Source organism: Coregonus lavaretus (assembly GCF_964263955.1).
Source record: "Coregonus lavaretus genome assembly, chromosome: 14".
Classification (NCBI taxonomy): domain Eukaryota; kingdom Metazoa; phylum Chordata; class Actinopteri; order Salmoniformes; family Salmonidae; genus Coregonus; species Coregonus lavaretus.
In genome coordinates, this window is record NC_140001.1 from 35777288 (window position 1) to 35921466 (window position 144179).

At 44.3% G+C, this 144179-nt stretch overlaps 3 protein-coding genes across 4 annotated transcripts; 2 read left to right on the plus strand and 1 right to left on the minus strand.

Annotated features, from left to right (window-relative positions):
• The first annotated feature begins 8779 nt into the window (after positions 1 to 8779).
• Positions 8780 to 74662, plus strand: LOC311141731 (serine/threonine-protein phosphatase 2B catalytic subunit gamma isoform-like). Of its 2 annotated transcripts, none has more exons than XM_084177162.1 (13): positions 8780 to 9404; positions 19489 to 19686; positions 25118 to 25242; positions 50813 to 50924; positions 59171 to 59316; positions 59455 to 59594; positions 62182 to 62259; positions 63821 to 63915; positions 66176 to 66301; positions 66508 to 66585; positions 67118 to 67208; positions 68113 to 68210; positions 74243 to 74662. In XM_084177162.1, exons 1-13 carry the CDS (start codon positions 9335 to 9337, stop codon positions 74383 to 74385), a joined length of 1500 nt encoding a protein of 499 aa, XP_084033288.1. In that variant the 5' UTR covers positions 8780 to 9334; the 3' UTR covers positions 74386 to 74662. The 2 variants fall into 2 exon arrangements, with proteins under 2 accessions (XP_084033288.1, XP_084033289.1); XM_084177163.1 differs by having other exon boundaries at positions 9248 to 9404; positions 67121 to 67208; positions 74243 to 74486.
• Positions 74663 to 79335: 4673 nt separating this feature from the next.
• LOC311141895 (zinc metalloproteinase-disintegrin-like berythractivase) lies at positions 79336 to 101521 on the minus strand. The gene is made up of 22 exons (XM_084177393.1): positions 101369 to 101521; positions 98134 to 98219; positions 97862 to 97938; positions 97494 to 97572; positions 97326 to 97402; positions 97048 to 97231; positions 96717 to 96779; positions 94886 to 94957; positions 94347 to 94516; positions 93571 to 93652; positions 92225 to 92358; positions 91780 to 91957; positions 90811 to 90900; positions 90137 to 90332; positions 83843 to 83948; positions 83564 to 83720; positions 83350 to 83436; positions 82470 to 82563; positions 82159 to 82267; positions 81897 to 81987; positions 81702 to 81791; positions 79336 to 80000 (listed from the first exon to the last, which is right to left on the minus strand). The coding sequence occupies exons 1-22, from the start codon at positions 101424 to 101426 to the stop codon at positions 79971 to 79973; spliced, it is 2310 nt and encodes a 769-aa protein (XP_084033519.1). The 5' UTR covers positions 101427 to 101521; the 3' UTR covers positions 79336 to 79970.
• A 26253-nt stretch (positions 101522 to 127774) lies between these two features.
• LOC311141026 (transcriptional and immune response regulator-like) lies at positions 127775 to 128821 on the plus strand. The gene has a single exon (XM_084176307.1). It carries the CDS (start codon positions 127912 to 127914, stop codon positions 128215 to 128217), a length of 306 nt encoding a protein of 101 aa, XP_084032433.1. The 5' UTR covers positions 127775 to 127911; the 3' UTR covers positions 128218 to 128821.
• Positions 128822 to 144179: the final 15358 nt, after the last annotated feature.

Sequence of the window (144179 nt, forward strand, 5' to 3'; positions counted from 1 at the left end):
GTTACCTGTATAAAAGACACCTGTCCACAGAAGCAATCAATGAATCAGATTCCAAACTCTCCACCATGGCCAAGACCAAAGAGCTCTCCAAGGATGTCAGGGACAAGATTGTAGACCTACACAAGGCTGGAATGGGCTACAAGACCATCGCCAAGCAGCTTGGTGAGAAGGTGACAACAGTTGGTGCGATTATTTGCAAATGGAAGAAACACAAAATAACTGTCAATCTCCCTCGGCCTGGGGCTCCATGCAAGATCTCACCTCGTGGAGTTGCAATGATCAGCCCAGAACTACACGGGAGGATCTTGTTAATTATCTCAAGGCAGCTGGGACCATAGTCACCAAGAAAACAATTGGTAACACACTACACCGTGAAGGACTGAAATCCTGCAGCGCCCGCAAGGTCCCCCTGCTCAAGAAAGCACATATACAGGGCCGTCTGAAGTTTGCCAATGAACACCTGAATGATTCAGAGGAGAACTGGGTGAAAGTGTTGTGGTCAGATGAGACCAAAACGGAGCTCTTTGGCATCAACTCAACTCGCTGTGTTTGGAGGTGGAGGAATACTGCCTATGACCCCAAGAACACCATCCCCACCGTCAAACATGGAGGTGGAAACATTATGCTTTGGGGGTGTTTTTCTGCTAAGGGGACAGGACAACTTCACCGCATCAAAGGGACGAGGCCTTGTACCGTCAAATCTTGGGTGAGTACCTCCTTCCCTCAGCCAGGGCATTGAAAATGGATCGTGGATGGGTATTCCAGCATGACAATGACCCAAAACACACGGCCAAGGCAACAAAGGAGTGGCTCAAGAAGAAGCACCTTAAGGTCCTGGAGTGGCCTAGCCAGTCTCCAGACCTTAATCCCATAGAAAATCTGTGGAGGGAGCTGAAGGTTCGAGTTGCCAAACGTCAGCCTCGAAACCTTAATGACTTAGAGAAGATCGACAAAGAGGAGTGGGACAAAATCCCTCCTGAGATGTGTGCAAACCTGGTGGCCAACTACAAGAAACGTCTGACCTTTGTGATTGACAACAAGGGTTTTGCCACCAAGTACTAAGTCATGTTTTGCAGAGGGGTCAAATACTTATTTCCCTCATTAAAATGCAAATCAATTTATAACATTTTTGACATGCGTTTTTCTGGATTTTGTTGTTGTTATTCTGTCTCTCACTGTTCAAATAAACCTACCATTAAAATGATAGACTGATCATGTCTTTGTCAGTGGGCAAACGTACAAAATCAGCAGGGGATCAAATACATTTTTCCCTCACTGTATATTCCTAAATATATTGTACAAATTGGCATCTAAGCTTAGAATTTACTTTCAATTGAGTTTCTCCCTCTACGGTCTAGTCCTACTCTATTTATAGGACTAGAGAATAGGATGCCATTAGGCACACAGCCACACCCAGAGATGGGCAAAGATACTATCTTGTTACAATTTCTAAATACTCTAAAGACCAATGTATCAAAATAAAATGCCAAACACTTTAGCAAAGTATTGTATTTAATCAAAATAGTTATTTTAGGTATTTTGTATTTTTAAAAATATATATAATATACACTTGGAAGTACACGCCTTCACTACAACATTCTCTGTAACTGTAAAAAAATACATAAAATAGAAATAAAAACATTTGACTTGCTATGACTGATATGTGGTTGTTCATCTACTTTCGTTGAATGCACTGACTAAGTCGCTCTGGATGAGTGTCTGCTAAATGTGCTAAATGTTAATGTAATAATAAAAAATTGCAAAGCACACTGGGTATTATTATTGGCCTTGTTTCGGGGACGGAGCTCATTAGAACAATGCCCTGCATGCTTTGCAAGTGTTCATTTTCACATTTACATTTAGGTAATTTACCAGACACACTTATCACACCATAGTTCCATCAGACTTCTGATACCAATGAAAGGGGGTGTAGAAAAGTATTTTATTTTTTATAATACAAATTACAGGTCTCAAAACTATCTTATTACAAAATACATTAGATTGTAGTTCAGGACAGTAAATTGCAAAATACTAAAGTAATTTAATGGTAATGCAATATTAGGATGGTGTTCCTAATGTTTGGTATACTCAGTGTATGTTACAATTTTCAAAACTAGTTTTAATTGGGAAAGCAGTTAGTGTTTTTTATCAAAAGCAATCACTTTGCATGTGAAAACACAGAATCCTTCTTATTACTCCACGTGCTTAACCTATGTCACTTTTGTTTTGAGACAACTTTGCTGTCAGACAGAACGCGGCGCCGAGTGGCAGCCTGCTTCCAAAACGAATGCAATCACTTTTCACACGGTACAAACTACGCCCACCTGGGCACCTGGGCCAGTTTAATCGAATCCCCTCATTGAATGAAACTTAACAACAAAATACATTAACTGTCACGTTTATCTTGATTATGTTAAATGTTATTGTAATGAACATTGGAGTTCACTGAGGAAGTTTTTTTTCAATTAATCCAAATTACAATACAAGTGCCAACCTTGATGGTAAGAACAGGCTCTGCAGGGTAAATTGAAACAAGACCGCCATCTAGTGTTAATTTACTGACATTGCCTCAAAAGTAGAATAACTAGCAAAGGCTTGAGGTTCATATGATCAGTGGTGGAAAGTACTTAAGTAAAAATACTACTTAAGTAGTTTTTTTGGGTGTCTGTACTTTACTATTTATATTTTTACTCAAGTAGTATTTTACTGGGTGACTTTTACTTGAGTCATTTTCTATTAAGGAATCTTTACTTTTACTAAAGTATGACAATTTGGTACTTTTTCCACCACTGTGTATGATGTCCCTTGGTATGATTGATGTCCCTCCCTGGGAGAATATTTAGGTGTATATTTTTATGTTCCTGAATGAGGTCCCAAAATGAAAATATTCTGACCCTCCCCAAAATGAAATTGATAAGGACAGTGATAGGACAGGTGAGCTGCCTGGGAGATGTGTCCAATATGTGTGCATTCAAAAGGTTCTACAGCTGTACCATCGAGAGCATCCTGACTGGTTGTATCACTGCCTGGTATGGCAACTGCTCGGCCTCCGACTGCAAGGCGCTACAGAGGTTAGTGCGTACGGCCCAGTACATCACTGGGGCCAAGCTTCCTGCCATCCAGGACCTCTATACCAGGTGGTTTCAGAGGAAGGCCCTAGTCATAGACTGTTCTCTCTGCTACCGCACGGCAAGTGGTACCGGAGCGCCAAGTCTAGGTCCAAAAGGCTTCTTAACAGCTTCTACCCCCAAGCCATAAGACTGCTGAACAGCTAATGAAATGGCTACCCGGACTATTTGCATTTGACCAAGAGTGTGAATGCCAAGAGTGTGCAAAGCTGTCATCAAGGCAAAGGGTGGCTATTTGAAGAATCTCAAATATAAAATATATTTTGATTTGTTTAACACTTTTTTGGTTACTACACTGCTCCAAGATGGCGTAGCAGTGCGGTCGTTTACTCTGTTGTGTGTCCGTGTAAATAGCCAGTTTTTTAAATTTTTTGTCTTTCCCCTATCACACTTTTCATCCTTCTACTAAATATACTTTCCTGCAACCCGCCTCACTCAATGTGGAAAGGATTCTATTATTTACTTACCTTTTATCTAGAATCTCCAGTTGAAACAAGCTAGCCAGCTAACTAGCTACTTGCTATTAGCCACCGTTAGCGGTTTTCACCCAGAACATCGGATTTTCTGCCGGAATAACTGAATCACTGGACCTTAACATCGGATCGCAACCAGCTAGCCGCAACCAAATGGATGTTGCTGTTGGCTAATCACCACTGCCCCGAAGCAAGCACCAGTTAGCCTTGAGCTAGCCTCGAGCCAGGCCCATATCCCGGCTATCTACCTCTCTGTCAACCGGACGGGAATAGCCAGCTAACTAGCTACTTGCTATTAGCCACCGTTAGTGGGTTTTTTCACCATTGTCCGTGTCCTGCACTGCCAGCCAGCTCTAGCCTGGACTATTATCGGCCAGTCTGCACAGCGCGTTATCGACCCAGAACATATCAGATTTTCTGCCAGAATCACTGAATCACTGGACCTTTAACACCGGATCATCGCAACTAGCTAGCTGCAACCGAATGGATGTTGTGGTTGGCTAATCAGCCTTGAGCTAGCCTCGAGTCAGGCCCATCTCCCGGCTATCTACCTCTCTGTCAACCGGACGGGACCTCCTAGTGTTGACACGGAGCCCCGCTGATCCATCACGACTGGTCTGCCGACGTAATCGTCTGTGGTTTCAACAGGCTTCCCGTTGCGACAACCACGAAGATCCATCTGCTAGCCCCTGCCCGCTAGGACACGCAATTCAACAGCCGTGCTTCCTGATCGCCTGTGCTGTAGCACCAATTCGAACTGCTCTCGGACTCACCTTATGATCACTCAGCTGCACAGCTGATGCCTGCTGGACTGTTCCTTTACACGGTACCCTGTCCTGTTTTATCTGTTTAGCCTCAGCCCAAACTTTCATCGCCATTACCAGTTGTTGTCTTAGCTCTCTCGAATAACACCTGTGATTGCTTTATGCCTCTCTCCCATGTCAATATGCCTTGCCTATTGCTGTTCCAGTTAGTTCTTATTATACAATTTCACTGTAGAGCCCCAAGTCCCTCTCAAACTGCCTCAAATAGCTCCTTTGTTCCACCCCCCATACACGCGGCGACCGGCTCAATCAGTGCCTCCAGTGATGCTATCTCTTTCATTGTTACCCAATGCTTAGGTTTACCTCCACTGTACTCATATCCTTCCATATCCTTGTCTGTACATAATGCCCTGAATCTATTCTACAACGCCCGGAAATCTGCACCTTTTATTATCTGTACCCAACGCACTAGAAGACCAGTTCTTAAAGCCTTTAGCCGTAACCTTATTCTAGTCCTCCTCTGTTCCTTTGGTGATGAAGAGGTTAACCCAGGCCCTGCAGCCCCCAGTATCACTCCTACTCCCCAGGCGCTATCATTTGTTGACTTCTGTAACCGTAAAAGCCTTGGCTTTTTGCATGTTAACATCAGAAGCCTCCTTCCTAAGTTTGAGTTATTCACTGCGTTAGCACACTCCACCAACCCTAATGTTCTAGCAGTGTCTGAATCCTGGCTTAGGAAGGCCACCAAAAATTCAGAAATGTCCATCCCCAACTACAACATTTTCCATCTTGATAGAACTGCCAAAGGGGGTGGAGTTGCAATCTACTGTAGAGAGAGCCTGCAGAGCTCTATCATACTATCCAGGTCTGTGCCCAAACAGTTTGAGCTCCTACTTCTAAAAATGCACCTTTCCAGAAATAAGTCTCTCACTGTTGCCGCTTGCTACAGACCCCCCTCAGCCCCCAGCTGTGCCCTGGACACCATATGTGATTTGATTGCCCCCCATCTATCCTCAGAGTTCATACTGCTTGGCGACCTAAACTGGGATATGCTTAACACCCCGAACATCCTACAATCCAAACTAGATGCCCTCAATCTCACACAAATTATCAAGGAACCTACCAGGTACAACCCTAAATCCGTAAACATGGGCACCCTCATAGATATTATCCTGACTAACTTACCCTCTAAATACACCTCCGCTGTCTTCAACCAGGATCTCAGCTATCACTGCCTTATTGCCTGCGTCCGTAATGGGTCCGCGGTCAAACGACCACCCCTCATCACTGTCAAATGCTTCCTAAAACACTTTAGCGAGCAGGCCTTCCTAATTGACCTGGCCCAGGTATACTGGATGGATATCAATCTCATTCCGTCAGTAGAGGATGCCTGGTTGTTCTTTAAAAGTGCTTTCCTCTCAATCTTAAATAAGCATGCCCCATTCAAAAAATTCAGAACTAAGAACAGATATAGCCCCTGGTTCTCCTCAGACTTGACTGCCCTTTACCAGCACAAAAACATCCTGTGGCGTACTGCATTAGCATCGAATAGCCCCTGTGATATGCAACTTTTCAGGGAAGTTAGGAACCAATATACACAAGCAGTTAGGAAAGCAAAGGCTAGCTTTTTCAAACAGAAATGTGCATCCTGTAGCACTAACTCCAAATAGTTTTGGGACACTCTAAAGTCCATGGAGAATAAGAGCACCTCCTCCGAGCTGTCCACTGCACTGAGGCTAGGAAATACTATCACCACCGATAAATCTACAATAATCGAGAATTTCAACAAGCATTTTGCTACGGCTGGCCATGCTTTCCACCAGGCTACCACTACCCCGGCCACCAGCTCTGCACCCTCCGCTGCAACTTACCAATGCCCCCCCCCGCTTCTCCTTCACCCAAATTCAGACAGCTGATGTTCTGAAAGAGCTGCAAAATCTGGACCCCTACAAATAATCTGGGCTAGACAATCTGGACCCTTTCTTTCTAAAATTAGCAGCCAAAATTGTCTCAACCCCTATTACTAGCCTGTTTAACCTCTCTTTCGTAATGTCTGAGATCCCCAGAGATCCCCCCTCTTCAAAGGGGGTGACACTCTAGATCCAAACTGTTACAGACCTATATCCATCCTGCCCTGCCTTTCGAAAGTTTTTGAAAGCCAAGTTAACAAACAGATCACCGACCATTTCGAATCCCACCGTACCTTCTCCGCTATGCAATCCGGTTTCCGAGCTGGTCATGGGTGCACCTCAGCCATGCTCAAGGTCCTAAACGATATTATAACCGCAATCGATAATAGACAGTACTGTGCAGCCGTCTTCATCGACCTGGCCAAGGCTTTCGACTCTGTCAACCACTGCATTCTTATTGGCAGACTAAATAGCCTTGGTTTCTCAAATGACTGCCTCGCCTGGTTCACCAACTACTTCTCAGATAGAGTTCAATGTGTCAAATCGGAAGGCCTGTTGTCTGGACCTATGTCAGTCTCTATGGGGGTGCCACAGGGTTCAATTCTCGGGCTGACTCTTTTCTCTGTGTATATCAATGATGTCGCTCTTGCTGCTGGTGACTCTCAGATCCACCTCTACGCAGACGACACCATTTTGTATACATCTGGCCCTTCATTGGACACTGTGTTAACAAACCTCCAAACGAGCTTCAATGCCATACAATACTCCTTCCGTAGCCTCCAACTGCTCTTAAACACTAATAAAACTAAATGCATGCTCTTCAATCGAATGCTGCTGACACCCGCCCACCCGACTAGAATCACTACTCTCAGCAGGTCTGACCTAGAGTATGTGGACAACTACAAATACCTAGGTGTCTGGTTAGACTGTAAACTATCCTTCCAGACTCACATTAAGCATCTCCAATCCAAAGTTAAATCTAGAATCGGCTTCCTATTTCGCAACAAAGCCTCCTTCTCTCATGCTGCCAAACATGCCCTGGTTAAACTGACTATCTTACCAATCCTTGACTTTGGCGATGTCATTTACAAAATAGCCTCCAACACTCTACTCAGCAAATTGGATGTAGTCTATCACAGTGCCATCCGTTTTGTCACCAAAGCCCCATATACTACCCACCACTGTGACCTGTACGCTCTCGTTGGCTGGTCCTCACTACATATTCGTCGCCAAAACCAATGGCTCCAGGTCATCTATAAATCACTGCTAGGCAAATCCCTGCCTTATCTTAGCTCATTGGTGACCATAGCAACACCCACCCGTAGTATGTGCTCCAGCAGGTATATCTCACTGGTCATCCCCAAAGCCAACACCTCCTTTGGCCGCCATTCCTTCCAGTTCTCTGCTGCCAATGACTGGAACAAACTGCAAAAATCTCTGAAGCTGGAGACTCATCTCCCTCACTAACTTTAAGGATCAGTTGTCAGAGCACCTTACCGATCACTGCACCTGTACACAGCCCATCTGAAATTAGCCCACCCAACTACCTCATCCCCATATTGTTATTTATTTTGCTCATTTGCACCCCAGTATCTCTATTTGCACATCATCTCTTGCACATCTATCATTTCAGTGTTAATACTAAATTGTAATTATTTTGCACTATGGCCTATTTATTGCCTTACCTCCATAACTTGCTACATTTGCATACACTGTATATATATTTTCTGTTGTATTTTTGAGTTTATGTTTTGTATGTAACTCTGTGTTGTTGTTTTTTATCGCACTGCTTTGCTTTATCTTGGCCAGGTCGCAGTTGTAAATGAGAACTTGTTCTCAACTGGTTTACCTGGTTAAATAAAGGTGAAAAATCCATATGTGTTATGTCATAGTTTTGATGTCTTCACTATTATTCTACAATGTAGAAAATAGTTAAAATAAAGAAAAATCCTTGAATGAGTAGTTGTGTCCAAACTTTTGACTGGTACAGTACCTATGACCTCTATTACCTCAACTAAGCTGTACCCCAGCACATTGACTCGGGACAGGTACACCCTGTCTATAGCCTCATTATTGTTATTTTATTGTTGCTCTTTTTATTTAGTTAATATTTTCTTAACTCTTATTTTTATTAAACCTGCGTTGTTGGTTAAGGGCTTGTAAGTAAGCATTCGGCGCATGTGACAAATAAAATTTGATTTGATTTGTCGTGTACGCATTACGTTACTATAGCTACGTCATTTCGTTAGGGATTCAGTTCCGCCTCCGCCATATTGTAGGAAATCCTTGTCTGGGTTGTCACTAGTTACCACAGCCACAAAGTCGAAATTGCCTATAATCGTAAACATGTATTATTATTATTTTGTTGCTTTTTGGTCTTCATTTAAGGTTAAACATAAGGTTAGCAGTATGGTTAGGGTTAAGGTTAGGTTTAAAATCAGATTTTAAGAATATACATTGCAGAAATAGGCGGGGTTTATGACTTTGTGGCTGTAGTGACTAGTGATGACTGTCTGTGTGCGCTGTCAGATTAGAGTTTAATCCGTGGGGTTACGGTCAGAACGGGAACAATCGCTAGTTACACCTGGAACTGGGCTCGATAACCGCGAGGAAACGTTGGTTTGAAAGCGATGGGTTTTATGGATGAATAATCCAAGCAATTTGATAATGAGATTACTGACTAACGTTTACGTTAGCATTCAAATGGATTGCAAGTGATTTGTCAATCTGATATACCCAGCTAGTTTGCGAGCTAACTGTAACTCTTAAAAAGTCGAAAATCGCATTAACTTTATCCACTAACTAAATATTCAAGACTTTTACTACACGGGACAATCACCACTTTTTCTCCGTTTTTTATGGTCCATATCAATTAGTGACATTTGACACGGATTTACGCTGTTAGCAATCGAACCTAATCAAATCAATCTTCTCGGAAAGAAAACAAATCTCTATTAACTCTCATAACTTCAAGACAGAGTAACCAGCTAGCGCTACAAACTAGCTAGTAAAGCTAGCTCATCAAACTTGGTCCTGAGTGGAGGCCAGACGGAACTAACATGTCTGGAAAAGACAAAGACAAGGAGAACGCCGGAGAAAAACAATCTACAACTGAGCGGCTAGTAAAAGGTGAGTCGACTTTGCAAACGTAGCTAACTACTGTACCGTTAGCTAGCTATGTAAATTACTGAACGTTCTGTTTTAACATTCCAAATATTAGCTAATTAACTAGGTAACAAGCTAGGTACTGTAGTTACACCACACGAAGCTGCAAGAACAGCATACTACATGAACTAACTAGTTATATTGAACGAACCAGAACTGTATCTACTTGGCTGCAGTAACTAGCCTACTAGTTCTGTCATAATGTTCCATTTTAGCTAGAAGGACACATAATTTGTTAATATATTTAGTATAACTCACTCACCACATGTAGCTGTCAACATGCACGACGAAATACACAGAAAGGATTGATAGTGGGCAGTATATTTTCAGGACAGCGTTTATAGCAGGCCTGCCATGAAGCTTTACTATGACCAGAGGTGAATCAGGAGGCACCTGTGACCCCTGGCTCTAAATCACCAGGGCATAGCTTTGTGGTTGCTGACTGGCACCTTCTTACAGGAGTTCTACCGACTCAGTCTATGGTCATGGAAAGTGATGTAGGGTACTTGGTATCATCATTAGGCAGGTTCTGTAGGGCGGTCTAGATAAGCCTATGATATCTCATAATGAAAAATGTATTGACTGTGTGCAGTGTGCAACACAAGGGCCACTGAGGGAGAGCGGGCCGTGAGAGGTTTGCTATTGCTGTGATTAAGCTGGCAAGGTGGATTTCTTAACCCAGCTGTTGTGGCTCCCTGGGCAGGCAGGACCTCGTTAGCACTGCCTGGCCTGAACGGTCTCTTCAGCCGAGCACGAGCCAGCTCTCCCCCTCTGCCAGCCCAGCGCTACCCACCCATTCAGGGTGAGAGGGCCAGGAGCAAGAGAATGCCCTGGCAGGGGATCAAACTTCGTATGTATGCCAGTAGGGAGAGAGTGAGTTAATTGCGGAAATAATCTCCCCAGTAATGTGCCCAACATGGTCTAGCCACAGGGTGTGGGATTGTGGGAGAAAGCGTGAAGGAGGGACGAAGAGTGGGAGAAAGAGATTTGTTCGTACATCCAGCCAGGACCATTGGGGGTCCCAACATGGCAGTTTTAACTGTACCAAGGCTCAGGAGAGGCTTGAGTGAGTAGGATGATGCTGCTACTCCTCCAATAGTGGTACTATCCACTTTATTTTTTCTCACACTGACACTTTCTGTTTTATAAATGAAATCCTCTCCTTTGTGGATAGTCTACATTATTAAAGAGATGGGATCTGTTGTACAATTTCTCTAGTTGTACCACAGCTGTAGTCCAGATGGAAAATGCCAGATTAATAATTTTGTCTTTATTGGTGAGTTGATATTTTGCGCTTCACTTCATTTATGTGGTTTAGGGGTAGCCTCAAATATCAGTCATTTGGTCATTGGTATGGGTAATTGAACCAGAGTGTATGCTGGGTCCTGTGCAGTGCACCGAGCATGTGATGTCACTGACTCAGTGGCAGAGATGACCACCACTCTGTGTTAGAGCTGGGACGATAAACCAAAAATGATCGACACCGATCACTTATCGCAGGCATTTTGCTGATATAATTTATTACGATACGTAGCCTATACTAGAGAAATGTGAGGTTTGAAATGAAATAAGTATGCTAATATGGGTTATTGTTAATGGGACAATCAATGTCTACAACATCAAACTACTAGTAGTCATTTAAAGGATAATGTAGGGCCCTATAAAATCCGTTATCGCATCAATTCAGGCTATTTATCGTAATATGGATTTTTGTCCATATCACCCAGCTCTACTCTGTGTAATTATCTAATTTGGCTGAGTAATGTGTTCAGTGATTAGGGCAATTTGGATGGGAGGGACAACACACTGTCCAACTCCCCCCACAGCTACCTGAGCCATATTGTCCTGATTCTGTAGCCTAATCATTCAGTGTGCCATTGTCCCCCTTTGTGAGTGTTTGATGATACAATAATAGATTGACTATTTCTATACCAGCAGGATCCAAATCTGAAACAAAGATTGAATAACTATTGTCCCTTTGTCCTGTTTGTTGTCATGCCAATGTGGGTGAAATGTAGGTCTTGTTTGTCATTAAGTCGTTTGTCTCATTTGTCATGAAGAGGCCATTGAACATCCATGCTAATTAGTAAACTAATCTGAAAGACATACACTATATAGACAAAAGTATGTGAACACCCCTTCAAATGAGTAGAATCGGCTATTTCAGCCACACCTGTTGCTGACAGGTGCATTAAATCGAGCACACATTCATGCAATCTCCATAGACAAACACCGGCAGTAGAATGGCCTTACTGAAGAGCTCAGTGTCTTTCAATGTGGTACTGTCATAGGCCACACAGCGCGTCCTCGGTTGCAACACTCACTACCGAGTTCCAAACTGACTCTGGAAGCAATGTCAGCACAATAACTGTTCGTCGGGAGCTTCATGAAATGGGTTTCCATGGCCGAGCAGCCACACACAAGCCTAAGATCACCATGCGCAATGCCAAGCGTCGGCTGGAGTGGTGTAAAGCTCATCGCAATTGGACTCTGCAGTGGAAACACGTTCTCTGGAGTGATGAAGCACGCTTCACCATCTGGCAATCCAAAGGATGAATCTGGGTTTGGTGGAGGAGGGATAGTGGTCTGGGGCTGTTTTTCATGTTTCGGGCTAGGCCCTTAGTTCCAGTAACGCTACAGCATACAATAACATTGTAGACAATTCAGTGCTTCCAACTTTGTGACAACAGATTGGGGAAAGCCCTTTCCTGTTTCAGAATGACAATGCCCCCATGCACAAAGCGAGGTCCATACAGAAATGGTTTGTTGAGATCGGTGTGGAAGAACTTGACTAGCCTGCACAGAGCCCTGACCTCAACCCCATCGAACACCTTTGGGATGAATTGGAACGCTGATTGCGAGCCAGGCCTAATCGCCCAACATCATTGCCCGACCTCACTCATGCTCTTGTGGCTGAATGGAAGCAGGTCCCCGCAGCAATGTTCCAACATCTAGTGGAAAGCCTTCCCTGAAGAGTGGAGGCTGTTATAGCAGCGAAGGGTAGACCAACTCCATATTAATGCCCATGATTTTGGAATGAGATGTTCGACAAGCAGGTGTCCACATACTTTTGGTCATGTAGTGTATATAAAGTCAGTGTAGGCCTATCCTAACCTATCATTTTGTTTCCAAACTCTTGGTTCACCTGACCAATAGCAGTATGAATCTTGTCTCCAACACTACTAATGCATTGGATTTGAGTCACCACCACGGCAGACTGGGATCATGTGCAGGTGACCCTAGAATACTATGACTGATCTGTGCGACGTGTGATCCAGCCCTCTTGCTCCAGTCAGTTTCACTGAGATGGTGTTGTTGATCCCAATAACTGGCCAATAGGCCTAGCCCTTGACACATGCGAGCTACTGCCTGCCTTGCCTTGCCCCTCACTGAGTCACTATCCATCCATCCATGTTTTCTTGGATTCTTGGGGCCAGGATCTTGCCTCCAGTGGGGCTAGCTAGCTAGGCTCCTAAATAAACAGGTTCTGAACTTGGAATCCCCGGCTAATAGAGGCTTTGCCTAATCTCTTAACGCTCGTAGCCAGCTTACAGTTCCTTTCGTTGCCTGCCTTGTAGGTCCAGGAACGCTTACTGTTTATTTATACAACACTTGTCAGAGCATGACAGCTTGTCTTGATCATAGGGTGACCAAGTTGGAGCTCACTGTGTGTGCTGCTGGAGAAATCCCACTGCAGGCCGGCCGGGTCCGTGCCAGTAACCCACACATCCCCCCTCCCATTCTCCAAGCCAGCTCATCAGACAGCCAGCCTGCACCCTACCTGTCCTGTGCTGCACACCAAAACAAGGCTGCTGGACTCATAGTAGGCTATCCATAAGGCTCTGGTCAAAAGTAGTGCACTATGTAGGGAATAGGATGGACTTGCATTTGACTGATTTGTTGCTCCAAAACCTGTCAAAGATGCTAGTAAAGTAAAGAGGCGTGGCTATTTGTTTCAGCATGACAAACGGTGTGTCAGACTGTGTTTCTCCGACAGATAATATTATCAATTGATTCTGCTGCTGACACATTGCACAAGTCAACCTCCTCCCTCATCTCTCCAGACCAGCCTCATCCTCCTGGAAACCTGTGATGGATGGTAGTAGTAGGTAAGGTCAGGCTATAGCCTAATGCATCAGGCTGCCTCTGGTCCTCTGGGTAGTCAGGTGCCACCACACTGATTTAACACACCCACACAAAAGCTCATTAGAGTTCACTCATATTCCAGCCATTGGTTTATGTGGCTTTCATGAGCGGCCTGTGGCCTCGAATCTCCATTGATGTTCTGTACGGTGCTACAACCTGAGCCATGTGGAGACTTTAACCGCAGGCTGTGCCCTCTTCTCATGCACCTAAGGTAACAATCCGGACCGTGGTATTGATCTAATGGCAACAGATTATCAGGGGTGTAGTTTAGCAGGCAGTTGTTCATGAACCATGATGATCATGATCCCACTCAACTAGGGATGTTAACAGTTAAACGCTTTGACGCTGACAATACATTTGACCGGTCATGCTTAAATTAGTGCGTGTATTTTTGTTAGTTGTTATATATCTTGTTTATCACACGCGCACAGGAGTGAAATGTGCTTTTATACTCCGTCATTGCGCAAACAAATAAGAATTCTAAATGCAATCGCTGGTAAACTGTTTTGATGGCCACGATTAAAAAGAGCTACTGTTCTTATTAATTAAAGCTTGCCTCCCATTTGCCATTAGAGTGCATAGGCTATAGTCAATGGTAGGCAGGCTATCAGCACGTCACCCACCACTTTGCAATGTGAGCTTGATGTAGTATAATTGTTTGAAACCTGAACGTTTTACTTTACTTCAAATAATGAGGAAATGTCTTGCCTTGCTTCAAAGTAGCCAAAATCCAACCATAGAAATGTGGAGGCAGTCTGCAGCAAAACTGACAAAAATTTGCATCCCTACACCCCACACATGGCCGCACTGGGAATGATTTTACTTATGTGATCCTAACACCTTGACCAAACCGGCTCCGTGCGTGTTGATTTTGTCTATCCCCTCCAGACGCGTTCATGGCACGCAGGTTAAAATACCAAAACCAACTGTGAACCAACTATATTAATTTGGGGACAGGTCGAAACACACAAACATTCATGGACATTTAGCTAGCTTGCTGTTGCTAGCTAATTTTCCTGGGAGATAACCATTGGGTTGTTATTTTACCTGAAAAGGATAAGGTCCTATTTTTTACTTGATCTTTGTAGAATTTTGACCCATTTTGAGTCATACAAAATCATGTGTTCTCTATTCTCTCGTTCATCTTTCATCACCCACATGGGTTAGTATTCTCTTGAAAACCAATGAGTAGATGGGAGAGGCGGGACTTGCAGGGCATCAAGCGTCTAAAATATAACCAATTTCTATTTTAGCGCCTGACAGAAACCATTGATTTCAAAGTTTAACTATGCACAAGGACTACTTTTTAACAATTTCCACATACATTATTTCTAAAACGTATTTAGTGGAAGAACTGTCCAGATACCAACTTTGGTAACGGAATTACGGTAAATAATAATAAAAAAGGTTTTAATGCAACCACGTTTTCAAAATAAACTCTGAATTAAGATTCAAAGATGTGTGCAGAAAGAATGTGGTGTCAACAATGACATGGCACCTTGAGTTTGAAAAAATATATTTTGTTTATTGAACTACAGTAAGGGAAGTGGATTTACACCCGGAAATGGAATTACGGTAAAGGAATTACATTATGGGTCCCTGATCTGTACTACACAGAAATGCATAATTATGGATATGAATGTCATTCTCATGTTTCACAAGTTTGGACAGCACAGCAGAGCACAGTTCAGTACAATACAGCACACCAGAGCAGAGTATGGTAGAGTTCAGTGTAGTTGAGTACAATACAATATACTGTACAGTACAATTTACTGTACTGTATTGTACTGTATTATTGTATTGGACTGTATTCTACTATTCTCTACTCACTGTAGAGTACTGTATTATGGAAACATACGACTATGATATGTTCAGATTTGGTCCGGTCCATCTGTGGACCTTAAAATCAATGCCAGGGTGGACTGACCAGATTTCAACTACTTTTCAATGTCCATGGACATCCGGTGTCGGTCGGTGCTCAGTGGGTGAGGATACTGGTTACAGTAAATGGAAAGAGCGGGGACTCATGGGTAGGTGTCAGAAAGAGCTGGGAGAGGTGGCATTAACTGGAGAGAGAGAGGGGGTTGTCCGGACTCAAGACTGTTTTAACACTCTTGGTTTGACCACCAGACAACAGAAAGACAAAGAAAACCGTTATGAGCTGAACATGCAGTGCATTCGGAAGTATTCAGACCCCTTTACTTTTTCTACATTTTGTTATGTTACAGCCTTATTCTAAAATTGATTAAATAAAAAATTTCCTCATCAATCTACACACAATACCCCATAATGCCAAAGCGAAAACAGTTTTACATAAGTATTCAGACCCGTTGCTATGAGACTTGAAATTGAGCTCAGGTGCATCCTGTTTCCATTGATCATCCTTGGTGTTTCTACAACTTGATTGGAGTCCACCTGTGGTAAATGCAATTGATTGGACATGATTTGGAAAGGCACACACCTGTCTATATAAGGTTCCACAGTTGACTGTGTGGCTCTATGAAAGGTTTGAGGTCAATTGACCTGCTACTAATGTAACAACCAGGATGGAGGGAATGTTGGGCCCTATCTACCTGCCAAACTGAAAATAGCCTGGGCACAAATATGTGGTAAATGCCTCATCACTACCTTGTCTGTCTGGGTGGCTGGCTGTTGAGAATTCTAAAATGAAAAGGGCTGTTATCTTTTGGTCACATCTTTGTGGATTTGCAGTGGAACACATTGCTTTTTTGTTTAAGGAATGGAGATGGTTGCTTCCTGTTTTCCAACTGCCGACCCACCTTTAAGTTCCATACCTAGGCTTTATAGTCTACACCTAAAAACAGCATCATTGTCGTAATCTTTTCTAATTGCTTGCCAGCGTTGCTACGCAATTTAGTAGGGCTGGGAATTGCCAGGGACCTCACGATACGATATTATCACGATACTTAGGTGGCGATACAATATGTATTGTGATTCTCACGATTCTATATGTATTGCGATTGTTCCAAACATATTGCTAAATTTAGTATACCAAACATTAGGAACACCTTCCTAATACTGAGTTGCACCCCCACTTTGCCCTCAGAATAGCCTCAATTCATCGGGGCATGGACTCTACAAGGTGTCAAAAGCGTTCCACAGGGATGCTGGCACATGTTGACGCCAATGCTTCCCACAGTTGTCAAGTTGGCTGGATGTCCTTTGGGTGGTGGACCATTCTTGATACACATGGAAAACTGTTGACCGTGAAAAACCCAGCAGTGTTGCAGTTCTTGACACAAACCGGTGCGCCTGGTACCTACTACCATACCCTGTTCAAAGGCACTTCAATCTTTTGTCTTGCCCATTCACCCTCTGAATGGCACACATACACAATCCATGTTCCAAATGTCTCGAAGCTTAAAAGTAATTATTGAACCTGTCTCCTCCCCTTTATCAACATTGATTTTATGTGGATTTAACAAGTGACATCAATAAGAGATCATAGCTTTGACCTGGATTCACCTGGTCAGTCTGTCATGGAACTAACAGGTGTTCTTAATATTCTGTATACTCTGTGTATATCAGCTGACAAGAGAGCCATAATTAAAACGAGTTTTGATCAGTCATGGAAATAAGTGCTGAAAACATGTTGGCTCACTATTTAAAGAGAACAAGTTATAGGATGAAAAATACCGGCGTTTTGGCGCAGGTACAGTCGACTAGCGCTAGCTAACGCTACCTTTTTACAAATCGATAGTCAAAGTATCGATATAATATCGTCCAAAATAATGTTGCGATATGTAACTGTATAGTGTTTTCCTCATCACTGCAATTTACCCTAGTTTTTAAACAAAATATGGACATTTATCTCTTTACTTATGATTGTTTTGACAGCTGAGAGTCTAGTATCTAAAATAATATCAAGGGTTTTACGCTATAGCAACCTTTTGCACTCTGCAAAGGATTGTGGGACTGTAGAACAGATTACCGCCCGGCCAGGTGTGCAATTTGACACTGACTGACTAGCCTACCACGGGATGCGGCTGCCTGCTGCCCTAGAATCTATTAATGGCTGGGCAGACACTGGATGCAGATGGGAAATATTTTCCATCAGTCTGTCTTAAATTACTACTGTATGGCTTGTTATTGTTGTGTTTTATTGCCTAAGATGTGGGCTCTCTAGGCTAATTTGTGTTAACGTATGTAGATAGTATGCGGTTTGCCAGCATAAATGAGCAATCTGTAATACACTGTCAGACATAATGTATTGTAGATTGCAGAACTTTGACTGACTCCATGGCAGTATTAAAGTTAAATGCAAGAACAGTCTCTGTGGGTGGGACACAATGGACCTAGGTTGCACCCTATTCCCTATACAGTGACGGAAATAAGTATTTGACCCCTCTGCAAAACATGACTTAGTACTTGGTGGCAAAACCCTTGTTGGCAATCACAGAAGTCAGCCGTTTCTTGTAGTTGGCCACCAGGTTTGCACACATCTCAGGAGGGATTTTGTCCCATCTTCTCCAAGTCATTAAGGTTTCGAGCCTGATGTTTGGCAACTCAAACCTTCAGCTCCCTCCACAGATTTTCTATGGGATTAAGATCTGGAGACTGGCTAGGTCACTCCAGGACCTTAATGTGCTTCTTCTTGAGCCACTCCTTTGTTGCCTTGGCCATGTGTTTTGGGTCATTGTCATGCTGGAATACCCATCCACGACCCATTTTCAATGCCCTGGCTGAGGGAAGGAGGTTCTCACCCAAGATTTGACGGTACATGGCCCTGTCCATCGTCCCTTTGATGCGGTGAAGTTGTCCTGTCCCCTTAGCAGAAAAACACCCCCAAAGCATAATGTTTCCACCTCCATGTTTGACGGTGGGGATGGTGTTCTTGGGGTCATAGGCAGCATTTCTCCTCCTCCAAACACGGCGAGTTGAGTTGATGCCAAAGAGCTCGATTTTGTTCTCATCTGACCACAACACTTTCACCCAGTTCTCCTCTGAATCATTCAGATGTTCATTGGCAAACTTCACACAGCCCTGTATATGTGCTTTCTTGAGCAGGGGGCCCTTGCGGGTGCTGCAGGATTTCAGTCCTTCACGGCGTAGTGTGTTACCAATTGTTTTCTTGGTGACTATGGTCCCAGCTGCCTTGAGATCATTGACAAGATCCTCCCGTGTAGGTCTGGGCTGATTCCTCACCGTTCTCATGATCATTGCAACTCCACGAGGTGAGATCTTGCATGGAGCCCCAGGCCGAGGGAGATTGACAGTTATTTTGTGTTTCTTCAACCAACTGTTGTCACCTTCTCACCAAGCTGCTTGGCGATGGTCTTGTAGCCCATTCCAGCCTTGTGTAGGTCTACAATCTTGTCCCTGACATCCTTGGGGAGCTCTTTGGTCTTGGCCATGGTGGAGAGTTTGGAATCTGATTGATTGATTGCTTCTGTGGACAGGTGTCTTTTATACAGGTAACAAACTGAGATTAGGAGCACTCTCTTTAAGAGTGTGCTCCTAATCTCAGCTCGTTACCTGTATAAAAGACACCTGGGAGCCAGAAATCTTTCTGATTGAGAGGGGGTCAAATACTTATTTCCCTCATAAAAATGCAAATCAATTTATAACATTTTTGACATGTGTTTTTCTGGATTTTTTTGTTGTTATTCTGTCTCTCACTGTTCAAATAAACCTACCATTAAAATTATAGACTGATCATTTATTTGTCAGTGGGCAAACGTACAAAATCAGCAGGGGATCAAATACTTTTTTCCCTCACTGTATCAAATAGGCTCCGTCCCAAATGCATTCCCTAGCCTATGTACAGTAGTACACTACTTTTGACCAAAGCCCTGGTCAAAAGTAGTGCACTAAATAGGGAAACGGATGCCTTTTTGGGACATATCCTTAATATCTGTTTCCCCTCTGTTCCCCTGTCCAGCCGTGCCGTACCCTCCCCAGCAGCATCTGTCTATGAAGGAGCTGTTTGAGGATGGCAAGCCCAACGCAGAGACGCTCCGCACGCACCTAGTGAAGGAGGGCCGGCTGGAGGAAGAGGTGGCCCTCCGGATCATCAACGACGGAGCCAACATACTGAGACAGGAGAAGTGTATGCTGGAGGTAGAGGCACCCATCACAGGTAAGAGAAGAATAGTACTTTATTAATCCATTTGAGATGGAAATGTGCCTTCTGCTATACCCAACCCCTCCGATATACACATAGCCTATACACAAACACACATTAGGTTGGAAAGAAGGAACTTGGTCCCCTTTTTTGTTGTTACTGTATGTGATCAGCTGGTGACTTGAAACCCTTTCTTTCACTGATTTACACAAGAGGATAGCGTTGAGTACACATCACAGCATACCACAACACAGTTGTGTACACGCCCTCCCTTTACCTGAGGAGAAGGAACTTACCTGCTGCTCCTAAGGCTGTCAGTCAGTCACCTGGCCTCCAGTAACTACTTCAAAGAGATCAAATGCAAATGGGCACGTTTAGCCCGTCATTAGTTGTGTTTAGCTTGTGAAGCCTGACCTTTGCAGTTTGCCTAAAGCAACATCCGCCTTTAGGAAGTTAGTTTTAACACTGAGGTCTTATGGATTTAGGCCACATATACATCATGCCATTTGGGGAGGCAGGTAGCCTAGCAGTTAAGAGCGTTTGGCCAGTAACTGAAAGGTCACTGGTTCGAATCCCCGAGCCGACTAGGTGAGAAATCTGTCAGTGCCGTTAAGCAAGGCACTTAACCTTAATTGTTCCTGTAAGTTGCTCTGGATAAGAGTTTTTGAATAACAAAAATGTAAATGTCATCTAGGTCATATGGATTTGAATATAGTTATTTTGCTGACGACACCACGGTTGTAGGCCTGATAACCAACAATGACGAGTTGGCTTATAGGGAGGAGGTAAGTGAACTGGCATTGTGGTGCCAGGACAACAACCTCTCCCTCAATGTCGGCAAAACAAAGGAGTTGATTGTTGACTTCAGGAAGCAGAGGAGGGAACATGCCCCGATCCACATCAACGGGATTGCAGTAGAGAGAGTCAGCAGTTTTAAGTTCCTCGGCGTCCACATCACCCGAGCACTTGTCATGGACCAACAACAACACCACTCTTGTCAAGAGGGCGCAACAGCGTCTCTACTTCCTAAGGCGGCTGAAGAAATTAGGCATGCCACCCCGGGTCCTCTCCAAATACTACCGCTGCACCATTGAGAGCATCCTGACTGGTTGCATCACGGCCTGGTACGGGAATTGCTCCATCCACGACCGCAAGGCCCCCCAGCAGGTGGTGAAGACAGCCCAGTACATCACTGGGACCGTGCTCCCACCCATCCAGGACATCTACTCGAAGCAATGCCTGAGGAAGGCCTGCAGCATCAAGGACCCCACACACAAGCTGTTCACTCCCTTAGTCGGGCAGACGGTATTGGAGCATGAGGTCTGATACCAACATGCTCAGAGACAGTTTCGATCTACAAGCCATCAGACTGCTGAACACTTGAACTGGACTGACCACCTGCTCTGATTCTCCGCACCTTAGCGCGCACACACACACACACTTATTCATTCATGCTACCAGACAAATACTGCAAAATGTAAATACTTGCCCCCAATTCCCCCTTTCCCAAAAGACATGTAAATATTGGACTATACATTTTGCCTTCCTGTATTATACTTACGCTAAAATGTTTATTCTATTCTACTGAGCCATTTACCAGGGATGAAAACTAGTCACCTTTCAGCAAAATTCGCCATTTTCAATCCAAAATAGGTGACCTAAGTGATTTGTGTAGATCCAATTAGAAAAGTTTGGGCGGGGGGGGCTTTGGATCACTCCTGGCTGTAAGCGAACGAGTGATGTGCGTTTGGAGCAATACTGGCTGCATCCAAGGCTCAGCCAATCGTTCACATAACAACAGAATGCAGCACGCGACTGAAGAGAGAAGAGACAACCAACTTGCTAGTTACAGCATCAGCGCGCGCTAGAAAGACAGCGGATAGTGGAAAGGCAGTTTGCCAGTTACAGCAGCGCGTCTCCTGAACGATAACGAAGAGGTAGGTGAGAAGCCTGACCACGGAGACTGGAGTGGGAAGGTGATGAAGCGTACTTCCTGAGCTGTAACCGAAAAACAACTGGCATTTGGAAAGTTTGAGTTGAAGGAGTTCAATGTGTCAAATCGGAGGGCCTGTTGTCTGGACCTATGGCAGTCTCTATGGGGGTGCCACAGGGTTCAATTATTGGGCCGACTCTTTTCTCCGTGTATATCAATGATGTCGCTCTTGCTGCTGGTGACTCTCAGATCCACCTCTACGCAGACGACACCATTTTGCATACATCTGGCCCTTCACTGGACACTGTGTTAACAAACCTCCAAACGAGCTTCAATGCCATACAATACTCCTTCCGTAGCCTCCAACTGCTCTTAAACACTAGTAAAACTAAATGCATGCTCTTCAATCGAACGCTGCTGGCACCCGCCCACCCCGACTAGAATCAATACTCTCGACGGGTCTGACCTAGAGTATGTGGACAACTACAAATACCTAGGTGTCTGGTTAGACTGTAAACTCTCCTTCCAGACTCAAATTAAGAATCTCCAATCCAAAGTTAAATCTAGAATTGGCTTCCTATTTCGCAACAAAGCCTCCTTCACTCATGCTGCCAAACATGCCCTCGTAAAACTGACTATCCTACCGATCCTTGACTTCGGCGATGTCATTTACAAAATAGCCTCCAACACTCTACTCAGCAAATTGGATGTAGTCTCAGTCACAGTGCCATCCGTTTTGTCTCCAAAGCCCCATACACTACACACCACTGTGACCTGTACGCTCTTGTTGGCTGGTCCTCACTACATATTCGTCGCCAAACCCACTGGCTCCAGGCCATCTATAAATCACTGCTAGGCAAATCCCTGCCTTATCTTAGCTCATTGGTCACCATAGCAACACCCACCCGTAGTATGCGCTCCAGCAGGTATATCTCACTGGTCATCCCCAAAGCCAACACCTCCTTTGTCCGCCATTCCTTCCAGTTCTCTGCTGCCAATGACTGGAACGAATTGCAAAAATCTCTGAAGCTGGAGACTCTTATCTCCCTCACTAACTTTAAGCATCAGTTGTCAGAGCACCTTACCGATCACTGCACCTGTACACAGCCCATCTGAAATTAGCCCACCCAACTACCTCATCCCTATATTGTTATTTATTTTGCTCATTTGCACCCCAGTATCTCTATTTGCACATCATCTCTTGCACATCTATCATTCCAATGTTAATACTAATTGTAATTATTTTGCACTATAGCCTATTTATTGCCTTACCTCCATAACTTGCTACATTTGCACACACTGGATATTTATTTTCTGTTGTATTTTTGACTTTATGTTTTGTTTTACCCCATATGTAACTTTGTGTTGTTGTTTTTATCGCACTGCTTTGCTTTATCTTGGCCAGGTCGCAGTTGTAAATGAGAACTTGTTCTCAACTGGGTTACCTGGTTAAATAAAGGTGAAATATATATATATATATATATTTTTTTTTTTTTTAAGGAGAAAGTGTGGTGGAACAAGTATTGTTAGCATTGTTAAGTATCTTGCTAGCTGGATCAAATTCTCCGTTAGCTAGCCAGAGAAATGTTGAGCAACATTAGCCAACTTAACTGATCAAATAAGTGAGTTTATGGTGTGAAAATTAGCTGGCTAATAGTCAGACAGCTAACGTTACAACATCAGATGAGCTAACGTTAGTAACCTAACCAATTCACTATAGTATTAACTGGTATACGACTCCTTACCGTTCCTCAAGTTATAACGCGTTAGTTGCTTACTGGACCCTGGCAATCTGTGTGAAATGTTAACTAGCTAACGAACTAACTACTATCTGTGAACTAATGTTTTCCCTCTACAGTATGTGGTTAAATTTTAGAATGAGTGAATCAGGTGAAAATGAGGCGTTGCTTGTTAAACAAGTGGTTTCAGGGATCAGGTGTAGCTGGAGCTGGCTTAAGCTGGATGCCAGAGGTGAAAGGAAGACCACACAATTTCTTTCTCACTTTTTCAATACGGTGGATAAAAAGTGTTATGCCAGGTGTACTCTCTGCCTGAAAGAGATCAGGTATGCCAACAAAGGGTATCATGCTCTGCTGGCACATTGGAGAACAGATGTCCACAGGCAGAAAGTGTACAATGTAGTGCAATGTAGCCCAAATATATTTATTTTGTTGTGTTGAATTTGACAGTAACACTTGTGTGTGAGTGAGGGGGGATTATTAAATGTTTTACTAAGTGAACGTTATTTTTGCACCCATGTAGTCTTGTGCACTTGATTAATGTCTACTATAGTGGCCGCTATAATAGAGCAACAATAGAATGCCTGTTTGTTTCATTGTATTTCTACTTGGAAGATGTTTTTTTCCCAAGTGCAATATTTAGATGTGTGTGTGGTCACAAGCGTTCTATTATAAAGGCTGTCGTGGCTAACTGCAATATTAATGTACTGGTTTTTCTCTGGACTTGAGTGTCATTTGCAGTAAAGTCTAGGCACCAAATAATAATGGATTGCTTTCTTTACATTTTTTTGCGGGGAGTTAGGTTCACATTAACCACTTTCTATTTTACACACAGAGACTGATCATGTAGATGATATTATTTGTTGTTAAATTAGTTAACCTGCATTTCCCCCAAGCAGGGATTTTTTTGCATGTTTCAATGCAAAAACAAGTGTCACCTTTTTGGGCCCTCACCAGTTTGCATCCCTGATTTTACTTTGTTTGTACAATCTTTTATTTATTTCTTATTGTTGTTTCATTGTTGAAGTAACCTGCAAGTAAGCAGTTCCTTGGACGGTGTATACCATTTGTATCCCGTTCATACCACTCATAAAACTTGAAACTCTCCTAGGCTGGTGGAACCAGCCTGATCGCTCCATTCACCATTGTTTTACTGCACGTATCAAGTGAAATTGAATGGTGAGAACACAGGGATCGGACTGGTTCCATCAAGCTGATCTGCTCCCTCTAGCCTACACACATGCTGAGTGAGTGAGGATAGTACATGCACCTCTCTCTTTCTCTGGCACCCAGCAAACAAACATTCATACAGTGCCATGGAATAGTGCCCAACCATGGCCAGAGAACACAGTACATGCCTGGGCACTATGCCATGGTACCACACCACTGTTCACTGCGTCTGTTGACAGAAGGTATATTGGTGTGGACCCATTTTACTGGCCTGAGTTATCGGTGTCATCAAATGCCTTTGAACTGAACTCCCAGTTTCACACAGCTGTCCTTACTGTCCTGGTCCAGCTTAGTCTATCTCTTCTGCACCCTGCTAGTGCTCACACACAGGCTTGTTATTCTGATTCACTTCCATCAGCCTCAATCACATGCGTATAGGCCTACATTTCTTCCCTGTACATTAATAGACAGAATTAGGTAACTCTCTGAAATTACTCTCACTCTTGTGCATATCAAAGTATTTTCATGTCAGACCATGTCTCTCGTATTAGATGATAATAACCTATTGTTTCCTTCCCTAACAGTGTTGTTTGTTTGTCCTCAGTGTGTGGAGATGTCCATGGCCAGTTCTTTGACCTAATGAAGCTGTTTGAAGTGGGAGGCTCGCCCAGCAACACACGTTATCTGTTCCTCGGAGACTATGTAGACCGAGGCTACTTCAGTATTGAGGTGAGTCTACCCTACTGACCCAATTCCCTCTCTCCTTGAGTCCGCCAATGAAGAAGGAGAATCTGAATTGGGGTGATGGGGGAGGAGTGAATACACATTTGGGAATCGTTGGAGGATCAGGGTTAACGACTGCTTGGTGAGTCTATTCCAGAGCACCCAAAATGAGAGGGTGAACGCGATTGGCCTTATTTAGATCCTGCTGCTGTAGGAAATTCCCTGTGTTGCGTTTGAAGGCGAGCAGAGCGGCAGAGGTAGCTATATAACATGGTAATGTGTGTCTGGCCTTGCTGGACTGGTGTGCCGTGTTTAGTTAAGACACCTCTCCCTCTCTGTCTCTGTCTCTCTCTGTCGTCTGTCTGTCTGTCTGTATTTACCTCAAGCCCAGTGAGGGACACCCGCTCTGCTGTGCTCTCACATGGAATGATGTAATGTCTGAAAGTGGCTTAGGGTCAAGTTTGCTAAGTCTATTCTTACATCACATAGTCAAAACCTTAATAATAGCTGCCATTTTGGTTTATGGTCATACGTTTGTGCCTCTTCCCGAGACGGAGCATGTGAATTGGGGTCAGTGTTCCCTACTTAGTTAGCTAGATTATTTGGGTAAACTGGGTGTGTAGACCACAGAAATGGCCTACAGTGCCTTAAGAAAGTATTCACATCCATTGACATTTTGCTGTTACAAAGTGGGATTAAAATGGATTTAATTGTCATTTTTTGTCAACGATTTACACAAAATACTCTAATTTGAAACTGGAAGAAAAAGTATTGATAAGTATTCAACCCACTGAATTAATCAATACATCTTATAATCACCTTTGGCAGCGATTACAGCTGTGAGTCTTTCTGGGTAAGTCTCTAAGAGCTTTGCACACCTGGATTGTACAATATTTGCATTTAGTTTGGATCCCCATTAGCTGCTGCCAAGGCAGCAGCTACTCTTCCTGGGGTCCAGCAAAATTAAGGCAGTTATATACAGTTAAAAAAACATTACATTTCACAACAGAGTTCACAACTCATTAAGTGTGTGCCCTCAGGCCACTACTCTACTACCACATATCTACAACACAAAATCCATGTGTACGTGTGTGTATAGTGCGTATGTTATTGTCTGTGTATGCGTGTGCCTGTGTGTGTGTTTCTTCACAGTCCCCACTGTTCCATAAGGTGTATTTGTATCTGTTTTTTTAAAAACAGATTTTACTGCTTGCATGAATTACTTGATGTGGAATAGAGTTCCATGTAGTCATGGCTCTATGTAGTACTGTGCGCCTCCCATAGTCTGTTCTGGTCTTCGGGACTGTGAAGAAACCTCTGGTGGTATGTCATGTGAGGTATGCATGGGTGTCTGAGCTGTGTGCTAGTAGTTTAAACAGACAGCTCGGTACATTCAACATGTCAATACTTCTCACAAATACCAGTAGTGATGAAGTCAATCTCTCCTCTACTTTGAGCCAGGAGTTATTGACATTAATAATATCAATATTAGCTCTCTGTGTACATTTTAAGTCCCTATTTGGGGTACCTGACCACACGACTGGACAGTAGTCCAGATGCGACAAAACTAGGGCCTGTAGGACCTGCCTTGTTGATAGCGTTGTTAAAAGGCAGAGGAGCGCTTTATTATGGACATACTTCTCCCCATCTTAGCTACTGTTGCATCAATATGTTTTGACCATGACTGTTTACAATCCAGGGTTACTCCAAGCAGTTTATTTTCCTCAATGTGCTACATTTCCACATTATTCATAAAAATATTTAGTTTAGGGTTTAGTGAATGATTTGTCCCAAATACAATACTTTTAGTTTGTGAAATTTTTAGGACAAAGTAAATTCTTGCCACCCATTCTGAAACTGACTGCAGCTCGTTCTTAAGTGTTGCAGTGATTTCACTTGCTGTGGCAGCTGACATGTATAGTGTGGAGTTATCAGCATACATGGGCTTTACTCCGAGCCAGTGGCAGGTCATTAGTAAAATTGAAAAAAGTAAGCAGCCTAGACAGCTGCCCTGGGGAATGCCTGACTCTACTTGGATTGTGTTGTAGAGGCTTCCATTAAAGAACACCTTCTGTGTTCTGTTTAGACAGGTAACTCTCAATCCACAATATAGGAGGGGATGTAAAGCCATAACAAGTTGTTCCAGCAGCAGATTATGATCGACAATGTCAAAAGCTGCACTGAAGTCTAATAAAACAACTCCCACAACCTTTTTATTATACATTTCTCTCAGCCAATCATCAGTCATTTCTCTAAGTGCCATACATGTTGAATGCCTTTCCCTATAAGCGTGCTAAAAATCTGTTGTTAATTTGTTTACTGTGAAATAGCATTGTATCTGGTCAAACACAATGTTTTCCAAAAGTTTACTAAGGGTTGGTAACAGGCTGATTGGTCGACTGTTTAAGCCAGTAAAGGGTGCTTTGCTATTCTTGGGTAGCGGAATGACTTTTGCTTCCCTCCAGGCCTGAGGGCACACACTTTCCTGTAGGCTTAGATTGAAGACTATCACCCTCTGTAATTTTCCATCCAAGTGGTCAGACCCAGGAGGCTTGTCATTGTTGATAGACAACAATCATTTTTTCACCTCTTCCACACTCACTCTACGGAATTCAAAATTACAATGCTTGTCTTTCATAATTTGGTCAGTTATGCATGGATGTGTAGGTTAAGAATTTGTCATGCGTAAATTTGCTAATCTTGCCAATGAAAAAAATAATTATGGCATTATCAGTGGGTTTTGTGATGAATGAGCCATCTGATTCAGTGAATGATGGAGCCTAGTTCACCTTTTTGCCCAAAATTTCATTTAAGGTGCTCCAAAGCTTTTTATTATTATTCTTATATCCTTTTTTTGTTCAGTTTAGTCACATGCTTTCTCAATTTACAGTACGTTTGCGAATCGCCTGTGCAACCAGACTTATTTGCCATTCCTTTTGCCTCATCCCTCTCAATCATAACAATCGACAGGGTTTTAACAGCTTTTACAGTCATTTTATTAATAGATGCATGCTTGTTTGTAACTGGAATAAGCAATTTCCTAAATGTGACCCGTTTCAGGAAACTAGGCGTATGTCGCAGATCACTGCTTCACAGGAGAGCCATTTGAACGTAAACTTTCATTTTTTTATCAAAATGTGTTTTTTGGCAGAAATGCCTTCTCGAACACGTGAACTTCCATGTGCCTTAATAACAGACTTGTATGCCATCTGTAAAATATGAATAAAATTGTTAAATTACGAGCCTAGTTGGTTTAGCCAAAGAAAAAGACAGCAACCTTCCCGCTAGCCATGATTGGCTGAGATAATGAGTGGGCTGGACAGGCTGAGAGATGAGTTTGGGTTGGTCTGCCATATACAGTTGAAATCGGAAGTTTACATACACTTTTGCCAAATACATTTAAACTCAGTTTTTCACAATTCCTGACATTTAATCCTAGTAAACATTTCCTGTCTTAGGTCAGTTAGGATCACCACTTTATTTTAAGAATGTAAAATGTCAGAATAATAGTAGTGATATATTTCAGCTTTTATTCCTTTCATCACATTCCCAGTGGGTCAGAAGTTTACATACACTCAATTAGTATTTGGTAGCATTGCCTTAAAATTGTTTAACTTGGGTAAAACGTTTCGGGTAGCCTTCCACAAGCTTCCCACAAAAAGTTGGGTGAATTTTGGCCCATTCCTCCTGACAGAGCTGGTGTAACGGAGTCAGGTTTGTAGGCCTCCTTGCTCGCACACGCTTTTTCAGTTCTGCCCACACATTTTCTATAGGATTGAGGTCAGGGCTTTGTGATGGCCACTCCAACACCTTGACTTTGTTTTCCTTAAGCCATTTTGCCACAACTTTGGAAGCAGGCTTGGGGTCATTGTTCATTTGGAAGACCCATTTGCGACCAAGCTTTAACTTCCTGACTGATGTCTTGAGATGTTGCTTCAATATATCCACATAATTTGCCATCTATTTTGTAAAGTGCACCAGTCCCTCCTGCAGCAAAGCATCCCCACAGCATGATGCTGCCACCCCCGTGCTTCACGGTTGGGATGGTGTTCTTCGGCTTGCAAGCCACCCCCTTTTTCCAAACAGTTCTATTTTTGCTCCAAAAAGTATGATCTTTGTCCCCATGTGCAGTTGCAAACCGTAGTCTGGCTTGTTTATGGCGGTTTTGGAGCATTGGCTTCTTCCTTGCTGAGCGGCCTTTCAGGTTATGTCGATATAGGACTCTTTACTGTGGCTATAGATACTTTTGTACCTGTTTCCTCCAGCATCTTCACAAGGTCCTTTGCTGTTGTTCTGGGATTGATTTGCACTTTTCGCACCAAAGTACATTCATCTCTAGGAGACAGAATGCGTCTCCTTCCTGAGCGGTATGACGGCTGCGTGGTCCCATGGTGTTTATACTTGCGTACTATTGTTTGTACAGATGAACGTGGTACCTTCAGGCGTTTGGAAATTGCTCCCAAGGATGAACCAGACTTGTGGAGGTCTACAATTTATTTTCTGAGGTCTTGGCTGATTTCTTTTGATTTTCCCATGATGTCAAGCAAAGGGGCACTGAGTTTGAAGGTAGGCCTTGAAATACATCCACAGGTACACCTCCAATTGACTCAAATGATGTCAATTAGCCTATCAGAAGCTTCTAAAGCCATGACATCATTTTCTGAAAATTTCCAAGCTGTTTAAAGGCACAGTCAACATAGTGTATGTAAGCCTCTGACCCACTGGAATTGTGATACAGTGAATTATAAGTGAAATAATCTGTCTGTAAACAATTGTTGGAAAAATTACTTGTGTCATGCACAAAGTAGATGTCCTTACCGACTTGCCAAAACTATATTTTGTTAACAAGAACATTTGTGGAGTGGTTGAAAAACAAGTTTTAATGACTCCAACCTACAGTGAGGGGAAAAAAGTATTTGATCCCCTGCTGATTTTGAACGTTTGCCCACTGACAAAGAAATGATCAGTCTATAATTTTAATGGTAGGTTTATTTGAACAGTGAGAGACAGAATAACAACAAAAAAATCCAGAAAAACGCATGTCAAAAATGTTATAAATTGATTTGCATTTTAATGAGGGAAATAAGTATTTGACCCCTCTGCAAAACATGACTTAGTACTTGGTGGCAAAACCCTTGTTGGCAATCACAGAGGTCAGATGTTTCTTGTAGTTGGCCACCAGGTTTGCACACAACTCAGGAGGGATTTTGTCCCAGTCCTCTTTGCAGATCTTCTCCGAGTCATTAAGGTTTCGAGGCTGACGTTTGGCAACTCGAACCTTCAGCTCCCTCCACAGATTTTCTATGGGATTAAGGTCTGGAGACTGGCTAGGCCACTCCAGGACCTTAATGTGCTTCTTCTTGAGCCACTCCTTTGTTGCCTTGGCCGTGTGTTTTGGGTCATTGTCATGCTGGAATACCCATCCACGACCCATTTTCAATGCCCTGGCTGAGGGAAGGAGGTTCTCACCCAAGATTTGACGGTACATGGCCCCGTCCATCGTCCCTTTGATGCGGTGAAGTTGTCCTGTCTCCTTAGCAGAAAAACACCCCCAAAGCATAATGTTTCCACCTCCATGTTTGACGGTGGGGATGGTGTTCTTGGGGTCATAGGCAGCATTCCTCCTCCTCCAAACACGGCGAGTTGAGTTGGTGCCAAAGAGCTCGATTTTGGTCTCATCTGACCACAACACTTTCACCCAGTTCTCCTCTGAATCATTCAGATGTTCATTGGCAAGCTTCAGACGGGCCTGTATATGTGCTTTCTTGAGCAGGTGGACCTTACGGGCGCTGCAGGATTTCAGTCCTTCACGGCGTAGTGTGTTACCAATTGTTTTCTTGGTGACTATGGTCCCAGCTGCCTTGAGATCATTGACAAGATCCTCCCGTGTAGTTCTGGGCTGATTCCTCACCGTTCTTATGATCATTGCAACTCCACGAGGTGAGATCTTGCATGGAGCCCCAGGCCGAGGGAGATTGACAGTTATTTTGTGTTTCTTCCATTTGCGAATAATCGCATCAACTGTTGTCACCTTTTCACCAAGCTGCTTGGCGATGGTCTTGTAGCCCATTCCAGCCTTGTGTAGGTCTACAATCTTTTCCCTGACATCCTTGGAGAGCTCTTTGGTCTTGGCCATGGTGGAGAGTTTGGAATCTGATTGAGTGATTGCTTCTGTGGACAGGTGTCTTTTTAGTACAGGTAACAAGCTAAGATTAGGAGCACTCCCTTTAAGAGTGAAATACTTATTTCCCTCATTAAAATGCAAATCAATTTATAACATTTTTGACATGCGTTCTTCTGGATTTTTTTGTTGTTATTCTGTCTCTCACTGTTCAAATAAACCTACCATTAAAATTATAGACTGATAATTTCTTTGTCAGTGGGCAAACGTACAAAATCAGCAGGGGATCAAATACTTTTTTCCCTCACTGTAAGTGAGATTAAGAGGGTGTGAACAATGCTGAATGGGTGTAGCCAAAGAAGGGCTCTCCAGTAGTAGTACCAAAAGATTCAAAGGCCATTTATCAACTTTCAAAGCAAAATTACTTTCCCATTGTTCCTCAACTGTAGTGTATGATATACAATTTAGTACCTTAGTGTCTACTTTTATCCAATGTAGAAAACACAATTTCAAATATTGCTACATAAGACCTATTTGAGCCGGTCGATCACAAATGTGTCAAGTGCAATGTCTGGTTGCTCCTCATTACACACCACAGACCAGCAAATATTATTTACATCTTCAACATAGGAATCACTGCGAAACCTCTTGTATGACCTCTTATACACTATATTAGGCCCAGCCTTTGTAACTTGGGTTTTCCTAGATATGGTTACTATGATCACTACATCTGATGGATTTAGATACTGCTTTAGAGCAGATTTATGCAGCATTAGTAAAGATGTGATGAATACATATGGATGATTTCATTCCTGTGCTGTTTGTAAATACCCTGGTAGGTTGACTGAACCTGAACCAGGTTGCAGGCATTGGTTACAGTTTAAAGCTTTTTCTTGAGTGGGCAGCTTGATGAAAGCCAGTCAATATTTAGGTCACCCAGAGAATATACCTTTTTGATATCACATACATTATCAAGCATTGCACACATAACATCCAGATACTGACTGTTAGCACTTGGTGGTCTATAGCAGCTTCCCACAAGAATGGGCTTTAGGTGAGGCAGGTGAACCTTTAGCCATATCACTTCAACAGCATTTGACATGAGATCCCCTCAAAGCTTTGCAGGAATATGATTCTGAACATAAACGGCAACACCTCCACCATTGGCATTCATGTCTCTTCTGAAGATGTTGAAACCATTTATTACATTTACATTTTACATTTTAGTCATTTAGCAGACGCTCTTATCCAGAGCTACTTACAGTTAGTGAGTGCATACATTTTCATACTGTGGAGTTGCTACCACTGTATGGTCAAAGGTATTATCTAAGTGAGTTTCAGAGATAGTCAGTATATGAATGTTATCTGTTACTAGCAAGGTATCGATTTCATGAACCTTGTTTCTTAGGCTTCAAATGTTAATGTGGGCTATTTTTAGCACGTTTCTGGGATTCTTGACGGTTTTTATTGCTTTACTGGGAGGCTTATCAGAGGTAGACATGACAGTGATATTTATGTTTGAGCTGATAGTGCAGGGTGAGCTGCACACAGTGGACAGCCTACTAGGGCAAACCACCTCAGTGCTAACAGTATAACTCAGGTTCATAGGTGCAACAATAGCAGTAGGATTGACAGAGGCATTCAAGGGAGCTGGTTACTTACTTTGTGACTGCCAATGCCCCTGGGACAATGTACATTTGCAGCAGCATTACGACCACTCAGCGACACAATGGTAGACATGTTAAAGTCAGGAACATTCAATGTTGTCTTGCTAAGCATCTCCAGTGTATATTTGGCCTTATTTTAGGTTGTTGACCTGCTGAAAGGTGAATTTGCCTACCTGTGTCTGTTGGAAAGCAGACTGAACAAGGTTTTCCTCTAGGATTTTGCATGTGCTTAACGCTATTCCATTTTTTTAATCATCAAAATCTGATGACAAACACACCCATAGCATGATGCAGCCACTACCATGCTTGAAATTTTGAAAATTGGTACTCAGTGTTGTGTTGTATTTGCCCCAAACATAACACTTTGTGTTCAGGACATAAAGTAAATTTCTTTGCCACATTTTTTGCAGTTTTACTTTAGTGCCTTATTGCAAACAGGATGCATGTTTTGGAATATTTTTTATTCTGTACAAGCTTCCTTATTTTCACTCTGTCAGTTAGGTTAGTATTGTGGAGTATCTACAATGTTGTTAGGAAGGATGCCAGTATCTTTGTAGTGACTGGGTGTATTGATACACCATCCAAAGTGTAGTTAATAACTTCACCATGCTCAGAGGGATATCGAATGTCTGCTTTTTTTTTTTTTTTTACGTATCTACCAATCGGTGCTCTTCTTTGCGAAGCATTGGAAAACCTCCTTGGTCTTTGTGGTTCCCTGCTCTGCTGAGGGACCTTACAGATAATTGTATGTGTGGGGTACAGAGATGTTTTAACATGACAAAATAATTTTTAACACTATGTAACTTATTATGTAATTTATAGTCCATGTAACTTATGTGAATTGTTAAGCAAATGTTTACTCCTTAACTTATTTAGGCTTGCCATAACAAAGGGGTTGACTCAAGACATTTCAGCTTTGAATTCTTTATTAATTTGTGAAAACATAATTCCACTTTGACATTATGGGGTATTGTGTGTAGGCCAGTGATCCATTTTAAATTAAGGCTGTAACAACAAAATGTGGAAAAAGTCAAGGGGTGTGAATACTTCCTGAAGGCACTGTAGATTATATTTCTATGGTATAGACCAGGGGTTCTCAAGCTTTTTCAGTCAGGTCCCCCTTCCAGCATTTGGGAACATCCCTCGCCCCCCCCCTGGTGGTGCCACGTCTATTTCTATGGGCACAAGCACTGTTCATGACACAAACTGTTCATACCCCTCTTGTTGGTGGAGAGAATTTTGCAGGTTTAAAGCTTATTACCTGAAATTTGACACATTTTGTCATGGGGTGCAGAGAAATGTTGCAGTTTTAAAGCTAATTTTCTTGCAATTCTATACATTTTGCCATGGCTGTGTATTCAAATCAAATTATATTAGTCACATACACATATTTAGCAGATGTTATTGCAGGTGTAGCGAAATATTTGTGTTCCTAGCTCCAACAGTGCAGTAGTATCTAACAATTCACAACAATACACACATCTAAAAGTGAAAGAATAGAATTAAGAAATATATAAATATTAGAACGAGCAATGTCGGAGTGGCATTGACTAAAATACAGTACAATAGGATACAGTATATACATATGAAATGAGTAAAGCAGTATGTAAACATTATTAAAGTGACCAGTGATTCCATGACTTTTTTTCTCCCCAATTTCGTGATATCCAATTGGTAGTTACAGTGTTGTCCCATCGCTGCAACTCCCGTACAGACTCGGGAGAGGCGAAGGTCGAGAGCCATGCGTCCTCCGAACACGACCCTGCCAAGCCGCACTGCTTCTTGACACACTGCTCGCTTAACCCGGAAGCCAGTCGCTCCAATGTGTCGGAGGAAACAAGTGATTCCATGTCTATGTACAGTGGGGAGAACAAGTATTTGATACACTGCTGATTTTGCAGGTTTTCCTACTTACAAAGCATGTAGAGGTCTGTAATTTTTATCATAGGTACACTTCAACTGTGAGAGACGGAATCTAAAACAAAAATCCAGAAAATCACATTGTATGATTTTTAAGTAATTCATTTGCATTTTATTGCATGACATAAGTATTTGATCACCTACCAACCAGTAAGAATTCCGGCTCTCACAGACCTGTTAGTTTTTCTTTAAGAAGCCCTCCTGTTCTCCACTCATTACCTGTATTAACTGCACCTGTTTGAACTCGTTACCTGTATAAAAGACACCTGTCCACACACTCAATCAAACAGACTCCAACCTCTCCACAATGGCCAAGACCAGAGAGCTGTGTAAGGACATCAGGGATAAAATTGTAGACCTGCACAAGGCTGGGATGGGCTACAGGACAATAGGCAAGCAGCTTGGTGAGAAGGCAACAACTGTTGGCGCAATTATTAGAAAATGGAAGAAGTTCAAGATGACGGTCAATCACCCTCGGTCTGGGGCTCCATGCAAGATCTCACCTCGTGGGGCATCAATGATCATGAGGAAGTTGAGGGATCAGCCCAGAACTACACGGCAGGACCTGGTCAATGACCTGAAGAGAGCTGGGACCACAGTCTCAAAGAAAACCATTAGTAACACACTACGCCGTCATGGCTTAAAATCCTGCAAAAAAAAAATAGAGTGTTTTGGTCTAAACTCCACTCGCCGTGTTTGGAGGAAGAAGAAGGATGAGTACAACCCCAAGAACACCATCCCAACCATGAAGCATGGAGGTGGAAACATCATTCTTTGGGGATGCTTTTCTGCAAAGGGGACAGGACGACTGCACCGTATTGAGGGGAGGATGGATGGGGCCATGTATCGCGAGATCTTGGCCAACAACCTCCTTCCCTCAGTAAGAGCATTGAAGATGGGGTCGTGGCTGGGTCTTCCAGCATGACAACGACCCGAAACACGAGCCAGGGCAACTAAGGAGTGGCTCCGTAAGAAGCATCTCAAGGTCCTGGAGTGGCCTAGCCAGTCTCCAGACCTGAACCCAATAGAAAATCTTTGGAGGGAGCTGAAAGTCCGTATTGCCCAGCGACAGCCCTGAAACCTGAAGGATCTGGAGAAGGTCTGTATGGAGGAGTGGGCCAAAAACCCTGCAGCAGTGTGTGCAAACCTGGTCAAGACCTACAGGAAACGTATGATCTCTGTAATTGCAAACAAAGGTTTCTGTACCAAATATTAAGTTCTGCTTTTCTGATGTATCAAATACTTATGTCATGCAATAAAATGCAAATTAATTACTTAAAAATCATACAATGTGATTTTCTGGATTTTCCGTCTCTCACAGTTGAAGTGTACCTATGATAAAAATTACAGACCTCTACATGCTTTGTAAGTAGGAAAACCTGCAAAATCGGCAGTGTATCAAATACCTGTTCTCCCCACTGTATATAGGGCAGCAGCCTCTAAGGTGGAGGGTTGAGTAACCGGGTGGTAGCCGGCTAGTGATGGCTATTTAACAGTCTAATGGCCTTGAGATAGAAGCTGTTTTTTAGTCTCTCGGTCCCAGCTTTGATGCACCTGTACTGACCTTGCCTTCTGGATGATAGTTAGGTGAACAGGCCGTGGCTCTATTGGGGCGGCATGCAAATTGAAGTGAGTCTAGGGTGTCAGGTAAGGTAGAGGTCATATGATCCTTAACTAGCCTCTCAAAGCACTTAATGATGACAGAAGTGAGTGCTACGGGGCGATAGTCATTTAGTTCAGTTACCTTTGCTTTCCTGGGTACAGGAACAATGGTGGACATCTTGAAGCAAGTGAGGAAAGCAGACTTTGATAGGGAGAGATTGAATATGTCCATAAACACTCCGGTCAGCTGGTCTGCACATGCTCTGAGGACGCGGGCCGTCTGGGCCGGCAGACTTGCGAGGGTTAACACGCTTAAATGTCTAAATCACGTCGGTCACGGAGAACAAGAGCCCACAGTCCTTGGGAGCGGGCCGCGTCGGTGGCACTGTGTTATCCTCAAAGCGGGCAAAGAAGGTGTTTTAGCTTGTCCGGGAGCAAGACGGCGGTGTCATCGACGTGGCTGATTTTCCCTTTGTAATCCGTGATTGTCTGTAGACCCTGTCTGAGCCGTTGAATTGCGACTCCACTTTGTGTCTACTGACATTTTGCCGGTTTGATTGCCTTACGGATGGAATAACTACACTGTTTGTATTCAACCATATTCCCAGTCACCTTCCATGGTTAAATGCGGTGGGTCGGGCTTTCAGTTTTGCGCGAATGCTCCCATTTATCCACCGTTTATGGTATGAGTAGGTTTTAATAGTCACAGTGGGAACAACATCCCCTATACACTTCCTGATGAACTCAGTCACAGTGTCCGTGTATACGTCAATGTTATTCTCAGAGGCTACCTGGAACATATCCCAGTCCGTGTGATCAAAACAATCTTGAAGCATGGATTCCGATTGGTCAGACCAGTGTTGAATAGCCCTTAGCACGGGTACTTCCTGTTTTGAGTTTCTACCTATAGGAAGGGAGGAGCAAAATGGAGTTGTGATCTGATTTGCCGAAGGGAGGGCAGGGGAGGGCCTTGTAGGCATCCCGGAAGGGGGAGTAGCAGTGGTCGAGCGTTTTTCCAGTGCGAGTACTACAGTCAATGTGTTGATAGAACTTCGTTAGCGTTTTCCTCAAATTTGCTTTGTTAAAATCCCCAGCTACAATAAATGCGGCCTCAGGATATGTGGTTTCCAGTTTTCTCAAAGTCCAGTGTAGTTTCTTGAGGACCGTTGTGGTATCGGCTTGAGGGGGAATATACACGACTGTGACTATAACCGAAGATAATTCTCTTGGGAGGTAATACGATCGGCATTTGATTGTGAGGTATTCTAGGTCGGGTGAACAAAATAACTTGAGTTTCTGTATGTTATCACAATCACACCATGAGTAGTTAATCATAAAATAAACACCACCGTCTTTCTTCTTCCCGGAGAGTTCTTTATTCTTGTCTGCGCGATGTACTGAGAACCCAGCTGGCTGTATTGATGGGGACAGTATATCCGGAGAGAGACATGATTCCGTGAAACAGAGTATGTTAGTCCCTGATGTCTCTCTGGAAGGAGATCCTCGCCCTGAGCTCGTCTACTTTATTGTCTAGAGACTGAACATTAGCGAGTAATATACCCGGAAGCGATGGATGTTGTGCACGCCTCCTGAGTCGGACTAGAAGTCCACTCAGAATACCTCTTCTCTGCCAGCTGCGTCTTGGAGCAGCCTCTGGGATAAGTTCAATTGCCCTGGGGGGTACGAACAAAGGATCCAATTCGGGAAAGTCGTATTCCTGGTCGTAATGCTGGTGAGTTACCTTCACTCTGATATCCAAAAGTTATTTCCGGCTGTATGTAATAACACAAAAAAACAAAATACTGCAAAGTTGCTTAGGAGCTAGAGGCAGAGCTGCCATGTCTGTCGGCGCCATCTTTAGCGTAGCTAAATATCATGTGATATTTGAGTGACTCGGACATTACATTATCTATGAACTAAAAAACCTAGCTAAAAAAACATTAGCTGACATGGGCTAGTTCAGTGGTTCCCAACCTGGGGTTCGCGCCCGCCATAGGGGGTCGCCAGAGTTCACCGGGGGGGGGGGGGCGTGTGATCTCATTTGCTATGAGGTCAAACATGCATAAAATGTTCCACTATAATTAAATTGTAAAATTAATACATTTGAAAATGGTATTAAAAATCATATGCTTGCAATGCTAAGGCCAATATAAAAAATTATTATAATAATGGCAGAGAAACGTAAAAGCGATAATTCCCCGGAAAAAAATGTGCACGTCAATGACCCGCGCTCAATCATTTTCAGCTAGCAGCTCGTTTTTCCTGCAGTCAGAGCATCACTATTTTATGAATAAAACATTATGTCTAAGAAATGTAAAAGTGCTGATGACTCATCATCAAAAAAGAAAGTAAGGCTATATCTCAAGAGTTATCTTAACTTCGGTTTTATTGAAGGACAGGACATGACTCGGCCAGAATGTGTCATTTGTGGCGAGAAGCTAGCTAATGACAATATGAAGCCAAGCAAAATGCAACGACACCAGGAAACAAAACACCAGGAAACTATTGGTGAAGTTCAGAATTGTTTTGAGAGGAAGAAGCAGTTGGCACTATCAAAAAGATCCACAGACATCAGAAAAGCATTTGAAATAGCAGGCAGTGATTTACACAGAGCCACGGAGGCGTCATTTGAGTGTTCGCTATTAATTGCAAAGGCTAAATAGCCACACAATATTGGAGAGCAGCTAATCAAACCCGCCTGCCTAAAAATTGTAGAGAGGTACTGTGGCCCTCAGATGGTGGATAAAGTGCGAACCGTCCCACTCTCTGACAACACTGTCAAAGACAGAATTGATCAAATGGCTGGAGATTGTCAAAACCAGCTGCACGAGAAGCTTAGGAATGTTCCCTTTGCCATTCAGTTGGATGAAACAACAACAGTGTCAGACGAATCCGTGCTCATCGTTTATGTGCAATATATTGACGGTGATGACTTAAAACAAGACATTCTTATGTCTACCAATCTAGCCACAACAACAGCAGGCCAAGATATCTCAGGGGCCTTAGCTTTTCTTAGATACAAGTAGGGGGGGATCCAAGGAAAAAAGGTTGGGAACCACTGGGCTAGTTGATCTGGACATTTCTGACAAGTTATAAATAGCTCTCTAAGGTATGGAATGACTGACATGACAAGAGAAACTGATGATGCAGTACCTGATTTCAAATTGCACCTTGTGCATTTTGCTATTACAACTTTCAAGAGTAAGTTGAAAGCCGGACTGAGTTCCTAGCCCCACAGTTTGGGAACCACTGGTGTAGACTAGTTGTTTGTGTTTGCTTCTAAGGTTCAATTGTTGTGTATCTGTGTTTGTGTGCATGGAGACTGGCTGTGCACGTATTAAAACAGAGTCTCACGCTAGCTAAGTCTGAGGCCCTTGGCTGTCTGCATGCCAGCCTCTCACTGAACCATCTGTCTTTGTATAATCAGGCCTCCGATGCCGTGACACACACACACACACACACACACACACACACACACACAGACTATCCACCCGCAAGACTGCCTGTGTGTCTGGAATCTAGTGCATCAGTGGTGAGAGAGAGTTAGCAAGGAACTGGTGGGTTTTGACCCTGATGAGCTGTAGAACTTCTTAGACTTTATGGAACAGCCCTGCTGCTGATAGGTCCAAATGGCACTACAGACCCATTAGGCTCTGGTCAAAAGTAGTGCCCTACAGTGCATTTGGAAAGTATTCAGACCCATTAACTTTTTCCACATTTTGTGACGTTACAGCCTTATTCTAAAATGGATCTACACACATTACCCCTTCATGACAAAGCGAAAACAGGTTTTTAGACATTTTTGCACATTTATAAAACTAAAAACAGAAATACCTTCTTGACATAAGTATTCAGACCCTTTGCTATGAGACTCGAAATTGAGCTCAGGTTCATCCTGTTTCCATTGATCATCCTTGAAATGTTTCTACAACTTGATTGGAGTCCACCTGTGGTAAATTCAATTGATTGGACATGATTTGGAAAGGCACACATCTGTCTATATAAAGGTTCCACAGTTGACGGTGCATGTCAGAGCAAAAACCAAGCCATGAGGTCGAAGGAATTGTCCAAAGGGCTCCGAGACAGGATTGTGTCGAGGCACAGATCTGGGGAAGGGTAACAAAATATTTCTGCAGCATTGAAGGTCCCCAAGAAAACAGTGGCCTCCATCATTCAAAAATGGAAGAAGTTTGGAACCACCAAGACTAGTCCTAGAGCTTGCCGCATGGCCAAACTGATCAATCGGGGGAGAAGGGCCTTGGGCAGGGAGGTGGCCAAGAACCCGATGGTCACTCTGACAGAGCTCCAGAGGTCCTCTGTGGAGATGGGAGAACCTTCCAGAAGGACAACCATCTCTGCAGCACTCCACCAATCAGGCCTCTATAGTAGCGTGGCCAGAAGGACGCCACTCCTCAGTAAAAGGCACATGACAGCCCGCTTGGAGTTTGCCAAAAGGCACCTAAAGGACTCTCGGACCATGAGAAACAAGATTCTCTGGTCTGATGAAACCAAGATTGAACTCTTTGGCCTGAATGCCAAGTATCATGTCTGGAGGAAACCTGGCACCATCCCTAAGGTGAAGCATGGTGGTGGCAGCATCATGCTGTGGGGATGTTTTTCAGCGGCAAGGACTGGGCGACTAGTCAGGATCGAGGGAAAAATGAATGGAGAAAAGTACAGAGAGATCCTTGATGAAAACCTGCTCCGTAGCGTTCAGGACCTCAGACTGGGGCGAAGGTTCACCTTCCAACAGGACAACGACCCTAAGCACACAGCCAAGACAACGCAGGAGTGGCTTCGGGACAAGTCTCTGAATGTCCTTGAGTGGCCCAGCCAGAGCCCGGACTTGAACACAATCCAACATCTCTGGAGAGACCTGAAAATAGCAGCGACGCTCCCCATCCAACCTGACAGTGCTTGAGAGGATCTGCAGAGAAGAATGTGAGAAACTCCCCAAATACAGGTGTGCCATGCTTGTAGCATCATACCCAAGAAGACTAACGGCTGTAATCGCTGCCAAAGGCACCCAACATGGCCTTTGGAAAGTATTCAGACCCCTTGACTTTTTCCACATTTTGTTACGTTACAGCCTTATTCTAAAATGGATTAAGTCGTTTTTTCCCCTCATCAATCTACACAAAATACCCCATAATGACAAAGCAAAAACACGTTTTTAGAAATGTTTGCAAATGTATTACAAATAAAAAATTGAAATATTCCATTTACATAAGTATTCAGACCCTTTACTCAGTACTTTGTTGAAATACCTTTGGCAGCGATTACAGCCTCAAGTCTACTTGGGGATGACACTACAAGCTTGGCACACGTGTATTTGGGGAGTTTCTCCCATCTGTTACCGTGACACCGCAAAAAAAATAAGTTAGTCACACCAGTGCCTTATATTTGCTAAACAACAACAAAAAATGATCTGATGGGCTCTATTTTAAAAATATCACTTTTTTTGTAGAATAACTGCGACTCTATGTTTTCCTCAAGTTGGCACTCGCAAGACAAACTTTTGTTTGGGAAAAATATATTATTTTAGTCTGTCATATTCCATTATATTTTACTATAAGTAATATAACGCGTTACTCTGCACAGAAAGTAATTTTGTAACTTAACACATTACTTTGATTGAAAGTAAAAACGAATATGTTATATATGACTCTTATGAAACAAATCCCAACACTGTAGGGCATAGGGTGCCATTTGGGATGCATCCTCTTACAGCCCAAATGTACTATTGAGCGCAGATTTGACAAGTTTTGCCGTGACAGATTTGGTTAATGTAGATCAGACCCATTTTTTTTTATTCCCATATGGCTTTTGTGGCCTCCTGAAAGGGGGTCTGCTGAAAATAGAAGAAAAAACCAGAAAATGAGCCTGCTGTTGGATAAAAAAAAAAAAGGGGTTCTGTCTGCTGCTTTCCAGTGCTCTCTGAATGGTCATCATGGTAACTATGATTTAGCATTTCTGTTAGTTTAAAATGAGTGTTAAACTAACATTTCAGTCCAGGAGCCATTGTCATGTAAAGTGGATTGAAGCATTTTCATTATTACGTAGATAGAGGATTTAAATAATGGATTTTACAGCCACTAATGAGAAGAGCAGAAACTGGGTAGACTTGACCCCTAGATTGGCACCAGACAGAGTGGAAACCTTGGTTTGGTACCTCACAGCAGAGTAGTGTTGCACTGTATACCGGAACGTCGTTACTTTTTCAATACTAGAACATGAAAAATGGTTCGGTACTAGATTTTAAAAAATGTTCGATACTTCTATCAAATGTCTCATGTCATCTACTGATTTGAGAGAGGATCAAGTCTGTCTACCAGTGCAGCCGATGTCCCCTTATTATAGTGCGAGTGCTAGGGTTGAATGGCGGGAACCCGGTTACCGGGATTTACCGCCCAAAACCACTCCCTTTTCCCGGGATGATAAATAACTGCGAGGAAACGGATACATTTTAATATATTATTTATATGAATAGCATGGCGTGAAATGGAACTGTTAAATTATATGCGATGGCTAAATCTGGCTTCTCTACAACCTCCGCATGATGAATCATCAACACTGAGGGTGGGGACAGACAGCCCATCTCAGATTGGAACGCAGTTCTCAATGCATGTAGATCGATCATCTCAGCATGGTAACTTTTTTTCTTGTGACAGGTAGGCCTACATTTGCTGCAGCATAGTCTATAATATAAAGACTGAATGCGCGTCTAATTTACCCATCTCCATCTGGCTTTCAGGGCCCACCTTATTTTTTAATTGTGAAGATAAAAAAATTAAATTGCAGCTGCAGAGTTTTAAAACGGCCTATCACTCGAATATCGTTGCTTTAAATCAGTGTACGTGCGAGCAGTCTTTCTCATCAATTCCATTCAAATTGCATCCAAAATAGATAATCCTGTTCTAGTTGATATACTGTGTAGCCCTATATATAGATGTCCCAGCCTACCTCTTCCAGGCAATACATTAAATGCAGTATTAGCCTTATAGTTAGCTAATTGCACATCTATCATTCCAGTGTTAATACTAAATTGTAATTATTTTGCACTATGGCCTATTTATTGCCTTACCTCCATAACTTGCTACATTTACACACACTGTATATATATTTTCTGTTGTATTTTTGACTTTATGTTTTGTTTACCCCATATGTAACTCTGTGTTGTTTTTTATCGCACTGCTTTGCTTTATCTTGGCCAGGTCGCAGTTGTAAATGAGAACTTGTTCTCAACTGGCTTACCTGGTTAAATAAAAAATAGAAAATATTGGTTGTGCATAATAAGCTTCTAACTTATAGCCTCTGTCTCTTGCGCAATACGAACGTACATGTGCTCCGCTGGCCTCTCTCCTTAAAAAACTCTCCTTAGCTCTTGAAGTCCCATGCAGGAAAAGCTAGACTAGAATACCTTGCTGGACATCATTTTTTATTTTATTATACCAATAGACTCGAAGAGGTACGCAAGCTCTTGTTTGCTGAATGTTAAATACAGCAGTCAATAGAAATCACGGGTAGTTTGAAAGATGAGCGGACGCGCGATGGCGGTATGCTATAGCAGTTATTTATTCAGACCCATAACAATTCAATCTTCGTGAAGAAAAGTGAAAGCCTTCTGAATCTTATTCTAGTCCTATAATATGCAATGGTCATTAGAATGATGAAGATAAGGACAACAAAACTTATTTCATTTAACTGTTGAAAGCGATGAAGGAATGAAGCAACAATAGAGAGCGAAAGAGCCTACTAGGCTAATAACATTAGGGGAAATATTATGAAAGGTGTCAGCCTACTAATTATACAAATAAGCCCTATTCAATAAAATTAGCTCGCCTATAACTTTGTAGGTCGCATGTGCTGCACCAGAATACCATGTTCTCTCCCTGCTTTAGCATGGTTTGAACGATGTGCATAATTCCAGTCCGATGTGCATAATGCAGTATAATACAGTACAGAGAAAAACTGTTCTCGCTCAAAAAGATTAATCTACTGGAGCTAGTTTAATTAATTTACCCAAGAGAGCATATAGCTAGCTACATCTATAAGGCTGTTATGTTTTTCTGTTGTGTGTAATGTGCAGTAGCCTATATCAGATATGTATTGGATAACGGCACAATCATTTGGGATTTTTTGGGCTTGGGCTCATTAAATGTATTTTTAATGTTGGGCTCATAAAATGTCTTTAATGTAGGGCTCATCAGGCTCAGGTAGCATCAGACTTGAATTTTCGATCAAAGCTCTAATCAAATCCAGACAGGCTTATTTATATGCTTTATAATGCTTTTCAATGACACAAAGTGATTTATTGTCGGGATGGAACATTTTGAAAATATTCAGCCCTAGCGAGCGCACCGTGCCTCCTGCTCTTACTCATTACTAGCTCTAGCCTCTCCTGATGAACCACTGCACTCACTGGGAGTCTGGGCTGATTCACATTCACCTCTTTTCTGCTCAGAAGCTAACACACTTGAATAATGCAACACTGCATGTAATTTTTTCAAAAACGGAATTACTGTTCACAAAGCATATCCGTTACAGGCTAGAACACTTAACAATGCAAGACAATACGGGTAACATCCAGCTTTGTAGGCTAACTTTCTTTTCTTGCATACAGCTGAAGCTAACATCAATTCACTACCCTAGTACCTTGTAGTAACGTAAAATATTGCTGATTTTTAAAGCTGATTGTTACCAAAAACTTTATTCATTCAGTTAGTCTCCCCCGCCTCACGTCTCTACCAGTCAAGCCTTGAACTGACCGCGTGTGAATGACATAATGGGGCTTAGAGACAGCTCACACTTTTATAAAATAAGAGATTGCTTCTTCTATGCAAATGTTGATCAGTATAATAAATAAGTCCCAAATGGAAAGGAAACTGATTGTTTTTTCATCTGTAGCCAAATTGAAATCAGCCAAAACGAGCTCAATAACTCAATACATGCACACACTCCTATTGAATATGCATTCACCTGTATTGTGAATAGGCCTAGGCTAGGCTACATCTACCCAGTTCCTAAATAGAGATTTACCATTCAAATAAATGATTACCGTTATGTAGTTAGATTGGTAAACAACAGTCATATTGATTGTATGATTAATTAATGCATACATTCAAAAATCAAACATTTCAAATGTAATGATATTGAACTCAAAAGATCTGTCTGGATCAAGCACCATTCTGTGACTTTGGCTAATAAGCCAGGTTTTTTGTTTGTTGCCGTGGTACCGTTTTGGTGTCAAGTATCGTAATGGTATCGAGTATCGTGATACTAAACCTGGTATCGAAGAAAAAATTCTGCTATCATGACAACACTACAGCAGAGCTTGACTGGTCCTCAGGGTGCAGAACTGGGCTGGCTGAGTTTTGACCTGTGGGTGTTGAATGGAAGAGCTGATGGGGCTATAGGGCTAAGGGGGTTGAATGGAAGAGCGAAAAGGGCCATAGGGATAAGGCGGTTGAATAGAAGAGTCAACGGCCATAGGGCCTGGACGGCTAACTGGGCTAAGCATCAACCAGCTTTGTCTGTGGTTCTGGGGGGGCTTTTGATGGGAGGCGGTAGGTGAAATGTCACAGATGAAAAGGTGTCGGTGAAAGAGCATAGGGAATGACAGGTGACTCCTGGGCCATTGATCAACTATTCTAGGTGAAATGTTCTCTTCTCTTCCCCTCATAACCAGGCAGGACTCACAGGGAATAGGTAGCCTAATGTCCATCCATTACTCCTCTGGAAGCTCAATGGAGTGATGTGCCTGTAAAAATCAAGGCTAATTTCACTCACCAAAAAGTTTTATAAACGCTTACCGTGTAGTCAAGCCTGCATTGTTAGGTGTTTATTTTCACTTTACTCCCAGGGAAACTGTGTAAGGCCCTATAAAATCTATTATATTTTGACGATTCCGTTTTGTTTTTTCCCACATTTTCAGGTTTTCACTCTCAAAATCACACTTCAATAGAAAAACAAACAACACAATTGGATGTCCACAACAATGCTTAAACCACATCAGGAGACCACTTTTGAGGTCTGGGAAAAATCTAAGACATTTTTAATTTTGGGTGTAGTTAACCTTTAATGCAACTGAGCACCAGCCAGAGACTGTTTGGTTAGCAGTGTTTCTGTAGCGCTCGCGATTGCAGAGTTTGAAAAACAAATGGCCAGTGGATTGATGCAAATAATGATATCATTCTGCCAGGTAGGCATAGGTTAATTTGTAGTTAAAATTTAATTGAGAAGCTTTTTGGGAACCTTTCCATCTACCAAAAGACGATTGTCATTACATTAGTATTATCGCTATAGGCTACAGAAAGTGGTAGACAAACACGCACACACAGACTGGGGCATTCCTGTGCCGTTGCCTCTTCAGAAAGTGAAGTAAAATACGAATCACTGATGCATTTTGTACATGTTTTATGATAATTTAGTTAAAATTCAGTTTTAATGTCTGGATTCCGTGATTCCCTCCACGTTCTCTGCAACACAGATTTTATAGGGCCCTAACAGTGGCAAGTGTTACTTAGTGGACTATCCTGGTTAAATTAACAAGAATGAAATGACTCCATGTGCTCTCTGTTACACATCAAATATAGGCTAGTACGATGACCTACTGTGCCTTAGTCTAGGGGTAAGGAGGAGGGTACTGCCTGTGCCTTGCCCTCCTAGAAGGACTGGCAGAGAGCAGCTCTCTTTGATGTGCTGCGTAGGGAGACACATGGTGAGATCTACAGGTAACTGCCAAAATAATGGACATTTTAGTAAATTAAGGTTACAAAGTATATTGAAAGCAGGTGCTTCCATACAGGTGTGGTTCCTGTGTTAATTTAAGCAATTAACATCCCATCATGCTTAGGGTCATATAAAAATACTGGGCAGTCCATTATTTTGGCTACCATGGCTATGCCCCATAGGATGACAATGCCCCCATCCACAGGGCACGAATGGTCACTGAATGGTTTGATGAGCGTGAAAACTATGTAAACCATATACCATGACTGTCTCAGTCACCAGATCTCAACCCAATTGAACACATATGGGAGATTCTGGAGTGGCGCATGAGACAGCGTTTTCCATCAACAAAACACCAAATGATGGAATTTCTTGTGGAAGAATGGTGTCGCATAGAGTTCAAGACACTTGTAGAATCAATGCCAAGGTGCATTAAAGCTGTTCTGGCTTGTGGTGCCCCAACGCCCTATTAAGGCACTTGTTGGTATGTTCTTTATTTTGGCAGGTACTTGTATCTGCTCCACTGAATGAATCTCCATCCACCTTAGTAAACCTCCCAATGGGCTCTGGATTAAAGCAGCCAGGCACCCTAACCCCCACATCCCCCAGGCAATTCCTTCTCCTCTCCACTGTACACCCAGATTGATTGAGATTTAGTGGAACTGGGCTCAGAAACCTGTGTTCCAGTTCCCTATGGCCATGAACACCGAGCCATTCTGGAATCGCACACAGAGGAGGATAGTCTATACAAGGAAAGTGGATCTCAATGTGGTTACCTTGGTAACGGAAAGATTGACTTTATCCTTTCGTAGAAGGTAGGTAGCATTACCATTTCAGGCCAGCAATTTGCTTGGTCTAAATTGAGCAAGTGTGAGCCATCCATTTTATTCTCCTGTTGGCCCTTCTTTGCCTCTCTGCCTCCTCACTCCTTTCTCCCTCTTTGATCCAGGAAAGTGCTCTAACCTATGGACCCCTCCCAGCCTCCAGCCACCCCCAGGCAGCACACGGCTGTCTCGGGCTGAAGTGAAGTGTGTGTGTGTTTTGAGGCGAGGGAGGTAGCAGCCACTTGTGTCTGACACACAACAAACTGTTCTGCTGCCTTTGTCTGCCTCCCCCGCTCAACTCGGCTCAACAATCCAGCAGGCAGTCTGGGGGTGGGGGGTTGGGGGGGGGGGGGGGGTCTTCTCATTAAATCGCCCTTCAGCCAGAGGCACTCCACTCAAATCCCCTCACTCACACTAGAGGTCCTTTCACTGACTCTAAACTGCCTCTCTCCTCACCCTGGCTCCCTCCCTGGCCTGAACCTCTCCCCATGGTCAGCAGTCCCCTAGTCTGCTGCCAGATTGGTTTGTGTTCTTGCCAACTCCATTGCCCTCATTGTTAAGCCATGTTTCACATGCCAAAGAATGACAAGGAGTTGGCATGATGATGGCACAAACAGACTGGCGCTCAGGTTACCAGTCCCAAGTCCCTACCTGCACGTCTCAGCTCCAAAACACCCCATCCTTCCTAGAACTCAGGATTCATGGGTAGCACAATGCCCACTCCTCTTTTGTTTGTTATTGGTGTGTTATTTGAATGCACACCTGCTGGCCTTGGTTACCTTGGCATCCTGTTCTCAGGACTTAATGTAGGGCTCTGGTTGTGTTCCTGCCTGGCTGTATTTTATAGTAGAGGAGGAAAAGTGAGGGGGCTGAGATAGAGGGAGACAGAGTGGCAAGCCAAGTGGAGACTAATGAGTGCTGCTACCTTGTCTGTCTGTCGTCTGAGGCTGGAAAGTGGAAGGGGAAGCAATCTCATTTGGATTGTAAATGCAGCCCGCTTTTCATATTGTCATCACACATTAAATGCGGCCCGAACTCTATTTGGGTCCTGCATCAAAGAGTGTCTGAGGATAAATTAATTTAGATTGAATCTGGTGTTTTTTTATCCTCCCCCATTGAGAGCCCTAAATGGGGAGAGAATGACTAGTCTGTTGTTGCTTTTCAGAGGAGATCTGGGCCTGTATCCACAAAGCAGTGCAGAAAAGGTCCTAGTCATTCAGACAACTCCCAGAGGTTGACACAGGAGTGAAAATTAATTCCTGTCCGTCTGATCGAACTTTTTCCCGTACTTGTCTGTCCCATCCCGATTTAAAAGTCACTCGTCCCGTGCTAATTTATATGTGCAGCTTGGTTGTAGCTAGATATGTTCGAGTCGCATCGGGGACAATTTTAGCATTTTTGCTAACCCTTTTCCTAACCTTAACCTAATTATCCCAAACTGCCACGTTAATTCCTCTAACCTGCTATGAAAAGTAACTTCTGCTAGTCAGAACTGGCAGATGTGCCCTGAGAAGTCTTGGTTTCCACTAATGCAATACAGCCGCTCTGCGTGTGAGTGGCCTAGCAACTGCTCCGTTTGGATGCTGCTCAGCGCTCCCGAGACAGTTGCCTGTACACAACTGATAACCACATTTTGACCGCCCTTGTACTTACCCAGAGTTGAATGAACTCATGGACATGTGTAATTGTGTACGTCTCTGCGTGCATCTGAGGTAAAGTAGTGACTCGGCGAGAGAGTGAGCCAATGGAGGGGGTAAATGACCATTAATTATTTTATAGATTTGTATTAAGTAAACTATATTAACCCCCAATCGCCCCCCAGTTGATCTATTCCTGTAATGCCTGTTCTTGTGGACTGTTGCTCCTGTCCTGAACTTAACTTTAGAACTTCACTCCCATTCCTGCCGGAATTCCGCAGGACCCGCAAGACCCGTAGGAGTCCTCTTCCCGTGTGTAGCAAAATTTTTGCTTAAGAAATTGCTCTTTGCCAAGAAGCTATTTGTATTTACTTTTAACCATTTTAATTTTAAAAAAATAACAGTAAGGTACTTAATTGTTACCCAGAAATGATTTGATATTGAGATATATATGGCTAAATTGGCCCTTTAACAACTCCAAAGCAATTGCATATGGCACAAGAACCACTGACTCGCTGCATTTTTCTATTATCAAGACACCGGCTGGTACAGTAACTCTTAACTGGTTAGGACAGCTCATGAGGTGTCCTAAATACAGTATCTGTTGCCTAGATGGGACTCTTATGACTAAAGAGGCTTAATGTTTCATTTTTATTTTTACCCATAAGAGTAGGAGTAAAGTCTTTATTCTCAGCACTTACGACCAATTGTGCATACGGCCCCAGTTTTAATGCGCTGTTTCATAGTTTTTATTTTTGCAGTGTACACAGGCCATCTGGTTGGTTGAAGAGGTGTAGGCAAACCTTTGGCTGGGACTGTTTTAACCCACCGGTTGCAGTTGACAATTCTCCTCATCCTTACAATTTGGGGGGCCTGGTCCTGTAGTTCTTCTATCATTTAGTGGTTTTTGACCTTCTCAGCCTCAACAGAATGTAAACGTTTATTTTTTTATAGAGATTTGTGATTTATAATGAATGTTGATCATTGAGGATCTATGTTGGGGTTGTGTGCTTGACTTTCGTGCCGTGGTTGCCCTGTGTCCCTCACTCACTCTCTCTCTCTCTCCTCTCACAGTGTGTGCTGTACCTCTGGTCACTCAAGATCAATCACCCGACCACACTCTTCCTCCTGCGAGGGAACCACGAGTGCCGGCACCTCACAGAGTACTTCACCTTCAAACAGGAATGTAAGTATACTGTCCCTGCAGCATGGCATGTCACGCCAATGAGGGCAAGCCTAATGTGATGCAACACCGTAGGGTACTACTTAGAAATCAAAAGCCCTCTGCAACCTAGAGAAGCAGGCACTACTCTGCAAACAGACATAAAGTACATACTTGAAGGGGACATTCTTCCACCTAGCTCTGTGGCTTATTGATGCTCTTATTATAGAGCAGTAGTATTTGTGGCTGATGAGCTTGGCAACCGTTCAGTGACAGACAGAGACAAACCAAGAGATAAACAGACACTCAAGACAGAGACGGAGTCACTCCGATAGAGACGGAGTCACACACACACACACACACAGGCACAAAGAGACAGACAGACAGACCCCTCCCTGCCTGTGCCCGGTGGCTGTCTCTCCCTGATTGAACAGCCTCCCTCTGCTGTGACACATCAGGATCAGGAAGCCTGTCAGTCATGGTTCCCAATAGTAACGTCTCATCATTCAGATGTCTTTATCCATCATGCATAGAGACCACCTCTCCTCTTCATGGTGCAGATAGACGATGAGCTGCTGAGGCATGGAGAGCAGCCAGCCATGCTGATGATGTTATTCAGACAGTTACACACAATTAAAGAGAGCTGACACACCCACGAGGTGTGTGTGTTTGTGCATGGGTATGGGTATGTGTGTGTGAACACTTACCACTGTGCATTCAAGTGGCAGCACAGGTGTGAGGCATTAGTATGCAAATATCGACAAAGAAACAAACCTTACTTTGGCACGACAGGAGAGACAGCAGCAACATTGCCAAACAGCATTTGAATGGAAAGAACCTATTGGAAAGAAAGATGCTTCAGTCTAATTTGTTTATAATGAATGCATGCATTAGCATGCATTTAAACTAATTGAGAAGCGCTAGGCTGACCGAGGCAATTAGCATAAGCAGCAGATGGCACAACTGATAAGTGTTGCTCTTTTCTTCAGGATGAAAGTAAACAAAGTGTAAAAATAGACTGCTCCCCTCCTGCTTTAGATTTAGGTGGTGTTCCAGGTCGTCTTTTAGCAGTCACCCTGCACATCTTCTAAGATTTCTATGTCATGTTAATGTGGTTCCTGCGACGCTAAAACATTTCTCCAGGTGTTGTGAGATCTGATAATCTGAAAAAGATGACCCGGAACACCACCAGAGAGTGTGTGTGCCTGTATGTTTCTCAGGCGTTTTGAGAATCGACAGGTCTAAGACACAGGGTGTGTCCTAAATGGCATCCTATTACTTACATAGTGCACTACTTTTGACCAGAGCCCTATGGGTCCTGGTCAAAAGTAGGCCACTATAAAGGGAATAGGGTACCGTTTGGGACGCAGACTGAGCCTAACCGTTGAGCCTAACCGTTGAGCACTGATCCACCCTGGTCCATCCCATCTGTCAGGACCTTATTATCTCTCCTTCTTACGCAGCCAGGAGTTCATGTAACTGACAACAGTTTAGCTCTGGGTCCTTATGCACCTTGGGCAGATAAATGGGTTTTTTACTTGATCGGCCACATCTTTAGCTGTAGATTAAATTAGCTAGGCTATTGCCTAGCCCTAGTATTTCAAAGAGGCTTGCTGTTTGACTGTTTTTGTTTTGGTTGGTTCTTCGGCCTTTGGGTTTGTGTAAGGCTATTGCAAGACTTATAAATTAACTTATGTGTTGCTAGAAAGGCCTCTGAACATTTTAACCAAATCAGGAAGCATGAGTTCCATACTAACTGATTTCAAACCCTGAAGGCCAAAAGGAGTGTGGTGCGGTGCTCTCTCCCTTCCCTACCTCACCCCAGGGACTCACAGATTATCTTGCTTTCCTTGAGCTCTGAAGGACTAAGCACTAAGCATTTTATACTGAACTAAAATATAAATGCAACATGGAAAGTGTTGGTCCCATGTTTCATGAGCTGAATAAAATAAATTTTCCATATGCACAAAAGGCTTATTTCTCTCAAATGTTGTGCACAAATCTGTTTACATCCCTGTTAGTGAGAATATCTCCTTTGCCAAGATAATCCATCCACCTGACAGGTGTGGCATATCAAGAAGCTGATTAAACAGCATGATCATTACACAGGTGCACCTTGTGCTGGGGACAATAAAAGGCCACTCTAAAATGTGCAGTATTGTCGCTGCTGATTAGGCTTCCAAGGTAGGTGATGTTCTCAAGATATTCAAGTGCCTCTCCATCGATGGTCATTGGAGGTGTTGGTGGTGTATTAATGCACATGGCTTGGGTCTTCTGAATGTTGATATGGAGAACAGTCTGTTTAGCATACATGCTGAGTCTGACTTCTCCTGGAGGATGATATAGAGACCAGATCATCAGCAAAGTTGAGGTCCTTCTGATGGGAGAAGAGGGTCCACTGGATTCCTCGGGCATGGTCAGATGTTGTTTGATGCATTACACAGTCCATGGTAACAAGAAAAATAACTGGAGAGAGGATGCAGCCTTGTCATACACCAGACTTATCTTGAAATTACTCTGTGAGGGAACTATCAAGAAAGATGCTATATTCAAAGTGTTCATAGAAATTCCCAATGAGGTTGACAATCTTGGGTGGTTTTCCGTAGGCTCCAAGGATCCTCCATAAGCTCTCACGGTGAACACTATCGAATGCCTTCTTGAAATTAATAAAGTTGATGTAGAGGGGTGCATTCCACTCGAGGCAGTGCTCGATGATGTTGTGCAGGGAAAGATCTGGTTGATGCATCCTCTTCCTTTGCAAATCCTGCTTGTTCTTGTCTGAGTTTATCGACTGCAGTGTCACTCCTTTTGAGGAGTATCCTGCAAAAGATTTTGCTGGGGGTGTAGAGGAGTGTTATAACTCGCCAGTTGTCACATTCGCTGAGGTTTCCTTTCTTTGGCAGTTTGACGATAAGGCCTTTTCTCCAGTCTTGTGGTATGACATCGTGCTCCCAGATCTTGCTAAAGAGATCAGTCAGAACCTTGGTAGCTGTGTTGACATCAGCTTTAAGTAGCTCAGCCTGCTGAGAGTCAATCCCTGGTGCTTTGCCACTCTTCATAGCCTTGATGGCTGCTTGGACCTCTGCGTCAACTGGTGGGCCAGTGTCAATACCATCAATCTCACCCGAGGGTGGTGGGTCTGCTGGATCATTAGGCTTTGGCCAGTTGAGGACCTCTTCAAACTGCTGGACCCATCTTGCAGTTTGTTCCTCTTATGTTGTTAACATTTTACCTTGTCTTTGACTGGCATTGTGTGGTTGCTAACTTGGCCAGAGAGCTGTCTTGTGATCTTGCATACAGTGTTTAATTCTCCTCTTGCTGCAGCTTGTTCTGCCTCACTGGCCAATTCCTGGACAAACGCTCTCTTATCCCTTCGAGCACTCTTTTTTTTCTTTGTCCATGGTCTTGTATTCTTGCTGTGCTCACTCAATCAGCCTGGGTGATTCTGCGCTCAGCAGTTTATCTTAGGCCAGCCTTCTCTCATCAATACTGAACAAAAATATAATATAAATGATTTTACTGAGGTACAATTCATATAAGGAAATCAATCAATTGAAATAAATACACTGCTCAAAATAACGGGAACACTAAAATAACACATCCTAGATCTGAATGAATGAAATCTTTCACAAAATCACACAAATTATCAATGGAAATCAAATGTATCAACCCATGGAGGTCTGGATTTGGAGTCACCCTCAAAATTAAAGTGGAAAACCACACTACAGGCTGATCCAACTTTGGTGTAATGTCCTTAAAACAAGTCAAAATTAGGCTCAGTAGTGTGTGTGGCCTCCACGTGCCTGTATGACCTCCCTACAACGCCTGGGCATGCTCCTGATGAGGTGGCGGATGGTCTCCTGAGGGATCTCCTCCCAGACCTGGACTAAAGCATCCGCCAACTCCTGGACAGTCTGTGGTGCAACGTGGCGTTGGTGGATGGAGCGAGACATGATGTCCCAAATGTGCTCAATTGGATTCAGGTCTGGGGAACAGGCGGGCCAGTCCATAGCATCAATGCCTTCCTCTTGCAGGAACTGCTGACACACTCCAGCCACATGAGGTCTAGCATTTTCTTGCATTAGGAGGAACCCAGGGCCAACCGCACCAGCATATGGTCTCACAAGGGGTCTAAGGATCTCATCTCGGTACCTAATGGCAGTCAGGCTACCTCTGGCGAGCACATGGAGGGCTGTGCGGCCCCCCAAAGAAATGCCACGCCACACCATGACTGACCCACCGCCAAACAGGTCATGCTGGAGGATGTTGCAGGCAGCAGAACGTTCTCCACGGCGTCTCCAGACTCTGTCACGTCTGTCACATGTGCTCAGTGTGAACCTGCTTTCATCTGTGAAGAGCACAGGGCGCCAGTGGCGAATTTGCCAATCTTGGTGTTCTCTGGCAAATGCCAAACGTCCTGCACGGTGTTGGGCTGTAAGCACAACCCCCACCTGTGGACGTCGGGCCCTCATACCACCCTCATGGAGTCTGTTTCTGACCGTTTGAGAAGACACATGCACATTTGTGTCCTGCTGGAGGTCATTTTGCAGGGCTCTGGCAGTGCTCCTCCTGCTCCTCCTTGCACAAAGGCGGAGGTAGCGGTCCTGCTGCTGGGTTGTTGCCCTCCTACGGCCTCCTCCACGTCTCCTGATGTACTGGCCTGTCTCCTGGTAGCGCCTTCATGCTCTGGACACTACGCTGACAGACACAGCAAACCTTCTTGCCACAGCTCGCATTGATGTGCCATTCTGGATGAGCTGCACTACCTGAGCCACTTGTGTGGGTTGTAGACTCCGTCTCATGCTACCACTAGAGTGAAAGCACCGCCAGCATTCAAAAGTGACCAAAACATCAGCCAGGAAGCATAGGAACTGAGAAGTGGTCTGTGGTCACCACCTGCAAAACCAGTCCTTTATTGGGGGTGTCTTGCTAATTGCCTATAATTTCCACCTGTTGTCTATTCCATTTGCACAACAGCATGTGCAATTTATTGTCAATCAGTGTTGCTTCCTAAGTGGACAGTTTGATTTCACAGAAGTGTGATTGACTAGGAGTTACATTGTGTTGTTTAAGTGTTCCCTTTATTTTTTTGAGCAGTGTAAATTAGGCCCTAATCTATGGATTTCACATGACTGGGCAGGGGCGCAGCCATGGGTGGGCATGGGAGGGCATAGACCCACCAACTTGGGAGCCAGGCCCAGCCAATCAGAATATGTTTTTCCCCACAAAAGGGCTTTATTACAGACAGAAATACAGCTCCGTTTCATCAGCTGTCCGGGTGACTGGTCTCGGACGATCCCACAGGTGAAGAAGCCAGATGTGGAGGTCCTTGGCTGGCGTGGTTACACGTGGTCTGTGGTTGTGAGGCGAGTTGGACGTACTGCCAAATTCTCTAAAACGACATTGGAGGGGACTTATGGTAGATAAATGAACATTCAATTCTCATGGCAACAGCTCTGGTGAACATTCCTGCAGTCAGCATGCCAATTGCACGCTCCTTCAAAACTTGAGGCATCTGTGGCATTGTGTTGTGTGTCAAAACTGCACATTTTAGAGTGGCCTTTTATTGTCCCCAGCACAAGGTGCACCTGTGTAATGTCCATGTTTAATCCGTTTCTTGATATGCCACACCTGTCAGGTGGATGGATTATCTTGTCTTTTGAAGTTTCAAACATGGTGCGGACAATCCATGCTCCAAGACAGACTGTGGTTTTGGGGCCTGAACTTATCACGGGTGGGGCTTTCATCTGGTCAGTGTTGTGAAAGACAAGTTACACTCAATCTGATGAAAGTTGTCTATTAGGCCTGAAGTAAAGAAGCTTAAGCAATCACCTAGGAGGACAACATCCGCTGCGGAGTAGCTAGTAACCGCGGAGGTACTGGTTGAAAATATATAGGTTACCAGGCCCAAATGACATACAGTGGGGGAAAAAAGTATTTAGTCAGCCACCAATTGTGCAAGTTCTCCCACTTAAAAAGATGAGAGAGGCCTGTAATTTTCATAATAGGTACACGTCAACTATGACAGACAAATTGAGAAAAATAAATCCAGAAAATCACATTGTAGGATTTTTAATGAATTTATTTGCAAATTATGGTGGAAAATAAGTATTTGGTCACCTACAAACAAGCAAGATTTCTGGCTCTCACAGACCTGTAACTTCTTCGTTAAGAGGCTCCTCTGTCCTCCACTCGTTACCTGTATTAATGGCACCTGTTTGAACTTGTTATCAGTATAAAAGACACCTGTCCACAACCTCAAACGGTCACACTCCAAACTCCACTATGGCCAAGACCAAAGAGCTGTCAAAGGACACCAGAAACAAAATTGTAGACCTGCACCAGGCTGGTAAGCAGCTTGGTTTGAAGAAATCAACTGTGGGAGCAATTATTAGGAAATGGAAGACATACAAGACCACTGATAATCTCCCTCGATCTGGGGCTCCACGCAAGATCTCACCCCGTGGGGTCAAAATGATCACAAGAACGGTAAGCAAAAATCCCAGAACCACACGGGGGGACCTAGTGAATGACCTGCAGAGAGCTGGGACCAAAGTAACAAAGCCTACCATCAGTAACACACTACGCCGCCAGGGACTCAAATCCTGCAGTGCCAGACGTGTCCCCCTGCTTAAGCCAGTACATGTCCAGGCCCGTCTGAAGTTTGCTAGAGTGCATTTGGATGATCCAGAAGAGGATTGGGAGAATGTCATATGGTCAGATGAAACCAAAATATAACTTTTTGGTAAAAACTCAACTTGTCGTGTTTGGAGGACAAAGAATGCTGAGTTGCATCCAAAGAACACCATACCTACTGTGAAGCATGGGGGTCGAAACATCATGCTTTGGGGCTGTTTTTCTGCAAAGGGACCAGGACGACTGATCCGTGTAAAGGAAAGAATGAATGGGGCCATGTATCGTGAGATTTTGAGTGAAAACCTCCTTCCATCAGCAAGGGCATTGAAGATGAAACGTGGCTGGGTCTTTCAGCATGACAATGATCCCAAACACACCGCACGGGCAACGAAGGAGTGGCTTCGTAAGAAGCATTTCAAGGTCCTGGAGTGGCCTAGCCAGTCTCCAGATCTCAACCCCATAGAAAATCTTTGGAGGGAGTTGAAAGTCCGTGTTGCCCAGCGACAGCCCCAAAACATCACTGCTCTAGAGGAGATCTGCATGGAGGAATGGGCCAAAATACCAGCAACAGTGTGTGAAAACCTTGTGAAGACTTACAGAAAACGTTTGACCTGTGTCATTGCCAACAAAGGGTATATAACAAAGTATTGAGAAACTTTTGTTATTGACCAAATACTTATTTTCCACCATAATTTGCAAATAAATTCATAAAAAATCCTACAATGTGATTTTCTGGATTTTCTTTTTTTCTCCACTGTATGTGGGAGCCGCTATGGGCATGCTGTTGCTACTAAAGGCCACACCAAAACAACAACACCCTCTGAAAACCCAGGCTGTAGCTAATTGAGATGATTCCATAGCAGTTCTTTTGGCTTGCAGGGTTTTTCTGGATCAAAAATGGGCTTAGCTGGTGGGCGGGGGCAATGGGCCCCAATTTTTGAGGCCCCCATCTTGGCGGTGGAGAGAGTTTTGGTGTTTTTAAAGCAAACTTTCTGCAATTCTACACATTTTGCCATGGAGCTGAGAGAAAATGTGCAGTTTTAAAGCTATTTTTTTCTGCAATTCTATTCTTAAACATAACAAAATCAGTACTCCTGAATTCAGGTGCACCGGTTTGAGTGTGTCAAGAACTGCAGCGCTGCTGTGTTTTTCACGCTCAACAGTTTCCTGGGTGTAATAAAGAATGGTCCACCACTCAAAGAACATCCAGCCAACTTGACACAACTGGGGGAAGCATTGGAGTCCCTGTGGAACACTTTCGACACCTTGTAGAGTCCATGCTCGACGAATTGAGGCTGTTCATAGGGCAGAAGGGGGTGCATCTTAATATTAGGATGGTGTTCCTAATGTTTTATACACTGTGTATATAGGTCCATTATTTTTTCTACATAAATGGTTTTAGTTGTTAAAGTTTACACTGAAAGTGTTTTTCCATCCCGAAATTGTATTTCATTTTTTATTTTTTATTTGTTAAACTTTCACTTATGCAGAAAAAACCTTGCATATAGCCAAGCTTAGCTTGACCTTAGTTACAATTAATGTGATACTGCCTCATTTAATCAAGTGTTTAGCTAGCGCTAGTAGATGCTCTCTGAAAGCAATAGTGAACCATATCTTTTGTTTTCCATGTTTAGGTAAGATCAAGTACTCAGAGCGCGTGTATGATGCCTGCATGGAAGCCTTTGACTGCCTGCCCCTCGCTGCTCTCCTCAACCAACAGTTCCTGTGTGTACACGGCGGTCTCTCCCCAGAAATCAACTGCCTAGACGACATTAGGAAAGTAAGTCCACCTGGCACCTGATTAGGAAGTGGTGTTTGGAGTCCACATTTGGATGAATTTGGGAGATCTTTTTAAAATCTGTGATCAATCAACTTTCTGTGGCTCACGGTGCTGTGCGTGTGTTTGTGCGCTCCACAGTTAGACAGGTTTAAGGAGCCTCCAGCGTTCGGCCCTATGTGTGACCTGATCTGGGCTGACCCAGGAGAGGACTACGGCAGTGAGAAGACAGCAGAACACTTCAACCACAACTCTGTGCGAGGCTGCTCCTACTTTTTCAGGTATGCTACCTGCTCCATATCAAGGTTTTAGGTAGTTATATGGCCAATAATACTGGCCAATAAGGTCAAATAATACTGTTTGCTACTTGAAGAGCTACTGGAGACCCACCAGGGATAGATCTTTGTTTTAGTGTGTTGCACTATAGGCCCCTGCACTGTCCAGTTTGGGAGTGGACTATAAGGGATTGTCCCTAGAAAGTGCCAGTGCATTGTCTCCCCAGCTGTACTAGCCTACAGTGCATTCGGAAAGTATTCGGACCCCTTGACCTTTTCCACATTTTGCTACGTTACAGCCTTACTCTAAAATTGATTTTAAAAAATAACATTTTCCGCATAAATCTACACACAATACCCCATAATGACAAAGCAAAAACAGGTTTTTAGAAATGTTTGCTAATGTATAAGAAATAAAAAACTGATTACATTTACATAAGTATTCAGACCCTTTACTCAGTACTTTGTTGAAGCACCTTTGGCAGCGATTACAGCCTTGAGTCTTCTTGGGTATAACGCTAGTGGCGCAGTGGTCTAAGGCACTGCATCGCAGTGCTAGCTGTGCCACTAGAGATCCTGGTTCGAGTCCAGGCTCTGTCGCAGCCGGCCGCGACCGGGAGACCCATGGGCGGCGCACAATTGGTCCAGCATCGTCCAAGGTATGGGGAGGGTTTGGACGGCAGGGATGTGGGTTCGTTTACCACGGGGGGCCAGTATAAAAAAATAAAAAAAATAAAACATGTATGCATTCACTAACTGTAAGTCGCTCTGGATAAGAGCGTCTGCTAAATGACTAAAATGTAAATGTACAAGCTTGGCAAACCTGTATTTGGGTAGTTTTTCCCATTCTTCTCTGCAGATCCTCTCAAGCTCTGTCAGGTTGGATGGGGAGCGTCGCTGCACAGCTATTTTCAGGTCTCTCCAGAGATGTTCGGTCGGGTTCAAGTCCGGGGTCTGGCTGGGCCACTCAAGGACATTGAGACTTGTCCTGAAGCCACTCCTGCGTTGTCTTGGCTCTGTACTTAGGGTTGTTGTTCTGTTGGAAGGTGAACCTTCGCCCCAGTCTGAGGTCCTGAGCGCTCTGGAGCAGGTTTTCATCAAGGATCTCTCTGTACTTTGCTCTGTTAATCTTTCCCTCCATCCTGACTAGTCTCCCAGTCCCTGCCGCTGTAAAACATCCCCACAGCATGATGCAACCACCACCATGCTTCAAAGTAGGGTTGGTATTTGCCAGGTGATGAGCGGTGCCTGGTTTCCTCCAGACGTGACTCTTGGCATTCAGGCTAAAGAGTTCAATCTTGGTTTCATCAGACCAGAGAATCTTGTTTTTGATCCTTTAGGTGCCTTTTGGCCCTTCTCCCCGATCGCTCAGTATCGCCAGGTGGCCAGCTCTAGGAAGAGTCTTGGTGGTTCCAAACTTCTTCCATTAAAGAATGATAGAGGCCACTGTGTTCTTGGGGACCTTCAATGCTGCAGATATGTTTTTGTACCATTCCCCAGATCTGTGCCTCGACACAATCCTGTCTCGGAGCTCTATAGACAATTCCCTCGACCTCAAGGCTTGGTTTTTGCTTTGACATGCACTGTCAAGTGTGAAACCTTATATAGACAGGTGTGTGTGCCTTTCCAAATCATGTCCAACCAATTGAATTTACCACAGGTGGACTCCAATCAAGTTGTAGAAACATCTCAAGGATGATCAATGGAAACAGGATGCACCTGAGCTCAATTTCGAGTCTCATAGGAAAGGGTCTGAATACTTATGTAAAAAAAAATCATCTCAAAACCTGTTTTTGCTTTGTCATTATGGGGTATTGTGTGTAGATTGATGAGGATTTTTTATTTATTTAATCCATTTCTGAATAAGACTGTAATGTAACAAAATGTGGAAAAAGTGAAGGGGTCTGAATGCACTGTATATCTCTTTCCACTGTTGACTTTTCCAGATGGCATGGGTTTGTGCCACGCTAACCAAATGCAGGTGGCCCGCTAATTGCCCGAGCAGTCTTTGATGAGAGGAGGGAAGAGGTGGAGTAGGCTGGCGGGGTCATTGTAGAGACCCAAGTAAAAGCCAGGCAGCCAGCAGCCACATAGATGGGCTACTTCCCAAATGGCACCAAATTGCCTATATAGTGCACTACCTTCGGCTGTGGCCCATAGCGCTCTGGTCAAGGTAGTGCACTGTTTAGGGAATAGGGTGCCATTTGGGATTCACACCAAGTCTGCTCTCCTGTGGCTATGGCCATGGCCTACTGGCCTCCTGGCTGCCTCTGGAGCAGCTATAAGAGTCCATAAATACCACAGCCCTCCCTGGCATTGTTCTGCTCTGGCCTCAGTGGTTCAATTAAACCCTCCCTACCTCCCAGGCCAGAGAGCAAGAGACTGACAGGGATTCAAAATGTATTTCCAAAAGTAAAGAACAGCCAGAAAATGCTTCTGATGGCAACACGCTGTTCCTCAAAGAATTTCCGTCATATCTCACACTGCATGGTTGCCAGACTGACTCTGAGGTCGAGATTTTTTTTACAAGCTTTAACCTCACTCCTCTGGCTGTTCTAATAGGCTGTTTTTTTCTCTCTCTCTTGCCTTGCAGTTACCCGGCAGTATGTGACTTTTTGATCAATAATAACTTGTTGTCGGTAATAAGAGCACACGAAGCACAGGATGCAGGGTAAGTTTCACTGTTTACAGAGTCATTTACCATATACATTTAATTAACTGTATAACAGATTATTTTTTATTTTTTTGTGAGGCGAGCAAGTACCCCTTGTAATAATATTAAACAACCTTAGTAATGCACTTAGCGACCTCATCAAGAGATTTTAGCATTTTGGTATTGTAGTGAACGGCGAGGCAGGAAATAGAACCTGGGGTTGCTGGCGTGAAAGGCAAACACCCTACACATCGCACCAATAGGGTAAATCTACTTGGTAGGAATTGTAAAGTGGCTCATATAGCAACACTGCCCTTTTTCCGAACGGGAAGGCACGTCCCCGCGCTTCGACTACTCAGCACCCTAGTACATCCTGGCAATGCGTTCCGATGCCCTCACAGCCGCCTTCCCACTTTTGGCACAAATGTAACAAATGGCGGGGCAGGGAATCGAAACCGTGTCGCTGGCGTGAAAGGCCAGAGGGTAAAGCCTCTTGGTGGGAATTGTAACGTTGCTCATATAGCGAGGATCATGACAGTATAATGGTTTTGGAATGACAGTCACAGGGACAAGGGTTTGAGTCCCAGTCAGGGTACCCCACTACATCCACTAACCCAGCTGAGTTTTAGTCACAGATGCATAGATCTACCATATTTAATAATTGATGTGCTGATGATAGCAGTCTACTAAAGTAATCAGACCTATTCTTACTATACTTTACTGAACTGCTTCAGTTTCTGCTTGAACTATTTAGCTTGAATTCTAAATTTAACACATCTCCCACTACCATACAAATAATATGGCTGAAGCAAGCACACTCATTTTCTTCAGGAAATGTACCTATTCTATAGTACCCCTTTAATTTAACTGCCACCTAGCAAGAGACCATTGTGTTACTATTAGCAGAAATTCAGGCTAGCTGTGTTTCTGTAACATGATGGCAGAGTTTGTTAAACAAATTCGCACCCGATTGATACAAATCATAATGATATCATTCTGTAAGGTAGGCCTACTTTGCATTCAACATTTAATTGTTTTTTTAAGGATAACCTTTAGAAACTACTCTTTTGGCATGCTTTTCAAAATCGCAGATTTTATAGGGCCGTATATATACTGTATCATACCTTTAGAAGTGTTTACCTCAGGCTGACTTCTAGTTGGTGCAATGTTCCATACATTGCATGTCCAAATCAATTTAAAGTTTCTACAAAATAAGTTTTGCAGCGACAACAATCTATAAGGCTACAGCTAACATGTTTTCCTTTCACTGTTTGCGATTCGCAAATTATTATTAGATTCCCATGATTCGATTCACCGCGATTGAACAGAACCCTAACTACTACAATGGCAAAGCGAATCATTCGATTTCTCAAAAAGGATTGTTTAAAATAATCGATTCATATTAATTAAATGAATCGCTCAATTATTGTATATCTTTTTTTACTATTTTGAGAAATGTGAAGCGGGGGAATCTGTTGTACAGTGCATTACATTTGTATGGCCTTACAAAAAAAATTGTTTTGCTCTCTCTTCACAATTTTTTTTTCTCAAACTAAAGTAATTTTGTGTCTCGTCCCAGGTACCGGATGTACAGAAAAAGCCAGACTACAGGCTTTCCTTCATTAATTACAATCTTCTCAGCACCAAATTACCTAGATGTATACAACAACAAAGGTTTGTGTACTCTTTATATCATGACCGTGATGTGTTTTATCCATAGTGTAGTACGTGCCTTTGTGCTGTTGTATAGAGCCAATTTCTGTTTACCATCAAACGTCACGTTCGAGTGATGTGCGCATCCCTACATCAAAAATCTCTGATGTCGGGACCCTGACAAACTTCTTGTGAGTGAGTGAAGACAATGAAAACACTCAAGACTGGTGGCTATAGCTATGTTCAACAAGTATATTCTTCTTCTGGCTTTATCTATCTCTATTTGAGATATTTTACCTTGTGTTGCTGGCTTGCTAGGTAATTAACCCTTTTGAAGAGATCTGCGATGTTGTACAGTGAGGGAAAAAAGTATTTGATCCCCTGCTGATTTTGTACTTTTGCCCACTGACAAAGAAATGATCAGTCTATAATTTTAATGGTAGGTTTATTTGAACAGTGAGAGACAGAATAACAACAAAAAAATCCAGAGAAACGCATGTCAAAAATGTTATTAATTGATTTGCATTTTAATGAGGGAAATAAGTATTTGACCCCTCTGCAAAAACATGACTTAGTACTTGGTGGCAAAACCCTTTTTGGCAATCACAGAAGTCAGATGTTTCTTGTAGTTGGCCACCAGGTTTGCACACATCTCAGGAGGGATTTTGTCCCACTCCTCTTTGCAGATCTTCTCCAAGTCATTAAGGTTTCGAGGCTGACGTTTGGCAACTCAAACCTTCAGCTCCCTCCACAGATTTTCTATGGGATTAAGGTCTGGAGACTGGCTAGGCCACTCCATGACCTTAATGTGCTTCTTCTTGAGCCACTCCTTTGTTGCCTTGGCCGTGTGTTTTGGGTCATTGTCATGCTGGAATACCCATCCACGACCCATTTTCAATGCCCTGGCTGATGGAAGGAGGTTCTCACCCAAGATTTGACAGTACATGGCCCCGTCCATCGTCCCTTTGATGCGGTGAAGTTGTCCTGTCCCCTTAGCAGAAAAACACCCCCAAAGCATAATGTTTCCACCTCCATGTTTGACAGTGGGGATGGTGTTCTTGGGGTCATAGGCAGCATTCCTCCTCCTCCAAACATGGCGAGTTGAGTTGATGCCAAAGAGCTCCATTTTGGTCTCATCTGACCACAACACTTTCACCCAGTTCTCCTCTGAATCATTCAGATGTTCATTGGCAAACTTCAGACGGGCATGTATATGTGCTTTCTTGAGCTCTGCAGGATTTCTGTCCTTCACGGCGTAGTGTGTTACCAATTGTTTTCTTGGTGACTATGGTCCCAGCTGCCTTGAGATCATTGACAAGATCCTCCCGTGTAGTTCTGGGCTGATTCCTCACCGTTCTCATGATCATTGCAACTCCACGAGGTGAGATCTTGCATGGAGCCCCAGGCCGAGGGAGATTGACAGTTCTTTTGTGTTTCTTCCATTTGCAAATAATCGCACCAACTGTTGTCACCTTCTCACCAAGCTGCTTGGAGATGGTCTTGTAGCCCATTCCAGCCTTGTGTAGGGCTACAATATTGTCCCTGATCCTTGGAGAGCTCTTTGGTCTTGGCCATGGTGGAGAGTTTGGAATCTGATTGATTGATTGCTTCTGTGGACAGGTGTCTTTTATACAGGTAACAAGCTGAGATTAGGAGCACTCCCTTTAAGAGTGTGCTCCTAATCTCAGCTCGTTACCTGTGTAAAAGACACCTGGGAGCCAGAAATCTTTCTGATTGAGAGGGGGTGAAATACTTATTTCCCTCATTTAAAATGCAAATCAATTTATAACATTTTTGACATGTGTTTTTCTGGATTTTTTTGTTGTTATTCTGTCTCTCACTGTTCAAATAAACATACCATTAAAAATATAGATTGATAATTTCTTTGTCAGTGGGCAAACATACAAAATCAGCAGGGGATCAAATACTTTTTTCCCTCACTGTAGATGATAACCATCTGATTACGTGTTTGTTAACTTGCATGAACTGCATTTGAAGTTGCATGTGATCGTATCCACTTCCATGTGAACAAACTTTGCACATGCACGTGCAACTTTTCATGACGGGGCCGGGAAATGGGTCTAAAGCTGTTTTGTCTGCTGGCTGGCATACACCCACAGGTCAGGTTTCAGAAATCTGTGATTGACATTCCTGTCCCTTCTGTGTCTGGCCTTTCTGCCCCTCCAGGTCCACTTGGGCTGTCCCCAAAATATGACAACAATTGGCTAGTATTTTTGCCAGTGATACTAACTTGATCATTCTTTTGTTCTCCAACTTCCAGCTGCTGTATTAAAGTATGAAAACAATGTGATGAACATTCGGCAGTTTAACTGCTCCCCCCACCCCTACTGGCTGCCCAACTTCATGGACGTCTTCACCTGGTCTCTGCCCTTTGTTGGAGAAAAAGGTATGTATGTGCTCCCCGTCCATATCAGTGTTATGTCAGAGTGAAGAACGTGCCAGTAGAATGCCAGGAATGAGCATTGGAACATTGTAGCAAGAGACGGGTGTGTTTTGGTGTTAAAAATGCAACCACAAAAAAAACAATAGTCTGCACCCAAAAATGGTGGTGGTGCTACCTGAGTTGTGGTGGTACCTCTCTTCTCCCCACAGTGACAGAGATGCTGGTGAATGTGCTGAACATATGCTCGGATGATGAACTCATGTCAGAAGGAGACGACCTGTGTGAAGGTAAGACGAACAGCCAGGATTGAATGAGGCACATTAACACCCCCGTGCCCCCCCCCCCCCCCCCCCCACTCCACATTATCACTAGTGTTAAGAAGGTAAAGCTGGTAGCTTCATTTTTCATTAAAGCTGGTTTATCCACAGCATGACATAACAGCTCTGTCAGACACACACACACAGACAGTCTCTCTCATGATCTAGAAGATCTCAGGACTCCCTAGAGATCTGACGGCGCTCAACTCGACATTCCACTGTACGCTCCTCTCCTTTACTCCGCTCCTCTCCTTTACTCCGCTCCTCTCCTTTACTCCGCTCCTCTCCTTTACTCCGCTCCTCTCCTTTACTCCGCTCCTCTCCTTTACTCCCCTCTGCTTCCCTCCTTTTCTCCTCTTTACTCTCCTTTCTTCCCTCTGTTCCCTTATCTCATTTTTTCTCCTTCCTCTCCTCTATGATGTTTTCGGACTATTTCAAGCAGTAGAAAGCATTATAATGCCCAACCAAATGCTTAGAATATTTTATTGTTTTATTTTATGAGAAGACGGTGGAATCCCAGCAGTGCGCAAGGAGGTGATCCGGAACAAGATCCGAGCCATCGGGAAGATGGCCAGAGTCTTCTCTGTTCTCAGGTGAAAAAGCCTTTCGCTCTCTCCCACATGACAGCATAAAGGCTGACCCAAATGGCACACTATTCCTTATATTTATTTATTTATTTATTTATTTTACCTTTATTTAACTTGGCAAGTCAGTTAAGAACAAATTCTTATTTACAATGACGGCCTACACTGGCCAAACCCGGAAGACACTGGGCCAATTGTGCGCCGCCCTATGGGACTCCATATGGCCGGTTGTGGCCGGTTGTGATACAGCCTGGAATCGAACCAGGGGGTCTGTAGTGACGCCTCAAGCACTGAGATGCAGTGCCTTAGACCACTGCGCCACTCGGGAGCCCAATGGTTCCCGAGGGGCATATGGCTCTGGTCAAAAGTTGTCACTATAGGGAATAGGTTGCCGTTTTGGACCAAACCATACTGAAAAGGGAAAGTCAGACTTGGAGTGAATGGAGCAGAGGGGGATGGGAATAGAGTCTCTATTTTTAATTGACACTAAAGTGAGTCTAGTTTATGAAATGAGTGAAGTCAGTTTGAAAGTGCACAGTGAAGTCGTCTTTGAAAACACAGTGCTGCTTTTCCATAAGGATTCATGAGCAGGCAACCGTGAGTCACGATGCAGCACACGGTGAGGCTGCATAATGACATTAGACATGATTCCAGATTAATGCTGTGGTTATTAGCCTGCCACACAAATGCAATGGGGAAAGGGAGATGTAGCTCAGCACAGAGATCCTATAATTCAAGTGTGTTCTCAATGTAGGCCTATTTCTATATAGAGCAGTCTCTTTTTCACGGTGGCCCATATACAGAGATATCATGGGATGCTACAGGAGCTGTTTTAACATATGTAGTTACTGAAAGCTTTGTTAGATCTCTAAGGTGTTTGTGTCTCTCTCACCTTCTCTCTTTCTTTCTTCAGGGAGGAGAGTGAGAGTGTGCTGACACTCAAAGGACTGACCCCCACTGGGTCGCTGCCTCTAGGAGTGTTGTCAGGGGGCAAAGAGACCTTGCATACCGGTACGTGTCTCTCTCCCCCTCCTCACCCCCTCAAACTCCCCTCTCCTCCCTCACCCTGCTGTCTCCATCTTTCTCTCTCTCTTTGATGCCCCCCTCTCCACCCATTCCCCATGCCCTACCATCACAGAGGTCCCTGGGGTGCCATTAACACTGCCGTTCTCCCTGGACTAACAACACAGGCTTTCCCCAACCACACGGTAAACTGAAGGATGTACGCTTCACTAAATGTTTTTCAGTTTTTACATTTCATTATCAAGAAAACATCATAGACCCTGCTCTTCTGCTTTCCGTTTTCCATTATACAGTTGAGATGGAAACTATCACTGCCACTGAAGCCTACATATGGGACGCAACCTTTGTCTGTCTGGGGCTCTGTGTCAAGCCAGCCGTCCCCTTTGGGCAGTAGCCTCGAAAACCCGACCCGAGGCAACACAGAGACTGGTTTCAAAGATGGACTCTTTTGGCATAGAGGAACTACGTCACCCTACTCTATATATAGTGCAATACTTTTGACCATTGCCTATAGGGCAAGTGTCTGTTACTGCGTCCCAAAATAAACAGACAGTCATTCTGGTAAAGGTCATGTCATGTGGTTTCTGTCCGAAATGGCATCCTATTCGCAATAGAGTGCACTACATTTGACCAGAGCCCTATAGGCAATGGTCAGAAGTATTGCACTATATATAGAGTAGGGTGCCATTTAGGGGACACACCCTGTGTCTGTCAGCCCCTCAAGTCAGATGTGTGTTCTGGTTCATTACATCCCCTGTTTGTTGTTTCTCTTCACTGCTTCCTAACAGTGCTCTAGTGACATTTAGGGGGATGCTGTCCAGTTTTGACTGCAGTGTCAGTGCTCTTTAAAAACCTGCCATGCCAAACTAAGAAGGGAAATGCCTTACCCTAGCTATTTCTATTCCACTCCTTCTAAGATGTTTTATTATCACATACACCGGATAGGTGCATAGAAAAATGCCTTGCTCAAGGGCACATCGACCGTTATATATATATTTTTATATGGTGAATATAAAAAAATATATATATATATAACGGTCGATGTGCCCTTGAGCAAGGTATTTGGGTATTAGAACCAGCGACTTTTCGGTTACTGGCCCAACACTCTAACCGCTAGGCTACCTGCCGCCTGTATGACTATAACAAATGAAAGATGGTCTTATAGCTAGATTCACCACCAGAGTTATTCTGTGAGTGACACCAGTAACAAAGCACCTCATTAAGAACAAGTCGAATAGAAAGATTAAAGCTGTCATCATCACATGTGTGTTCCTTTGAAAACTGAGCCTAAGCAGACTTCATTATGACAATGTTGTGAGACGTAGTGAGGTGCCTTTATTGACTTCACAGGAAATCAGTTCCCTTCTCCTCCCAGCAGACTTCATCATTCGATTATGTTCCCATAACAAGATCCAGAATAACCCTATATAAGAAGCATGTGTGTGTGTGCTCACTGCTCAGCAAAATCCCCCTCATCTCTCCGTCCACATCTAAGCCCTAATGACCCTTTAACACCAGCAAGCACCATCTTAAGGTCTCCAGCAGGCCTCTCTCACTCTGGTTGTGTCCCAAATAATACTCTATTCCTAGGGAATTCCTAAGGGAATAAAGTGCCATTAGGGATGCAGACGATTTTATCACACTGAAAACAGATTGAGAACCTTCCAGAAGGACAACCATCTCTCCAGCACTCCACCAATCAGGCCTTTATGGTAGAGTGGCCAGATGGAAGCTACTCCTCAGTAAAAGGCACATGACAGCCCGCTTGGAGTTTGCCAAAAGGCACCTAAAGACTCTCAGACCATGAGAAACAAGATTCTCTGGTCTGATGAAACCAAGATTGAACTATTTGGCCTGAATGCCAAGCATCACATCTTTAGGAAACCTGGCACCATCCCTACGGTGAAGCATGGTGGTGGCAGCATCATGCTGTGGGGATGTGTTTCAACGGCAGGGACTGAGAGACTAGTCAGGATCGAGGCAAAGATGAACGGAGCAAAGTACAGAGAGATCTTTGATGAAAACCTGCTCCAGAGCGCTCAGGACCTCAGGCGAAGGTTCACCTACCAACAGGACCACGACCCAAAGCACACAGCCAAGACAATGCAGTAGTGACTTTGGGACATGTCTCTGAATGTCCTTGAGTGGCCCAGCCAGAGTCCGGACTTGAACCTGATCGAACATCTCTGTAGAGACCTGAAATTAGCTGTGCCGCAACGCTCCCCATCCAAGCTGACAGAGCTTGAGAGGATCTGCAGAGAAGAATGGGAGAAACACCCGAAATACAGGTGTGCCAAGCTTGTAGCGTCATACCCAAGAAGACTCGAGGCTGTAATCGCTTCCAAAGGTGCTTCAATAAAGTACTGAGTGAAGGGTCTGAATACTCATGTAAATGTGATATTTCATTAAATTAAATTAACACTTTTTGCTTTGTCATTATGGGGTATTATGTGTAGATGATGAGGGGGGGAAACTATTTAATCCATATCTATTGTATAATAAGGCTGTAATGTAACATAATGTGGAAAAAGTCAAGGGGTTTGAATACTTTCCGAATGCACTGTAAGCACCCCCTAATTCTATATTATTATCATTATAATTATTCCTGTCCTCTGTCTGTCAGGGCTGTTTTTCTCCTGCCTGCCTGTGTTTTCTCTGATTGTGATGATGGTAATGGGGGATCTCTGACAATGGGGGATCTCATCTATGATTGGTTGGTTGGATGATTCGGACTGTCTGTTCTGTGATTGATGATCTCTGGTTCTCTGCATTGATGACTCGCTTTTCTCCTTCTCACCACTACTCACATTTACATAGCCGCCGCTGAGGCAGCGGAGGCAAAAGGTACGCAAGCGGTCCCCGGATCCCTCCCTCAGTGTGTTGTTACTTTTAACCATTCCAATGAAAGGAGGGCCCCTCCTTTCATTTTTTATGCACTCCTGTTGTCTCTTTTTAAATGTTCCTTTTGTTATTGTTGTTGTACATTCACTGTGTGTGTTTGATTTGTGAATTTTGTCATGGATTGGTGTACTTCACAAAATTGCTGCTCTTGCATTACCAGTGCCTGCTACTAGTGTACATACATGATAGGACTCAAATACCCAAGCAGTGGGCACTCCATTTGGCAGGAAGGACTTTAGCTTAAACCTCAACATGCACCGTATAGTGACATTATTCCTTGGTCCTAGGGGAATTACACAATGTTGACCATGATAACATAGGGGCAAAGCCTAATCACAGTCTTCACAGATAGGCTACAGATATAGATACTGATACTGTTGACAAACAGCTATAGGCAGAGGTCATATGGGTGAGAGCCGAGATAGCTAGGTTCATTGCCACTGCTGCATGCAGCTCGTCCCTGAGCAAAGCCAGCTAAGACTCTGCTAGCCTAGGGAGGACCTCCCTCCTCCTCCTGGCTATCCAGGGATATTTTCAGAGTCTAATCCTGTTACGCTGCTTGGCTGTTGCTACTCTGTCACTGTCTGCTTCTGTTGGCATGTTACTGTTTTAGCACTTTGATCGCATGCACATTTGGAGTAGTAATAGGTAGTTTGGTTTCTGTCCTAATATGATATTTTGTTGATATCAGAGCATGTTTTATAGCAGGGGTGTCAAACTAATTTTGGCCCGGGGCCCGTATTCGATCTTCAACGAGGTTCTGAGGGGCCACACTGAAAATGTGTTATTTCCTCGCTGTCCAAATTTGCTAAAGATAGTCATCTAGCCATGGATTTTAGAATTTCTGATGCTCCCTGACTGTCTGACTTTCATTTAGGTGATTATTAGCGAGCTGGACACGTTCAAGAAAATTTATGAATGTAGGTCAATTATAATTTCTACACAGTTTAGATTAGTTATTTTTTACTCAAACCACCTGCAGGCCGGATTGGAGACACCCCTGTTTTATAGCCACCTATTAAAGCTGCAATATGTAACTTTTTGGGCAACCTGACCAAATTCACATAGAAATCAGAGTTATGGATCTGTCATTCTCATTGAAAGCAAGTCTAAGAAGCGATAGATCTGTTCTATGTGCGCTATATCTAGGCTTCCAGATGAGTTTTTTGCGTGTTTTACTTTCGGTTTTATAAATCAGCTGAAAATACTATATTTTTGGTTATGGAAGAGATATTGCACAACAGTTTAGATGGTACAATGATTATCTACAATATACTTGCTTGTTTTGTCACAAACTGAAATTAGGCAACTATTAGAATTTTTGCAATTTTAAATTTCTGCATAGTGCACCTTTAAGTACACCTAATGTTTGCTTTGCAATGATACATTTCTCATTAACAAACCAACTAACTTTATATGTTATTTAAAATTGCAGATCTGTTTTCTATGAGTGCAGTTTCGTTGATCACATTATCCTATTATCAACTGTAAAACGTCCATATTTTGCTCTTATTCTAAATGTTTGCGTTATTGATTTTTTAGTTGAATAGTTACTTACAGTATATCTCACATTTGCCCATGTTTTCTTTGTGGTTTTTACTTGGCACTTGGAATTTTACAGTAAGTCCCATATTCACTGTGAGGTGTTGTACTGTAGCTTGTTCAGTGGTATTGCCAACAGTACTAGGACTTGCTGTGTTTCTGTGTATTCACCGTACGTACATCTGTTGTATGACTGTACTGTTTGTTTAAGGACTGTCAGCTATTACCTGCATTTGTAAGCATAAGAACCTGGAGTTTACTAAAGACACACTACCGTTCAAAAGTTTGGGGTCACTTAGAAATGTCCTTGTTTTCGAAAGAAAAGCATGTTTTTTGTCCATTCAAATAACATCAAATTGATCAGAAATACAGTGTAGACATTGTTAATGTTGTAAATGGCTATTGTAGCTGGAAACTGCTGATTTTTAATGGGATATCTACATAGGCGTACAGAGGCCCATTATCAGCAACCATCAGTCCTGTGTTCCAATGGCGCGTTGTGTTTGCTAATCCAAGTTTATCATTTTAAAAGGCTAATTGATCATTAGAAAACCCTTTTGCAATTATGTTAGTACAGCTGAAAACTGTTGTGCTGATTAAAGAAGCAATACAACTGGCCTTCTTGAGACTAGTTGAGTATCTGGAGCATCAGCAAATGTGGGTTTGATTACAGGATCAAAATGGCCAGAAACAAATAACTTTCTTCTGAAACTCGTCAGTCTATTCTTGTTCTTAGAAATGAAAGCTATTCCATGCAAACTGGCTCTAACCAGAATAGAAAGAGGAGTGGGAGGTCCCGGTGCACAACTGAGCAAGAGGACAAATAAATTGGTGTCTAGTTTGAGAAACAGACGCCTCACAGGTCCTCAACTGGCAGCTTCATTAAATAGTACCCGCAAAACACCAGTCTCGACGTCAACAGTGAAGAGGCGACTCCGGGATGCTGACCTAGGCAGAGTTGCAAAGGAAAAAGTCTGGTGTCTGTGTTCTTTTGCCCATCTTAATCTTTTATTTTTATTGGCCAGTCTGAGAAATTGCTTTTTCTATGCAACTCTGCCTAGAAGATCAGCATCCCGGAGTCGCCTCTTCACTGTTGATGTTAATTGCAAAAGGGTTTTCTAATGAGCAATTAGCCTTTTAAAATGATAAACTTGCATTAGTAAACACAATGTGCCATTGGAACACAGGACTGATGGTTGCTGATAATGGGCCTCTGTACGCCTATGTAGATATTCCATTAAAAATCAGACGTTTCCAGCTACAATAGCCATTTACAACATTAACGATGTCTACACTGTATTTCTGATGAATTTGGTGTTATTTTAATGGACAAAAAAATTGCTTTTCTTTCGAAAACAAGGACATTTCGAAGTGACCCCAAACTTTCGAAAGGTAGTGTACAATTTGACACAATAAAGGCAAAACAAATGGGTTAATTTTGCAGTTTTTACCTGAAGATCCTTATTGCAGATCCTTAAAAGAGATGGCTAACTGTTTTTCCCAAACATTTCAAGTTGAAGCATTCAAAGCATTGTTTCCTTTGATTTCTAATTGTCCATCTCTTTTCTTCCTTCCAGCTATTCAAGGCTTCTCTCCCACGAGGAAGATCAAGGACTTTGCGGAGGCACAGAGCCTGGACAAAGTCAACGAGAGGATGCCCCCACGCAAGGATGGCCAGCAGCCGGTCAACCCAAACGCCCCCAAGAACGGCACAGGCTAGGCCTGGAGATTGACCCCCCACCAGGCCATGGCCCTGTCTCATACACCAAAACGATCTTTATATCTTCTTTCTCTCTCTCTCTCTCTATCTATCTCTCTCTATCTCTATCTTATCTATCTTATCTATCTTATCTATCTTATCTATCTATCTCCCTCTCTGTCCTATTGTGACTCTGCACCCTGCTGGCCTATACAGTTGGACAAGCACAGGACATGTAGGTAGGAAAGACACCACCGCACTGGGAGAATGGTTTCAGCCACCACCGAGCACAACCATGAAAAAAACTAAAACCTATTTTATTTATTAAATTAATTATATTAGATATATTATGTAATGCTACAATTTTAATGAAAGCATACATTTCTAAGATGTTCAAATAAGCATATAACTATGGTAAATGTCAAAGATAAAGACCATTTTGTAAATTTGAGTTGATCGAGGAAGCTAGTAAAATTTGTCAATTCAAGTTTTTCTATTGTTCTTTTATGTGTTTTGCAAAGGAAAGTTGACTGAATCTACAGATATCTACAGTATGTGTGCTCACATACATGTTTGTCCATTTAAAGAATATTATGATGTGTATTAAATGGAGAGAAAGTAATGAAGGGAAAGATTTGACACCATTGCAGAAGATTAGTTTATAGTAAAACAGTTTTTTAGTTTTGTTCTTTTGTCCAATTTCTTTGGTAAAAACCTAGAAATCACTGAATGCTATTTATGCTGCTTTGGGTCAACGTGTTGCTCCTATATTTTAAAGTTAGGTTAAACAGGATTTCATTTGACAACCTTTAGTCAATCCTTGAGAAACTGCCTAGAATTTCCAAATGATTTGTCAAAGAATGGAGAAAAAAAAATGAATTTATCCTAGTTTGCTGCGATCATTGATGTGATGTATCAATGGATGGTGATTTGTTTTTGTAGTTTTATGTGTTTTGGATAGTGTTTTGATAGTTGGTGTTGTTTGCAGGCTGTCAACAACCAACAGTTACTACCAGTGTGTTTAACTGAGGTCGGGGGGGGGGGGGGGGGGGGGATAATATATACACTGTGTGTACATAACGTTAGGAACACCTTCCTAATATTGAGTTGCACTCCCTTTTGCCTTCAAAACAGCCTCAATTCGTCGGGGCATGGACTCTACAAGGAGTTGAAAGCGTTCCACAGGGATGCAGGCCAATGTTGACTCCAATGCTTCCCACAGTTGTCAAGTTGGCTGGATGTCCTTTGGGTGGTGGACCATTGTTGATACACACGGGAAACTGTTGAGCGTGAAAAACCCAGCAGTGTTGCAGTTCTTGACACACTCAAACCGGTGCGCCTGGCACCTACTGCCATACCGCGTTCTATCCATGTCTTTGTTGTCTCAAGGTTTAAAAATCCTTCTTTAACCTGTCACCTCCCCTTCATCTACACTGATTTGAAGTGGATTTACAAGTGACTTCAATAAGGGATAATAGCTTTTACCTGGATTCACCTGGTCAGTTTGTCATGGAAAGAGCAGGTGTTCCTAATGTTTTGTACACTCAATGTACATATTCTGCAAAACCAAAGTCTGATTCAAAAGGGATATAGGCCGACAGTATTTATTGGTTTAGCTCCAAGAAGACAGCCACCAGTACCTTGGGTGTGTGGTGCCCCCATTTGGTTAGATTTTCTGTGACATTGAGTGGAGAGCGGCCTACTGTTCTTGAGAGTAATGTGCTGGATGTGGAATGAAGAAAGTCATTATGGTTCATGGTGAAGAAACATACTAAACACAAGGGAAGAACAACCAGTAGTGTCCTCTTCTCAATGCCCTCCGTGACAAGATGGTGGATAAATCTTTCCCATGGAGCAAATGGTAACGCAGCGGATATTATGTCCCAAAATGAGCTGAAGCTCCATCGTGTTCATTATGTTATGTTTTAGATAATATAAATAATAATGACGCTTAGTTTGATTTCATATTGCTTTCTTGTCAACTCTACATAAAGGAAATATTTTGGGCGTTTCTTGATAAAAGCTGTGTCGATGTCTCCATCTACTGTTGATTTGATGCAGATGCGTTCGACGACTACAGTGTGGTAAATGTAAGGGAAAGCTGGTCTCCAATTCAATGTTTTAGTTGCTCACAGTTTGAGGAAAGCAGTACCCTGAAGAGTAGTGTATTGAGTCATTCAGTGTGATGCTGTGAAGATTGATGTTATGGGAATTTCCATTCTCTTTAGCGGCTCTTTGACCATCCTGTAGTATTATCTCTCCCTAGACACAGTTTTCACTATCTGTGGTAGAGCAAAGCTGGGGAGCCTACAGTGTCTCTACATTGATCATGTAGTAATGTCTGTTTCTTCTAAATTAATTTGATTGTGAGTATTATATGGTCTTAACACCTTTTGGTACATAGTAATTGTTCCTCCATGGCAGGAACTGACACTACTTTTGTAACACCCGCTCTCAACCCTTTAAGAATTGACTGGATTCTTTAGGACTTGACTCAATGAACCGGTGCTTAGTTTTAGCCCTAGATTTTTGGGGGCTAGAACTGCTTCTCTGACACTCCTGCCATCGCGCCACATGTAGTTATTCTATTGTGTTTTATCATTCAAGAAAAGCTTTAAGATTTTTATTCTCATGTGAATTTTCCCTTTTATAATATATATTGTAAGGCTTTTAAACGAGTTGCATTCAATGTGCCATGCCACTACCAAAACATACACCAACACCTGTGTGTGACTGGTGGGGAGAAGGGACATCAGAATGTCCCATTCTTGTGTTCAGCAGTGGTCATGGAGAGATCTTGGAGCCTGTTTCAACTCAACATGGGTCAGGTTCATTTGAGTTGTCACGGCCCAGATGCTTTTGTTTGTATTTAAAAATGTGATTGGTTTCTCTTTACTGTATTGTGTTCAGAAAACTGTCAAAAGATGCTCTTTGAAAATAGATGTTCTTTTTTTTTTCACATTCACAACTGATTTAAATGTTGGTGTTGTGTGAGATGCTAGGAGTTAGGGGAAGTACAGGCCCCGTAGGAGGGCTGTATTTCTCACCTCTTGTCAGTTTCTAAACATATCTCGAAGAATGTACAAAAATATTTGTAATTAAAGTCTCTTAATAGCTGTAAAAAGGATGAGAAATCATTGTCAAGTACAGTGCTTGTCATGCGAGGCCATAATCTTGATCTATGTAGATGTATCACTTAAAAAATAAAATGTAAATGCAAAGAATTTCTTGGTCTCCCTGTCGTGGCTGTCTGAGGTTTTTAGCTCTGCAGATTTGAGGATATTGTGCCAGATGCTTTCTCGCTTCAATTGCTCATGTTAGGCCTACATTCTAGCCTCTCTTGATCTGAATTATACTACATGTTGCTAATATATTTTCTCTACACGTCCGGTTGAATGGGTGGATGCATGAATCATTGTGTACTCTGGGAGACTTCAGTGTCTAAATGTTGCACCCTGAATAGTTGTTTATAAATATAATTCTACATAAACAGGACAGTAGTGTCAAAAATAAAACATTTTAGTATTCAGACCCCTTGGATTTCTGATTTTTTAAAATCAATAAAATACTCTGTAAAAGTGGAACATTTCAGCCCCTTTCTTTAGTCAAGCCTAAATTAGTTCAGGGGTCAAATTTGGCTTAGCAAATCACAAGTTACAATAATAGGGGTTAACATGATTTTGGAATGACTAACCCTTCCTCAGTCCCCCATACATACATCTTAAGATTCAACTACAAAGACCAGGGAGCTTTTAGAAATCTTTAAAGAAGGGCAGTGATTGGTAGATGGGTAACTAACAAATCAGACATTGAATATCTCTTTATAGCATGGTTGTTTATAATTATGCTGTGGATTATGTGTTAAATCACCCAGATACATAGTCGTCCTTCTGAACTGAGCTGCAGGACAGGAATGAAACTGCTCAGGGATGTTTTGAAAACAGCTACAGAGTTCAATGGCTGTGATGGGAGAAAACATTGTAGTGACTCAACAATAATGACAGAGTAAAAAGAATACAAATATACAGAATATTAATATTCCAAAACATGCATCTTGTATGCAACAAGGCGCTAAAGTAAAACAGAAAAAAATAAAACTGCAAAGGAATACACTTTTTGGCCTAAATGCAAAGCCTTATGTTTGGGGTAAATCCAACAGCATCACTAACTGCCGCCTCATTTTCAAGCATGGTGGTGGGTGCATCATGTTATGGGTATGCTTGACAAATACTGGGGAGTTTTTCAGGATAAAAAGAAACGGGATGGAGCTAAGCACAGGCAAAATCCTAGAGGAAAACCTGCTTCAGTCTGTTTTACACCAGAGACTGGGAGATTAATTCACCTTTCAGCAGGACAATAACCTACAACACAAGGCCAAATCTATAGGAGCTGCTTACCAAGATAGTGAATGTTCCTGAGTGGCCTAGTTACAGTTGACTTAAATCTGCTTGAAAATCTATGGCAAGACTTAAATGCTGTCTAACCATGATCCCCAACATCTTGACAGAGCTTGAAGAATTTAAGAGAATAATGGGCAAATATTGCATAATCCAGGTATGTGAATCTCTTAGATTTACCAAAGAAGACTCACAGCTGTAATCTATGCCAAAGGTGTTTCTACCGTGTATTGACTCAGGGAGCTGAATACTAATGCAACGACTATTTTAGTTATTTAATTTTTATTCATCTTTAAAAAAATATATATATATATATTCCTTGACTTTGACAGTGTTTGATGTGTTGGCTTTTGTGTAGATTGACAAAATGACATACATTTTAATCCTACTTTGTCCCAAAATGTGATTAAATCCAAGGGGTCTGAATACTTTTGCAGTTGTATTCTCAGTCCGACTGTGGCTGCAGAGTTGCAGTTAGTTGTACAGCATTTCAGAATGTTCTACACTGAAAAAATGCATAGTATAAATGCTTGCTCACTGGACTTCCTCAATCTAAAATGAAGGAAAACTTGATCAGTATTGAGAAATTTTATACAGCAATGGCTGTCCTCTGTAATACTTTGTATTAATAAAAGTTTACTGTAGACTCAGTACTCAAGAAAAGTCAGGCATATACAGTCACCATTGGCAAATGTAGTAGTACAAAATAAATTGCATATTATATCACATACTGAACACTCACTCCCTCACATGGCAGTGACAAATAAATAAATTACAGGTATAAAATGAATACTAAAAAGTTCAATTTTTAAGATGTTCCTCGTAAAGAGGACTACTCAGTCCATGCCATATGTGACTACTGAGTGTTCCGATCATGCACATCATTGGCACAAACACATTCCTGGGGTTTCATAGGTAGCCTGACTGCCAGCATGTTTGTGCTATCATGCCAATTCCTTGTCACTCATTGTCATGCCAGACAATGAGCAATGGGGTTGGCAAGAGCACAAAGAGATCTGGGAACAGGCTTCTTCAGAGGTGGTGGCAGAGCCAACTTGTCTAGTCTAGGGTTCTGTAAAATGATCCCAAAGAAGTGAGATCTCTGGACTGACTGTGCTCTGGCTGGCCTGGCAGTTGCGGCCCTGCATTTGAGGTCTTGGTAAGGTTTGAGATCTTCCTGTTTCCACTCCTCTCCTTTAGATGGTGACATCAGACTCGTGGTGGTGGTGGTCTCAGAGCCTGAGAGAGATAAATATTTACAGTGAGGGAAAAAAGTATTTGATCCCCTGCTGATTTTGTACATTTTCACACTGACAAAGAAATTATCAGTCTATAATTTTAATGGTAGGTTAATTTGAACAGTGAGAGACAGAATAACAACAAAAAAATCCAGACAAACGCATGTCAAAAATGTTATAAATTGATTTGCATTTTAATGAGTGAAATAAGTATTTGACCCCCTCTCAATCAGAAAGAGTGTATTTTATACAGGTAACGAGCTGAGATTAGGAGCACACTCTTAAAGGGAGTGCTCCTAATCTTAGTTTGTTACCTGTATAAAAAGACACCTGTCCACAGAAGCGATCAATCAATCAGATTCCAAACTCTCCACCATGGCCAAGACCAAAGAGCTCTCCAAGGATGTCAGGGACAAGATTGTAGACCTACACAATGCTGGAATGGGCTACAAGACCATCGCCAAGCAGCTTGGTGAGAAGGTGACAACAGTTGGTGCCATTATTTGCAAATTGAAGAAACACAAAATAACTGTCAATCTCCCTCGGCCTGGGGCTCCATGCAAGATCTCACCTCGTGGAGTTGCAATGATCATGAGAACGGTGAGGAATCAGCCCAGAACTACACGGGAGGATCTTGTCAATGATCTCAAGGCAGCTGGGACCATAGTCACCAAGAAAACAATTGGTAACACACTACGCCGTGAAGGACTGAAATCCTGCAGCGACCGCAAGGTCCCCCTGCTCAAGAAAGCACATATACAGGTCCGTCTGAAGTTTGCCAATGAACATCTGAATGATTCAGAGGAGAACTGGGTGAAAGTGTTGTGGTCAGATGAGACCAAAACGGAGCTCTTTGGCATCAACTCAACTCGCCGTATTTGGAGGAGGAGGAATGCTGCCTATGACCCCAAGAACACCATCCCCACCGTCAAAGGTGGAAACATTATGCTTTGGGGGTGTTTTTCTGCTAAGGGGACAGGACAACTTCACCACATCAAAGGGACGATGGACGGGGCCATGTACTGTCAAATCTTGGGTGAGAACCTCCTTCCCTCAGCCAGGGCATTGAATGGGTCGTGGATGGGTATTCCAGCATGACAATGACCCATAACACACGGCCAAGGCAACAAAGGAGTGGCTCAAGAAGAAGCACATTAAGGTCCTGGAGTGGCCTAGCCAGTCTCCAGACCTTAATCCCATAGAAAATCTGTGGAGGGAGCTGAAGGTTTGAGTTGCCAAACGTCAGCCTCAAAACCTTAATGACTTGGAGAAGATCTGCAAAGATGAGTGGGACAAAATCCCTCCTGAGATGTGTGCAACTGGTGGCCAACTACAAGAAACGTCTGACCTCTGATTGCCAAAAAGGGTTTTGCCACCAGGTACTAAGTAATGTTTTGCAGAGGGGTTAAATACTTATTTCCCTCATTAAAATGCAAATCAATTTATAACATTTTTGACATGCGTTTTTCTGGATTTTGTTGTTGTTATTCTGTCTCCCACTGTTCAAATAAACCTACCATTAAAATTATAGACTGATCATGTCTTTGTCAGTGGGCAAACGTACAAAATCAGCTGGGGATCAAATACTTTTTTCCCCTCACTGTACTTTATGGTAAATGTTATTCCTGTTCAAATCTAAATGGATTAATTCACTTATGTGCCATTATGATATTAAGAATTATGCTAATAGTCTCTTTCTTACCTGTCGTGCAGCCCTGAAGTCACAGACCGGGGTTTGTGATTGGTTAGCAGCTGGAGGGGGTGGGGGCGGAGCTACTTTTGGTCTCTTGGGCTGGAAATAGTAAAAAGATGAATAAATAGGCAACAAGAATCTTATTAACCAAGGCCAACATTGAGATGATACTGTATAAATCAAAAGGTATTTCATTAGTATTACCTGCTGTGGCATAGCGTTGTTTTGGCTGGGGATTGGCAGTTTGTTATGGATGTGGTTGTCCACTGCATGGATTTTCTTCTGGGTATGGTGGCTAGCGGATGAGCAGACAGTGATTTTATTTTATATAACCTTTTTTTTTTATTATTTTTTTATTTAAGGAACACCCATTGATGTCAGAATACATATTTTACAAGGGAGACCTGACAATTGAGTACATCTTAATTCATCAAAGAATAATATATACCCCACGTAGTGTACTCACCTAGGCAGAGTGGGGAACTGTCGTCTCTTCTTTAGGAACACAGCCGATGCCCCAGCAATAGCAGCCAGGAGCAGCAGAGAGACTGTCACTGCAATGCCAATCACTCCTTCTACAATCACACACAGATAAGGTTAAGGAAAGGTCTATACAAGAGTTGAATACAATGAAAACACAGACCAAACCGATTGGCAAAACTTTACATAAAGATGCTCAAATACCTGTAGTAACACTGTAATTACTCTAGTAACATGTAAATAAAGTCTTATCCCTTTTATCGATTGAAACAATATTTTTTTTTAAACAAAGATTACCTCTGGAGAGGCCTGTGAAGCTTCCATCCTTTGTATCACAGCCTGGAAGTGACCATCCAGGTTCACACTGGCACTCCATTCTGTGATTACACACCTGCAGTGTCACAACACAGAAACACACACATCATTATAAGGCAGGGCTCTTCAACCTTTTCTTGTCCAGGGACCCCCATCAACATATTCAAATGAATTATCAACATTTTATAATGAATAGATTTGGTAGATCGTTTTTCCTTATTTTTGACCTTCCCACATTATAAATTAGAAGAGGAAATGTAAACTCTAACATAGCCTATTACCTCGAAAGGTAACTCCAAACACAATTTCGCTAAGAGCAGGTGTTTAGCTGGTTAAACAAAGGTTAGCCATGTGTTGGCTTTGAAAAAGCACCCCCGAATAGGCTATGTCAGATAATCCAGTGAGTGTAATTTGCTCAATATTTGGAGTTGAGAAATAAAAAGTTATCATTAGAAAGAAGATATTATCCTCTTTTCTACAGTAGGTATGTAATTCAAAAATAGTTTTTTTTTTTTTTTTGCCGACCCCCTGAGAACCCCTAGGGGGCCATGGACCCCGGCTGAATACATTTTTACATTTTAGTCATTTAGCAGACGCTCTTATCCAGAGCGACTGACAGTTAGTGCATACATTTTCATACTGTTTCATACGCCTGTTATAAGGACATATTCAAGAAACACTTGGAGGAGAGACCTCCAAGCAGAGATGACAGAAAGCAGCCTCAACTGGTGAGACCTGGAAAATCTTGCCTCAAACCGAATGAAGAGATGGAGGACATTTGTCAATGGCCTACGCTCCTTATAGCAGTGTTTCATCCCGAGCTCACCAATACCAAACCAGAGACAGGGGACGCTGTACTCACAGCATGTCCTTTGCACTGTGCTGAGCAGTTGGTGGCCTTGGGTCCGTAGGCTGTCTCAAGATCCACACACTCGTTCTTGCTGCACACCTTAGAATAGAAGACAGAGGAATGGGCACAAGAATAAAAGAGAAAATAACACGGTACACATTCAATTTAATTTCCAAAAACACAGCTAGAGGTAGCCTCAGTAGCAACAGCCAAAAAGTAATCTTACCTTCCCATCATTACACTTGGTCCCCGTGTCCACCTGTCCAAAGTCACTGTTGTGATCACCGTAGAATGTGGCTTTGCAGTCAGAGAACTTCACCATGCGACCATAGTTGGGATCGTCATTACCGTTATTGCAGAAGAGTTTCCCACACTGCACATCTCTACAAAGGAGAGCCACAGGAGGGAGTCATATCAGTGACACGCCGCTTAAATAAGCAACACCATAATCTGAGTAGTAAAAGCAGTCTATTGAAATAACATGGTATTGCTTGTTAGGCCTCACTGGCTCTGGCAAGGGATGTACTGGTCCTGTGAAGGCCGTCTGCAATAGGCGTAGTACAGTCCTCTGGTGTTCTGGTCATAGCAGTACGTTCTGGCTTTTTCAGCAGCTGAGGAGGGGATAACACCCAATGTTACAAAATGCATTAGAGTAGTTCAGAAAGGAAACCATTTATTAGAAAATATTACAATGCATAGTCTAGGCGTTAGGGCTCTGCTCCTTCAGGGTAGCGTCAGGCTAACTGCCAGAGCGAGGCGTCATATTGTCACGGTTTCGGCCGAGGCTGCCTCTCTTCCTTGCTCGGGCAGGCTTCGGCGTTCGTCGTCTCCGGAATACTAGCTGCCACCGTTGCATGTTTCTATGTTCGTTTGCTTTTGTCTGATTGTTGTTACACCTGTTATCGTTTAGTGTAATTAGTGTCCTATATAGTTCTCGTTGTGTTTGTCTAGTGTTGTGTGTGATTGTTTTCACTGTCGTGCGTTTAGCTTATGTATTTACAGTTTGCTCGGTTGAGCTGCTCTCCATTCTGTGTTTGGAGTATTTTGTCGCACGTGTTTTGTGCGCCCGCTTTATTTCGCCTGCGTGCAGAGTTTCTTGCCTCAGGGCATTTGTTTTCGTGCTGTGTTTGCTGCAAACTACTAAAGTCTTTTGGACTTACTTTGTGCGTCCTGCGCCTGATTCCACCACCACACCCACCTACAGCTACACTGACAGAATCACACACCATACTCGATGGAATCAGCAGGAGCCGCAGCAGCACAGGCGACGTTGGAGGACAGGGTCCGCGAACAGAATGACCAGATCCTGCGGATGGGGTCCGCACTGCAGGAGGTGATCACCACCATCCGAGGCTGGGAGACCCGAGGGACACCTCCACCGCCATCCTCCCTGCCCGCACCATCGGCAAGTCAGCCCATTCCCGCTCTGGAACCCAGAGGAGTGCGACTCTCGCTCCCGAGGGCCTACGATGGGACCGCGGCCGGGTGTCAGGGATTCCTTCTCCAGGTGGAGCTTTACCTGGCCACCGTGCACCCGGCGCCCTCGGGACACGAGAGCGTGTCCGCCCTGATCTCCTGCCTTTCCGGTAAGGCGTTGGAGTGGGCCAACGCAGAGTGGAGGAGAATCGACGCTAACACCATCACCTACGACGAGTTCTCCCGCCGCTTCAGGGCGGTGTTTGACCATCCCCCGGAGGGGAAAGCGGCGGGGGAGCGTCTGGTCTGCCTCCGGCAGGGGAAGAGGAGTGCCCAGGAGTTCGCCTTGGAATTCCATACTCTAGCGGCGGATGCAGGGTGGAATGAGCGGGCTCTCATCGATCACTACCGATGTAGTCTACGCGAGGACGTCCGTAGGGAGCTGGCCTGTAGGGACACCAGCCTCTCGTTCGACCAGTTGGTCGACATGTCCATCAGGCTGGATAACCTGCTAGCTACCCGCGGACGTCCCGAGGGGGGTCCGTCCATTTCACCCTCCAGCGCCTCTGAGCCGTGCCCCATGGAGCTCGGGGGCGCTGGCGCTAGAGAGAGGAGGGGTCGGCTTACGAGGGGGTCCATCTCCTGCACCAACTGTGGTCGGGAGGACACACCGCGGCTAGGTGCTGGGGATGGCCTCCTAGGGGAGAGGACGACAGGTCCCGCACTGGGGAGTCCTTCCAGGTGAGTAGGCGCCCCACTCACCCAGAGCTCTCTGTTGCACATTTCTGTATACCTGTGCGTTTTCCACAGGTAGCACCCCATTCCCAGCATAAGGCGCTGGTAGATTCAGGCGCGGCTGGGAATTTTGTTGATAAGAAGTTTTGTTTAGCCTTAGGGATTCCCCTTCTCCCTGTTGACGTCCCCTTCCCCGTTCATGCCCTAGATAGCCGTCCGTTGGGTGCGGGCTTGATCAGGGAGGTCACTGCGCCACTTAGGATGTGTGCGCAGGGGGGTCATCAGGAGATGATCCAGCTATTTCTGATCGACTCGCCTGCGTATCCGGTGGTGCTGGGCATGCCCTGGTTGAGTACCCATAACCCATCTATTTCGTGGCAGGAGAGGGCTCTGATGGAGTGGTCTGCCCAGTGTGTGGGTCGATGTTTAGGCGTTTCCATAGGGGCTACCTCGGTGGAGAGTCCAAACCAGGTGCCCGCATTGCACGTTCCCCCTGAGTATGGGGATTTGGCTATTGTGTTCAGTAAGTCGAGGGCGACGCAGTTGCCTCCCCATAGGCAGGGAGATTGTGCGATAGACCTCCAGGCAGGAGCTGCGCTCCCACGGAGCCATGTGTATCCTCTGTCTCAGGAGGAGAAGAGAGCTATGGAGACGTACATAGACAAATCTCTGAGACAAGGATACATACGGCCCTCCACTTCCCCTGCGTCCTCGAGTTTCTTTTTTGTGAAGAAAAAGGATGGAGGATTACGCCCGTGCATTGATTACCGTGGTCTCAATCAGATCACGGTGAAGTACAGTTATCCACTCCCGCTGATTGCGACCATGACGGAGTCATTGCACGGGGCGCGTTTCTTCACTAAATTAGATCTCAGGAGCGCGTACAACTTGGTGCGCATTAGGGGGGGCGATGAATGGAAGACAGCCTTTAGTACCACCTCGGGCCATTACGAGTATCTTGTCATGCCATACGGGTTGATGAACGCTCCTTCAGTTTTCCAATCATTCGTGGATGAGATCTTCAGGGACATGCAGGGGCAGGGGGTGGTCGTGTACATCGATGACATTCTCGTGTACTCGCCTACCCGAGTCGAGCATGTGGCCCTGGTGCGCCGAGTGTTGCGGAGGCTGTTGGAGCACGACCTGTATGTCAAGGCAGAGAAGTGTCTGTTCTTCCAGGAGTCGGTCTCCTTTTTGGGTTATCAGTTGTCTGCGTCAGGGGTGAAGATGGAGGTAGACCGGGTGTCAGCCGTGCGTAATTGGCAAACGCCAACCACTGTGAAGGAGGTGCAGCAGTTTTTGGGGTTTGCAAATGATTACCGGAGGTTTATCCGGGGTTTTGGACAGGTGGCAGCTCCCATAACGTCTCTTTTGAAGGGGGGTCCGGTGCTTCTGCAGTGGTCAGCCGAGGCGGACAGGGCGTTTGGGAGGCTGAAGGACCTGTTTACCTCGGCTCCGTTGCTGGCGCATCCGGATCCCTCTTTGCCATTTCAGGTAGAGGTGGACGCGTCAGAGGCCGGTATAGGAGCCGTGCTGTCGCAACGGTCCGGCGCGCCACCTAAACTCCGCCCCTGTGCTTTTTATTCCAAGAAGCTCAGTCCGGCGGAGCGAAACTATGACGTAGGGGACAGGGAGCTGTTAGCCGTGGTACAGGCCCTAAAGGTGTGGAGGCACTGGCTTGAGGGGGCTCAACACCCTTTCCTCATTTTGACGGACCACCGTAACCTGGAGTACATCCGGGCAGCGAGGAGGCTGAACCCTCGCCAGGCGAGGTGGAATATGTTTTTGACCCGGTTCACATTTAAGATCACGTACATCCCTGGGTCACAGAACGGTAAGGCAGACGCACTGTCTCGGCGGTATGACACGGAGGAGAGGTCCGTGGAGCCCACTCCCATACTGCCGGAGTCTTGTCTGGTGGCACCGGTAGTGTGGGAGGTCGATGCTGAACTCGAGCGGGCGTTACGCACCGACCCTAGTCCACCTCAATGCCCGGAGGGTCGGAAGTACGTTCCGCTCGAGGTTCGGGATCGATTGATCTATTGGGCTCACACGTCACCCTCCTCTGGACACCCTGGTATCGGCCGGACAGTGCACTGTCTTAGTGCCAAGTACTGGTGGCCCACGTTGGCGAGGGATGTGAGGGTTTATGTTTCCTCCTGCTCGGTGTGCGCCCAGTGTAAGGCGCCTAGACATCTGCCTAGGGGTAAGTTACTACCCCTGCCCGTTCCACAACGACCATGGTCTCACCTCTCGGTGGATTTCCTCACTGACCTTCCTCCGTCACAGGGAAATACCACTATACTGGTTGTTGTGGACCGGTTTTCTAAGGCCTGTCGTTTGCTCCCTATGCCGGGTCTTCCTACTGCCCTGCAAACCGCCGAAGCACTATTCACCCATGTGTTCCGGCACTACGGGGTACCCGAGGATATTGTGTCTGATCGAGGTCCCCAATTTACCTCCAGAGTCTGGAGAGCTTTTATGGAGCGGTTGGGGGTCTCGGTGAGCCTCACCTCGGGTTACCACCCGGAGAGTAATGGGCAGGTGGAACGCGTGAACCAGGATGTGGGTAGGTTTCTTAGAACATACTGCCAGGACCGGCCGGAGGAGTGGGCAAGGTACGTTCCCTGGGCCGAAATGGCCCAGAATTCCCTACGCCATTCCTCCACTAACCTAACCCCTTTCCAATGTGTGTTGGGTTACCAGCCGGTTCTGGCACCTTGGCAGCAGAGCCAGATCGAGGCTCCTGCGGTGGATGAGTGGGCGCGGCGCTCGGAGGAGACATGGAACGCTGCACACGTCCACCTGCAGCGGGCCCTCCGTCGTCATAAGGCGAGCGCCGATCTCCACCGCAGTGAGGGACCGGTGTACGCACCTGGTGATCGAGTCTGTCTCTCTACCAGAAACCTGCCCCTCCGCCTGCCCTGTCGGAAACTGGGTCGGCGGTTTGTAGGGCCATTTAAAGTCCTGAGAAGGTTGAACGAGGTGTGTTACAAATTACAACTACCTGTTGAGTATAAAAGTATTAACCCCTCGTTCCATGTGTCTCTTCTCAGGCCGGTGGTAGCTGGCCCACTCCAAGAAAGTGAGATCAGGGAGACTCCTCCGCCCCCATTGGACATCGAGGGGGCACCGGCGTACTCCGTGCGGTCCATCTTGGATTCGAGACGTCGGATGGGGGGTCTCCAATATCTAGTGGAGTGGGAGGGGTACGGCCCGGAGGAACGGTGCTGGGTGCCGAGGAGAGACATTTTGGACCCGTCTCTCCTGACGGAATTCCATCGTGGGCACCCGACGCACCCTGCTCCGCGTCCTCCTGGTCGTCCCCGAGGCCGGAGTCGGCGCACGTCTGGAGCCGCGCGTCAAGGGGGGGATACTGTCACGGTTTCGGCCGAGGCTGCCTCTCTTCCTTGCTCGGGCAGGCTTCGGCGTTCGTCGTCTCCGGAATACTAGCTGCCACCGTTGCATGTTTCTATGTTCGTTTGCTTTTGTCTGATTGTTGTTACACCTGTTATCGTTTAGTGTAATTAGTGTCCTATATAGTTCTCGTTGTGTTTGTCTAGTGTTGTGTGTGATTGTTTTCACTGTCGTGCGTTTAGCTTATGTATTTACAGTTTGCTCGGTTGAGCTGCTCTCCATTCTGTGTTTGGAGTATTTTGTCGCACGTGTTTTGTGCGCCCGCTTTATTTCGCCTGCGTGCGGAGTTTCTTGCCTCAGGGCATTTGTTTTCGTGCTGTGTTTGCTGCAAACTACTAAAGTCTTTTGGACTTACTTTGTGCGTCCTGCGCCTGATTCCACCACCACACCCACCTACAGCTACACTGACACATATGAAGATGATAATATAACTACAGGCAGCGAGCAAGATATGCTATATCAAATCCCCCGAAGGAAGAAACAGAACCAGGTGGAGGCTGGGGTGGTGGTGGGATGTCAGGTGTATTGTAATGCATATTTAAAGTGTGGACACAATGGTGACTTTTGTTGTTTCAGCCTTTTTGAGAGATGCCATCACCTGGTTCTGTTTCTTCCTTCGGGGGATTTGATATAGCATATCTTGCTCACTGCCTGTAGTTATATTATCATCTTCATATGACGCCTCGCTCTGGCAGTTAGCCTGACGCTACCCTGAAGGAGCAGAGCCCTAACGCCTAGACTATGTCAGAAACAGCAAGCATAGCAAGTAACAGCTAGTTACAGCAGCAACGGTAGCAAGAGACACCAGCGCATGGTTGCGCATGACATCCGGCATTGAGGAAGCATTTGTAGAACTGGTCAAATTTAAATAGAATGTAGGTAGAGTGTGAAGCAAATTGGTGCAATATCTGCTGATGGGACCACACCCGGGTTTCCCTTCTGAACTGGCTCTGGTTTATTAGTGAATCACCATGTGTCAAAAAAGAGAGGGTGATGGCATCTCTCAAAAAGGCTGAAACAACAAAAGTCACCATTGTGTCCACACTTTAAATATGCATTACAATACACCTCCTGACTTGACCATTTCATGACAGGAAATTGATCTAAAAAAAGACATGCAACAGCAAGGTTGCAGTATGAGAATATGAACCAGAAGAGCTACCTACATCACCTGATCTGATGAGAGGTGACTCTGTGATGACGATACAGAGGGAAATGCTTTCACACTTACATGGTCCATACATTTTCATACACTGGCCGTGATGCTGTGGACACTGGCCGTTGAGGCAGTAGCCCCTCCCTCTATCACAGGAGATCCCATTGACAGAGAAGACGTCCTCAGGACAGTCGGCTGATTTCCCTGTGCAGTACTCTGCCAGGTCACAGTCATCATGCTTACTTCTGCACTCTGTGGACGAGGCCATGATCTGTGGAGAGAGTGGTTGTTGCTATGTTCAGTATCACTAGCTTGTTAGTCTTCCCACATCCGACAGTCATGAGTATGGAAAGATAGTCTTTTAGCTTGGTGAAAGAGGTGTCACGCTGCATCTGTACTCTGAATCCACTCTGACTGTCGAAATATAAGATTAAACTAGCCTGGCTGACTCGCAGATCCACGTGTACACAACGAGTTGCTTTTGCCAGACTAGTTCTAAACAATACGTATTCAAGATGATGTGTTATTAAGTGATAATATGGAAAATATTCTGCTTTCACTATTTCCTTTCCTTTTAAAGTTATATAAAATGAAGGAATGAAAGTGAAATGTCTTCAATGCACATACATTTTAAGTCATAAAACCCTTTGACATAGTTATACGTGTCTGCTGCATGTCCACAAGAGGGCTGTGGTATCAGAGGAACACAGAAGGACGTCTAAAACTGTTGAACTGTGGTCTGGTCTCACCTTACAGTCTTCACAGCACTCTCCTGCAGCACACTCTGAGCCCTTGGTCAGTGTGCAGCTGGTGGCATTACAGCAAGGGTTTGTACACTCCTATAACATCAAAACCCTACATGTCATTATGAGAATGCTATGAGGTGATCAGCAAGTTATCAAGGAATGAGAACATAATGTACATCCATCCAGTATGTAAATATCTCAAAGTCAAGCCTCTATGTATGTGTAGGCTTTAACTAGATGCCAAAGGGTTTCCCTGATCCATGTTTACCCCCTAAAGTTTTATACCACAGTAAGACACGCTAACTAAGTAAAACAAACATTGTACTGTAGTAGGCTATAAATAGGAATTGCAGGCTGATGCAAACAAGACTTGGCAGGAGAGGTGTAGTTCAGCAAGACAGGGACACAATAAGATGGTATCTTATCAGACCGACTAACAGGTCTGGACAGACTGACTTGACTAAACTGTCCTGCACACCTAACTGCCTCTGACTGGAATGTAAACTGATGTTCATGGATTATTACTTTCAACGTTTCTTCTACCAGATCACCATATAGCCATGACTATCATACAATGCGTGAAAATGTATAGTCTACAATGTCTGGAAATGTGAATCATCTAGTGAATCTTATCATTGCATTACTGCCATGTCAGTACACTCATTCGAAGAGAAATTCCCAAACATTTAGGTTTTTCTAAGGTGGGTGGTGGTGGATATATGTATATCAGGATAGGCCTGTGCTTGTCAAAGGCATTCTCTATTGCATTCTCTATTTTGCCCCTAGCTAAGGAAAACAGGCATGACCAGGCAAAGACCACGCACATAAATCTGAAATGTTATTCCCAGAAATGCAATGTAATCACTTGACATACTTGTATTAACTCCACGAGAACCAACTTTTGTCTGATTTGAATGGCACATTGTTGATCTAAATGGTGGTAGAAGGAATAGAATGAGAAGGTTAATTCACCTCCAGGGAGCCACAATCACACGCCTCTCCTTTCTCCAGAAAGCCATTCCCACACACTGGGGTTGATACCACATTTCGGTAGTCTGGCTTGTTCAGTAGGCACTCAGGGTTACGATTATTCAGGAACTGGTCATAGTTCACACTACTGCAGCTACTGAATGACTTAGGGATATCCCAGCTGAAAGAAAAAACACTTAAGTTACCCATAAGGTCATATACTGACTTTCAATATAACCACTGTAGCACAAAACACTGTGCTGTCCAAGTGGGTAGAACTGTATAGCTGCTCTGTGTGTTATGAGCAGAGAAAACAATGCCTGTAAGTATTCTTTAATACATATTCCCTCTTGCTTGTAAACCACAATCAGATGGTTTATCATTGACAGCATTCCATTCTAGTCACAACATTATATATTTCGAAACTTCTCATAATAACGGTCCTTACCTGAGGGCACCAGCCATTACACAGCTATTCCCAGAACAAGTACAGGCACTGGAGTCATCGTGGTTCATGCCCAGGTTGTGGCCCATCTCATGGGCCAATGTGGCCCCCACAGCTATGGCCCTGGCGTTGTGATCCTGTAAGGTAGTAAATAGTTAACATTAAATGGAATTGAATGTGTTTGACCATATCTTATAATCTGTGAAACTAACCTTGATAAATAGGTTAGAGATTAAATTGATATAGAATGTGTGTGACTGTCTCATTCTATCAAAATGCGCTAAAATCTAATCGAGCTCCCTTTTTCTGATTATAGACATCTTGTTCTGCATGTTGGTTGATTAGATAGTTAAAGAGCAAAAAGCAACTTCTCCTTTTGAAAATGCCTACGTGGCATCGATATGAGGAAGAAACAGTTATTCTAGTGTCAAAATGTACTAAGAAGTGTAAATAGGATATTTTGGTTCATAAAGTCAGTCTTGTCCAAAACAAAGATTTGTGTGATTAAAAAAAAGAAGGTATTTCACGGAATGAAGGGTACGCTAACATTTTTCCTTGGGTTGGGTTTATTTAAATCCTGCCCAAATGCCCACAGCTGGCAGCACCCAAGTAATCATCAATTCAGAGAGCAGCTGCATGCGACCCGATCGTAATGCCCATGCAATTTGGTTTGACATTCGATATCCCTATGGGGCTAGTTAGGGACCATCAGTAAATTACACAATGTACATGGGACTAAAAAATTATGTCAATAGCTCCGAATTTCAATGACTTAAAAATCTCAAACCAATTATAAGTTGTAGAAATTCATATACAAATATTGAAAGCGTTTAATGAGACAACCAAAAGGTGTGCAACATGAAAATATTGTCCCATTTACATTGTATAATTTATTGATGGTCCCTAACTAGCCCCAGAGAAGTCTTTAACAGCCCCCATTTAACTGTGTGAAATCCTTCATTAATATATTTTTTAATTTTAGTAATTTAGCAGATGCTCTTATCCAGAGCGACTTAATGTAGTAAGTGTATACTTTTTTAAAACTTTTTTGTACTGGTCCCCCTGTGGGAATTGAACCCAATCACCATGCTCTTCCAACTGAGCCACACTGGACCGTAAAGTACATTTCATTCCCATGCCGTTTTTTTCACAACTATTTCTAAAAAGTTAATCTTCCAATTCAACCTTCACTTTTTCTGCTTTGTAAACTTCACAGTTTGGAAACTTGGTAGAACCTCTCCATTGTCCCATTTTACTTGTTCAATTCCTCATGCAAAATCAAGCCTACTAACACAAATAATGGCAGCTTATTGTGTTGGCAAATGTAGACCTAATGAAATGTACTTTACCTGCACCACCCCAACTGAATGACCTGAACATAAAGTCCCGATGAAGGCCAGACCCACCGTCGAGCCCTCAAAGTCAATGCCACTGAAACACAGGGAACAAGAAACATATCAACCCCACATACGTATACATGTCAGCCACAGTGTTTTTGCATTGCCCATGTATTCATTGTTTTTGTCTGTTTAATCGTGGATTTGCAACAAAATGCGGATTACTATTACTCAGGATGAGCTACTGAATATTAGGGACACATTGCCAGCTGTTTTGTGTTCTGAAGTTTTGTCCTCAGGCACCGAAATATTGATATTGTATCTGTATGTTGTCTGGGTGGACTGGGTAGGTGTAAATGTACTTGGCGAATAAAGGAGATTCTGATTCTGATGTTAAATACCCATGTTATAAATTCTTCAATGTGGGTCTATCAAGAATGACAACGTTCCAAACCAAGATGGCCTAATCAGGTGACCCATCAGGTGACCATCAGCTGACCCTATAAAGACGCCTGACAAGCACACACCAAACGAGAAACACTATTTTCATGCCACTTTGATACCTCTACGACGAGAAGTTACCTTTTTTGTAGCAGGTTAGGAGAATTAGGTTACGGTTAGGAAAAGCAAAACATTATCACCTAACCTGCTACGAAAATCACTTCCGGTCGTAGCTGTATCGAAGTGGTGTAAAAAGAGTGTCCCCAAATTTCTTTGGCTGAGTCCAATAGTACCTGATTAGGTGTGCGTTGTGGCCTACCTGATGAGGTGTGTACGTCATGGCCTACCTGATGAGGTGTGCGTTGTCGTGGGGCTTGGTCTTGGCCAGGTCGCTGTTCCTCCACGTGGTAAAGGCATCCAGGGTGGCACCAGCAGGGGCGGTCACTGATATCTTATCGCTGTCTGACCATACCTCCAGACCAACCAGGGCAATAAAGGTGTTGAGGGGCTTATATACCTGCAGGCAGATTTATTTCATGGTCAGGTAAGACTCTCCCCATTAAAACAATTAGGTGTGGTTTACCCTGACAGAGAAAAAGCATAGTCCAGAACTAGGCTTAATCGGTGTCCTGGAAACCGTTACAGTTCATTGGATAACAATTAAAACATACTGTGGTTTCAATTGGATGACCTTCATAAGGCAGAGAAACAAACAAGTACTGTACAAGCAGAGCCAGAAGACAAAAAAGCTGTGGTGAGAATCTAAGTAAACATGGAGGTGTTTGATATTAGGTTACCAGGCCAGCAGGGACATCGTGCTGTAAGGGGGTCTTATAGGGATGTACTGCAGTTTGCTAATGCTGGCGTCACCATGTGACTGACTCACCATGTTGACGAAGTTGACCACTTCAAATATCCTCTTACGCAGCTTTCCGAGATTACTCTCCATCTTCTTGTACTGAAACGGTATGGATGCAATATGTTTTAGTGTGCTCACAAGAGAACAACGGACATCCTGTCACAATGCATTACTCTCTAATTAGATAAGATTATTAAGAATATTTGATAGATACAGTGCCTTCGGAACGTATTCAGACCCCTTGACTTTTTCCATATTTTGTTACGTTACAGCCTTATTCTAAAATGGATTTAAAAAAATAATAATCCTCAGCAATCTACACACAATACCCCATAATGACAAAGCAAAAACAGGTTTTTCGATTTCTTAGCAAATGTATTCAAAATAAAAAAAAACTGAAATACCTTATTTACATAAGTATTCAGACCCTTTGCTATGAGACTCAAAATTGAGCTCAGGTGCATCCTGTTCCATTGATCATCCTTGAGATATTTCTACAACTTGATTGGAGTCCACCTGTGGTAAATTCAATTGATTGGACACGATTTGGAAAGGCACACACCTGTCTACAATATATAAAGGTTCCACAGTTGACGATGCATGTCAGAACAAAAACAAAGCCATGAGGTCGAAGGAATTGTCCGTAGAGCTCTGAGACAGGATTGTGTCAAGGCACAGATCTGGGGAAGGGTACCAAAAAATGTCTGCAGCATTGAAGGTCCCCAAGGACAAAGTGGCCTCCATCATTCTTAAATGGGAGAAGTTTGGAACCACCAAGACTCTTCCTAGAGCTGGCCGCCTGGCCAAACTGAGCAATCGGGGGAGAAGGGCCTTGGTCAGGGAGGTGACCAAGAACTTGATGGTCACTGACAGAGCTCTAGAGTTCCTGGAGATGGGAGAACATTACAAAAGGACAGCCATCTCTGCAGCACTCCACCAATCAGGCCTTTATGGTAGAGTGGCCAGACGGGAGCCACACCTCAGTAAAAGGCACATGACAGCCCACTTGGAGTTTGCCAAAAGGCACCTAAAGACTCTCAGGCCGTGAGAAACAAGATTCTCTGGTCTGATGAAACCAAGATTGAACTCATTGGCCTGAATGCCAAGCGTCACGTCTTTAGGAAACCTGGCACCATCCCTACGGTGAAGTATGGTGGTGGCAGCATCATGCTGTGGGGATGTTTTTCAGCGGCAGGGACTGGGAGACTAGTCAGGATCGAGGCAAAGATGAACGGAGCAAAGTACAGAGAGATCCAGCGCTCAGGACCTCAGACTGGGGCGAAGGAATGTCTCTGAATGTCCTTGAGTGCCCCAGCCAGAACCCGGACTTGAACCTGATCGAACATCTCTGGAAAGACCTAAAATTAGCTGTGCAGCAACGCTCCCCATCCAACCTGGGATAAATGGGAGAAACTCCCCAAATACAGGTGTGCCACGCTTGTAGCATCATACCCAAGAAGACTTGATCGAGGCTGTAATCGCTGCCAAAGGTGCTTCAACAAAGTACTGAGTAAAGGGTCTGAATACTTATGTAAATGTTTATCCGTTTTTTCGTTGTTTTTTTTATTAGCAAAAATGTATAAAACTGTTTTTGCTTTGTCATTATGGGGTATTGTGTGTAGATTGATTAGGAAAAAAACAATGTAATCAATTTTAGAATAAGGCTATTACCTAACAAAATGTGGAAAAAGTCAAGGGGTCTGAATACTTTCCAAAGGCACTGTATAGGTTGGTTTCCTAAATATTATTTGGTCAAAATAATGGCCAAAGAAATGATGAGAATGAAATGTTCAAGTGTATTGTGTTGATTCTGGTAGAGGTGAGGTACTTGTGTTTCTGGTGTATTGTCAGTTCTTACCTCACGGTTGTCTGCAACAAGGATAAGCTCAACATATTTTTGCTGTTGAAGTATAGATGGACCCTAATAAACAGGAAAACGTGGTTAGAAATGAAGGGTGCTCAACCAATGTGAGTTGAGGTGCAACCCCTAAAAATTGATCATCATTGAAAAGGAAAAGGCGCAACGCTCGCTCACCATTAAAAACTCAATGTTTTATTCAAGCAAAGACAAAAAGGTGACGTTTCGTCCATCAATGGCCTTCATCAGAACACATCATTTCCTGTTAGGGAATATCAGACTATATTTAACTACAGACATTTTAGGTATATTAATGGATTGGATGTCTTACTGAGGCTCGAGAGCGGCTCCTGCTAGCAGTGGAAGGGTAGTCAACGTTCCAGGTAGTATTAGTGACTCCACACAGCATAGGCTTGGAGTTCTGGTCCTCGTATTTCAGCACTGCATGATCACCATCATCCCCCCCTGACAGGGGCTCAATCAGGTACCTTTGGGTGGCCGTTCTGAAATATCCACTAAAATAAAAAAGACATAATAGACATTATACAATCGATTTTGGGTATGAAATAGTGTTTCACTGTGGACTAATAGAAATGTAGGGCTGCCTGCCTGAGTCCATTGCAGGTGCTCATGCTGACCGTAGATTCACTGTCATCCACAATACTGCCGTGATAGTAGCAGTGATCCTGGAGAAGAGAATGAAGGTTAAAGGGCCTTAATCAAGGCACTTAGAAACAGCCTATGGCTACCTATCAAGGGTATGTTCTAATCACTTACCATATCCTGAGGCGTAGAGGTGACTGGTGTGCCATCCTCAGTGTAGTAAGTCTCACTATAGTCTTTTGTGAGTAATTCCCTGAGGGGATATTTAAAAAAAAAGTTATTCATTACATATTTCCTCAGACTGACCTACATGTTCAAAGGAATTAATGCGGTGATAACAAAATTAATATATTTCTTGAATGATATTTGAGGATGCAGTGTATGGCTACAAATGGGAACTGAACACTAGACTGTGGTAAGACAGTTCTCCACATAGTGCACATCCTTATTTAGGGGAAAGAGGAAGCATGTGATAAGCTTATTTATATTGTGTGAGAAGTTAACATTTTGTAGAAAGAGATGGCTTTTGCCAGAGTATGTACCTATTCTTCTCCAGGTGCATCTCAATGTCTTTCCCACCCACTCTCATTGCATACTTAATAGTTTCTGGCCTGGATGACTGAGGGAGAGGATTAGGATTAGTTGATACCATAGATATAATCTCTCCTCAGTACATTAACATGGTCTCTTATACCACTTTGTTACAAGCAGTAAACACAATTGTTAATAAAGAATAGTTTGGCATTTATGTCTACAGAGTATTTCACAGCAAAACAGCTCCTGTGCAGGGAGGAAGAACAGGAGAAGAACTTACCTCGGTTTCTCTTTTCTGCAGAGCATGAAGTCTGATGGGTCGGACTACCTCATAGTCCCTCACCCCTTCAAGAGGACCATGACTCACTGTGGGGAGAGAGGGAGAGTGAACGATGAGGGATAGAGAGAATTCAAGAATGGACCATCTTCGTCTGTTTCCATTCTGAGCCATTCTATTCTAAACGTATCATAACCTGAAGAGGATGATGTTAACCTCTACGGGATCGGTGTCCCGTATACGGGATGGTTAAGCTAACGTGTGCTAATGTGATTAGCATGACTGTTGTAAGTAACAGCAAACTTTCCAGGACATTGACATCTCTTATATGGGCAGAAAGCTTAAATTATTGTTAATCTAACTGCTCTGTCCGATTTACAGTAGCTATTACAGTGAAAAAATACCATGCTATTGTTTGAGGAGAGTGCACAACAACAAAAAACGTATCACGGCAACTGGTTTGATACATTCACCTCTGAAGGTAAATAATGTACTTACATTCAGTAATCTTGCTCTGATTTGTCATCCTAAGGGTCCCAGAGATAAAATGTAGCATAGTTTTGTTTGATAAAATCAATTTTTATATTCAAAATGTAGGAACTGGGTTCTACAGTTTGAACCCCTGCTGTCTCTGGCTCCACACCCACCCCGTCCGGGCATCTAGATGTGTGAAAATTAATGTACAAGCTAATGATCCATCATGTATGACATTCCTGGGAGTTTGTATTACCACATAATTTTTGTATGTTCCCTATAGTTATGCACTTGAAAATGTATAAACTGACCAAAATCGGCACATTTGGGCAGACTTAATACAAAATAGTCCAGTATTGCAATGCTTCACTGGATCAATCTGAAACTTTTCACACACACTGCTGCCATTTGTGTCCAAAATCTAAATTGCGCCTAAACTGCAGTATTATATTGCAGCCTTTCTCTTGCATTTCAAAGATGATGGAACAACAACAAAAAATATAATGTTTTTTTGTTTGTATTATCTTTTACCAGATCTAATGTGTTATATTCTCCTACATTAATTTCACATTTCCACAAACTTCAAGTGTTTCCTTTCAAATGGTATCAAGAATATGCATATCCTTGCTTCAGGTCCTGAGCTAAAGGCAGTTAGATTTGGGTATGTCTTTTAAGGCGAAAATTGAAAAGAATATTCTGATCCTTAAGAGGTTAACCTTGTTTCCAGGCATTGACTGGTCCATTGGTAAGGAACAGTCAGATGGCAGTGTTTTGCCCTTGATCTGCAGCAGTATAACCCTGGCTTTCCTTATATTCAATGCATTTCATTAATGTTTACACATTGTCTCGTCAAACGACAGTATGAATACCTCAGATACATGAACACAGGCTGTTTGACCCTTGCATATGATAATTATAATATGCCATTTAGCAGACGCTTTTATCCAAAGCGACTTACAGTCATGTGCGCATACATTTTTTACGTATGGGTGGTCCCGGGGATCGACCCCACTACCCTGGCGTTACAAGCGCCATGCTCTACCAGCTGAGCTACAGAGGACTAGGTGCTGTTTCTAGGTGCTGTTCTAGGTGCTGTTTCGTTAGAGAGTGTATGTCAAGGGCTGACAGATGGATATAGATGTTTTTGTTATCTTTGTTACCCTTTCTTGTTCTCTGTCAGGCCTGATTGATTTGTACTTGAGCTTGGCCCATTGAAGTTCATATCAGCCTCTTCGTGATTGGGCCATAGAGGAACATTGGGAATTATGTCATTAAATTGGTTGTCTCGTTCCCAGACACTTCCACAGCTAAGATTTTGACATATGGGCGATGCCCCCCACAATCAGTTTGGGTTTACCAGATAATGCAATAATCTCTGTGTTCTCATTCCATCCATACCTGGTGTGTCAACACTTACTAACAATACTAAATTGATGTTTCCCAATAGTCGTTGTGAGAAGGAGACTTAGTTAAGGTTTTATCACTATAGATCAACGATTCGCAACTGGTGGATTGGGAGGTTTTGAATGGGTTGAGGGGGTCTGAGTAAAAAATAAATAACTTAAACCACAAAAACCCAGTAGAAAGTGATTCAATAATTTAATCTCTGAACAATTCTTCTTCAGTCAGTATTTTGAATATAGAGCTATTAGCAGTGCTGTTTAGCAGATTTGGTTGATTTGTGGTCTCTAACCAGTGAGCTTATTAACATCAAGAATATGGGCAAAATTGAATTATTGACAATGAAAAGGTGGGAATGTTGTTCCCACATTATACAATTGCTACATTTAATATCAATATAGCAGTAAAAATAGTTTTCCAGATTGCATTTTAGCGATTTATCACCCTACTCCCCTGCGAATATTGGGTCTCGACAGGCAACCATGTTCAATTTGGGTTCTGAGGCAAAACCAGTTGAGAACCACTGCTATAGAGGGGTTTCCAGAGGGTTACAGGCAGTACCTGTCTGACTCATTTCCACCTTATCAGGTCAGGAGAAAGAGTGGAATAGAGTGTTGAGAAGGGTGTGGCATTGTTGTGGTACAAAGTCCAGTTTCAGCCACACAATTTCACAAAAAGCACTCTTCGTATGTCTGTGCATATTTATTTAGACATGCCTAGTCTAGAGATGATTGACTAATGACTACTGTAATTATTAAACCATGTAGAACTGATAGCATGATCGCCCTGTCTGGTGCTCTGTCAGTGCCACAGGAAGCCATGTTAGAATCAAATGGATGAAAAGTATTGTAGTTTTGAATTAAATATACTGGCTGCTATACTTTTTCAGACGTTTTACTAAACAAAGCCATGGAGAGATCTGAACGTTCACAGACTTCCAATTTAATCCATTTTCACGCTCCTTCAGAAAAACATGAACAGAAGAGATTCTTTGCCTCTTTTCTTCTAAATGTCTTTGCTTCAGTATTAAAAACAACCCACTGGGCACAAAAGTCAATTCACCATCTATTCCACGTTGGTTCAATGTAATTTCATTGAAACGATGTGGAAACAACGTTGATTCAATCAGTGTGTGCCCAGTGGGAACTCACATTATATTTATTCCCCACTGTAGAAATCCTTTTAATCATACTTGTAATTCCCTCAAACAGAACATTTACTTTCTCCTTTGAGAAATATATATAAACTCACTGTACTGTAAGTGCAGCTAGTCTGAATAAAGTGCCCTGAGAACATGGCTGACTGGGGCTTAGTTAACCTGTGTCATTGTGCTGTGAGGAGACGGGTGTATCCAATGACTTACCTGAGAGATTGAGGGAGGCAGTTAGGGTAAAGATCCACAATAGAAGTTTATGTGTCATTGTTGACGTGCAGACAGCTACTGAAACACAAGTGATGGTCTGAGGGGCTTTATGGGTTACCTGGTTGCATGCTCATGTGTTACCATTCACAGGCCACACCTTATTGGGCGGCCCCAGCCTGTCAGTGGCGGAGTTCGTTTCGCATGGCCCATAACCCCGGGTGGGCGGAGTTTGCTCATTTTAGACCATTCCATTGGTCCTTAAGTGAAATCTATCTCCACTCACCCGGGGCACCGGGCCATGCAAAACTAACTTTACCATTGTCACAGCCACTTCCTGATAGTCATAGCTAGTGTACACACAATGTGCTACAGTGTGTCTCCCAAATGGCACCCTATTCCCTATAAAGTGCACTACTTTTGACCAGTAGTGCACTATAAAGGTAAAAGGTCATGTATGAACAAAAAATGTATTTATTTAACTAATCTCTGTATTGTTGTGACTAAGGGAACAATGAGAACATAGCATCTCCTGAAACTTGTTTGAACAAATTGATATACTTATTTCTAAAAGTGAACTGACACATTTTTATTTTCTTGCTGTTACCATTGCACCACTAAAGGAAACATGGTGTGTGTGTGTGTGTGTGTGTTGGTGGGACCGGAGGTACCAGGAAAAATACACAAGTTATGCAAAAGGAATGTTGTGTAAACATCTTCAACCCCATTGGTGCATGGTATTTTACCCTGCATTCTTTCAATTACCTGGACTGTGTTCCTACACGTCACTGTGTGCGTCCCAAATGGCACCCTAATCCCTTTCAAATACTTTGTTCTTCTTCCGCTTGCCTGAAACCCATGAGTCATCTTAATTCAACTTGTGATGCCCATGCCGGAATTCATAAAGCAAATCACTTCCGTTGTCACGCTGTATTATGATTTACTGTTCAAATATAGTCAAGACAATTCATCATCCATGCCAAATAAAGACTCAAACCCTATCACTAGCAGTATTGATATCCGGCGGCGGGTGTTCTCCTTCTCTATCTCACCCACTACACGTGTGCTTGAAACATGCCCAAAACACAGTCTGAGAAGATTTTAAGGGCAATGTGTCTCTCACACTAGAGAAGGAGAAATGTATGCTGTGTCCCTCCTTGACCCTTCTTGGGATCTAATAATAGCAAACACAAGTCATACTTTCTTCTCAGATGAGACCATATCCCTCCTTTAACGTTAATGGTAACTATCCCTTGGGTAGGTTTACTGTAGGCCCACTCTGTTTTATAGGGTGTTGTTTTTCAATGATCTGGTGCTACTGTGATACAGAGGTGGCACCACAGGTTCAAAAGTGGTGTGGCAAAATGTGTACGCGTCTTTTCTGGAGCCTGGAGTTTTACCAGATCTCATAACCTGGTCAGGTAATATCATGCGAATTGTAATTCGTAACATATCATACTAAATGGAGTGTCTCGGATTCGCATACAGAATAATACGAAATGCTCTGAGACCAGGTTGTGAATACATCAATAGCTTAGGCCTCAGTGTGTGGAGACGCACATATTGTACAATATGAGGAGGAAATGATACTCCTAAAAATGCTTTCCAATTTAACTGACTCACACAATGATGCGCAGCTCACTTGCCGACGACGGCCGATTTTTGTAGCCTACAACAGATAGATTAGAGTATTTTGTTTCAGAAGGAGTCATTTGCTTTCCAACCTGTGTTTTCCAGCGATTGTATTTGAAATATTGCAAAAGACCTGTTTCGTCTGCATGCTGTTCATTACCTGTATTAACTGCACCTGTTTGAACTTGTTACCTGTATAAAAGACACCTGTCCACACACTCAATCAAACAGACTCCAACCTCTCCACAATGGCCAAGACCAGAGAGCTGTGTAAGGACATCAGGGATAAAATTGTAGACCTGCACAAGGCTGGGATGGGCTACAGGACAATAGGCAAGCAGCTTGGTGAGAAGGCAACAACTGTTGGCGCAATTATTAGAAAATGGAAGAAGTTCAAGATGACGGTCAATCACCCACGGTCTTGGGCTCCATGCAAGATCTCACCTCGTGGGGCATCAATGATCATGAGGAAGGTGAGGGATCAGCCCAGAACTACACGGCAGGACCTGGTCAATGACCTGAAGAGAGCTGGGACCACAGTCTCAAAGAAAACCATTAGTAACACACTACGCCGTCATGGATTAAAATCCTGCAGCGCACGCAAGGTCCCCCTGCTCAAGCCAGCGCATGTCCAGGCCCGTCTGAAGTTTGCCAATGACCATCTGGATGATCCAGAGGAGGAATGGGAGAAGGTCATGTGGTTTGATGAGACAAAAATAGAGCTTTTTGGTCTAAACTCCACTCGCTGTGTTTGGAGGAAGAAGAAGGATGAGTACAACCCCAAGAACACCATCCCAACCGTGAAGAATGGAGGTAGAAACATAATTCTTTGGGGATGCTTTTCTGCAAAGGGGACAGGACGACTGCACCGTTTTGAGGGGAGGATGGATGGGGCCATGTATCGCGAGATCTTGGCCAACAACCTCCTTGCCTCAGTAAGAGCATTGAAGATGGGTCGTGGCTGGGTCTTCCAGCATGACAACGACCCGAAACACACAGCCAGGGCAACTAAGGAGTGGCTCCGTAAGAAGCATCTCAATGTCCTGGAGTGGCCTAGCCAGTCTCCAGACCTGAACCCAATAGAAAATCTTTGGAGGGAGCTGAAAGTCCGTATTGCCCAGCGACAGCCCCGAAACCTGAAGGATCTGGAGAAGGTCTGTATGGAGGAGTGGGCCAAAATCCCTGCTGCAGTGTGTGCAAACCTGGTCAAGACCTACAGGAAATGTATGATCTCTGTAATTGCAAACAAAGGTTTCTGTACCAAATATTAAGTTCTGCTTTTCTGATGTATCAAATACTTATGTCATGCAATAAAATGCAAATTAATTTCTTAAAAATCATACAATGTGATTTTCTGGATTTTTGTTTTAGATTCCGTCTCTCACAGTTGAAGTGTACCTATGATAAAAATTACAGACCTCTACATGCTTTGTAAGTAGGAAAACCTGCAGTGTATCAAATACTTGTTCTCCCCACTGTAGCTAACAGAACGGCTACATAGACTATTGGAGCTGACCCTTGTATTTAATTTTTATTTTTGCACTGTCTCTGCACACTCACAGGACTCTACACACTCACACACACTGACACTCCAATACACACACACATTTATACTGACTCTATAATAATATAATATGCCATTTAGCAGACGCTTTTATCCAAAGCGACTTACAGTCATGCATGCATACATTTTTGTGTATGGGTGGTCCCGGGGATCGAACCCACTACCTTGGCGTTACAAGCGCCGTGCTCTACCAGCTGAGCTACAGAGGACCACTACACACACACACTCACATACAATCATCATTTACGCTGCTGCTACTCTGTTTATCATATATCCTGATGCTTAGTCACCTTACCCTTATACATATCTACCTTTTATCACTCCAGTGTCCCTGCACATTGTACACATGGTATTGGAACTGACACTGTATATAGCTTACTTACAGTGGGGGAAAAAAGTATTTAGTCAGCCACCAATTGTGCAAGTTCTCCCACTTAAAAAGATGAGAGAGGCCTGTAATTTTCATCATAGGTACACATCAACTATGACAGACAAATTGAGAAAAAAAATCCAGAAAATCACATTGTAGGATTTTTAATGAATTTATTAGCAAATTATGGTGGAAAATAAGTATTTGGCCACCTACAAACAAGCAAGATTTCTGGCTCTCACAGACCTGTAACTTCTTCTTTAAGAGGCTCCTCTGTCCTCCACTCGTTACCTGTATTAATGGCACCTGTTTGAACTTGTTATCAGTATAAAAGACAACTGTCCACAACCTCAAACAGTCACACTCCAAACTCCACTATGGCCAAGACCAAAGAGCTGTCAAAGGACACCAGAAACAAAATTGTAGACCTGCACCAGACTGGGAAGACTGAATCTGCAATAGGTAAGCAGCTTGGTTTGAAGAAATCAACTGTGGGAGCAATTATTAGGAAATGGAAGACATACAAGACCACTGATAATCTCCCTCGATCTGGGGCTCCACGCAAGATCTCACCCCGTGGGGTCAAAATGATCACAAGAACGGTGAGCAAAAATCCCAGAACCACACGGGGGGACCTAGTGAATGACCTGCAGAGAGCTGGGACCAAAGTAACAAAGCCTACCATCAGTAACACACTACGCCGCCAGGGACTCAAATCCTGCAGTGCCAGACGTGTCCCCCTGCTTAAGCCAGTACATGTCCAGGCCCGTCTGAAGTTTGCTAGAGTGCATTTGGATGATCCAGAAGAGGATTGGGAGAATGTCATATGGTCAGATGAAACCAAAATATAACTTTTTGGTAAAAACTCAACTCGTCGTGTTTGGAGGACAAAGAATGCTGAGTTGCATCCAAAGAACACCATACCTACTGTGAAGCATGGGGGTGGAAACATCATGCTTTGGGGCTGTTTTTCTGCAAAGGGACCAGGACGACTGATCCGTGTAAAGGAAAGAATGAATGGGGCCATGTATCATGAGATTTTGAGTGAAAACCTCCTTCCATCAGCAAGGGCATTGAAGATGAAACGTGGCTGGGTCTTTCAATATGACAATGATCCCAAACACACCGCCCGGGCAACGAAGGAGTGGCTTCGTAAGAAGCATTTCAAGGTCCTGGAGTGGCCTAGCCAGTCTCCAGATCTCAACCCCATAGAACATCTTTGGAGGGAGTTGAAAGTCCGTGTTGCCCAGCGACAGCCCCAAAACATCACTGCTCTAGAGGAGATCTGCATGGAGGAATGGGCCAAAATACCAGCAACAGTGTGTGAAAACCTTGTGAAGACTTACAGAAAATGTTTGACCTGTGTCATTGCCAACAAAGGGTTGAGAAACTTTTGTTATTGACCAAATACTTATTTTCCACCATAATTTGCAAATAAATTCATAAAAAATCCTACAATGTGATCTTCTGGATTTTTTTTTCTCCTTTCTTTCTGTCATAGTTGACATGTACCTATGATGAAAATTACAGGCCTCTCTCATCTTTTTAAGTGGGAGAACTTGCACAATTGGTGGCTGGCTAAATACTTTTTTCCCCCACTGTACTTTCTCGTGTTCTTCTTATTTCTTATTTTCATTTCTCATGTGTTTTTGTTCAACCTTATGGTATTTATTGTGCTACATTGATGTTGATTACTGCTTTGCTGGGTTTGGAGCTTGCAAGAAAGTCATTTCACTGTACTTGTGCACGTGACATTAGAAACTTGAAACTCATGTCTGTCAGGCATCATTAGGGCAAGTGGGGCACAGCCCCACAACTGTCCAGCCGATGGCACTGGTTTGCATGTAATTCTGGCATTCATTTGTGTCACAATGCCATATCATACCAGTTAGCAAACAATGTGAACAAATGAATTGCATTAGTTAATAAAGCAGCATTGTCACGATCGTTGTAATGAGTGGACCAAGGCGCAGCGTGAAATGCGTACATCTTTTATTGAGTACTATTAACAACAACAAAACGAAACGTGAAGTCCTCGGTCATAAACACAAACCTACACGGAACAAGATCCCACAAAAGACAAGTGCACAACAGGCTGCCTAAGTATGGTTCCCAATCAGAGACAACGAGCCACAGCTGTCTCTAATTGGGAACCACCCCGGCCAACATAGAAACACATAAACTAGAACAAGAACATAGAAAACGAAACATAGAACCTAACACCCAGAAACTAACACATAGAAACTAACACCCTGGCTCAACATATAAAAGTCCCCAGAGCCAGGGCGTGACAGTACCCCCCCCCCCCCCCAAAGGCGCGGACTGCGACCGCGCCAACTAAACCCAACAGGGGAGGGGCCGGGTGGGCATTCCGCCTCGGAGGCGGATCCGGCTCCGGGCGTGACCACCACCCTCTAACTAACCCCCCGTAGCGCCCCTGGTCTGGTCCCGCTGGCTGGAGCTGGACTGGACATCGGTGGAGCGGATTGCTTAGGCTCCGGTGTGGAGCAGCTGACCGGTACCTGACCAGGCACCGGTGAACCAGGCACGGGCTGTGCCGGACTGACGACGCGCACCACAGGCTTGGTGCGGGGAGCAGGAATGGGCCGGACGGACCAGGCTGACGACGCGCACCACTGGCTTGGTGCGGGGAGCAGGAACGGGCCGGACCGGGCTGACGACGCGCACCACTGGCTTGGTGCGGGGAGCAGGAACAGGCCGGACTGTACTGGGAACACACACCACTGGCTTGGTGCGAGGGGCAGGAACAGGCCGGGCCGGGCTGGCGACGCGCACCACAGGCTTGGTGCGAGGGGCAGGAACAGGCCGGGCCGGGCTGGCGACGCGCATCACAGGCTTGGTGCGAGGGACAGGAACAGGCCGGACTGTACTGGGAACACACACCACTGGCCTTGTGCGGGGATCAGGAACGGGCCGGAACGGACTGGTAACACACCCCAGTACCTCTCGCCGTGCCTCTACACTCTCCTTCCCTCTAATGACCAATGGCCCCCGTAACCTGGTGGCCTTCTCTCCTAGTCCACAATCTCGCCCTGTAGCTGCCTCCAGCAGCCCCGTCGTCCATGCCGTGTGCCCCACCCCAAAAAATTATTGGGGTTGCCTCTCGCCTAACCAACGTTACCTCCGGCGTTTGCTCCTGTTTTGGTGGGATCTTCTGTCACGATCGTCGTAATGAGTGGACCAAGGCGCAGCGTGAAATGCGTACATCTTTTATTGAGTACTATTAACAATAACAAAACAACAAAACGAAACGTGAAGTCCTCGGTCATAAACACAAACCTACACGGAACAAGATCCCACAAAAGACAAGTGCACAACAGGCTGCCTAAGTATGGTTCCCAATCAGAGACAACGAGCCACAGCTGTCTCTAATTGGGAACCACCCCTGCCAACATAGAAACACATAAACTAGAACAAGAACATAGAAAACGAAACATAGAACCTAACACCCAGAAACTAACACATAGAAACTAACACCCTGGCTCAACATATAAAAGTCCCCAGAGCCAGGGCGTGACAAGCATACTCGACTCCTCCCTGTCGTATTATTGTTTTAGTAAAATTTTTTTGAGTAAGGCAGCTCCAGAATGCAGCTGTTTCAGCCTCGCTTATTGCCTTCTCTGGTGGAGGGGCAGCCACAGAAATCACAGAGCGTAGGCGTCGTTGATCTTCTTTGGTTGCGCGTGATTGGCTCAGGGTGATGTCACTCACAACACCGCAGCACCTACTGGGAGAGCCCACTGAGGGCCAGGCAGCTTTGCCCCTTTGGGTGCTGCCAGAGAGTTACATTGGCAGTGCCTGTACAAGAAGGCTCAAGGTCAAATAAAGTCATCATGTTGACTATCTCCTAGCAAATCATTTTCAAACAGCGTAATGAAGGAAATGTAGAGACAAAATGTCTCGGTGCTCATCAGCCACTACATTTACATTTTGACAATTAGCAGACACTCTTATCCAGAGTGACTTACAGGAGAAATTATGGCTAGTCGGCTCGGGAATTCGAAGCAGCGACCTTTCAGTTACTGGCACAGCATTCTTAACCGCCCCATAATTCTCATTGTAGTTCTGTGAGAGATACATGTCCGCTTCTCACACAGCAACGGCCACGCGTTGGTCTCAAATATAACCCACTGGGTAAAGAAATGTTGTTTCCACTTCATTTCAACCCCCAAAAATCTATTTGATGACGTTGAATCAATGTGGAAAACTCTTTGGATTTGCAAAAAGTCATCAACGTAATGGCATTTCCTCCTTTTTTCACCTAACTTTTAACCTAAATTCAATGACATGGTGAAATGTTTAGTTGATTTCACATTGAATTCACAATAGTTGACAACTCAACCAAATGCAAATCATAACTAGACGTTGAACTGACGTCTGTACCCAGTGGGAGGCTACAAAGCCCAGGCCGGCCCAACCCAAATCATAACTAGACGTTGAACTGACGTCTGTACTCACTGGGAGGCTACATTGCCCAGGCCGGCCCAACCAAATCATAACTAGACGTTGAACTGACGTCTGTACCCAGTGGGAGGCTACAAAGCCCAGGCCGGCCCAACCCAAATCATAACTAGACGTTGAACTGACGTCTGTACCCAGTGGGAGGCTACAAAGCCCAGGCCGGCCCAACCCAAATCATAACTAGACGTTGAACTGACGTCTGTACCCAGTGGGAGGCTACAAAGCCCAGGCCGGCCCAACCAAATCATAACTAGACGTTGAACTGACGTCTGTACTCACTGGGAGGCTACATTGCCCAGGCCGGCCCAATCAAATCATAACTAGACGTTGAACCGACGTCTGTACCCAGTGGGAGGCTACAATGCCCAGGCCGGCCCAACCAAATCATAACTAGACGTTGAACTGACGTCTGTACCCAGTGGGAGGCTACAATGCCCAGGCCGGCCCAACCCAAATCAATTCTTAGTTCGAATATCAGACACGGGCTGAAAATATACGTTTTCACATTATGTTTTTTTAGGGGGCAGAATAATGAATGAAGAGGCAACTTGAATGAGCTTTGATCGCTTTAATTAGAATAAAAAATACCAGATGGAATACCAGTGTGTGTTCTCAGAGCATGCGCAGAGCAGCTGGCAAGTGTGTTCACAGACATTTTAATCTCTCCTTGTCCCAGTCGGTAAATCCAACATGTTTCAAGCTGCCCACCATTAACCCTGTTCCCAAGAACTCCAAGGTAACTACATGACTATCGCCCTGTAGCACTCACATCTGTATTTATTTAATGCTTTGAAAGGCTGGTCATGACACACATTAACAACATCATCCCAGACACCCTGGACCCACTCCAATTTGCATACCGCCCCAACAGATCCACAGAGTACGCAATCTCAATTGCACTTCACACTGCCCTCTCTCACCTGGAAAAGCACGACTCCAACACAATCATCAACGACACGACGATGGTAGGCCTGATCACCGATGGCGATGATATAGCCTACAGGGAGGAGGTCAGAGACTTGGCAGTGTGGTGCCAGGTCAACAACATCTCCCTTAATGTCAGTAAGACCAAGGAGCAGATCGTGGATGACTGGGGCCGAGCTCCCTGCCATCCATTACCTCTATATCAAGCGGTGTCAGAGGAAGGCCCAAAAAATTGACAAAGATTTCAGCCACCCAAGCCATAGCCTGTTCACAGTGCTACTGTCCAGGAAACAGTACCGGAGCATCTGCTCTCAGACCAACAGGCTCCGAGACAGCTTCTCCCCCAAGCCATAAGACTGTTAAATAGCCATAATGTTTTGTATACTCAGTGTATATACACACTACATACACACTCACTCAGACACACTACACTGACACTCACACAAAACCCACACACATAACACACACACATGCATTTTTTATTCTTACTCTTATTATTATCTATCCTGATGCCTAGTCACTTTATTTTTTATTAATTTTTATTTAACCTTTATTTAACCAGGTAAGCCAGTTGAGAACAAGTTCTCATTTACAACTGCGTCCTGGCCAAGATAAAGCAAAGCAGTGCGATAAAAACAACAACACAGAGTTACATAAAGTCGAAAATACAACAGAAAATATATATACAGTGTGTGCAAATGTAGCAAGTTATGGAGGTAAGGCAATAAATAGGCTATAGTGCAAAATAATTACAATTAGTATTAACACTGGAATGATAGATGTGCAAGAGATGATGTGCAAATAGAGATACTGGGGTGCAAATGAGCAAAATAAATAACAATATGGGGATGAGGTAGTTGGGTGGGCTAATTTCAGATGGGCCGTGTACAGGTGCAGTGATCGGTAAGGTGCTCTGACAACTGATGCTTAAAGTTAGTGAGGGAGATAAGAGTCTCCAGCTTTACCCTGTCTTTGTGTACATATCTACCTCAATAGCTTGTACCTTTGCACATTGATCTGGTACTGGTACTCCCTGTATACAGCTTCATTATTGTGTATTTTATTCCTTGTGTTACTATTTTTTTTTACTGTGCATCGTTGGGAAGGGCTTGTAAGCAAGCACTTCACGATAAAGTCTACACCCGTTGTATTCGGAAGCATGTGACAAATAAAATATGTTTTTCAAAACATCGTACACAACAGAAAATTCTATATACCGGTAAGCAATATTCACCACTTACCACACTGACCAATCACTGAGTCATCTTCCTTTCAGAACAAAAGCATGAGATGTTATTATATTATTTAACTCATGTGAGCACTGGCCTCAGTGGAGCTGTTTTTGTCAGGAGAAACTAACCATTGAGAGTAAAATAAATAAACCATTGTGATAAAATATACCACCACAAGAGGGCAATCTCTCCTCATAATACCTCAGGCTCTCATGCCAAGTGAATCTCTGCAGTCCACAGTGGAGCTCAGCTCAGCTGCCTGCCTGCTCTGTCTGCCTTTCTTCCTGCTCTGCCTCCCTGCCTGCCTCTCTGCCCAGGCAGGTCACCTGTGATACAAGTCAGTTCAAATCTATTGATAGAAAGTTGTTTTGATATTTTTGCTTTAAGCCTATCCCAAACCTTAACCCTTACCATAACCATTCAGAGTTAATTCCTAACCTTAAAAATTAGGAGATAATGCCTCAACTTAACCTTAAACACTGAAATTTGACGTTTGAAAAACATGGATGAACGTCTAATTCTGACGTGAGACTGTGAGAGTTTGCAGCTCTGCCTGCCTCTCTGCCTGCCTCTGCATGCCTTCTCTGCTCTACTCTGCCTGCCTCTGTTCTGCCTGTCTAACTTCTTCCCTGCCTCTCTGCCTGTCTCTCTGCTCTGCCAGCCTGCCCGGGGCAGATATGAGCACAGGGAAAAAAGAGGACAGCTGGCTGGGGTTGTGTGCTCATCTCTCTGTGGGACAATGTGACTTTATTGATTGCACACAGACACAGTCCAACCTAGCAGCATCAAACATTTGATGCTTTAGGTTGGAGCCTTGCCAGGGACATGGCAATCTGTTCTTTGTTTTTTTGTCCTTGATGACAGAGGGAAAGCGTGTGGCAGGATGGTGCACCACTGTTTTATATAATTGGATTTGTATGCACCATTTACAATGCATGTCACCAATAAAGAAAGACAAATCAGACACATTTCAGAGAGTAAGAAAAATGACAGCGTGACAATTTTGGGAGACGGGGGAGATTAGGGTAGAATTTGGGATTGGATCTTTTTATGCGGAACACTTTCTCTAATATGCACCATTTTGCATGATTCATGATTCCCTGGCTCTGCAGAAGGAGGTTAATCTGCCTCTTGAAGCTGTAGCCTGTCCTGTAAAACTGATTACCATGTTATGTTATTGCTATCATGACAAATGAGAGCTGTCTATGCAAGTGTTTTATTGCTACTTGCAGACAGCCAGTGTTGGTGCAGACTGTGGGGCTGAAAATCACTATGAGGAACCATACAAATGAGGAACTGCCGCTGCAGAAAACATTTGCATGTGTAGTCCAGGTTGAATTCTTAATAGAATACAGCTTCAATATAAATAACTTAGGTTAAGCATCCTTTTAAATCTATGAAATTGCGGGATTTATAAAATAGCCTATAGAATTTGCATGATTATTAATGATATGACTGAAGCTCAGTAGAGACTTAATTTGTATTCACTGTCTATTTCTTATTGTATAACAAGAATACACGAGGCTGTGGGCTGAGCAGTACAAAATGCTTTGTCTTACGTCAGATAGCGTGACTTTTGTCAAAATGTGATTGAGTTATTTAGGTGACAAGGTGATGTTTTGTAGATGTTATTTAATCTAATGTGATTTATAGATACATCAGTTCTACAATGGATGTTATCAAACACAGCTAGTGTCTGTCTGTGGTACTGATCTGCAGATGGGGTTACTGTGGGATCTTGCTAATGTCACCAGATTAGAAAATGCACCCTTGACCAAGACCACTGAAAAGGAGGAACTCCAGAACAACGACACAACAGGAGTCAGCTGAGAGATTGTGCTAGACTGGAAGGATCCACTGGGCTGGAGTAGCCGACTGCACGTGTGGGACTTGAAAATAGAGCAGGGATAATGTTACCTACTACAACACATGGTCTATTCTGCTCCAAAACACTATCTCTTACAATAAGCCTCTTGTCTTCTCGGCTAAATTTAGAAACTGTTAAACACACGCGAATGGTTTTATAGAATTTGTCTCATTGTGGCGTTGGAGAGTCATGTCTGTTTGACCTAATTATTTTCTTCTCTTTCCTCCCTATCTGTCATTCTGTGATACAAATTCAGGTGTGGTTGTGTACCTTCTAATGATCCTTGAGATGCAGGGAGAATCATTATTGGTATGGTTGAATGTTATTTCCTGCCTGTCTCTCTCTGTATGGTGAGCTGCTGATACTGATATTACCTCTCTGACCTGCTTTCTCCATTGTCTGGCCCTAGAGCTGATGCTGTGCTGATGGATATCCAAGGCCCTGCCTTGTAGTGAGTTAAGTAATCTGCAAAATAGATTTTTTCCCCCAGCTGACCGGTTTGAACCAGCATAGAACCGACTGCACTAGGCCCTGGTTAGTCCCTGGCCGGGCCGTCGACTCTCAGTTCCTCATCCAAGCAGCCACGCTAAGCACAATAAAACCTCTCTGAGCACACACTGTTTCCTGTGGGGCCAGGCTCGAGACAGCTTTGTTGTGGTCAATCCTTCAGTTTTTATTATTAGAGTTAGTGTTACTATGTGTAAATCACATTGGTGTTTGTAGGATATGCATTTTAATAAATACACCCCACTGCAGGTTGTATAATATGAGGTACTGTCTGGTTGGATGACCTATTAAACTTTTTTTATTATTATTATTACATTTTAGTGTGGAGAATGGTAATAAATGTGGGTCATATTCATTCATTCTTTATAGAAACAATACAGACGCTAACATTTGTCACACTTTCCATTATGCTGTAGAACAGCTGTAGAATGTCTGACATAACTTGACCTCCACTACACTAGCTTTGCTCCACTTTGATCATTGCCCGATTGTAAAGGGGATTTGCAGGTGGACAAGGAGAGCAGTCGTTGATAATATCAATAAAACATCTATCTGGTTTATTACAAGTTGCAACAGGGAGACACCTCCAGAACAGAAGCAGAGAAAATGTCTAACGAGCCTTCTCTGAGAAGACCCTTATATGTTAAACACACAGCACCAAATGTTCTGTAAACACCAGCCCGAGAGGCTTGTAGGAAGTCACAACATCAGCTGCTACAGAATCACAGTGTCACAGATACATTATCAGTGTGTCCTTGAATCCAGTCTGGCGTCAAACTTTAACCATAACATTCAACACTGGCAGACATTTGATACCGGCAGTTAAACAGGTCAAAGGTAGGAACATCAGTACTTAGTTACAACAGATAATTGTAGACTAACAAGTGAAAACTACTTCATTAAATATGGTACTTAAACATGGTTAACTCCTGTTTCCCTTCTCCCAAGGGGAATGTATCTGTCTGCGTCTTCCCGCACATACGATCATGTTTATTACATATCAATACACATCAACAGTAAATCAAATACAGGAAAATAATTAAGCAAATCATTTCCCATTACACCAATGAAAGCCACACATTGGTTTTGCTTTGTTATTGTTTTGTAGTTCAGGGCAACCCTACTATTTAGAGTTCAGTAGAACTAGCTTTTCCATTGAAGGTGCTGATGTGGATATCCCAAGCTTTAGCCAGGGTTTCCAATCCATCGAAGTCTGCAGTTAGTTACTGTAAATAAGTGGTGTTTTCCTGTGTATAAGTAGTGTTTTCCCTTAGCCACTGTGGTCCAATATGTTGTTTCTAGGGTCCTTGATCCAGTGCTCCCAGTCTAAATGTGTCCTCTGGCCCACAGCCTACTCTGCTGCTCTCAGTAACTAAGGGATGGCGTGAGCCACAGGGATTATCTGCCACAGACACTAGCAGATAATTAAAGATGTCCGCATGCTTCCCAACTGAAACAGTTCGGTAGAGTTTGCGCATATATTATGACCAATGGTGGAAAAGGTACCCAATTGTCATACTTGAGTAAAAGTGAAGATGCCTTAATAGAAAATTACACACGTAAAAGTGAAAATCACCCAGTAAAATAATATTTGAGTAAAAGTCTAAAAGTATTTGGTTTTAAATATACTTAAGTATCAAAACTAAATATAATTGCTAAAATATTCTTAAGTATCAAAAGTAAAAGTAAAAGTATAAATCATTTCAAAATCCTTATATTAAGCAAACCAGATGGCACAATGGTCTTTCTTTTTTAAGTTACGGTAGCCAGGGGCACTCTCCAACACTCAGACATCATTTACAAACAAAGCAGTGATGACCAGGGATGTTCTCTTGATAAGTGTGTGAATTTGGACACTTTTCCTGTCCTGCTAAGCATTCAAAATGCAATGAGTACTTTTGGGTGTCAAGGGAAAATGTATGGAGTAAAAAGTACATTATTTTCTTTAGGAATGTAGTGAAGTAAAAGTAAAAGTTGTCCAAAATATAAACAGTAAAGTAAAGTACAGATACCCCCCAAAACTATAAGTAGTACTTTAACGTATTTTTACTTAAGTACTTTACAGTACTGAGTGAGGAGGGAGCTAGTCACAGGCCCCAGCCGTGGGGAGAGAGGAATGGAGAGTATAGGGAGTTGGGAGGCTCTAGTCGTGAGGAGAGGGGGAGGGAGCTCCAGGAGCCGAGAGTGGGGAGGCCCCAGCCATGGGGAGTGGAGAGAGGGGAGTCGGCAAGACTGAGCCCTGGGGAGGGAGCTCCAGCCTCAAGTCTGCCTGCTCTGACCTTGTCCTCCAGCCAGGATGAACAATGGGCCTGTCCCTCCCAGAGCCTCTCCCAATCTCCTCTGGCACTTTCCTTTCCTTCACCTGGTGCCAGTCCAAATTACTCCCCACGGGACTGTAGGCTCAATGTTAGGTCGGCAGGGCCAATAGGACAGATCCAAGATAAAATTGTTCTTGGCAGGACCTATGCTGTCAGTTTGATTGTTATTCAAGTAAATGTGCCCATTGCTGTTGAAACTGGCATCACTGTGCTTGCTTAACAATATAGCTTCCTTCCTCACAAGTCCTTATTAGTACTCAATCTCGGATCCTCTGCCTCTCAAACACACGTGACAGCCCACTTGACAACATCTTATCCAAAACCACTTACACAATAAGTGTGTATAAAGTGACGCCATATGCCTCTGACGTGGTCGGCCAACCCAATCTCACACCCAAGCGCCATGGAAAACCATTTGCCATTGTGACAGGAAGCCACATTCAGGTGTACTAACCCTTCTGACTAAGTTTGTGAGTGGGATTGCATTACTATGGTGATTGGTGTCACAGTCGAACGTGCTGACGTCACTCACCCCTCCCCTCCCCCCTTCCACTCTCACCTCTCCCCCATTCACCTGATCTTCTTGTCACCTATGCGTGGGGTAGTGTTGGAAATCCCTTCTCCTCTCCCCTTTCCTGCTTCTGTCCCTGCATTGCCATGGTGATGGTAAGTAAGGCACATGACCCACAGGTGATCTCAAAGACACAACAGTGTTGTCACAGGTAACCTAACCTAACTTAGCAGGTGTAAAAGAAAAGCCTGAAACTAGATCCCCTACATACTGGTTTCGATGCGAGAAAAAAAAAATGTTGGGGGAGGTTCTCTTCTGCACTGTTCAACCAATCCAGTAAATGTGGAGGAGGAGTTAAGATGGAGTGTCGCCTTGTTATCGTTCATAAGCGGAGGTCGCGTCACAGGCACTCTTTCAATTTCCCCTGAAAAGTGGAACATCTGTAATGATACACAGAGACAGCAACAACGTGTCGGTTTTTGTTCTGGTTTTAGTGGTTATTATGTTGAAACTGAAAGAGTACGATATCAAGAGACATTTAGTTTGACTGATACCTGTTTATGTTCTTGTGTGTTCTATGCAATACAAACCAGCTTTCATTAAACTTCTGACACAATTTGGTACAGTCCTACGCTATTTATGATCTGTAGCCTATAATTTGGAGTGGTTGAGTGGTTATGTGGCAACCAGAGGAGTCTGGTGGGAGGAGCCTCCTCTAGAGAGGTCATTGTAATGACTGGAAATGTATAAATGGAACGGAGTCAAACGTGGTTTCCATATGTTTGATATCGTTCCATTTATTCCATTCCAGCCATTACAATGAGCCCGTCCTCCTATAGCTCCTCCCACCAGCCTCCTCTGGTGGCAACTGTACAAAGTCAAGGGTCATGTTTATGTTTAGTCCTCTGTGTAAGACAAAGGAACCGGCACATGTATTTTCAGCCTCCTCACCGGATTACAGACTTATGTTCCTGATCTGTATAATTCATATAAATTCTCCCCTTTTCCCCCAAACAATTGAAAGAGGGATTGATAAAGAGAATTGAGGTGAAAGGTGACCCAAAGGAGAAGTAGAACATGCCTAGCAGAGTTCAGGTGGGCCTTCGCTCTTCAAAAAAAATCATGGCTTACCAAGAAAAACTTCCAAAAGGACAAATTCGAGGTAAAAATAAGTTGGAGCACTCAACAGAGTGTTGAGGTTGAGTAAGGAGGGTACAGAGTACAGTACACTACAGTAGCCAGTAGCAGCAGCATCTAGGGTGCTTCCTAAATGGCACCTTATTCCCTACATAGTGCACTACTTTGGTCCAGGTGCTCTGGTCCAAAGTAGTGCACTATATAGGGAATAGGGTGCCATTTAGGAAGCAGTTGATGCTGCTGCTATTGTGACCCTAATGAGGCACCTGGTCATGTGTTGCCTTGATGTGTCTGTGGCGTTCAGATTCTGATTGGAGAGTGATGTGAAGACAGATGCGCCATAGCCCTCGTGGCCATCTTAGTGTGACCAGCCGTGATCAGAGGTAGAGACGAGCCGGCGGTGGCCGGTTTGAGCCGGTTCTGTGTAATGCTGCCTGCATGAGTGCCCAGGCTGTGTGTGTGGGAGCGATGCACAGTCATTTAATCTGCATGTTCAGGCCTGTCCCTGGGGGAGAGAAGGAGAAAGAGGGAACACAAGCTCTATAGCTCTGCCTGCTCTGTGCGTGCCAGTGCTGCCTCCAGAATCTCTGGTCTATAGTTGACCGATCTCTCTTGTCTGCCTTCTGCGCCAGGCTCCCAGAGGCTTATGTAACTCATCCCAGAAAAACGGAAAAAGCTTATTTGTTTATGTTTTTCCCTATTTGTCATCGAAAACACAAAACCTTTTCTGGTAAACCCTACTCCGCTGGATGATTTATTAAGCCTATTTACCATAACTGTAGGTATTAGACTTTTATTGACACTAAAACTGGATTGGACCCCGCCTGAAGAGCTCCTCTCTATAATAGGCTTTAAAAGTCAATCAAGCGTTGCTGTGAGTGAACTGATGAATACACACACACACACCAGTGGCGGTCAGTGCCGTTTAAGATGAGGGAGGACAATGTTGTTGTTTTTTAGCATTGCCTTAGTTCTATTCTAGCATATTGGATGACTGTCAAAATTTTGAGCAATCATGGTGACAGACAGTGACATATTCAATACCGCCCTGCACACTCTTGCCTGCATCTAGCTGATCTAGGGTGTAATCATTAGTCCAACAGTTGTAAATGAGAGTTTCTAATGGACAAATTCAAGTATGTTTATCCCCGTTTCGTTCCGTTTGCTTCCGTTTAAGAAATGTTTTTCAACAGAATCGGCGGAATGAATGTACCACTGATCACACGCAAACACAGTTCACTTTCATAGCAGCCACATACAAACAGCATGATCACTTTGCTCGTTAATAAATCCCTCTACAGTCTAAGCCCTGTCTAAGCTGAGGGAGGGGGGTTCTACTAAGCTATATGGAATTGTTTTAAGAAGGTCATACCAAGGATCATTTAGCTATTTGATTTAGAATTTTAAAACCCCTTAAAGTGTAGTGTTGGGATGAAAATTTTTATTTTGCCTTGCTGCTATTAGTCCATAAAAACGCATGGAACAACAGAAAATCCCCCAAATAAATTGAAAGGAAGTTTGTTTGGAAGTGTCTGTCCTATATCTGAAAATATATAAGAAAGAATATATAAGATTATTTTATTTTATTTTTTTTACATGTATTTAACCCCTTATTTTTGGCACTAAATAGTCTACCTTTATACTTCCATAAATGTTTTCAACTGGTACCGGGAGACCTTCAGACGAGTCTTGTGAGGCCTGTGGGTGCCCTATAGCAAAACATGTACTTATTACAACATATACATATTTGTGAGACTCTCACCTTTCCACAGAGGGATCATATTAGTTTGTAGCCCAAACTGTTTGGACGCTACAGACAGACGTTGGCAGATTTGTGGAGAATGGAGAACACCATCGTGTTTGTGAGAGTCTCGTCTTTCCATAGAGGGGTCATAATAGTTCTAGGCCAAACCGTTGCGGCGCTACATATGATTTTGTGTGAAGACCGGTTTTCGGGATGTCTCATGGTCTGACAAACACCGCTCTAGCTCTGTCACCTTTCACCGCAGATTCCGAAGTGCAACATCGGCGGATGCGGTGGATTGAGACACATCCAATGCAAAAAACAGATATCTCTTAAACTGACACGTTTTTAAGGGGATTTTTGAAATTATGGCAATTGCTTTCCGTGGGGCCACGGATATTGACGCTAGGGGTTCCTTCTCGCATCTACGCGCTCTCCTCTCACCTTTTCCCTTCGCTTGTGGACTTCAGTGCACAACACATCAGCGGTCTGTGACCAGGCGAAAAAACCTTTCCAAGCCAAACCATCATAACCGCTACACACAGCCTACATCTTGACTTGGAAAAGCTCCAGTGTTGGATAGCCATAGACAGCTAGCTAACATGGCATCCCTCTCTGTTTGAGCCGGGTGTTTGAGTAGGCTAAACTAACAAGCTGCATTCGCTTGCTAAGTAAGTGAAAGTGAAAAAATATATAACTAGCTCTCTCTCTCTCTCTCTCTTTTGCTTCTCCTTCATTTTTGAAGAAATACATTTGTTCAAAACTGTTCAACTATTGTCTTTCTCTCTCTTTGAGTCAACAACTCACCACATGTTATGCACTGCAGTGCTAGCTAACTGTAGCTTATGCATTCAGTACTAGATTCATTCTCTGTTCCTTTGATTGGGTCGACAACATGTCAGCTCATGCCGCAAGAGCTCTGATAGGTTGGAGGACGTCCTCCGGAAGTTGTCATAATTACTGTGTAAGTCTATGGAAGGGGGTAAGAACCATGAGCCTCCTAGGTTTTGTATTGAAGTCATTGTACCCAGAGGAGGACGGAAACTAGCTGTCCTCTGGCTACACCATGGTGCTTCGCTACAGAGTGCTGTTGAGGCTACTGTAGACCTTCATTACAAAACAGTGTGTTTTAATCAATTATATGGTGACGTAAATATATTTAGTATAGTTTTATCTAAAAATGATAACTTTTTTAATGTTTCACTATTAAAAAAAAAATGAAATTTACTGAGGAGGATGGTCCTCACCTTCCTCCTCCTGCGAGCCTCCACTGACACACTCACACACACATACACGCACACGCACACACACACACACACACACCAGTAATGTTGGTTAAACTCTGATAATGTTTACCAGTTTTATATCCCTCTGTAGTGCAGTGCTTCCGTGTTCCAGTGCCCTGTTCCGTGTTCCTTCCCTCTGAGCCCCTGCCAGACTGCCAGTCAGAAGCAGGAATGTGGCTGGTATGCTGGCCTGTTTCATACTATGAGAAGCTGGCTGGCCATTGCCATTGGAGAGGTGCCATGGGTAAGACTCACTCTCCCAAATGCCCTTCTCAGAATTGCATAATAAGGTGGCATTGGGTCATAGTTATGGGATGATTGCTGGCAGCACCACAGATTCCTGAAAGGCAGGATCATCAACTAGATTCAGGCGGTGGCCGATTTTTTCTTGAGCGGATGGACAGGGGGCCGGAACATAATTACAAATAATTTGTAGACTGCAAATTGACTGCAAGAAGCCCAAACAGATATAATATTTGACTAAAACATAATAATTTCAAACCTTACTCACATTTGTATACGATTAAGTATCTCTCTATTATGAGTGGAGATACTTGGGAACAGATTTCCCAAATTCAAAGAAAACTTGGGGGGCCAAATAAACCTGCCCCCGCGGGCTGCCAATTGGGGAACCCTGCCGTAAGGGAAGCAGACTTCCAAACAAGGGTGTTATGAAGTCCATGTGTACACATAGACTATGGCCCTCATGGTTGGTTGCTGGATCTGCTGTGCTCTATTTCCTGTTGAGCATGGTTGACATGCCATGAGTCAGTATTTACTGGTCACTGGTATTGTGCCCCAGGACATTTCATTTGGTTGTCAACAGCTTTCATTGGGAATTTTTGGCATAATACATTTTTGTACCACATAATAATTGTTCTTTGGTACTTTGATTGGTTCTTATAGGAATCGGTGGATTTATATTAATTTTTGATTGTGGTTTATCAATAGAGTTACATATTAATTGTATTAATGTCCAGCAGCAGGTCAAACTCCTAATGCATTTGATGATAAAGTAGTGTTCCCTTATCTTATTAATCAGTCATTGATAGGTCAGATATCATGTCAGACAAGCACAGAGCACCTTAAATAACAGAAGTGAATACAGCAGAAGTGCAATCGTCCCACCCTATATGATAAGAGAACTGTGTCGATCAGCACAATTGTCTCCATCTTTTGTCATGCTGTTTTATATAAGTACATTGAGAGAATTAGAAAATAGTACAGAACAACCTGGTCTCAGAACATTTCGTATTATTCTGTACGTAAATCTGTTCCACCCTATTTAGTGTGATATGTTATGTTTCGTATGGTTACATAAGACAGACGGTTACTTAAGGCAAAAACGAAAGTAGGGTATTGTTGGGGTGGATAGGTCGGCGTATAACACAAATGTCTTGCAACCATAAGGTTGCGAGTTTGAATCTCATCACGGGCAACTTCATCATTTTAGCTAATTAGCAACTTTTCAACTACTTACTACTTTTTAGCTTTTTAACCTATCATACTAAATGGAGTGTCTCGGATTTACGTACAGAATAATGTAAAATGCTCTGAGACAAGGTTCTACAGGAGGGCAGAACTATAGCAGCAAAACAAAGAGAATGAAATGTCAATGCAGTATCTCATAACTGTGCCCTTCTGAATGACAGTAGCCGAGTAAACAACACACAGCTTGACGTACTTATTTGACAGTTATTTGACAAAGTTATCTGCAGAGTGACACCCAATAACCTTGCCCTTTCCTGTTTTCTCTATATGATTCGACCGGCTTCCCATTAGAAGGCTAATACTGAGTATTGGTTTTTTGATCAATGCTTTCCTCCCTATCAAACAACCTAGGCTGTAAACATGCAGACATGTTATGTAACAGTTCAGTTCCGTCACAAATGGCACCCTATTCCCTGCAAGCTGGAGCAATACTTTTAACCAGATCCCTATGGGCCCTTGTCAAAAGTAGTGCACTAAATAGATAATGGGGTGCCATTTGGGACGCAGAAGTGTCCTAGACTGCTCAGTCTGTCATAAAGCATCACTAAGATAATACTGGGAAAAAAATTCAACATCCACAGCCTACATTATTAATTAATATAGGACATGGCCACGTTAGCTGGCAGGTTGACATCATATCCCAAACTACAATGCATGAAATCATCCACTGTTGACAGAGTTGCAAGAATATCTGACAATGGTACAACTGGAACTCCAGCTCTGACAGAGTTAGGTAAGCCATGCACACACAGACATGATGGAGAAGAAGTAAAAGAACATCAGTTTACCTCATTTAACCACTAGAATGCCAGCTCATAACACCGGCCACAATGCCAATAATATTACATTTGACTGATATTAGTGACAGAGGAGATTGTGGTTATCAGTGGCAGCATATGCTGTCATATAATGCACCTTACATACCATCATAAAACAAGATGCAGACAATACCAAGACATGGGGATAGGGGATAGAGGTAGCTACAGAAGGACATTGACTCTGTTGGTCTAGGACACATTTATGATTCAGACGTTAAGATATGGCTAACTATAACAAACTGTTCTGCCAAGCAAGCGGAGACAGCTTATGTCTGGAAAAGGAGACTCCACAGTGTCTCCACAGAGTTGACCCCAAGGGGAAGAATGATGACAAGACCTTTGACCCTCGCTAAATTTAGCGCCCTTTTGTTATGATTAATACGGGGACACTTGTGTGCATGGGAGAACGGGGGAAATGGCCCGAACCCCCCTACTTCCGTTTCCCCGCTGACTGCACCAAGAGATCTCATTGTGCAGCGCTGGCTGTCTCTGACTGTGTCTCACAAGCTCTTCAAGTTCCTTCGTGTCCAAATCACTAAGGACTTAAAATGGCATGGGCCCTCAAATACTATGACAACAGCACTGCCCTCGATTTCATGGCGCTACAAAGGGTGGTGCGGACAAGCTCCCTGCCATCCATGACCTCTATATCAGGCGGTGTGAAAGGAAGGCCTGGAAAATCGTTAAAGACTCCAGCCGCCCAAGCCATATACTCTTCTCTCTGCTTCCGTATGGCAAGCGGTACCGGTGCATCAAGTCTGACACCAACAACTCCTGAACAACTTCTATCCCCAAGCCATAAGACTGCTAAATAGCTAACAAAATGGCTACACAGACTTTCAGAGTTGACCCTATTTTTGCACTGTCTCTATGCACACTCACAGGACTCTACACACTCACGCACACTGACAATCCAACACACACACACACACACACACACACATACTCACTTCATTTGCTCACACACACATAACATGCACACACATTTATACTAATTCTACACATATGCACACACACTCACACACAATCATCATATACACTGCTGCTACTCTGTTTATCATATTCCCCGATGCCTAGTCACCTTACCCCTATACATATCTACCTCTATCTATTTTGTTCTACCTTATGTTATTTTTAGTACTACATTCATATTGATTACTGCATTGTTGGGTTTAGAGCTTGCAAGAAAGGCATTTCACTGTACTCTGCTCTGAAGTACTTTTGGGTCATAAATATGTCATTTTGCTGACTCAACCTTTCCGGGAACCTGGCTAATATTCTGTGTCCTCAGTCATAACTGCCATGCCAGCTCGAGACAGGCAAGTATCCTGTGGCGAGACAATCTACAGACAGTCCTCGGGCCTCAGTACAGAAACAGAATGTAAGTGAGGGGTTGTGTATTGTACATTGTTTCACTCAGCACAGACAGACAATGACAAAATAACCAGCATTCCATACCTTGGCACAACTCTCTAAACAACTTCTCTAGAGACACATACCAGAACAATTGCTGAGAGAGGTAACAGTCGCTAACCTTTGTTTCCATATAAGGGAGTGTATACATCAAACGAGGGGAGTGAACTACATAACATTGGCAGTGGGAACTTTCCCTCAGTCAGGGCATACATGCTAAGGAATGGGTGCAGCTTGAGGGTTCAAGCTCAATGAACATTCACAGTGAGTATTTACAAGATATATGCCCTAGAGGTTTGTGTATTATGTGGAGTTTATATTTTCCAATGTTTCTAAGAGGAATGCCTTTCTTTGGCTCTGTCCCAAATGCCACCCTATTACCTAAATACTACAAAACTTTTGACCAGGGCCAATTGGAAATAGGGTTCCATTTGGGATGCAAACTATGTTATCAACAGCCATCAGTATGGAGCTGGGTCTCAGGTCGCTCCCATTCCTCCCAGTTAGACCTGCCAGTAAAAAAACCTTCCCCCTGGTTTGGAAAACGTAACGAAGGGTATTTATAGTGCTACTAACTGGAATTTTTAAATGTAACCTATTTTCATCTTTCAGAAAGTAAAGGCAGTAATAATACTGACAGTAACACTAATAGGTTGAAGAGAATAAACTGCTGGGTGTCACCCTAGATAGCAAGCTATCATGGTCAAAACATATAGACTCAATGGTTACTAAAATGGGAAGAGGTCCATGATAAGGCGTTGCTCTGCTTTCTTAATATCTCAGTCAATCAGAAAAGTCCTACAGGCCCTAGTTTTGTCACTCCTGGACTACTGTCCAGTTGTTTGGTCAGGTGCAGCAAAGAAGGACAAAGGCAAATTGTAGTTGGTCCAAAACAGAGCAGCACACATTGCACGTAGATGTACATGGAAGGTGAATGTCAATGACATGCATGTCAATCTCTCCTGGCTCAAAGTTGAGGAGAGATTGACTGCATCACTATTGGTCTTTGTGCAAGGTGGTGATGTATTGAAGGTACCGAACTGTCTATTCAAGCAGTTAGCACACAGTTCGGACACTCATCGTAATCACACAAGACATACAACCAGTGGTCTCTTCACAGTCCCCAAGTCCAGAACAGAGGCTGGGAAACACACAGTATTAAATAGAGCCATTACTAAATGGAACTCTCTGCCACCCCAGGTAACTCAAGCTAGCAATAAAACCATATAATAAAAAAACTGATAAAATAACACCTTACAGCACAACGGCGACTGTGAAGAGACCAACATACATTTTGTATTTTGCATTGTATTATGTATGTGATACATGGTTGGGATACGACTGTGATGTGTGGTTGTCTCGCCTGGCTATGTTAAGATGGATTCACTAGCTGTGGGTCGCTCTGGAAGGGCGCGTCTGCTGAATGGCTAAATTGTAATGTAAATGTAGTGCTATGTACAGTGGGGAGAACAAGTATTTGATACACTGCCGATTTTGCAGGTTTTCCTACTTACAAAGCATGTAGAGGTCTGTAATTTTTATCATAGGTACACTTCAACTGTGAGAGACGGAATCTAAAACAAAAATCCAGAAAATCACATTGTATGATTTTTAAGTAATTAATTTGCATTTTATTGCATGACATAAGTATTTGATCACCTACCAACCAGTAAGAATTCCGGCTCTCACAGACCTGTTAGTTTTTCTTTAAGAAGCCCTCCTGTTCTCCACTCATTACCTGTATTAACTGCACCTGTTTGAACTCGTTACCTGTATAAAAGACACCTGTCCACACACTCAATCAAACAGACTCCAAAGCACACCCACACCATCACACCTCCTCCTCCATTGTTCATGGTGGGAACCACACATGCGGAGATCATCTGTTCACCAAGACACGGCGGTTGGAACCAAAAATCTCAAATTTGGACTCATCAAACCAAAGGACAGATTTCCACCGGTCTAATGTCCATTGCTCGTGTTTCTTGGCCCAAGCAAGTTTCTTCTTCTTATTGGTGTCCTTTAGTAGTGGTTTCTTTGCAGCAATTCAACCATGAAGGCCTGATTCATGCAGTCTCCTCTGAACAGTTGATGTTGAGATGTGTCTGTTACTTGAACTGTGAAGCATTTATTTGGGCTGCATTCGTCCTTTCCTGTGGCGGTCCTCATGATAGCCAGTTTCATCATAGCGCTTGATGGTTTTTGTGACTGCACTTGAAGAAACTTTCAAAGTTCTTGAAATGTTCCGCATTGACTGACCTTTGTGTCTTAAAGTAATGATGGACTGTCGTTTCTCTTTGCTTGTTTGAGCTGTTCTTGCCATAATATGGACTTGGTCTTTTACCAAATAGGGCTATCTTCTGTATACCACACCTACCTTGTCACAACACAACTGATTGGCTCAAATGCATTACGAAGGAAAGAAATTCCACAAATTAACTTTTAACAATGCACACCTGTTAATTGAAATGCATTCCAGGTGACTACCTCAGGAAGCTGGTTGAGAGCATGCCAAGAGTGTGCAAAGCTGTCATCAAGTCATCGAGTCTTAAAAAAAAAAAGTCATGTTAAACACTATTGCTGCACACAAAGTCAGTCCATATCAACTTATTATGTGACTGGTTAAACAGATTTTTACTCCTGAACTTATTTAGGTTTGCCATAACAAAGGGGTTGAAAACTTATTGACTTATCAACTTATTATGTGACTGGTTAAACAGATTTTTACTCCTGAACTTATTTAGGTTTGCCATAACAAAGGGGTTGAAAACTTATTGACTCAAGACATTTCAGCTTTTCATTTTGTATTAATTTGTAAAACTTTCTAAAAACATAATTCCACTTTAACATTATTGGGTATTGTGTGTAGGCCAGTGACACAAAATCACAATTGAATCCATTTAAAATGTAGGCTGTAACAGAACAAAATGTGGAAAAAGTCAAGGGGTGTGAATACTTTCTGAAGGCACTGTAAGTAGTTTATTGTTGCAGTCGGTTAGCTGTGCGCACAGCAACCGTAGAGAGTCAGTCGTTCCCTGAAACCAGTGATGTCACTTCTGTAAATGGGGCTTGACTACATGAGCTTCCCTATAATCCCTTTAAATAGCGCAGGCTGCGCTCACAGCGCTCACTCACTCCAATCCCTCTCAGGCGAGTAGTGCTCTCTCTCCCTCCTACAACCCCAGTCAAAGGAGTTGCTGGACCAGTTTCGGAGACTGTACCGCAGCCGTTACAAGAGAGAGTCATCAAGATGACTAGCTACATTGTATCCTCCGACTCTCACCGTGTCAGTCCATCGGTCCACGGGAACAAATTCGACACTGCCTACCGCAAGAAGGCCGTGCCCAACATATTCGAGAACGTCAACCAGGACGCGGTGATGAGGCTGTTCGAGAAAACGGGGGACAAGAAAGCGGAGGAGAGGGTGAGGAGCATCTTCTCCTTCACGCAGGACCCAGCGGAGACGGCCAAAGCTCTGATGGCGCTCAAGCAGCGAAAGAAGGACAAGTTCTTCCAGATCGTGGGCATGGTTCGCCACATGCTGAAACTGCGTTGAACATTCTCTCTCGACTCTGCAGAACGAGTTGAATTGAAAAGGACAACAATATCGCTGTGGCGGTTGGTCATGTAATGCCGACCTGTCACCGAGAAAGAGCCTCCTCGAATGGACTTAGCCTAAATTCAAGCCACTTGCTTCGAAAGCAACCAAGTGTGACTATTCCATTAAGATGCACTCCATGCGTAATGGTAGCATGCACGGGTTAGTTTGGATACGACGTGCTGGGTGGAGAAAGAAGGAGGTGAATGGAATACAGAGGGCTGTTGTCCAGAACAAAGAAACAGGGAGACACGATGCTCTCCCTGACTGACTATGCATTCTATCGAATGCTTCACTCTCAATGTGTACCTTATAGGTGCCTATTTGTTGGTACATAGTAATAATAAGAAGAGACTGTGCCGAAGAAACTGCCTGAAAATGCCTGTTCCGGTGCAAAAATATGCCTTGTCTCTTTATCTTTTAACTTTGTGATACCTGCTATAAACACTGTTTATTAGTGGCCACTAATTTATTTGTAACAAAAATGTTACAGCACCATGATGACATGCATTTATGAAATGTCCTTTTGCAATTTCTTTAATAAATTATTATTGAAATATAATGTCCATTCTCTTTGCTTTCATTTCAAATGACTCCAACATCACATTACTTTGTTTGAATCATCTCTGATAGGCCTGCTTTCACTTTAGTTTGTAAATACACTGTCATTATATAGTTTGAAAAATGTATGCACTCACTAACTGTAAGTTGCTCTGGATAAGAGCGTCTGCTAAATGACTAAAATGTAAATGTAAATTATTTCAGGCGGCTATATGTAGTCTAAAATGGGGTTCATCCTTTAATAATTCCATTAAGTTACACCCTTATATAATATAATTAGTAGCAAGTTCGATAAAATAAGATAAGATAAAATATATAGTAAACATATAAACAGCAACATTCACACAGGACAGATAAAAATGCGTATATATATATATATATATATATATATATATATATATATAAGACCCAAGTATGCGCCCTGATGGCAGTACTGTATATTACCTGATGGCAGGACTTTATTTTACCTGATGGCAGTACTGTATATTACCTGATGGCAGGACTGCACATTGATCGTTCTGTGGATGTGTTAGATACAAATGTAGCAGATGACAATGAATAAATGTCTAGTTATGTATTCTAGGACCTATAGGTAATTTCTCAGAAATGTCCACATGGTACACATTTCATGGAGTGGATTATTTCACTGTCTTTCTGTTGAAATAAGGGCATTTGGGGGGGGGGGGTTAACCTTCATCGGGTTTCCCCCTCATGTGGCTTACTCCAGACCGGTGCAAACCAGTTCTGCTGGGGAGGTTTGCTGCTGTACACAGCAGTGTTTGTCTAGGGTGTATCTCATCATTCCCGCTCTGCAGATAAGAGCTTGTTTGAGTAGTATTACAGGGTTTACGCCTACTGCGTTAGAGGTTCTACAATACACTGCCTTTACCTGTCTTTCATCAGACAGTATAGTGACAATACCACCTATTAAAATGTCTAATAACAGTTTACATATTTTCACACACTTTTGGGGTCTTCATCGGTTCTGTAATTTTTATCATGGTTTTGCTATGGGTTGGATTAGCTGGCGTCATGGGGATCAGTGAGTGTCTGCTAATCTCATTGCTTTGGTAGTCTCTCTGCTGGTTCAAACCAGTTCTGAGGTGAGGGATGATTCATCTGACATCTGACTGTACCTGGCCTCGGCATGTGCCACCGCTTTCCACAGACACAGGAAACCCTGCCTCTAGCCTAAGGGTGGGGATTTCTCAGGTGAATATCCACCTGTGCCAGACCCTACAGGCACGCTGACGCTAGGTCGTCGTAAAACACACCACACACACTCTCTCTCTCTTTCTGTCTCTCTCTCTCTCTTTTCTCACTCACACGCACGCTAATGCACACACTTTTACTCTCTCACTACACTAGCGTCTGGATTCAATCCATATCGGCGAAGTATCGCTAGAGATCTACGTTAACATTTTTGGGTTTTTTACAAAACAGTTGCTCCGGTTCGGTTGCTCTGTGTATCATCTTGTAGAGGACATTATTTATTTCCCTCTATTCCTTTTAAGGCTATCCAATTGTTTAGAAAAAGAAAGCTACGTATCTTGGCTGTCTTGGTGACAGGGCTGTCCTCTCCCACTCTCTTCCTCCCTTTCATACAGCTCAGTGCTGCAACGCTTTGATGTCAACAGACCTTCTAGCCTCTGTGTTGGGGCCATTGCCATGGTGACAGGAAGTGAGAGAGTGAGAGGGAGGTAGAGGCAGGATTTTCTGATCAGAAGGATTCCAGTGTAGACCGGTTTTAATCATGCTCTTTAGAAGAGGAACTAAGAGTGAGCTGGCTGTTAGTATTAGTTAGCATTAGCTGGGAAGATCCTGTCTATAACAACCGCAAGTTACCCTCATGACTCATAATTTCTCTCTTGATAAAGGAGGGAAAAAGCCGGTTTGTTCTGGTATTTGTTCTGGTAACTCTGTGAACCATGCATCCCATCTACTGAAAAACTCCTTTGGTTTTAAGTGTTCCCCACAACAAAGCAATTACATCTTTACTGGCATCTTCTGTAAAGGAGGGTTATAAAACACAATTGAAAACAGACTGTGAATGACTACTTAGCGTGTCACACTCGGCTCTAAAACTCAATCACTCCTTTTTCTCAATAGCCTACATGCTGACTCACTCTCTCATACTTCTCAATTCTTAGTCTCACACGTCTTGCGTTTGATGGTTCTGACCTAAGCACTCAGTTGCTATGGGCAACCTTTCTTCTTTCTCAGTCAATCTCGTGTGTCAAAAGCAGCTGGCAGATAGAGAGAGAGAGAGAGAGAGAGAGAGAGAGAGAGAGAGAGAGAGAGAGAGAGAGAGAGAGAGAGAGAGAGAGAGAGAGAGAGAGAGAGAGAGAGAGAGAGAGAGAGAGAGAGAGAGAGAGAGAGAGAGAGAGAGAGAGAGAGAGAGAGAGAGAGAGAGAGAGAGTGACCTCCCAAAGGTCAAAGGGGATGAAAAAGTGGGTTCCATACAGGAAAGACGGGAATGTGCTAAAGGGAAAGATGGAGATGAACGGACAGTGACCAAGACTTTTCCTTTGCGTGTCTTACAGTCTGACTCATTCCTTTTTCTCAAAGGGGGCCAGCCAGCCAATCGCATCAGCAGTACTGACGACCTCATAAAGGGAACACAATAGAATCACGCAGAAATGACCCGGTTCCAGTTCTAGAATCTATGAGAGGGGATTCCTAGCATTTGGCACATTCTTGTGGTTGTTAATCACTGGCATTATGTCGTAGACAGCGACACACAACTGACTGTAATCTGAGGGCCTCTGTTGTTTTTGGATGAATCAGTGTATTGTGTGTGTTTGGCGCAATTTGTGTAGGATTGACACTGCAGGGCCGTAGATTGAGGCCAGTGTGTGTGTGTGTGTGTGTGTGTGTGTGTGTGTGTGTGTGTGTGTATGTATGTGTGTGTGTGTGTGTGTGTGTGGGTGGGTGTGTGTTGCGTCAGTCAATTGTGTTTGAGCTGACCTTTGCTGGCCCGTCATGAGCCCAGAGGGGAACCATGGAGACACACTGACACTTCTTTCACTTGCCAAGCAAAACATTTGGTCCGTTTCAGCTATGCATCGCTCTACTGTCTCTTCCTGTTGCCGTGGATTTATTATGGGTGTTGATTTGACAAGTCCATTATCCATCAGTGGGGACACATAGTTCTTAGACAGAGGACAAAGCAATTGGATTGTGCCCACAAGATACCCAAGAGGTCAAAAACTGCAGTTGTATGCAGACACATGTTTCAATTCCTTTTCCGACTCCTGATGAGAAGACAAAAAGTAAATATTGTCCTGTGATAAATTGTATGTATTTTATTTATTTGACCTTTATTTTCATAACCAGGTTGTCCCATTCAGGTCAGCTTGTCAAGTGCTTGACTTGGACTATAATAGGTGCCGGTACTCCCTTTGGGTACCGGTACTGTTTATATTTAGGTGCAAGTACTCCACAATACATTTGAGCTAATATTCTATAAGAGAAACAGGAGCTCAAGCAGTAGAAATTTTAGGTGCTGGTACACAGCTACGGTAAGCTCCTGCCCAAATCAAGCACTGAGCTAGTCCCATTCAGGTCCCATTGTGTTAGGCCTTAAACCTAACACAATGGTTGAATAACTATTTTCTCAACCCAAAGATATTGGGTGCTGATGTGAGCAGTAATCTTGTACACCTCAGCACTACATCAAGGTCGAAAAGGGGTTAGTGGTGGATCTCTCCTTGCAGAGCAGTTCTTCTAACCTTTTGTAACCCTGTCTCTCCTCCTTCCCTCCCCTCCCTCCCCTCCCTCTCTGACAGGACTGCCTGTTCTTTCGGTTGTGTGTGTTAAGTCCCTGGAGCTGGACTCATGTTCAGTACCGGGCTTGTAGGCCCAGGATGGCTGTGTCTGTCTGTCTGTCTGTCTGTCTGTCTGTCTGTCTGTCTGTCTGTCTGTCTGTCTGTCTGTCTGTCTGTCTGTCTGTCTGTCTGTCTGTCTGTCTGTCTGTCTGTCTGTCTGTCTGTCTGTCTGTCTGTCTGTCTGTCTGTCTGTCTGTCTGTCTGTCTGTCTGTCTGTCTGTCTGTCTGTCTGTCTGTCTGTCTGTCTGTCTGTCTCTATGTGTGTGTGTGGGGGCGCTCCAGAGAAGCCTTTTCCTGTGTGGCGCTGAGGTTCCTCTTGGGGCTGGGTTGGCCGGCAGGCCAAGCAGACTGGCTGTCTCGCTCCAGTTCCACCATGCGGCCTTGCCATTGTTCTCCCCTTCACTCCCTCGTCCTGTCCCCTCCGCCCCTCACGCCAACCCCCCAGCGCCCCCTCCCCACCCTGCCCTGCTCCTGGACCTGCAGGTGCAGCTAGACTATAGGCCTGAGGAGGAAGCCAAGCCAAGACACAGCACAATGGCCGACACCAGCTCCTATTTATATATCACTTTTAGGTCCTCACTGATGAAGATTTTGTAATGATGGGTTTTGAAAAGGTTCAGAGGTGAAAGATAAGTATTTTTGCCCCACTGCACTGTGGATGAAACAGGCCAACAGTGTCATGGAATTTCCCAATGTCATGTTTATTAGGTTGTGGCATACACACTGTATATGGTACACTGTGATACTTCTGTCTTTCGATTGTCTTTGATCTTTGATACAGAGTCTTTGAACTTGAAAAGGGCAAAAACCACCATGACTGACATGTTGTAACATTCTCTCTGGAAAGTGAACATAAGGTACAGTAGCTTTGATGTCATTTGGCTGAGTATAGGTGCCATTCCAAGGGTCAACTGTTATCAGTGCTGGTCAGGTGCAATCTTGACCACAGATAACACATAACATCCATGCTATGAGAGTACGGGGAGTACATTGGCAGACAGATCACATCATTGACACCTCGTATAATGCAGGTGAAAGTGCTTAGCTGGTAATACCTACACAGAGACTGATAGAGTTATAGGCCAATGGGTGCTTGACCCAGGCGTTGTGGGGTTTTAAAACACGTTTTCTGCAATTCTACACATTTTGTCATAGGGCGGAGAGAAATGTTTTGAGTATGAAATCTGAGTGAGAGTGACTAACAAAATCAATGGGGGCCCCCCGGTTGGTAATTCGACCATGATTACTAGAAGTTTAGATACATGGCTAGACTAACTTACCAATCAAAAAATTTTTAGCTGACGTGCTAATTGAGTGATTGTCAGTGACTGACATAACAAGAGTAAAACTGCTGAAGCACAACCAAATTTAGAAATTGCAGAAGCGTCATGCCCATAGGGGGCACAGGGGCACGTGCGCCATCAGATTTGTCCTGTTTTTATTAGATTTTTCAGATGTTCAATTAATTACTAAACGGTATTGTCATGAACCCTGCATCCTGAGTCGGTTCCTGCCTGTGTTGCCATTTTTCTGCTCGGAATCTCCAGTTTCCTGAGGGTTCGTGAACGCTCCCGGCCTGGTTGCCGGGCGACGTTGCTAGGCGGGAGATCTCCCGATTAACCGCACCTGCATCTCATCAGCGGTCTGCACACCTGGTCCTGATCATCACCCTTCTTAAGCCCTGACCTGACATCCATTCCCTGCCGGATCGTTAGCCATGAACAGTATGTTTGTCAGTGTATCAGCCTTGGAGTTTCTAGCGTTAGTTTTGTTGTTTTGCACGTTGTTGGCTTGCCGTGTACTTACCTCCGTTTTGTTTCTATCTGCAGTCAATCTCCCGGAACCTTCACCCAACCCCTGCCTGGTTGTCGACGGCTGCCGAGCTATTCTTGGATCTGCCACTGCACCTCCACCAACTCATCTCCGCCGCCCGCTCTGTCCCCTGGATTATTCTACATCGTTTTTTGAATCTGTTAAATAAATACTCACCTTCGTTTCAACTCACCTTGTCCTGGTCTGCTTCTGGGTTCTGGCTTAGTAAACCGTGACAGAACGATCCGGCCAGAAATGAACCCAGCGGACCTGGACTCTGTTCGCCATGCCATTACCCATCAGGTGAAGATGTTGGGACAACATAGCACGGCACTACAGGAGATAGCATTGTCCGTTCGGAACTTTTCTACCAGTCTGACGAAGATCCAGGCTCAGCTCAGTTTGCCGGTGGAGAATCCACGACCGGTTTCACCCATCTCGCCTGCCGCTTCTGGAGCTGTGCCCTTCCGTGAGCCCAAGGTTCCGACGCCTGATAAATATGAGGGGGAGTTGGGAAGATGCCGTTCTTTCCTCATGCAGTGTGGATTAGTGTTCGATTTACAGCCCCACTCTTATGCCACAGACAAGGCTAGGATAGCCTTTGTCATTGAGTTGCTGCGTGGTCGAGCTCTGGAGTGGGCTTCAGCCGTTTGGGAACGACAGGACACCTGCATGGCTTCATACCAGGAGTTCACGGCCGAGATGAGGAAGCTATTTGACCATCCCGTCCGAGGTATGGACGCAGCTAGGCGCCTGTTTTCGCTTCGCCAAGGAACTCACAGCGTTGCCGACTTCGTGATCGAGTTCAGGACTTTGGCTGTGGAGAGTGGGTGGAATGAGGAGTCTCTGCAAGCGGCCTTTTACCAGGGGCTGTCGGAGCAGCTCAAGGATGAGTTGATCTCCTATCCGGAGCCTAGTGACCTGGACAGCTTGGTAGCCTTGTCTATTCGGGTGGATAACAGAGTTCGAGAGAGAAGGAGGGAGAAGCAATGGGGCCCGTCCAATCAATCAGCTTCTCAGTTCCCAGTCGGGTCAGGGGGTGGACCAGAATACGTCGATCATTGTCCACCACACAGGATTAGTGGAGAGGTCCTGCCTCCAGATTCTGAACCCATGCAAGTGGGGCGGCACGGGTTAACCAAGGAGGAGCGCCAACATAGACGTAAGACCAACTGCTGCCTTTACTGTGGTAGTTCGGGACATTACATCTCCACTTGTTCCCGGCGGTCGTCAAACTGCTCGGCTCGCTAAAGTTGGGAGGACTTTTAGCGAGCCAGTTTCAACCTCTCAATACCTCTGTCAGACCCCGTTTCCCGGCTACCCTCATGAACAGGAATCAGAGTTTAGCGATTAACGCTTTCGTCGATTCAGGTGCCGATGGAAGCTTTATTGATGCCGAAGTGGTGGAACAGCTGGGGCTTTCCAAGGAGCGATTACCGGAAGCCATTGAAGCTACCACTCTGAACGGCAGTAGTCTGGCACGTATCACGATGAGGACTGAACCGGTTAAGATGCTGTTGTCAGGGAATCATTCTGAGGTGATCTCATTCTTCATTCTGCCTTCTTCCCATGTTCCTCTGGTCCTTGGATACCCCTGGCTGAAAGAACACAATCCCACGTTCGATTGGGTGACTGGCAAGGTAACTAGTTGGAGCCTTGATTGTCATGCTAACTGCCTCAAGACTGCCTGTTCTCATTCTGTTCCCAGTCAGGTGATTGAGGCTAAACCCCCAGATGTGTCCCTGGTTCCCGAGACATATCACGATTTGGGGGAAGTGTTCAGTAAGCAGAAGGCTCTGTCACTCCCTCCCCACCGACCATATGATTGTGCCATAAACCTGTTCCCTGGAGCTGTCTATCCCAAGGGACGGTTATACAGCATCTCCCGACCTGAACGTGAGGCTTTGGAGACCTACATCAAGGAGTCCCTAGCTGCTGGTCTCATTCGTCCCTCGTCATCAACTCTGGGGGCAGGATTCTTCTTTGTGGGTAAGAAGGATGGCTCTCTTCGACCGTGTATTGATTATCGGGGGTTGAATGATATCACGGTCAAGAACAAGTATCCCCTGCCCTTGATGAGCTCTGCCTTCGACTCCTTACAGGGTGCTACTGTGTTCACCAAGCTAGACCTACGCAATGCGTATCACCTGGTCCGGATCAGAGAGGGGGACGAGTGGTTGACGGGTTTCAATACACCGATGCGTCACTTCGAGTATCAGGTGATGCCGTTTGGACTGACCAATGCTCCAGCAGTGTTCCAGAGTATGGTGAATGATGTCCTGAGAGATATGATCGGTCTCTTTGTGTTTGTTTACCTGGATGACATTCTTATCTTCTCGAAGGAACCTTCCAGCCACGTCCAGCATGTCAGGCAGGTTCGGCAGCGATTGAATCACCTGTTCGTGAAGGCCGAGAAGTGCGAATTTCACGCCCACACTACATCCTTCCTCGGGTACATCATCTCCAGGGGAGAGATTAGGATGGACCAGGAGAAGGTTAGGGCGGTTCTGGAATGGGCCCAGCCCGGTACGAGATTGCAGCTCCAGAGGTTTCTGGGGTTTGCGAATTTCTATTGCAGATTCATCCGGGATTACAGCCGTGTGGCCGCTCCTTTAACTGCCCTGACTTCCAGTACCAGGACCTTCCGTTGGAATCCTGAGGCGGACCGAGCGTTCCTGGATTTGAAGAGGCGATTCACCAACGCACCATTTCTCTCTCAACCTGACACGGCCCGTCATTTCGTCGTGGAAGTGGATGCGTCTGATGTGGGGGTTGGCGCCATCCTGTCCCAGCGATGCTCCACTGACGGGAAACTCCATCCCTGCGCCTACTACTCTCGTCGTCTTTCGTCTGCGGAGAGGAACTACGATGTGGGTAACCGGGAGCTTCTCGTGGTGAAGCTTGCCTTGGAGGAGTGGCGCCACTGGTTGGAGGGGGCGGAGCAACCGTTTATTGTCTGGACCGATCACAAGAATCTTGCTTACGTGCAATCGGCTAGACGTCTCAACTCCCGTCAGGCCAGGTGGGCTTTGTTTTTCGGACGCTTAAATTTTTCCCTGACGTTCCGACCTGGGTCTAAGAACGGCAAGGCGGACGCCTTGTCCCGGATGTTCTCCAAGACGGAGGAGAGTGGGGCCAAGACCGAGACGATTCTTCCCCGGAACTGTGTCGTGGGAGCAGTTATGTGGAGGATTGAGGAGGAGGTTATGGCGGCCATTCGGACGCAGCCCGGTCCCGGTAACGGTCCACCCGGTCGTTTGTTTGTGCCTGAGTCGGTTCGTTCTGCTGTCCTCCAAAGGTCCCACGCCAGCAAGATGGCTTGTCACCCTGGCGTGGCTCGGACGATGGCGTTACTTCGCAGACGATTTTGGTGGCCTGCCATGGGAGAAGATACTCGGAGGTTTGTTGCTGCCTGTCCAGTGTGTGCGCAGAATAAGAGTGCCAATCGGCCCAGCTCTGGACTACTTCACCCCCTCCCTATTCCCCGGCGACCATGGTCGCATCTGGCCCTGGACTTTGTCACTGGGTTTCCCTCTTCTGAGGGGAACACGGTCATTCTGACTATCGTGGACAGATTCAGCAAGTTCGCCCACTTTGTGCCCATTTCCAAGCTTCCCTCGGCCTCTGAGACGTCCGAGATCCTGGTTAGGGAGGTTTTCAGGGTCCACGGATTGCCCAGTGACATAGTTTCCGACCGTGGCCCTCAGGTTACCTCTGCTGTCTGGAAGTCTTTCTGTTTGGCCATTGGAGCTACAGTCAGTCTCACATCTGGTTTTCACCCCCAATCTAATGGTCAGGCGGAGAGAGCCAACCAGAAGATGGAATCCACGCTACGCTGCCTTGTCTCCTCCAACCCCACCTCCTGGGTCTCTCAGTTGCCTTGGGTTGAGTATGCCCACAATACTCTCCCTACATCTGCCACTGGGATGTCTCCCTTCCAGTGCCTGTATGGCTACCAACCTCCCTTGTTTCCTTCTCAGGAGAAGGATCTCTCAGTGCCCTCTGTTCAGGCCCACATTCTTCGTTGCTACCGGACCTGGCATCGGGCCAGAAAGGCCCTCCTTAGAGTTTCTGACCGGTATCAGCTCCAGGCGAATCATCGCCGGATTCCCGCCCCCACCTATACCATCGGAGATAGGGTCTGGTTGGCCACACGGGATCTTCCTCTGCGGACTGAGTCTAAGAAACTGTCACCGAAGTTCATTGGTCCGTTTGTGGTGGAGAAGGTGATCAATCCTGTTGCGGTTCGACTCAAGTTACCTAGAACGCTCAGAGTCCATCCCACCTTTCATGTCTCCTGCCTCAAGCCTGTTCTCCTCAGTCCTCTGTTACCCCCTCCGCCTCCTCCTCCTCCCCCTCGGATGATCGGAGGTGGTCCTGCCTACACGGTGCGCCGCATTATGGATTCCAGACGGCGGGGCCGGGGTTTCCAGTATCTCGTGGACTGGGAGGGGTATGGTCCTGAAGAGAGGAGTTGGATTCCTCGGTGCCAGATTCTTGATGCTGATCTCCTTCTTGACTTCTACCGCCTCCATCCTGGCGCTCCGGGTAGTCCGCCCGGTGGCGTTCGTCGGAGGGGGGGTACTGTCATGAACCCTGCATCCTGAGTCGGTTCCTGCCTGTGTTGCCATTTTTCTGCTCGGAATCTCCAGTTTCCTGAGGGTTCGTGAACGCTCCCGGCCTGGTTGCCGGGCGACGTTGCTAGGCGGGAGATCTCCCGATTAACCGCACCTGCATCTCATCAGCGGTCTGCACACCTGGTCCTGATCATCACCCTTCTTAAGCCCTGACCTGACATCCATTTCCTGCCGGATCGTTAGCCATGAACAGTATGTTTGTCAGTGTATCAGCCTTGGAGTTTCTAGCGTTAGTTTTGTTGTTTTGCACCTTGTTGGCTTGCCGTGTACTTACCTCCGTTTTGTTTCTATCTGCAGTCAATCTCCCGGAACCTTCACCCAACCCCTGCCTGGTTGTCGGCGGCTGCCGAGCCATTCTTGGATCTGCCACTGCACCTCCACCAACTCATCTCCGCCGCCCGCTCTGTCCCCTGGATTATTCTACATCGTTTTTTGAATCTGTTAAATAAATACTCACCTTCGTTTCAACTCACCTTGTCCTGGTCTGCTTCTGGGTTCTGGCTTAGTAAACCGTGACAGTTATATTTAAGCCCACATTTGTCAGCAGTATTTTGCGGAGGGGGCACACTGACTTGACCAGGCAATGATTATTTAATCTGTAGCCTAATAAACTACATGGTTTCCCAAGTCCTAGTGGGAGTGTCACGACTTCCGCCGAGGCTGCCTCCCCTCCTTGTTCGGGCAGGTTTCGGCGTTCGCCGTCACCGGCTTAATAGCTACTGCCGATCCATTTATCATCACTCCATTTGTCTTGTCTTCAATCACACACACCTGGTCCTTATCCCTCATTAGTCATTGTATAAGTGTTCCCTCTGCTTCCTTGTCTGTGTGGGTGATTGTTTATTGTGGAGGTTAGTGATGCTCGGTGGAGCTCGTGTATTTTGTATTGACGGGAGTATTTCCCGTGTGCCTTGTATTTTCCAGTGCGCCTGTTTTGTGCCCTGGAGTGTGTTTGACACATTTCTGCATAAACCTGTATTTTGCGGGTTAAAGCCTGTTATTCTGTGATTTACCCTCCTGCGCCTGACTCCTTCAACACCACCTCATCACAGAATCACCCACCCAGACATGGAGTCAGCGGGAGAGACGCACATGCCTGGAGTCGTGGAACGGGTCTAGGAGCATTCAACTATGCTAGCCAGCTTGGGTGAAGCAATGGGTCGGGTTCTTCAGGTCGTCCAACACCTGGAGAGGAGAGAGCCCGATCCGTCGAGACCAGCTGACCAACCGGATCCCGCCACCTACACCCCAGCACCCGGAGGGATCCAGATATCCCGACCACGGGAGTTTGACGGGACAGTGGCGCTGTGCCAAGGATTCCTTCTCCAACTGGAGCTCTACTTCTCCAGCATTCGGCCGGTCCCATCGGAGCAGGAGAGGGTGTCCGCCCTCGTCTCCTGCCTCTCGGGGAAAGCCCTGGAGTGGGCCAACGCGGTGTGGAACGAAAGAGGAGCCGCATTGGAGAACTACGGGGAGTTCGCGCGCCTCTTCCGGGCGGTCTTCGATCACCCGCACGAGGGTTGAGAGGCGGGCGAGCGGCTGGTCCACCTGAGGCAGTGGACGAAGACTGCGCAGGACTTCGCATTGGAGTTTCGAACTCTGGCAGCTGGGTCCGGGTGGAAAGAGCGGGCCCTGATCGACCATTTCTGGTGCCATCTGCAAGAGGACGTCCGACGGGAGCTAGCCTGCCGGGACACCATGTTGTCCTTCTCGCAACTGGTGGACATGGCCATTCGTTTGGACAACCTGCTGGCAACCAGAGGACGTCCTGGAGGAGGTCTGCCCGTTTCCATCCCGGCCGACTCGGATCCAGAACCGATGGAGATGGGTGGAACCGCTAGCCGAGAGAGCGGAACACGACAGCGCCAGTGCCACACTGGTGGCGCGAAGGGACATTTCACCACACATTTTCATCAACGCTCTTCTGGGTTTGGAGGTGGCAGGCAGGGCACTCTCGCATCACCCCAGGTATCGAACACCCACACTCGTTCAGAGCCCTCTGCTGTGCACTATAAAATACACATCTCCTTTCCTGAGCACATGGTAGTTCCCCAGTGTAAGGCGCTAGTTGATTCAGGCGCAGCTGGGAACTTTTTGGACAGGGCATTCGCACACCGTATAGGCATTCCATTGATTCCCCTATCCATTCCACGCCCCATCAGAGCACTTGATAGTCGACCATTAGGGTCCGGGTTGGTTAAGAAGTTACTGCACCAGTCACCATGATTACCCAGGAGACTCATTATGAGCAGGTTACTTTTTCCATTATTGAGTCTCCTGCTTTCCCTGTGGTATTAGGTATCCCTTGGCTAGCACTCCACAACCCCAGCTTCTCATGGCCGCAGAGGGTTCTCACGGGGTGGTCGCGAGAGTGTCAGGGTAGGTGTCTAGGTGTTTCCATTGGTGCAACCACGGTGGAAAGTCCAGACAGTACCTCTACCGTGCACATTCTCCCTGAATAACTCGATCTGGCGCAAGCGTTCTCCAAATGCAGGCGACTAAGTTACCACCTCATCGGGCGGGGGATTGCGCGATAAACCTCTGGGTAGATGCTGTACCTCCCAGGAGTCATACATACCCCCTGTCACAGGCTGAAACGGTGGCTATGGAGACATATGTCACCGAGTCCCTGCGCCAGGTGTATATACGTCCCTCCACTTCACCCGCCTCCTCGAGTTTCTTCTTTGTGAAGAAGAAGGACGGAGGTCTGCGCCCGTGCGTTGATTATCGACCACTGAACAGGGAAACGATAAGATTTAGTTATCCTCTACCCCTCAGTGATTGAATCAATGCATGGGGCGCGCTTCTTCACCAAATTAGATCTCAGGAGTGCGTAAAACCTGGTACGTATCCGAGAAGGAGATGGGTGGAAGACAGCATTCAGCACAACCACGGGGCATTATGAATACCTGGTGATGCCCTATTGTCTGATGAATGCTCCCTCAGTTTTCCAGTCCTTTGTGAATGAGCTGTTTCAGGACATGCTTGGTCGCGGTGTAGTGGTCTACATCGATGACATCCTGGTGTATTCCGCTATGTGCGCCGAGCATGTGTCCCTGGTTCGCAAGGTGCTGGCCCGACTGTTGGAAAATGACCTTTATGCTAAGGCAGAGAAGTGTATGTTTTTCCAGCAGTCTGTCTCCTTCCTTGGATACCGCATTTCCACCTCAGGTGTGGAGATGGAGGGAGATCGCATTTCAGCCGTGCGTAATTGGCCGACTCCAACCACGGTTAAGGAGGTACAGCGCATCCTTGGCTTTGCCAACTACTATCGGAGGTTTATCCGGGGCTTTGGCAAGGTCGCAGCTCCCATTACCTCCCTGTTGAAGGGTGGGCCGTCCCGGCTCCGCTGGTCTGCTGAGGCTGACCTGGCCTTCAGCAAACTGCGGGGTCTGTTCACCTCAGCCCCAGTACTGGCCCACCCCGATTCATCACTACCGTTCGTAGTGGAGGTGGATGCTTCCGAGGTTGGGATAGGAGCTGTCCTGTCTCAACGCTCGGGTACCCCACCCAAGCTCCGCCCCTGTGCATTCTTCTCGAAGAAGCTCAGCCCGGCGGAGCAGAACTACGGTGTTGGTGATCGGGAGCTGTTGGCTGTTATCCAAGCCTTGACCATGTGGAGGCATTGGCTCGAGGGGGCGAAACACCCTTTACTCGTCAGGACGGACCACCGTAACCTGGAGTACATCCGGGAAGCAAGGGGGCTGAATCCTCGCCAAGCCAGGTGGGCCCTCTTCTTCACCCGGTTTGATTTCGCTCTATCATACATCCCGGGTACGAGGAACGTGAAGGCAGACGCACTGTCCCGGCTGTATGACACAGAGGAGAGGCCCAGCAACAACACCCCCATACTGCCGGCCTCTTGCATTGTGGCGCCGGTAGTATGGGCGATGGATGCGGATATAGAGCAGGCATTACGCACGGATCCCTCTCCACCTCAGTGTCCAGATGGGCTACAGTACGTGCCTGTTCTTATCCGTGATCGTCTGATCTACTGGGCACACATGTCACCCTCTTCTGGTCACCCAGGTATCGGCCGTACAGTGCGCTGCCTGACCGGACAATACTGGTGGCCTACCTTGGCTAAGGACGTGAGGGTGTATGTCTCCTCCTGCTCAGTGTGCACCCAGAGTAAGGCACCTAGGCACCTCCCAGCTGGTAAGTTACAACCTTTACCAGTTCCACAACGACCATGGTCTCACCTAAGTGTTGATTTTCTAACTGATCTTCCCCTCTCCCAAGGTAGCACCACCATCCTGGTCGTTGTGGACCGCTTTTCAAAAGCCTGCCGCCTCCTTCCTCTGCCCGGTCTCCCAACGGCTCTGCAAATGCGGAGGCCCTGTTTACACACGTCTTCCGGCACTACGGGGTACCAGAGGATATAGTGTCTGACCGAGGTCTCCAGTTCACGTCCAAGGTCTGGAAGGCGTACATGGATGTCTAGGGGTCTCGGTCATGATGGGCAGGTGGAACGGGTAAATCAGGACGTGGGTAGGTTCCTGCGGTCCTACTGCCAGGACCAGCCGGGGGAGCGGTCGGTGTTCTTGCCATGGGCAGAATATGCCCAGAACTCTCTCCACCACTCCTCCACTAACCTAACGCCTTTAAAGTGTGTTCTAGGTTACCAACCGGTTCTGGCACCGTGGCACCAGAGCCAGACCGAGGCTCCTGCTGTGCGTCGTCAGAAGGCCAACGCTGACCGCCACCGCAGTGAGGCTCCCGTCTTTGTACCGGGGGATCGGGTCTGGCTCTCGACCCGGAATCTGCCCCTCCGTCTGCCCTGCCGGAAGCTGAGCCCGCGGTTTGTGGGGCCGTTCAAAGTCCTGAGGAGAGTCAACAAGGTCACATAGGTTATGACTTCCCCCTGATTACCGTATTTACCCCTCGTTTCATGTGTCTCTCCTCAGGCCGGTGGTAGCTGGTCCGCTCCAGGAGTCTGAGGTGCGGGAGGTCCCTCCACCTCCTCTGGACATCGAGGGGTACTATGTCCGTTCCATCCTGGATTTGAGGCGTCGGGTGGGGGGCCTTCAGTACCTTGTGGAGTGGGAGGGGTACGGTCCGGAGGAACGGTGCTGGGTCCCGG

Bases quoted from the DNA above. Each gene is read 5' to 3' on its own strand.
- LOC311141026 (XM_084176307.1), top strand. From the start codon at position 127,912: ATGACTAGCTACATTGTATCCTCCGACTCTCACCGTGTCAGTCCATCG.
- LOC311141731 (XM_084177162.1), top strand. From the start codon at position 9,335: ATGTCTGGAAAAGACAAAGACAAGGAGAACGCCGGAGAAAAACAATCT. The intron at 59,595-62,181 runs GTATGCTACCTG...CTTGCCTTGCAG, and splicing joins GGCTGCTCCTACTTTTTCAG to TTACCCGGCAGTATGTGACT. The intron at 66,586-67,117 runs GTAAGACGAACA...TTATTTTATGAG, and splicing joins AGGAGACGACCTGTGTGAAG to AAGACGGTGGAATCCCAGCA.
- LOC311141895 (XM_084177393.1), bottom strand. From the start codon at position 101,426: ATGACACATAAACTTCTATTGTGGATCTTTACCCTAACTGCCTCCCTC. The intron at 96,780-97,047 runs GTAAGACATCCA...CCTGTTTATTAG, and splicing joins GGAGCCGCTCTCGAGCCTCA to GGTCCATCTATACTTCAACA. The intron at 82,564-83,349 runs GTGAGTACAGCG...GTGACACTGCAG, and splicing joins CACAGTGCAAAGGACATGCT to GTGTGTAATCACAGAATGGA.